Source organism: Struthio camelus, chromosome 32 (assembly GCF_040807025.1).
Source record: "Struthio camelus isolate bStrCam1 chromosome 32, bStrCam1.hap1, whole genome shotgun sequence".
In the NCBI taxonomy this organism is placed as follows: Eukaryota; Metazoa; Chordata; class Aves; order Struthioniformes; family Struthionidae; genus Struthio; species Struthio camelus.
The window spans coordinates 3270517-3409046 of record NC_090973.1 but is presented as its reverse complement, the minus strand read 5'-3'; positions in this window follow the sequence as shown (position 1 = coordinate 3409046).

The following is a 138530-nucleotide window of genomic DNA, read 5'->3' as shown; positions in this document are numbered from 1 at the left end:
GTGCGTGGGCAAGAGGAGCAGAGCAGGTTTGGGGATGGTAACCGGGGTCAGGCACAGCCCAGTGATCACCATAAGGCTGAGACCGTAGGGCTCCAAGCAGCCCTGTTTTGCATGGGAGGTTGGACTGGAGACCTCCAGAGGTCCTTCCCCACCAAAACTCTTCTGGGACTCCATGAATGGAAAGCCGGAGGCAGGTGGGCATCCAGCTGGGGCTGGATGGCTGGTGTGGGGAGAGGTGGGGAGGGCCAGGGGCTGGGGAGCTCCTGCCTGTAGAGCTGGTCCCCACGGTGGCAGGAGAGGGGCTGGGGGCTGGGAGTGAGGGGGCAGCAGCCCTGGCAGGGGCAGGGGTGGGCAGGGCTGTGGCAGGGGCTGCAGGGAGGGGACACAGCTGGTGCTGCTGCAGCGTGGCAGCTGTTGCAGTTGCCTCCCTCCCAAAATGTCCCACACTTGCCCAGGGCAGACTCAGGCTGTTCGCTCTCCCTCTGTTGCCCTCCCAGCAGGACGGCACACACGAGGAGGGGTCGACCGGCCCTGTGCTGAACACCAGGTCCCTAGGGTGGCACAGCTTGACTGTGAGGGATCCCAATCTAGGTGTCCCACGCTCACCATGGGAGGGCCAGGTCTCCCAGGCACCTCAGCAGAGGCCCTCGTGGGTGGCCTGGGTCACAGCCAGCACTGTCAGGAGAGCCCTGGGATGCAAAGGTGTGCCCAGGTGTGGGGGAGGCCTGGGGAACCCCGTGGGGGCAGCCACTAGAGCCAAAGGGACAGTTGGGGTTGCAGCACAGCCATGTGCCAAGCCCTGCGGGGCGGTAATTGAGGCTGTGCGGAGCCAGGATGTGCATGCCCAGCTCTCGATCGGGCCCTCCACAGAGGCCAGGGAAATGTTGCTGCATATAATGCCACAGCAGAGGAGCTGAGACTCATGTCACTGTTGCTGTGGAGGTGCCTGGGCAGGGAACCAACCTGGGTGGAAACACCATGTGGGTGCAGGGCACCGTCAGAGGAAGCTCCCAGCAGTGGGTGGAGCTAGGACACTTTTAGGGGAAGCTCACAGCATAAAGTGGGCAGGGCACTCTCGGATGGTCACAAAAGCAGCAGGTACCCAGGGTTGTTCTTCCGAGGGACCTTGACAGGACATCGAAATGGGCTGCTGGGAAAAGTAAAAGCCCCACAGCAGGCTGGGCAGGAGCCTGGTCCCTGGAGAGCAGCTCCGCAGATCAAGTCCTGCAGGTCCTGGGCACAAGCTGAGCTGGGGTCAGCAGCGTGCCTGGGCAGCAAGGCCGGCCCCACACTTGGCTGTGTTAGCAGAGAGCAGCCGGCAGGGCGAGGGAAGGCATTCCTGCCCTGGGGTCGGCACGGGAGAGACCACGTCTGGTCACAGGGTCCAGTTAGGGCTCCCCACTCCCAGACAGACATGGACACATTGGCACGAGCCCAGTGGACAACCGCGAGCTGGTCGGGAGCTGGAGCACAGGACGTCTGAAGAGAGGCCAAGGGCGCTGGGTCTGTTCAGCCAGGAGAAGAGAAGGCGCAGGGGGATCTCGCTGCTGCCTGCAGCTGCCGAAGGGGAGGGTGGGGAGAGGATGGAGCCAGACCCTTCCCGAGGTGCCTGGGGACAAGACGAGGGGCCACGACACAAGTGGCAGCAGGGAAAATTCCCAGCAGAGAGGACCAAGAGCCTGTGAAGCCTGAGGGTGGTGCAACAGAGAGAGTCAGAGCTGGACCCTGCCAGGCCCTGGGAAACCCCCGCTGGCTGCCTCCACCTGCAGCAGGACCTTGGAGCCGAGACCTCCAGAAGCCCCTTCCCACCGCAGCTGCTCTCTGACTCTGTGACTGCTTGAAAGGCTTTCTCTCCAGACCTGCCTGGCTTCGTTGCCATTGCCTGCACTAGTCTTGCTGTGGAGATTTGCCTGACACCAAGTAACACAGGGGGAAAAAAGGCTTCTGAGGGTTTTATTCACAGCAGAAAATGTCGCCAACTAGGGTTGGTGTGGGCACATGGGTGCTACAGGACATGATGGAGCAGCATTTCTGTAGCAACCGGGACAGTCTCCGTCGCTCTGCCTCTCTGCCCTGTGCCAGCCCCCATCTCAGGGCACCTGCCTGGCACTGGCCTCCTGGCGCCGTTGCTCTCGCTGCCCCGTGGCACAGCTGCAGCAGAAAGCTCTGCGCAGAGCCCGAAGCACCGTCCTGAGCAGCGAGGGCCGTCGCCTGGGAGCTGCGGCGTCCGGGAGGGTGGTGATGCCTGTGGGGGAAGGAGAGGCGTGGGCGAGGGGCTGTGGGGGTGCAGGACCTGCCTGTCGCCACCACCAAGGCCTTTCCCGAGGGGTCATGGCCTCGGCACGGCCAGCCCCCGAGCGCTTACTGCTGCCGGCCCCGGTGCCGCTCGCTGTGCTGGGACGGGCCCGCCGTGCCCAGAAGGGCTCTTGACTTGGGTACGTACCTGGGTCCACCTCTGGAGTGTGCCTGAAGGCTGGAGATGACTTCTCCTCCTCTTTGGGCTCAGATGCAACCTGCATGGGGAGAGCAAGCACACACACCACGTGCCATCAGCTGGCGATGCTCAGGACACTGGTGCCCCGGGATGGATGTGCGGAAGGGTTTGGGGTTGTGGGATGCTGCCAACAGCTGTGAGTCCCAAGGGAAGGGACCTGCGGATGGCACAGAGACGGGACAAGGCTTGTTGTGGGGCCGTAGCAGCAGGGCTGGGCTGGGGGCTGTGAGAGGGAGGGGGGAACAGAGGTGGCCGGGTGGGTGGCAGAAGGGGGCTCTCTGGCTGGGTGTGGGAGGGGGTTGCTGCTGGGGTCACCCCTTCCCTCCTCGCTCTGCATCCAGGCCCCAGGGCTGAACGCAGTGCAGGCGTTGGAGGGGACGTCAGCCCTGGGCCTTGGGCACTTGGAAACGGAGAGCACCAGGCAGCTCCCCCATGGCAGATATCGCAGAGGGCAAAGGCCTGAGGGGGACAGCTTGGCACCATGGGAAGAGGGGTCCCACGGGACGGGGCAGCTCTCTGCCCCCACCCTGCACACCCCAGACACAGCTCACACAGCAGACCCCTTTGATGGTGGAGACCAATGATGTGCTCCTTGCTCACCTGGGGAGGAGGGCCTCCACACAAGGCAGAAGCCACTGCTTTTCTTCCCTCGGGCAGTGGTGCTTCGAGAGGCAGGCTGTTGCTCTCCTCGCAAGGGCCTCCAGCCAAGGGACAGGCCTCCGGCACAGCTTCTGCTGCAGAGGCAGGCACTTTTTCCTCTGCCTCCTGAGGGTCTCTGGCTGCAGGCCAGGCCTCTGGCTTTGTTTCTGGTCTCTCTGATGGCGCCAGAGACACGCTGTCCCCTGCCTCCTGAAAGCCATCCCCCAAAGCACATGCCCCTGCTTCGGCTCCTCCGAGCACTGCTGGCTCCAGAGGCATGTTCTCCATGTCACCGGCTGCCTCCCTGGCAGTGTCTCCGGCCTTGACGCTGGGCGAACAAGGCACCTTCTGGGGGCACGTTTCCTTGTCTAAGAGGCTCCTGAGGCTAGGTCTGACCCAGATCTCGCGCAAGGACGTCTTTTCCTCCAGCTCCTCACTTTGCAGAAGCTCTTCATCTGCGTCCTCTTCCTCCTCCTCAGGGCTCCAGTCCCCTTGCTCTTCCTGCGCCGCTCCCAGCACTCTCTTCCTGGCTCCCACCTCCCGCTCCCTCCTGGGGGCATGGGCATACAGCCGCTCCAGCACCTCCCACTTGCACCTGGCATCCTTCAGCAGCTCCACTCGCGTTAGCTCTGGTTTCCACAAGTTATAGAAGGAATTTCTGGCCAGCAGCTAAAAGAAGAGAGGCACATTTGTGAAGGGCGCTGCTTTTCCCACCACAAAAGGCCTCCCGGGGCCCTGCTCCCACTGGGACAGTCACGCTGCTGCAGTGGGGCGCAGCGGCTGGCCCCAGCGCAGGCAGGGTTACCACCTGGCCCAGCCCATCCTTGGCACTCACCTCCTTGCGTTTGACGTTGAGGGATCCTGACGCTGTCAGGGAGAAACGTTTCCCCTTGGCCTCCTCGCCCTCGCTCTCCTGCAGGCTCAGCTTCTTCCTCTGGAAACAGGCTTCTCGCAGCTGGGCCAAGGTGTGCCCGGTGCGCGCCAGGCTGCTCCTCTCGAGCTCCTCCAGCGGCTCTGTTTTGATGGAGAGCACTGCGAGATACTGCGAGGTGTTGTCGGGGTGCACGCGCAGAGGCTGTCCTTGCACATGGCAGATGATGCCCAAAGGCTGCTGTTTTGGGCCCTGCCCTGCCCGGGGGCATCGTGATGTCCCTGGAGCACCGCCCTTGCCTGGGGAGGCTGGTGCACCGGCCCCGCTGACCTCCCTTTTGCCCCCACCAGCACGGGCATCAGGCCCTTGCTGAGCTGCAGGGGCTGTGCTTTTGTCCTGCTCTGTGGGCTCGTCCTGGCCTGGGCTTGCTGGTACTGCCAGACTGCTGGTCTGTGCCGATGATGTCCTTTTGGGCACGGCTGCACTGAGCTCCTTCGTGGCTTCATTCGCATCAGGCTGTGCTGGATGCTGGCCAGGTCCAGGGCTCCTGTCATCAGGACGGCTCAAGGCAGCAGACTCCAGCCCCAGGCCTGCACCCTGCACAGCCCCAGCAGGCGGGGCAGGGCCCTGTGGGGCAGGGTCCTGGCTCTCAGCCATCATTTCCAGGCCAGCTTCTCCAAGGACGATCTGCACAAGGCTGGCAGGCTCAGGCACGGAAGGTGATGGTGGGGCCCTGTCACTGTGGGAGATGGCAGGGATGTCTTCTTCAAAGCCAGGTGACACCTCAGCACAGCAGGGCATGGGGAGTGCAGCTTCCCCTGAAACACCTGTGGCTGTTGTCGCACACTGCAGGGCATCATGCGGGGCAGAAGAGGCTGTTTCTCCCTGGCACGTCTCAGTGCGGGGCACTTGCAGTTCACGAGGCTGCAGGTCTGCACTTTGGGACACTGAGGACTTGCTTAGCACCAAGTCCTGCCTCTGCACCAGCGTGCCTGAACAGTGTGCCTTGACCTCCTGCGCACAGGCATCTCCGGGAGCAGAAAGCAGCTCGTCCCGCTCCTTGTATGCTGGTGTGCTTCGCATCTCCCTTTCAGGAATGGCCTGTGCTGCTGGGACAAAGGAGGAGCTTCCAGAGAGTTGCTGGCTTGTCAGGGGAAGAGTTGTCCTGGTACTGTTGTCTAGCAAGAGCCTTGCTTTTCCCAGGGCTGATGCACAAGAGCCAGGCCTGGGCTCAGGCAAGCAGTGGACGAGCTCTTGCATTGCCCAGGTGGGACCATGAGCTTCCTGCTTGCGCTTTTGAAGGGAAGGCAAGGAAAGAGGGCATGGCTTTAGCTCTTCCTCTGCCAGGCTCTTCCCTGAGTCCACAGCCTTCCCAGCAGCACTACCAGGTGGGAAGGGTTCCCTGGCAGCAGCTGTGCTGGAATTCACTGCCAGCTTCTCTAATCCTTTGGTCTCTCTCTCCAGGGTTCTCCTGGCCACCCCTTTGGTGTCCATGGCATTGGCCCTGCCTCGGGGAGAAGACCTGCAGGATGCTTCTAGAGCAGGCAGCTTGCTTTGCCTTGTAGATCCTGCAGTTTTAGCTGCAGAGGTCTCCAGGCCTCCATGGGCCTGCCGAGCTGCCTTGGTTGGGAGAGGTGGTAAGCCAGGCAGATGTGGTGGCCCTGCTCTTGCATGAGTCCTGCCAGGCGCTGTCTCCCTGTGCCCCAGAGGAGCCTTCCTTACAAGGCCGGCGGAGGGATGCAGAACTTGTGCCACAGTGGGAACGTCCCTGGCAGTGTCCTCCACCACCTGCAATCAAAGCCCATGAGAAAGGCTAAGTTCCTGCCATCCTCCCCCCTGCCCTCCATCCTTCCCACATGGAAACTTCCTGTCACCCCTGACGCCCTCGACAAAGACTGCACTCTCCCATATGGGCAGCTTCCCCCCTACTCCCAAAGGCCGGGTGGGGAGAGGGTTTGTCACCGTGGGGCAAGAGACAGGCAAAGGCAGCTCCCTCAGACACCCGAGGCATGTCCTTGCAGACTGCTGTGCAGAGCAGGTGATCAGCCTGCTGGGGGCAGAGACCTCCCAGTCTCTCCCAGCACTTCCCACCCGCTTCTTGGCACCTCCGGGGAGTCAGGCAGAGGCTTTGCCACCATCGCTGCTCAGCTCTGTACCTTTGCAACGATGCCGCGTTCAGAGGCCCACGAGCTCTGTGGGCCGGGGAGCGAAGGCAGCCTGTCCCTTTGGTGGGACGAAGCCGGGGTCCGGCTGCGCTGCACCACTGCGTGCAGCTCCTGCTGGCCCACCTGCGGGAAGAAGGGGGCACATGATGGAGGTGGTTGTGTTGGTACGAGCAGCCCCTGCAGCACAGGAAACCCCAGACCCATGTTAAAGGGAACCTCATGGCTGCACATGGCCCAGCTGCGCTTGGCCCACAGCTGCTCTCTGCCCCTCAGTGCAGAGCTTACAGGGTCCCTGTGGGCCTTGGAGTATCCAGGTTGGTGTGTGCTTTATCTGAGAGAAAATCTCCAGGGCCATGAATAAATGCCCCCTCGCTGGGCGAGCTCATGCCTGGCTGTCTTGCCCCACCTCCCCTTCCCCACCATCCTCGTGCTCTGCACGCAGGTCCCATCCCTGCTGCCTGCCTCTCCCTCCAGCCCCACCACTCACCTTCCTCCTGCACTCCTGTGTGCCTGGGTGTCCGTCCGTGGACTGGGAGCAGGCGTTTGCCTGCCACTCCTTGTCCATCTCCGGGATCCACTCGTGAGGACTTGCTACTCTGGCACCAAGGGGGAGCTGCTCCCTCCTGGTCGAGCTGCTCTCCTCAGAGTGGGGACCCCTGGGGGCTCTGGTCCCAGTAGGGACACGGTCACCATGGGGACCGCCTCATCACAATGGCCTTGTGGGCATGATGCCACCTCCATCACAAAGCCCTGGTGGTCGCCGTGGGGACCCCATCACAGTGCCTTGGTGGTCGCCATGGGGACCCCCATCACAGTGTCATGGCAGTCCCCTTGGAGACACACAGCACCATGCTATTGCCTCCATGCCTCTGGCCTCAGCTTTTGAACCTGGCTGAGAGCTGGTGTCCAGGGAGCAGGAAGAGTTTTCTTCTCCTCAGCTCTGAGCTTGCAGAGGCTGCCCCTCTTCAGGCACTCCATAGTACACATCCACTACAAGGCCACTCTTCTTGGTCTGCCTGCTAATCCTCACTCATAGCTCTCGACAGGCCCATCATCCATCCCTAGGCAGAGCTCCATGCATTCCCACTGCTCTCTCTCTGGGGTTTCTCTTGTCCACATCACCCTGCACCTTTTCCTTGCCAGCCCAGGCCAGCACTTCCTCCCTCTTTTTTGACTCACCCTCTCCCCACACTTGCTCCCACTTTAAGGCTTCCCTCACCAGCTTGGATGCCTGGTCAGCCATCAGGTCAGCAGATGGGAACACTCCCCTTCCAAATGAAGTGAGACAACCAGTGCCAGTGGAGATGGAGAATGGTCTCTGAAATGTCTGCTGAGGGCTGTCTCTCAGGTGACAGTGCTGATGACAGATGCCCATCCTGCTGGAGGGGAATCTGAGCCCTCAGGAGAGCTCAGAGATCTCAAGGCATAGTGTGTGCCTGGGGATGGACAGTGAGTGGAGTCTCACAAAGTAGAGACAGTCCATGGTGGAGTAACCAGAAGGTAAAGCACTAAATCCAGGTCTGCACAGGGGAATGAGGGCTCTGCAATCCCTGGAGAGGCAGTAGGGACCCAGGAAGCCCAGGGAAGGGGAACTGGAGAGTGATTCATGCACCCTCAGGGAAAAACCACAGGCTGGAGCTAGTGCACACCCAGACACATCTCCTGCCATTGCAAACAGCCTGGTGCCATTCTGAGCACCATCCAAGAGCACAGAGATGTGCCAGGGGTGTCATGAGTGTTTAGCCCTGTCTGGTGGGGTCTGCTTCCTGCCCCAAGCAGCATGGCCAGTGTGAAGTCAGGAGTCACCTCGTGGCCTTGTGGCCCCACAGTTCGTTCGCTCTGCAGAGCAGCAATGCCAGCCCAGGCCCTGCAGGGAGCACAGGGGAGGGGTGCAGGAACATCCAGCCAGGCCAGCACGGACACACTCACCTGGGGAAAAGCTCTCTGGGGAGCAGCAACCTCCCTAGAGAAAAGCAGGGCAGCATTCAGGTAGAAAAAGAGAAGAAGAAACAGGTTTCCCTGGGCACCAGCTCAGGTTAGGTTGCTCTGTTCCTGGGTCAGCAGGAGCTGTGGAGGGGCTGCAGGGCCAGGGCTGTTGTGCTGTGCTGGGGAGCAGGGTGGGCATGGAGGGGCTGCAGGCAGACAGGGAGGGGGATCTCCTGGGCACAAGAGCAGGGCAGACAGAAAGTGACCAGTGTATTGTGGGGCCTCCTCCCCCTTGCTGGGGAGCTGCTGCTCCTGTCCTTGGGCCTGGCCTGAGTTATGTCATGGACATGCCTGTGCCCGGTCCTGACCCTCGGGTGCTGACCTGACCCTGTCCCCGGCCTCCTGACCTGACTCCCCATCTCTGCCTTGGACCTGCCCCCTCACTACAGTCAAGAAAGCCTTGGCAAGGGAAGTTGGGATGCAAGCAGAAGAAGCTTGTAGGTCCCCAAGGTGACCATATATGCAAAACAGCAACCCTTGCCTGACAGCCAGTTGAAAGGTGTAAGGAGTGCCTCAGATTTGGACCCCCTAGCCAGGTAACACTGCACACAGAGCCTTAGCGGGGAGGGCAGCCACGTGGGAACTGATTTGATGATGGGTAGCCAGGAGGGCAGGTTTTGCTGTATCACAGCTCCAATGGTTTTGCTCCAAAGAGTCTGTTGTTGGGAGCAGCAAGGGTGGGGCTGCTTCGTACGGGAAGGGGAAGCGGGAGCTGAGGGTGTTGGCAAGGCAGGAGGGCAGTGCCCCACCGATGAGGGGTGCTGTCCCGCAGTGCGTGGGCAAGAGGAGCAGAGCAGGTTTGGGGATGGTAACCGGGGTCAGGCACAGCCCAGTGATCACCATAAGGCTGAGACCGTAGGGCTCCAAGCAGCCCTGTTTTGCATGGGAGGTTGGACTGGAGACCTCCAGAGGTCCTTCCCCACCAAAACTCTTCTGGGACTCCATGAATGGAAAGCCGGAGGCAGGTGGGCATCCAGCTGGGGCTGGATCGCTGGTGTGGGGAGAGGTGGGGAGGGCCAGGGGCTGGGGAGCTCCTGCCTGTAGAGCTGGTCCCCACGGTGGCAGGAGAGGGGCTGGGGGCTGGGAGTGAGGGGGCAGCAGCCCTGGCAGGGGCAGGGGTGGGCAGGGCTGTGGCAGGGGCTGCAGGGAGGGGACACAGCTGGTGCTGCTGCAGCGTGGCAGCTGTTGCAGTTGCCTCCCTCCCAAAATGTCCCACACTTGCCCAGGGCAGACTCAGGCTGTTCGCTCTCCCTCTGTTGCCCTCCCAGCAGGACGGCACACACGAGGAGGGGTCGACCGGCCCTGTGCTGAACACCAGGTCCCTAGGGTGGCACAGCTTGACTGTGAGGGATCCCAATCTAGGTGTCCCACGCTCACCATGGGAGGGCCAGGTCTCACAGGCACCTCAGCAGAGGCCCTCGTGGGTAGCCTGGGTCACAGCCAGCACTGTCAGGAGAGCCCTGGGATGCAAAGGTGTGCCCAGGTGTGGGGGAGGCCTGGGGAACCCCGTGGGGGCAGCCACTAGAGCCAAAGGGACAGTTGGGGTTGCAGCACAGCCATGTGCCAAGCCCTGCGGGGCGGTAATTGAGGCTGTGCGGAGCCAGGATGTCCATGCCCAGCTCTCGATCGGGCCCTCCACAGAGGCCAGGGAAATGTTGCTGCACATAATGCCACAGCAAGTGAGCTGAGACTCATGTCGCTGTTGCTGTGGAGGTGCCTGGGCAGGGAACCAGCCTGGGTGGAAACACCATGTGGGTGCAGGGCACCGTCAGAGGAAGCTCCCAGCAGTGGGTGGAGCTAGGACACTTTTAGGGGAAGCTCACAGCATAAAGTGGGCAGGGCACTCTCGGATGGTCACAAAAGCAGCAGGTACCTAGGGTTGTTCTTCCGAGGGACCTTGACAGGACATCGAAATGGGCTGCTGGGAAAAGTAAAAGCCCCACAGCAGGCTGGGCAGGAGCCTGGTCCCTGGAGAGCAGCTCCGCAGATCAAGTCCTGCAGGTCCTGGGCACAAGCTGAGCTGGGGTCAGCAGAGTGCCCGGGCAGCAAGGCCGGCCCCACACTTGGCTGTGTTAGCAGAGAGCAGCCGGCAGGGCGAGGGAAGGCATTCCTGCCCTGGGGTCGGCACGGGAGAGACCACGTCTGGTCACAGGGTCCAGTTAGGGCTCCCCACTCCCAGACAGACATGGACACATTGGCACGAGCCCAGTGGACAACCGCGAGCTGGTCGGGAGCTGGAGCACAGGACGTCTGAAGAGAGGCCAAGGGCGCTGGGTCTGTTCAGCCAGGAGAAGAGAAGGCGCAGGGGGATCTCGCTGCTGCCTGCAGCTGCCGAAGGGGAGGGTGGGGAGAGGATGGAGCCAGACCCTTCCCGAGGTGCCTGGGGACAAGACGAGGGGCCACGACACAAGTGGCAGCAGGGAAAATTCCCAGCAGAGAGGACCAAGAGCCTGTGAAGCCTGAGGGTGGTGCAACAGAGAGAGTCAGAGCTGGACCCTGCCAGGCCCTGGGAAACCCCCGCTGGCTGCCTCCACCTGCAGCAGGACGTTGGAGCCGAGACCTCCAGAAGCCCCTTCCCACCGCAGCTGCTCTCTGACTCTGTGACTGCTTGAACGGCTTTCTCTCCAGACCTGCCTGGCTTCGTTGCCATTGCCTGCACTAGTCTTGCTGTGGAGATTTGCCTGACACCAAGTAATACAGGGGGAAAAAAGGCTTCTGAGGGTTTTATTCACAGCAGAAAATGTCGCCAACTAGGGTTGGTGTGGGCACATGGGTGCTACAGGACATGATGGAGCAGCATTTCTGTAGCAACCGGGACAGTCTCCGTCGCTCTGCCTCTCTGCCCTGTGCCAGCCCCCATCTCAGGGCACCTGCCTGGCGCTGGCCTCCTGGCGCCGTTGCTCTCGCTGCCCCGTGGCACAGCTGCAGCAGAAAGCTCTGCGCAGAGCCCGAAGCACCGTCCTGAGCAGCGAGGGCCGTCGCCTGGGAGCTGCGGCGTCCGGGAGGGTGGTGATGCCTGTGGGGGAAGGAGAGGCGTGGGCGAGGGGCTGTGCGGGTGCAGGACCTGCCTGTCCCCACCACCAAGGCCTTTCCTGAGGGGTCATGGCCTCGGCACGGCCAGCCCCCGAGCGCTTACTGCTGCCGGCCCCGGTGCCGCTCGCTGTGCTGGGACGGGCCCGCCGTGCCCAGAAGGGCTCTTGACTTGGGTACGTACCTGGGTCCACCTCTGGAGTGTGCCTGAAGGCTGGAGATGACTTCTCCTCCTCTTTGGGCTCAGATGCAACCTGCATGGGGAGAGCAAGCACACACACCACGTGCCATCAGCTGGCGATGCTCAGGACACTGGTGCCCCGGGATGGATGTGCGGAAGGGTTTGGGGTTGTGGGATGCTGCCAACAGCTGTGAGTCCCAAGGGAAGGGACCTGCGGATGGCACAGAGACGGGACAAGGCTTGTTGTGGGGCCGTAGCAGCAGGGCTGGGCTGGGGGCTGTGAGAGGGAGGGGGGAACAGAGGTGGCCGGGTGGGTGGCAGAAGGGGGCTCGCTGGCTGGGTGTGGGAGGGGGTTGCTGCTGGGGTCACCTCTTCCCTCCTCGCTCTGCATCCAGGGCCAGGGCTGAACGCAGTGCAGGCGTTGGAGGGGACATCAGCCCTGGGCCTTGGGCACTTGGAAACGGAGAGCACCAGGCAGCTCCCCCATGGCAGATATCGCAGAGGGCAAAGGCCTGAGGGGGACAGCTTGGCACCATGGGAAGAGGGGTCCCACGGGACGGGGCAGCTCTCTGCACCCACCCTGCACACCCCAGACACAGCTCACACAGCAGACCCCTTTGATGGGGAGACCAATGATGTGCTCCTTGCTCACCTGGGGAGGAGGGCCTCCACACAAGGCAGAAGCCACTGCTTTTCTTCCCTCGGGCAGTGGTGCTTCGAGAGGCAGGCTGTTGCTCTCCTCGCAAGGGCCTCCAGCCAAGGGACAGGCCTCCGGCACAGCTTCTGCTGCAGAGGCAGGCACTTTTTCCTCTGCCTCCTGAGGGTCTCTGGCTGCAGGCCAGGCCTCTGGCTTTGTTTCTGGTCTCTCTGATGGCGCCAGAGACACGCTGTCCCCTGCCTCCTGAAAGCCATCCCCCAAAGCACATGCCCCTGCTTCGGCTCCTCCGAGCACTGCTGGCTCCAGAGGCATGTTCTCCATGTCACCGGCTGCCTCCCTGGCAGTGTCTCCGGCCTTGACGCTGGGCGAACAAGGCACCTTCTGGGGGCACGTTTCCTTGTCTAAGAGGCTCCTGAGGCTAGGTCTGACCCAGATCTCGCGCAAGGACGTCTTTTCCTCCAGCTCCTCACTTTGCAGAAGCTCTTCATCTGCGTCCTCTTCCTCCTCCTCAGGGCTCCAGTCCCCTTGCTCTTCCTGCGCCGCTCCCAGCACTCTCTTCCTGGCTCCCACCTCCCGCTCCCTCCTGGGGGCATGGGCATACAGCCGCTCCAGCACCTCCCACTTGCACCTGGCATCCTTCAGCAGCTCCACTCGCGTTAGCTCTGGTTTCCACAAGTTATAGAAGGAATTTCTGGCCAGCAGCTAAAAGAAGAGAGGCACATTTGTGAAGGGCGCTGCTTTTCCCACCACAAAAGGCCTCCCGGGGCCCTGCTCCCACTGGGACAGTCACGCTGCTGCAGTGGGGCGCAGCGGCTGGCCCCAGCGCAGGCAGGGTTGCCACCTGGCCCAGCCCATCCTTGGCACTCACCTCCTTGCGTTTGACGTTGAGGGATCCTGACGCTGTCAGGGAGAAACGTTTCCCCTTGGCCTCCTCGCCCTCACCCTCGCTCTCCTGCAGGCTCAGCTTCTTCCTCTGGAAACAGGCTTCTCGCAGCTGGGCCAAGGTGTGCCCGGTGCGCGCCAGGCTGCTCCTCTCGAGCTCCTCCAGCGGCTCTGTTTTGATGGAGAGCACTGCGAGATACTGCGAGGTGTTGTCGGGGTGCACGCGCAGAGGCTGTCCTTGCACATGGCAGATGATGCCCAAAGGCTGCTGGTTTGGGCCCTGCCCTGCCCGGGGGCATCGTGGGGTCCCTCGCGCACCGCCCTTGCCTGGGGAAGCGGGTGCACCGGCCCCGCTGACCTCCCTTTTGCCCCCACCAGCACGGGCATCAGGCCCTTGCTGAGCTGCAGGGGCTGTGCTTTTGTCCTGCTCTGTGGGCTCGTCCTGGCCTGGGCTTGCTGGTACTGTCAGACTGCTGGTTTGTGCCGATGATGTCCTTTTGGGCACGGCTGCACTGAGCTCCTTCGTGGCTTCGTTCACATCAGGCTGTGCTGGATGCCGGCCAGGTCCAGGGCTCCTGTCATCAGGACGGCTCAAGGCAGCAGACTCCAGCCCCAGGCCTGCACCCTCCACAGCCCCAGCAGGTGGGGCAGGGCCCTGTGGGGCAGGGCCCTGGCTCTCAGCCATCATTTCCAGGCCAGCTTCTCCAAGGATGTTCCGCACAAGGCTGGCAGGCTCAGGCACGGAAGGTGATGGTGGGGCCATGTCACTGTGGGAGTTGGCAGGGATGTCTTCTTCAAAGCCAGGTGACACCTCTGCACAGCAGCGGATGGGGAGTCCAGCTTCCTCTGAAACACCTGTGGCTGTTGTCGCACACTGCAGGGCATCATCCGGGGCAGAAGAGGCTGTTTCTCCCTGGCACGTCTCAGTGCGGGGCACTTGCAGTTCACGAGGCTGCAGGTCTGCACCTTGGGACACTGAGGACTTGCTTAGCACCAAGTCCTGCCTCTGCACCAGCGTGCCTGAACAGTGTGCCTTGACCTCCTGCCCACAGGCATCTCCGGGAGCAGAAAGCAGCTCGTCCCGCTCCTTGTATGCTGGCGTGCTTCGCATCTCCCTTTCAGGAATGGCCTGTGCTGCTGGGACAAAGGAGGAGCTTCCGGAGAGTTGCTGGCTTGTCAGGGGAAGAGTTGTCCTGGTACTGTCGTCTAGCAAGAGCCTTGCTTTTCCCAGGGCTGATGCACAAGAGCCAGGCCTGGGCTCAGGCAAGCAGTGGACGAGCTCTTGCATTGCCCGGGTGGGACCGTGAGCTTCCTGCTTGCGTTTTGGAAGGGGAGGCAAGGAAAGAGGGCATGGCTTTAGCTCTTCCTCTGCCGGGCTCTTCCCTGAGTCCACAGCCTTCCCAGCAGCACTACCAGGTGGGAAGGGTTCCCTGGCAGCAGCTGTGCTGGAATTCACTGCCAGCTTCTCTAATCCCTTGGTCTCTCTCTCCAGGGTTCTCCTGGCCACCCCTTTGGTGTCCATGGCATTGGCCCTGCCTCGGGGAGAAGACCTGCAGGATGTTTCGCGAGCAGGCAGCTTCGTTCGACTTGCAGATCCTGCAGTTTTAGCTGCAGAGGTCTCCAGGCCTCCATGGGCCTGCCGAGCTGCCTTGGTTGGGAGAGGTGGTAAGCCAGGCAGATGTGGTGGCCCTGCTCTTGCATGAGTCCTGCCAGGCGCTGTCTCCCTGTGCCCCAGAGGAGCCTTCCTTACAAGGCCAGTGGAGGGATGCAGAGCTTGTGCCACAATGGGAACGTCCCTGGCAGTGTCCTCCACCACCTGCAATCAAAGCCCATGGGAAAGGCTAAGTTCCTGCCATCCTCCCCCCTGCCCTCCATCCTTCCCACATGGAAACTTCCTGTGGCCCCTGATGCCCTCAACAATGGCTGCACTCTCCCATATGGGCAGCTTCCCCCCTGCTCCCAAAGGCCGGGTGGGGAGAGGGTTTGTCACCGTGGGGCAAGAGACAGGCAAAGGCAGCTCCCTCAGACACCCCAAGGCATCTCTTTGCAGACTGCTGTGCAGAGCATGCGGTCAGCCTGCTGGGGGCAGAGACCTCCTGGTCTCTCCCAGCACTTCCCACCCACTTCTTGGCACTTCTGGAGAGTCAGGCAGAGGCTTTGCCACCATCGCTGCTCAGCTCTGTACCTTTGCAACGATGCCGCGTTCAGAGGCCCACAAGCTCTGTGGGCCGGGGAGCGAAGGCAGCCTGTCCCTTTGGTGGGACGAAGCCGGGGTCCGGCTGCGCTGCACCACTGCGTGCAGCTCCTGCTGGCCCACCTGCGGGAAGAAGGGGGCACATGATGGAGGTGGTTGTGTTGGTACGAGCAGCCCCTGAAGCACAGGAAACCCCAGCCCCATGTCGAAGGGAACCTCATGGCCACGCATGGCCCAGCTGCACTTAGCCCACAGCTGCTCTCTGCCCCTCAGTGCAGAGCTCACGGGCTCCCTGTGGGCCTTGGAGTATCCAGGTCGGTGTGTGCTTTATCTGAGAGAAAATCCCCAGGGCCACGAATAAATGCCCCCTCACTGGGCGAGCTCATGCCTGGCTGTCTTGCCCCACCTCCCCTTCCCCACCATCCTCGTGCTCTCCATGCAGGTCCCATCCCTGCTGCCTGCCTCTCCCTCCAGCCCCACCACTCACCTTCCTCCTGCACTCCTGCGTGCCTGGGTGCCCGTCCGTGGACTGGGAGCAGGCGTTCGCCTGCCGCTCCTTGTCCATCTCCAGGATCTACTCGTGAGGACTTGCTACTCTGGCACCAAGGGGGAGCTGCTCCCTCCTGGTCGAGCTGCTCTCCTCAGAGTGGGGACCCCTGGGGGCTCTGGTCCCAGTAGGGATACGGTCACCATGGGGACCGCCCCATCACAATGGCCTTGTGGCCATGATGCCACCTCCATCACAAAGCCCTGGTGGTCGCCGTGGGGACCCCATCACAGTGCTTTGGTGGTCCCCCTGGGGACACACAGCACCATGCTATTGCCTCCATGCCTCCGGTCTCAGCTTTTGAGCCTAGCTGAGAGCTGCTATCTAGGTAGCAGGAAGAGTTTTCTTCTCCTCAGCTCTGAGCTTGCAGAGGCTGCCCCTCTTCAGGCAGTCCATAGCACACATCCACTACAAGGCCACTCTTCTTGGTCTGCCTGCTAATCCTCACTCATAGCTCTCGACAGGCCCATCGTCCATCCCTAGGCAGAGCTCCCTGCATTCCCACTGCTCTCTCTCTGGGGTTTCTCTTGTCCACATCTCCCTGCACCTTTTTCTTGCCAGCCCAGGCCAGCACTTCCTCCCTCTTTTTTGACTCACCCTCTCCCCGCAGTTGCTCCCATTTTAAGGCTTCCCTCTCCAGCTCAGCCACCTGGTTGACCATCAGGTCAGCAGATGGGAACAGTCTCCTCCCAAATGAAGTGAGACAACCCGCAGCCTCAGTCCCTTGCTGTGGGCTCGGCTTTCAGCACCTCCTCCAGCTGCTGGAACCCCAGGCCAGATGGGGAAGCAGGAGCTGCCCTCTCCTCTCATCCTCTTCCTGCTCATGGGGCTTTTTTTCAGCTAGAAATCCCTCTCACCACAAAACTGCAAGGACTGGCATGGGCTAAGAGCAGGACTGTAGGCAACAGACCATGCACTGCTGCAGCATGCCTTTACCTCCCCTCAGCCCCATGTGACACCAACCCCTAACCTGACACCATAACAAGAGACAAAAAGGCTGGTCTCTAGTGCAGAGGTTCATGGAGCTGTTTCTCCCCACACTCCTTTACTACCCCCAGCCCCCTGCCCTGGGGCTGCACTCAAGAGCCAGCCCGAAGCCCCTTCACTCTGCCCTTTCCCATCGGGCCCCCGGCACACTCCGAATGAAAGTCAGCCCTGGAGCGTGAAGGACGGGGGAATGGAGTTAATACCATGAATTAATTGCAATTAACATGCAACCTAATGACTTTCCTTTCAGAAAAAAAGGTTCTTTTCTGTTCTGCCCCTCAATTTCCTGCTGTGTCCCATAACAAGAAAGCAGAAAATCGGTATCTTTGAAGAGGGTTCCCCAGTTTTTAATAGCTGCCTTCTGCTCCTTTTAAGCAGCCCCTCTCTCCCCTGCCTCCCACACACACACACACCAACCCTAGTTTCTTTCCTTTGCTTCAGCAGCATGCTAAGGTTCAGAAAGCATACATGGGGAGGGGGGGAAGAGACACAAGAACGAAGAGCAGAGGGAAGAGAAAGGAACACGATGTAAGACAAGGCTTGCAAGCCGTGTCAGACACACACAAGTCAGGAGGCACCTGCTCTGCGGCCAGACCTCCGGCAGAGGAGAGGGGCATCGCTCCTGCCGCGGGCCTGGCTCCCGCCGCCCCAGCACGGGGCTGAGAGCGACGGCCCTCGAGGGCTCCGCGGGGAGCTGGGGGGCACTGCGGGGGGGGGCACGGCTGTCCCGAGGGCCTGTCTGCCTCTGCCCCGGGCTTCCCCCAGCAGCAGCATCCCAGCGCTTCCCCTCGCTCCTCCCCGGCTGCGCTGCTCTGGGGCTTCCTCTGGAAATCTCTACTGCAAAATACTACCTGCAAATCTCGCCAATCGGGATTACGATTGTCTATTACAGTTTCTAAAACTTTAACTACTTTACCCGGATCCTCCCTATGGTTTCCTGCCATTTCCTTCCAAGACCCTCAATCCATTGTGGAAAAAGGGACTTTCACATCCCCTGCATTTCCGCTGGGTCCTCCAGCCTGTCTCCGGAGTGCTAGCAGAACCGCACCTCCTCTCCGAGGACGCCTTGCTACAGGGCTAGACAAATCATCCTCCCCATCAGGATCACTCTTCTCTGCAGGAGGGCGGTGGCGCCGCTTCCTCCTCTTCCCTTTCTCCGCCATCCCCGCCTCTGCCCCTTCTTCTCGGAGCTACCAGGAATTCTTCCTCTTCCTCCTCGGGATGGTCTTTCAGCTTTTTACACCTTTTCCCAATACTGCATGCAGAACAACAATGCTTTGCCATTCCTCTGTCTCTAAAACTAACACATTTCTCTCTTTTGCCATTAATCCACATTTTGTCCTACTCTTGCAATCATTTCGTAACTCAAAGAACATATCAGCATACGGTATTTCATCCCATTTTCCTTTCTGTCTATAGAGCAACATCAACTGTAAAATGGTATTATAAGTCCAAGCTCCATTTTTAAGCCATTTTTCCTGATCTTCCACAACGTCTATAACGGCCACCATTGATTACAATAAGTAAGTAATTGTCTACATGTTCGGGGATCACCTCCAAATGTATTCCAATGATTCAAAATACAGCCCAAAGGTGAATTTGTGGTGATCCCCCCTTCGGTAGTTGTTACATTTCCAATTTTTATAAACTACACAAACAATAACCCAAATAACAATGCCGCTTTTACAATTACCAAGATACCAATGACCCAAATAACAGTACCAAAAGTACCAAGATAACCAAGGAGTACTCCGTTACCCAAATCCTTGTACTCCGGTTGTCACTGTCCTAGTGCACAGGGATACCCAATATACCTCTTTTATACCAAGATACCAAGGAGTACTCCGTTACCAAACCCTCGTGCTCCGGTCGTCACCGTACTAGCGCACGGGGATACCCAAAATTAAGGCGCCTCCAATACTCCACCGATCTGCACCCTAAGGTTGCGAGTTACTCTAGGAGGTCCCAAAAATATGGAAAGCAATGTCTTATAGAGATCTCGGTTAGAAAACTCCCCACACACCAGGGGATCGCAAGAGCGGAGTCCCCAGAGAAGTCCTCCGGTGCCAGCTGGAGTCCAATCTGCGATTCCCTCCGGCTGCGGCGGGCATCCAATCAAGATCCAGTCTGAAGTCAGTATCCCACCTGGGTTGCCAGAACTGTTGCTCGTTTCTCAGCAGACTCTCTAAGCATACACACAAAGTCGCGTTTAGGGAGTAGCCATTGCTTTATTCTGCGCAGGCTGCTCGGTGGACAAGTCCACAAACCAGGCACACCTCATTACTACGCAGCCGACACTTCATACAGTTTGAGCTACAGTTATCAGGACATTTTACAACTCCATTCAGTCATCCTCTTTCCCATTGGTTCCTGCTACGTCTCATCTTCGTTTAACGTTACAGTGGCATTTCTCACACAGATGCATCACTGGGAAGCCAAGCTCCAGTTGCTGCCTCGTGGCTTGCTCCGTGTTTGGAGGGTTCTGGATGTGGCAGTGGAGAAGGCTGCGAGGCCTCTCTGGTCGACCGCTGCCTGGGGGGGTTTGGCTGCTGCTAGAGCAATGCCTTGTGGTGCCCCGCTCTGCAGTGGGGTCTTTGCCGTTGCCCTTGCTGATCCCTTGGGCTCGCAGGCAGTCCCAGGAGACAAAGTGTGACGCAAAGTGGCTGTTCTCTCTGTGGTGGAAAGCACTCGTGTTGGTGCCGGTTACGTGTGGGCAGCCTGCAAGGGGTTTGTGGAGTGCTTTTGGCCTGTGCAGGTGAGAGAGAAGCGTGGAGGGCAGGGGGAGATGTTCCTTGCCTGCACCATCACTCGGAGCCTCGCAGCAGTCGAGGGTCAGGTCAAGCCATGGTGTACGTGCTCTGCCTGCCTGCTTGCAGAGCTGCTCGGTTTCTCTTCACAGTTTCACTGAACAGAGCAGGGGTTTGGGACCAAGGTCGTGCCCATGTGTGGCCAAGGCAAGGCGAGCTGCAGGTGCTCGACCTTTAGAGCTCTCGGCTCTTGCCTGGGGTGTGCAGACTTTGCTTCAGAGATGCCGGCCTCTTCCTTAAGGTTTTTTTTTCTGGGGGGGGAGGGGCAGGGTTGAGGGGTTAGGGGGTGAAAAGAGTGAAAATGCCATTTCTTCCCAGCCTGCATGTTTCCGGTGAGTGCTGCAGCAGAGGGCTGGAAGGGAGCCAGGGGATTTTGTTCCCCTGCCAGCAGAAGGGAAGGTGCGTTCTTTTTGTCCCTCTCTTTAGCTCTGGAGAGTCAAGTCCCACCTGCAGCAGTGCTGCTGTTGCTGTGCACAGGGAGACCTGCAGCTAGAAAGCAAGAGCGCTGGACTCGGCCCGCACTACCCTGCAAGGCCAAGAGGAAGGAGAGGAGGAAGGGTGGTGCTTTGGGGCAGGGGCTTCCCTGAGGCCCAGCCAGACGTGTCCTACCTGCGGCTCGCTCAGGTGTGCTGTGTTCTTGCTGCCCTGCCTGGAGGTGCTGTGCTGGGAGCAGAGGTGGTGCCTCAGCTTCTCCCTGGCTCAGCTCTGCCAGGCACGGGCGGCCAGCTGGCTGACGGGCAGGCCTGCCATGGCGAATGGTCTTGGAGCAGCCGGGAGCGCGGGTGCTGGAGCAGGGCTCGTGCCTGCAGGAGCCCCTCTGGCAGGCAGGGTCCCCCTACTGCAGCATCCCCATCCTGCCGGCTGAGCCCCTGCAGAGGAGTGAGGGCTCGGGAGAGAGGCAGTGATCTGCTCAGGACATCTGTTTGCTCTTTTCAGCCAGCTTCCCTTACTTCAGACGAGGTGCCCTGCACCTCCTTGTCCTCAGCAGCCCTTCCTTATCCTCATGAGCATAGGGCAGGCAGAGTGATTTCAATGCTTCCTGAGACACCTGTGTTCAGGGCTAGGAGCATTCAGGGCTAGGAGCACTCCCTCCCACTGAGGGAGGCAGTGAGGAAGAGCTGAACTCTTCAGCCCTGCTGGCTGGGCCATTGCAGAAACTGCTCCAGCTCGAACCTAAGGAGAGTGGGCCTGAACCTGGCGACTGATCTGAAGGGGAAAGACAACTGAGGTGAGTATGTGGGATATGGGAAAACAGAGGGGAGGGGGCGATGAAAGGGGTCAGTGGTGTGGAAGCAGCTGCTGGTGTTACTCTTGTCCGACTGAGGCCTGAGCCTGATCCCTGCAGTCTCTCCTCTGCTCTTAAACTCTTTGTGGAAGAGTGTTTTCCTGTGTAACCTCACTCTCTCCCATGTGAGAGTGCTGCAAGGTCTCAGTGCCAGCAACAGGCCTGGTGGCCTGACAGAGCAGCTGGTGCTTTGCAGCAGAGACAAAGTGTGTGAGGATGTGTTGTGCTGTGCCGGGCTGCGGGGAAGAGCGGAGGGCTCCTGCCCCTTTCAGGGCGATGCTAGTTTGTTGCAGGGCTGCATTGTGCCCCTTGCCTTGGTCTCCCTAAAGAAATGACAGGCCCACGTGGTAAAGAAACAGGGCTGCTTCTTTGTGGAAAGCACAAAAGGCAAGGGGTGAAGGGGGAGCTTGGTGATGGGGCGGGATGTGCCTGCGGCATGCCACTGTCCTGTGGGCAGGGCGAGATGCCAGCCAGGAGCCAGTGTGCCCAGCACAGGGAGCCAGTGTGTCCCAGCGGGCAGCAGCAGGGCATCAGGAGCGTTGCTCTGGCTCTGCTCAGGCAGAGCCATCTCCCGCAGAACGGTGCCACCTGTCCCACCCTCTCTGCATCCAGGAGCGCAGGGCTTGCAGCTTGGATCCTGATGGGGGCTTTTTCCCTGGAGATGTCAGGATCAGGATGGTCTGTGTCGCCAGGGAACGCATGGCGGGTTGGCTGTCGTTCTCGAGGGGCTGGAGGACTGAGAGAGAAAGCCACGGAGCAGAGCTCAGCCACCTGTCTCTGCAGAGAGCTCAGCCAGCCCCTCCACACAGGGTCAGCCCCAGCCAGCTCTTCCCCTGGGGAGGAGGGAGCAGGTGGCACAAGTGGTTCAGCTGGAAGTTGCTGGGCAGGAATGTCCCAAATGCCCCCCAAATGCCCCTGTCCCCTCCACCCAGGCAGCCCAAGCCTTCCTTGCTTGGGGCAGGCCAGGGAATTGGAGCTCACTGCCCAGGCTCCTTCCTCCTCCCTGCCAGCCCCAGCTGATGCACCACTGTCCACGCTCACCCTTGCAGATGTTCTGCAGCTTCTCCTCGCTCCAGGTCTTCACTTGCCTCCCGGCGAGCCCTAAGCGCACACCGCGAAGGGGAGGGTGGGGAGAGGATGGAGCCAGACCCTTCCCGAGGTGCCTGGGGACAGGACGAGGGGCCACGACACAAGTGGCAGCAGGGAAAATTCCCCTGAGAGAGGGCCAAAAGCCTGTGAAGCCTGAGGGTGGTGCAACAGAGACAGAGCTTGACCCTGCCAGGCCCTGGGAAACCCCCGCTGGCCGCCTCCAGCTGCCAAGACCTCCAGAAGCCCCTTCCCACCCCAGCTGCTCTCTGACTCTGTGACTGCTTCAACGGCTTTCTCTCCAGACCTGCCTGGCTTCGTTGCCATTGCCTGCACTAGTCTTGCTGTGGAGATTTGCCTGACAACAAGTAACAAAGGGGGAAACACTGAGGGTTTTATTCAAAGCACAAAATGGCTGTCACCAACTAGGGTTGTTGTGGGCCCATGGGTGCTACAGGACACGATGGGGCAGCATTTCTGTAGCAGCCGGGACAGTCTCCGTGGCTCTGCCTCTCTGCCCTGTGCCAGCCCCCATCTCAGGGGCCTGCCGGGCACTGGCCTCCTGGCGCCGTTGCTCTCGCTGCCCCGTGGCACAGCTGCAGCAGAAAGCTCTGCGCAGAGCCCGAAGCACCGTCCTGAGCAGCGAGGGCCGTCGCCTGGGAGCTGCGGTGTCCGGGAGGGTGGTGATGCCTGTGGGGGAAGGAGAGGCGTGGGCGAGGGGCTGTGCGGGTGCAGGACCTGCCTGTCCCCACCACCAAGGCCTTTCCCGAGGGGTCACGGCCTCGGCACGGCCAGCCCCCGAGCGCTTACTGCTGCCGGCCCCGGTGCCGCTCGCTGTGCTGGGACGGGCCCGCCGTGCCCAGAAGGGCTCTTGACTTGGGTACGTACCTGGGTCCACCTCTGGTGCTTGTCTGAAGATAGGGGATGACTTCTCCTCTTTGGGCTCAGAGGCAACCTGCACGGGGAGAGCAAGCACACACACCACGTGCCATCAGCTGGTGATGCTCAGGACACTGGTGCCCCGGGATGGATGTGCGGAAGGGTTTGGGGTTGTGGGATGCTGCCAAGAGCTGTGAGTCCCAAGGGAAGGGACCTGCGGATGGCACAGAGACGGGATAAGGCTTGTCGTGGGGCTGTAGCAGCAGGGCTGGGCTGGGGGCTGTGACGGGCAGGGGGGAAGAGAGGTGGCCAGGTGGGTGGCAGAAGGGGGCTGGCTCGCTGGGTGTGGGAGGGGGCTGCTGCTGGGGTCGCCCCTTCCCTCCTCGCTCTGCATCCAGGGCCCAGGGCTGAATGTAGTGCAGGCGTTGGAGGGGACGTCAGCCCTGGGCCTTGGGCACTTGGAAACGGAGAGCACCAGGCAGCTCCCCCATGGCAGATATCGCAGAGGGCAAAGGCCTCAGGGTGACAGCTTGGCACCATGGGTAGGGGGGTCCCACAGGACGGGGCAGCTCTCTGCACCCACCCTGCACACCCCAGACACAGCTCACACAGCAGACCCCTTTGATGGTGGAGACCAATGATGTGCTCCTTGCTCACCTGGGGAGGAGGGCCTCCACACAAGGCAGAAGCCACTGCTTTTCTTCCCTCGGGCAGTGGTGCTTCGAGAGGCAGGCTGATGCTCTCCTCGCAAGGGCCTCCAGCCAAGAGACGGGCCTCCGGCACAGCTTCTGCTGCAGAGGCAGGCACTTTTTCCTCTGCCTCCTGAGGGTCTCTGGCTGCAGGCCAGGCCTCTGGCTTTGTTTCTGGTCTCTCTGATGGCGCCAGAGACACGCTGTCCCCTGCCTCCTGAAAGCCATCCCCCAAAGCACATGCCCCTGCTTCGGCTCCTCCGAGCACTGCTGGCTCCAGAGGCATGTTCTCCATGTCACCGGCTGCCTCCCTGGCAGTGTCTCCGGCCTTGACGCTGGGCGAGCAAGGCACCTTCTGGGGGCACGTTTCCTCGTCTGCTAAGAGGCTCCTGAGGCTAGGTCTGACCCAGATCTCACGCAAGGACGTGTTTTCCTCCAGCTCCTCCCTTTGCAGAAGCTCTTCATCAGTGTCCTCCTCCTCCTCCTCAGGGCTCCAGTCCCCTTGCTCTTCCTGCGCCGCTCCCAGCACTCTCTTCCTGGCTCCCACCTCCCGCTCCCTCCTGGGGGCATGGGCATACAGCCGCTCCAGCACCTCCCACTTGCACCTGGCATCCTTCAGCAGCTCCACTCGCGTTATCTCAGGTTTCCACAAGTTATAGAAGGAATTTCTGGCCAGCAGCTAAAAGAAGAGAGGCACATTTGTGAAGGGCGCTGCTTTTCCCACCATGAAAGGCCTCCCGGGGCCCTGCTCCCACTGGGAGAGTCACGCTGCTGCAGTGGGGCGCAGCGGCTGGCCCCAGCGCAGGCAGGGTTACCACCTGGCCCAGCCCATCCTTGGCACTCACCTCCTTGCGTTTGACGTTGAGGGATCCTGACGCTGTCAGGGAGAAACGTTTCCCCTTGGCCTCCTTGCCCTCGCTTTCCTTCAGGCTCAGCTTCTTCCTTTGGAAACAGGCTTCTCGCAGCTGGGCCAAGGTGTGCCCGGTGCGCGCCAGGCTGCTCCTCTCGAGCTCCTCCAGCGGCTCTGTTTTGATGGAGAGCACTGCGAGATACTGCGAGGTGTTGTCGGGGTGCACGCGCAGAGGCTGTCCTTGCACATGGCAGATGATGCCCAAAGGCTGCTGTTTTGGGCCCTGCCCTGCCCGGGGGCATCGTGGGGTCCCTCGCGCACCGCCCTTGCCTGGGGAAGCGGGTGCACCGGCCCCGCTGACCTCCCTTTTGCCCCCACCAGCACGGGCATCAGGCCCTTGCTGAGCTGCAGGGGCTGTGCTTTTGTCCTGCTCTGTGGGCTCGTCCTGGCCTGGGCTTGCTGGTACTGTCAGACTGCTGGTTTGTGCCGATGATGTCCTTTTGGGCACGGCTGCACTGAGCTCCTTCGTGGCTTCGTTCACATCAGGCTGTGCTGGATGCCGGCCAGGTCCAGGGCTCCTGTCATCAGGACGGCTCAAGGCAGCAGACTCCAGCCCCAGGCCTGCACCCTCCACAGCCCCAGCAGGTGGGGCAGGGCCCTGTGGGGCAGGGCCCTGGCTCTCAGCCATCATTTCCAGGCCAGCTTCTCCAAGGATGTTCTGCACAAGGCTGGCAGGCTCAGGCACGGAAGGTGATGGTGGGGCCATGTCACTGTGGGAGTTGGCAGGGATGTCTTCTTCAAAGCCAGGTGACACCTCTGCACAGCAGCGGATGGGGAGTCCAGCTTCCTCTGAAACACCTGTGGCTGTTGTCGCACACTGCAGGGCATCATCCGGGGCAGAAGAGGCTGTTTCTCCCTGGCACGTCTCAGTGCGGGGCACTTGCAGTTCACGAGGCTGCAGGTCTGCACCTTGGGACACTGAGGACTTGCTTAGCACCAAGTCCTGCCTCTGCACCAGCGTGCCTGAACAGTGTGCCTTGACCTCCTGCGCACAGGCATCTCCGGGAGCAGAAAGCAGCTTGTCCCGCTCCTTGTATGCTGGCGTGCTTCGCATCTCCCTTTCAGGAATGGCCTGTGCTGCTGGGACAAAGGAGGAGCTTCCGGAGAGTTGCTGGCTTGTCAGGGGAAGAGTTGTCCTGGTACTGTCGTCTAGCAAGAGCCTTGCTTTTCCCAGGGCTGATGCACAAGAGCCAGGCCTGGGCTCAGGCAAGCAGTGGACGAGCTCTTGCATTGCCCGGGTGGGACCGTGAGCTTCCTGCTTGCGTTTTGGAAGGGGAGGCAAGGAAAGAGGGCATGGCTTTAGCTCTTCCTCTGCCGGGCTCTTCCCTGAGTCCACAGCCTTCCCAGCAGCACTACCAGGTGGGAAGGGTTCCCTGGCAGCAGCTGTGCTGGAATTCACTGCCAGCTTCTCTAATCCCTTGGTCTCTCTCTCCAGGGTTCTCCTGGCCACCCCTTTGGTGTCCATGGCATTGGCCCTGCCTCGGGGAGAAGACCTGCAGGATGCTTCTAGAGCAGGCAGCTTGCTTTGCCTTGTAGATCCTGCAGTTTTAGCTGCAGAGGTCTCCAGGCCTCCAGGGGCCTGCCGAGCTGCCTTGGTTGGGAGAGGTGGTAAGCCAGGCAGATGTGGTGTCCCTGCTCTTGCATGAGTCCTGCCAGGCGCTGTCTCCCTGTGCCCCAGAGGAGCCTTCCTTACAAGGCCAGTGGAGGGATGCAGAGCTTGTGCCACAATGGGAACGTCCCTGGCAGTGTCCTCCACCACCTGCAATCAAAGCCCATGGGAAAGGCTAAGTTCCTGCCATCCTCCCCCCTGCCCTCCATCCTTCCCACATGGAAACTTCCTGTGGCCCCTGATGCCCTCAACAATGGCTGCACTCTCCCATATGGGCAGCTTCCCCCCTGCTCCCAAAGGCCGGGTGGGGAGAGGGTTTGTCACCGTGGGGCAAGAGACAGGCAAAGGCAGCTCCCTCGGACACCCCAAGGCATCTCTTTGCAGACTGCTGTGCAGAGCATGCGGTCAGCCTGCTGGGGGCAGAGACCTCCTGGTCTCTCCCAGCACTTCCCACCCACTTCTTGGCACTTCTGGAGAGTCAGGCAGAGGCTTTGCCACCATCGCTGCTCAGCTCTGTACCTTTGCAACGATGCCGCGTTCAGAGGCCCACAAGCTCTGTGGGCCGGGGAGCGAAGGCAGCCTGTCCCTTTGGTGGGACGAAGCCGGGGTCCGGCTGCGCTGCACCACTGCGTGCAGCTCCTGCTGGCCCACCTGCGGGAAGGAGGAAGCACATGATGGAGGTGGTTGTGTTGGTACGAGCAGCCCCTGAAGCACAGGAAACCCCAGCCCCATGTCGAAGGGAACCTCATGGCCACGCATGGCCCAGCTGCACTTAGCCCACAGCTGCTCTCTGCCCCTCAGTGCAGAGCTCACGGGCTCCCTGTGGGCCTTGGAGTATCCAGGTCGGTGTGTGCTTTATCTGAGAGAAAATCCCCAGGGCCACGAATAAATGCCCCCTCACTGGGCGAGCTCATGCCTGGCTGTCTTGCCCCACCTCCCCTTCCCCACCATCCTCGTGCTCTCCATGCAGGTCCCAGCCCTGCTGCCTGCCTCTCCCTCCAGACCCACCACTCACCTTCCTCCTGCACTCCTGCGTGCCTGGGTGCCCGTCCGTGGACTGGGAGCAGGCGTTCGCCTGCCGCTCCTTGTCCATCTCCAGGATCTACTCGTGAGGACTTGCTACTCTGGCACCAAGGGGGAGCTGCTCCCTCCTGGTCGAGCTGCTCTCCTCAGAGTGGGGACCCCTGGGGGCTCTGGTCCCAGTAGGGATACGGTCACCATGGCGACCGCCCCATCACAATGGCCTTGTGGCCATGATGCCACCTCCATCACAAAGCCCTGGTGGTCGCCGTGGGGACCCCATCACAGTGCTTTGGTGGTCGCCATGGGGACACACAGCACCATGCTATTGCCTCCATGCCTCTGGTCTCAGCTTTTGAGCCTAGCTGAGAGCTGCTATCTAGGTAGCAGGAAGAGTTTTCTTCTCCTCAGCTCTGAGCTTGCAGAGGCTGCCCCTCTTCAGGCAGTCCATAGCACACATCCACTACAAGGCCACCCCTCTTGGTCTGCCTGCTAATCCTCACTCATAGCTCTCGACAGGCCCATCGTCCATCCCTAGGCAGAGCTCCCTGCATTCCCACTGCTCTCTCTCTGGGGTTTCTCTTGTCCACATCTCCCTGCACCTTTTTCTTGCCAGCCCAGGCCAGCACTTCCTCCCTCTTTTTTGACTCACCCTCTCCCCGCAGTTGCTCCCATTTTAAGGCTTCCCTCTCCAGCTCAGCCACCTGGTTGACCATCAGGTCAGCAGATGGGAACAGTCTCCTCCCAAATGAAGTGAGACAACCCGCAGCCTCAGTCCCTTGCTGTGGGCTCGGCTTTCAGCACCTCCTCCAGCTGCTGGAACCCCAGGCCAGATGGGGAAGCAGGAGCTGCCCTCTCCTCTCATCCTCTTCCTGCTCATGGGGCTTTTTTTCAGCTAGAAATCCCTCTCACCACAAAACTGCAAGGACTGGCATGGGCTAAGAGCAGGACTGTAGGCAACAGACCATGCACTGCTGCAGCATGCCTTTACCTCCCCTCAGCCCCATGTGACACCAACCCCTAACCTGACACCATAACAAGAGACAAAAAGGCTGGTCTCTAGTGCAGAGGTTCATGGAGCTGTTTCTCCCCACACTCCTTTACTACCCCCAGCCCCCTGCCCTGGGGCTGCACTCAAGAGCCAGCCCGAAGCCCCTTCACTCTGCCCTTTCCCATCGGGCCCCCGGCACACTCCGAATGAAAGTCAGCCCTGGAGCGTGAAGGACGGGGGAATGGAGTTAATACCATGAATTAATTGCAATTAACATGCAACCTAATGACTTTCCTTTCAGAAAAAAAGGTTCTTTTCTGTTCTGCCCCTCAATTTCCTGCTGTGTCCCATAACAAGAAAGCAGAAAATCGGTATCTTTGAAGAGGGTTCCCCAGTTTTTAATAGCTGCCTTCTGCTCCTTTTAAGCAGCCCCTCTCTCCCCTGCCTCCCACACACACACACACCAACCCTAGTTTCTTTCCTTTGCTTCAGCAGCATGCTAAGGTTCAGAAAGCATACATGGGGAGGGGGGGAAGAGACACAAGAACGAAGAGCAGAGGGAAGAGAAAGGAACACGATGTAAGACAAGGCTTGCAAGCCGTGTCAGACACACACAAGTCAGGAGGCACCTGCTCTGCGGCCAGACCTCCGGCAGAGGAGAGGGGCATCGCTCCTGCCGCGGGCCTGGCTCCCGCCGCCCCAGCACGGGGCTGAGAGCGATGGCCCTCGAGGGCTCCGCGGGGAGCTGGGGGGCACTGCGGGGGGGGGCACGGCTGTCCCGAGGGCCTGTCTGCCTCTGCCCCGGGCTTCCCCCAGCAGCAGCATCCCAGCGCTTCCCCTCGCTCCTCCCCGGCTGCGCTGCTCTGGGGCTTCCTCTGGAAATCTCTACTGCAAAATACTACCTGCAAATCTCGCCAATCGGGATTACGATTGTCTATTACAGTTTCTAAAACTTTAACTACTTTACCCGGATCCTCCCTATGGTTTCCTGCCATTTCCTTCCAAGACCCTCAATCCATTGTGGAAAAAGGGACTTTCACATCCCCTGCATTTCCGCTGGGTCCTCCAGCCTGTCTCCGGAGTGCTAGCAGAACCGCACCTCCTCTCCGAGGACGCCTTGCTACAGGGCTAGACAAATCATCCTCCCCATCAGGATCACTCTTCTCTGCAGGAGGGCGGTGGCGCCGCTTCCTCCTCTTCCCTTTCTCCGCCATCCCCGCCTCTGCCCCTTCTTCTCGGAGCTACCAGGAATTCTTCCTCTTCCTCCTCGGGATGGTCTTTCAGCTTTTTACACCTTTTCCCAATACTGCATGCAGAACAACAATGCTTTGCCATTCCTCTGTCTCTAAAACTAACACATTTCTCTCTTTTGCCATTAATCCACATTTTGTCCTACTCTTGCAATCATTTCGTAACTCAAAGAACATATCAGCATACGGTATTTCATCCCATTTTCCTTTCTGTCTATAGAGCAACATCAACTGTAAAATGGTATTATAAGTCCAAGCTCCATTTTTAAGCCATTTTTCCTGATCTTCCACAACGTCTATAACGGCCACCATTGATTACAATAAGTAAGTAATTGTCTACATGTTCGGGGATCACCTCCAAATGTATTCCAATGATTCAAAATACAGCCCAAAGGTGAATTTGTGGTGATCCCCCCTTCGGTAGTTGTTACATTTCCAATTTTTATAAACTACACAAACAATAACCCAAATAACAATGCCGCTTTTACAATTACCAAGATACCAATGACCCAAATAACAGTACCAAAAGTACCAAGATAACCAAGGAGTACTCCGTTACCCAAATCCTTGTACTCCGGTTGTCACTGTCCTAGTGCACAGGGATACCCAATATACCTCTTTTATACCAAGATACCAAGGAGTACTCCGTTACCAAACCCTCGTGCTCCGGTCGTCACCGTACTAGCGCACGGGGATACCCAAAATTAAGGCGCCTCCAATACTCCACCGATCTGCACCCTAAGGTTGCGAGTTACTCTAGGAGGTCCCAAAAATATGGAAAGCAATGTCTTATAGAGATCTCGGTTAGAAAACTCCCCACACACCAGGGGATCGCAAGAGCGGAGTCCCCAGAGAAGTCCTCCGGTGCCAGCTGGAGTCCAATCTGCGATTCCCTCCGGCTGCGGCGGGCATCCAATCAAGATCCAGTCTGAAGTCAGTATCCCACCTGGGTTGCCAGAACTGTTGCTCGTTTCTCAGCAGACTCTCTAAGCATACACACAAAGTCGCGTTTAGGGAGTAGCCATTGCTTTATTCTGCGCAGGCTGCTCGGTGGACAAGTCCACAAACCAGGCACACCTCATTACTACGCAGCCGACACTTCATACAGTTTGAGCTACAGTTATCAGGACATTTTACAACTCCATTCAGTCATCCTCTTTCCCATTGGTTCCTGCTACGTCTCATCTTCGTTTAACGTTACAGTGGCATTTCTCACACAGATGCATCACTGGGAAGCCAAGCTCCAGTTGCTGCCTCATGGCTTGCTCCGTGTTTGGAGGGTTCTGGATGTGGCAGTGGAGAAGGCTGCGAGGCCTCTCTGGTCGACCGCTGCCTGGGGGGGTTTGGCTGCTGCTAGAGCAATGCCTTGTGGTGCCCCGCTCTGCAGTGGGGTCTTTGCCGTTGCCCTTGCTGATCCCTTGGGCTCGCAGGCAGTCCCAGGAGACAAAGTGTGACGCAAAGTGGCTGTTCTCTCTGTGGTGGAAAGCACTCGTGTTGGTGCCGGTTACGTGTGGGCAGCCTGCAAGGGGTTTGTGGAGTGCTTTTGGCCTGTGCAGGTGAGAGAGAAGCGTGGAGGGCAGGGGGAGATGTTCCTTGCCTGCACCATCACTCGGAGCCTCGCAGCAGTCGAGGGTCAGGTTAAGCCATGGTGTACGTGCTCTGCCTGCCTGCTTGCAGAGCTCCTCGGTTTCTCTTCACAGTTTCATTGAACAGAGCAGGGGTTTGGGACCAAGGTCGTGCCCATGTGTGGCCAAGGCAAGGTGAGCTGCAGGTGCTCGACCTTTAGAGCTCTCGGCTCTTGCCTGGGGTGTGCAGACTTTGCTTCAGAGATGCCGGCCTCTTCCTTAAGGTTTTTTTTTCTGGGGGGGGAGGGGCAGGGTTGAGGGGTTAGGGGGTGAAAAGAGTGAAAATGCCATTTCTTCCCAGCCTGCATGTTTCCGGTGAGTGCTGCAGCAGAGGGCTGGAAGGGAGCCAGGGGATTTTGTTCCCCTGCCAGCAGAAGGGAAGGTGCGTTCTTTTTGTCCCTCTCTTTAGCTCTGGAGAGTCAAGTCCCACCTGCAGCAGTGCTGCTGTTGCTGTGCACAGGGAGACCTGCAGCTAGAAAGCAAGAGCGCTGGACTCGGCCCGCACTACCCTGCAAGGCCAAGAGGAAGGAGAGGAGGAAGGGTGGTGCTTTGGGGCAGGGGCTTCCCTGAGGCCCAGCCAGACGTGTCCTACCTGCGGCTCGCTCAGGTGTGCTGTGTTCTTGCTGCCCTGCCTGGAGGTGCTGTGCTGGGAGCAGAGGTGGTGCCTCAGCTTCTCCCTGGCTCAGCTCTGCCAGGCACGGGCGGCCAGCTGGCTGACGGGCAGGCCTGCCATGGCGAATGGTCTTGGAGCAGCCGGGAGCGCGGGTGCTGGAGCAGGGCTCGTGCCTGCAGGAGCCCCTCTGGCAGGCAGGGTCCCCCTACTGCAGCATCCCCATCCTGCCGGCTGAGCCCCTGCAGAGGAGTGAGGGCTCGGGAGAGAGGCAGTGATCTGCTCAGGACATCTGTTTGCTCTTTTCAGCCAGCTTCCCTTACTTCAGACAAGGTGCCCTGCACCTCCTTATCCTCAGCAGCCCTTCCTTATCCTCATGAGCATAGGGCAGGCAGAGTGATTTCAATGCTTCCTGAGACACCTGTGTTCAGGGCTAGGAGCATTCAGGGCTAGGAGCACTCCCTCCCACTGAGGGAGGCAGTGAGGAAGAGCTGAACTCTTCAGCCCTGCTGGCTGGGCCATTGCAGAAACTGCTCCAGCTCGAACCTAAGGAGAGTGGGCCTGAACCTGGCGACTGATCTGAAGGGGAAAGACAACTGAGGTGAGTATGTGGGACAGGGGAAAACAGAGGGGAGGGGGCGATGAAAGGGGTCAGTGGTGTGGAAGCAGCTGCTGGTGTTACTCTTGTCCGACTGAGGCCTGAGCCTGATCCCTGCAGTCTCTCCTCTGCTCTTAAACTCTTTGTGGAAGAGTGTTTTCCTGTGTAACCTCACTCTCTCCCATGTGAGAGTGCTGCAAGGTCTCAGTGCCAGCAACAGGCCTGGTGGCCTGACAGAGCAGCTGGTGCTTTGCAGCAGAGACAAAGTGTGTGAGGATGTGTTGTGCTGTGCCGGGCTGCGGGGAAGAGCGGAGGGCTCCTGCCCCTTTCAGGGCGATGCTAGTTTGTTGCAGGGCTGCATTGTGCCCCTTGCCTTGGTCTCCCTAAAGAAATGACAGGCCCACGTGGTAAAGAAACAGGGCTGCTTCTTTGTGGAAAGCACAAAAGGCAAGGGGTGAAGGGGGAGCTTGGTGATGGGGCGGGATGTGCCTGCGGCATGCCGCTGTCCTGTGGGCAGGGCGAGATGCCAGCCAGGAGCCAGTGTGCCCAGCACAGGGAGCCAGTGTGTCCCAGCGGGCAGCAGCAGGGCATCAGGAGCGTTGCTCTGGCTCTGCTCAGGCAGAGCCATCTCCCGCAGAACGGTGCCACCTGTCCCACCCTCTCTGCATCCAGGAGCGCAGGGCTTGCAGCTTGGATCCTGATGGGGGCTTTTTCCCTGGAGATGTCAGGATCAGGATGGTCTGTGTCGCCAGGGAACGCATGGCGGGTTGGCTGTCGTTCTCGAGGGGCTGGAGGACTGAGAGAGAAAGCCACGGAGCAGAGCTCAGCCACCTGTCTCTGCAGAGACCTCAGCCAGCCCCTCCACACAGGGTCAGCCCCAGCCAGCTCTTCCCCTGGGGAGGAGGGAGCAGGTGGCACAAGTGGTTCAGCTGGAAGTTGCTGGGCAGGAATGCCCCAAATGCCCCCCAAATGCCCCTGTCCCCTCCACCCAGGCAGCCCAAGCCTTCCTTGCTTGGGGCAGGCCAGGGAATTGGAGCTCACTGCCCAGGCTCCTTCCTCCTCCCTGCCAGCCCCAGCTGATGCACCACTGTCCACGCTCACCCTTGCAGATGTTCTGCAGCTTCTCCTCGCTCCAGGTCTTCACTTGCCTCCCGGCGAGCCCTAAGCGCACACCGCGAAGGGGAGGGTGGGGAGAGGATGGAGCCAGACCCTTCCCGAGGTGCCTGGGGACAGGACGAGGGGCCACGACACAAGTGGCAGCAGGGAAAATTCCCCTGAGAGAGGGCCAAAAGCCTGTGAAGCCTGAGGGTGGTGCAACAGAGACAGAGCTTGACCCTGCCAGGCCCTGGGAAACCCCCGCTGGCCGCCTCCAGCTGCCAAGACCTCCAGAAGCCCCTTCCCACCCCAGCTGCTCTCTGACTCTGTGACTGCTTCAACGGCTTTCTCTCCAGACCTGCCTGGCTTCGTTGCCATTGCCTGCACTAGTCTTGCTATGGAGATTTGCCTGACAACAAGTAACAAAGGGGGAAACACTGAGGGTTTTATTCAAAGCACAAAATGGCTGTCACCAACTAGGGTTGTTGTGGGCCCATGGGTGCTACAGGACACGATGGGGCAGCATTTCTGTAGCAGCCGGGACAGTCTCCGTCGCTCTGCCTCTCTGCCCTGTGCCAGCCCCCATCTCAGGGGCCTGCCGGGCACTGGCCTCCTGGCGCCGTTGCTCTCGCTGCCCCGTGGCACAGCTGCAGCAGAAAGCTCTGCGCAGAGCCCGAAGCACCGTCCTGAGCAGCGAGGGCCGTTGCCTGGGAGCTGCGGCGTCCGGGAGGGTGGTGATGCCTGTGGGGGAAGGAGAGGCGTGGGCGAGGGGCTGTGCAGGTGCAGGACCTGCCTGTCCCCACCACCAAGGCCTTTCCCGAGGGGTCATGGCCTCGGCACGGCCAGCCCCCGAGCGCTTACTGCTGCCGGCCTCGGTACCGCTCGCTGTGCTGGGACGGGCCCGCCGTGCCCAGAAGGGCTCTTGACTTGGGTACGTACCTGGGTCCACCTCTGGTGCTTGTCTGAAGATAGGGGATGACTTCTCCTCTTTGGGCTCAGAGGCAACCTGCACGGGGAGAGCAAGCACACACACCGCGTGCCATCAGCTGGTGATGCTCAGGACACTGGTGCCCCGGGATGGATGTGCGGAAGGGTTTGGGGTTGTGGGATGCTGCCAAGAGCTGTGAGTCCCAAGGGAAGGGACCTGCGGATGGCACAGAGACGGGATAAGGCTTGTCGTGGGGCTGTAGCAGCAGGGCTGGGCTGGGGGCTGTGACGGGCAGGGGGGAAGAGAGGTGGCCAGGTGGGTGGCAGAAGGGGGCTGGCTCGCTGGGTGTGGGAGGGGGCTGCTGCTGGGGTCGCCCCTTCCCTCCTCGCTCTGCATCCAGGCCCCAGGGCTGAATGTAGTGCAGGCGTTGGAGGGGACGTCAGCCCTGGGCCTTGGGCACTTGGAAACGGAGAGCACCAGGCAGCTCCCCCATGGCAGATATCGCAGAGGGCAAAGGCCTCAGGGTGACAGCTTGGCACCATGGGTAGGGGGGTCCCACAGGACGGGGCAGCTCTCTGCACCCACCCTGCACACCCCAGACACAGCTCACACAGCAGACCCCTTTGATGGTGGAGACCGATGATGTGCTCCTTGCTCACCTGGGGAGGAGGGCCTCCACACAAGGCAGAAGCCACTGCTTTTCTTCCCTCGGGCAGTGGTGCTTCGAGAGGCAGGCTGTTGCTCTCCTCGCAAGGGCCTCCAGCCAAGAGATGGGCCTCTGGCACAGCTTCTGCTGCAGAGGCAGGCACTTTTTCCTCTGCCTCCTGAGGGTCTCCAGCTGCAGGCCAGGCCTCTGGCTTTGTTTCTGGTCTCTCTGATGGCGCCAGAGACACGCTGTCCCCTGCCTCCTGAAAGCCATCCCCCAAAGCACATGCCCCTGCTTCGGCTCCTCCAAGCACTGCTGGCTCCAGAGGCATGTTCTCCATGTCACCGGCTGCCTCCCTGGCAGTGTCTCCGGCCTTGACGCTGGGCGAGCAAGGCACCTTCTGCGGGCACGTTTCCTTGTCTAAGAGGCTCCTGAGGCTAGGTCTGACCCAGATCTCGCGCAAGGACGTGTTTTCCTCCAGCTCCTCGCTTTGCAGAAGCTCTTCATCTGCGTCCTCTTCCTCCTCCTCAGTGCTCCAGTCCCCTTGCTCTTCCTGCGCCACTCCCAGCACTCTCTTCCTGGCTCCCACCTCCCGCTCCCTCCTGGGGGCATGGGCATACAGCCGCTCCAGCACCTCCCACTTGCACCTGGCATCCTTCAGGAGCTCCACTCGCGTTATCTCTGGTTTCCACAAGTTGTAGAAGGAATTTCTGGCCAGCAGCTAAAAGAAGAGAGGCACATTTGTGAAGGGTGCTGCTTTTCCCACCACAAAAGGCCTCCCGGGGCCCTGCTCCCACTGGGAGAGTCACGCTGCTGCAGTGGGGCGCAGCGGCTGGCCCCAGCGCAGGCAGGGTTACCACCTGGCCCAGCCCATCCTTGGCACTCACCTCCTTGCGTTTGACGTTGAGGGATCCTGACGCTGTCAGGGAGAAACGTTTCCCCTTGGCCTCCTCGCCCTCACCCTCGCTCTCCTTCAGGCTCAGCTTCTTCCTCTGGAAACAGGCTTCTCGCAGCTGGGCCAAGGTGTGCCCGGTGCGCGCCAGGCTGCTCCTCTCGAGCTCCTCCAGCGGCTCTGTTTTGATGGAGAGCACTGCGAGATACTGCGAGGTGTTGTCGGGGTGCACGCGCAGAGGCTGTCCTTGCACATGGCAGATGATGCCCAAAGGCTGCTGTTTTGGGCCCTGCCCTGCCCGGGGGCATCGTGATGTCCCTGGAGCACCGCCCTTGCCTGGGGAGGCTGGTGCACTGGCCCCGCTGACCTCCCTTTTGCCCCCACCAGCACGGGCATCAGGCCCTTGCTGAGCTGCAGGGGCTGTGCTTTTGTCCTGCTCTGTGGGCTTGTCCTGGCCTGGGCTTGCTGGTACTGCCAGACTGCTGGTCTGTGCCGATGATGTCCTTTTGGGCACGGCTGCACTGAGCTCCTTCGTGGCTTCGTTCACATCAGGCTGTGCTGGATGCCGGCCAGGTCCAGGGCTCCTGTCATCAGGACGGCTCAAGGCAGCAGACTCCAGCCCCAGGCCTGCACCCTGCACAGCCCCAGCAGGCGGGGCAGGGCCCTGTGGGGCAGGGCCCTGGCTCTCAGCCATCATTTCCAGGCCAGCTTCTCCAAGGACGTTCTGCACAAGGCTGGCAGGCTCAGGCACGGAAGGCGATGGTGGGGCCATGTCACTGTGGGAGTTGGCAGGGATGTCTTCTTCAAAGCCAGGTGACACCTCTGCACAGCAGCGGATGGGGAGTCCAGCTTCCTCTGAAACACCTGTGGCTGTTGTCGCACACTGCAGGGCATCATCCGGGGCAGAAGAGGCTGTTTCTCCCTGGCACGTCTCAGTGCGGGGCACTTGCAGCTCACGAGGCTGCAGCTCTGCACCTTGGGACACTGAGGACTTGCTTAGCACCAAGTCCTGCCTCTGCACCAGCGTGCCTGAACAGTCTGCCTTGACCTCCTGCGCACAGGCATCTCCGGGAGCAGAAAGCAGCTCGTCCCGCTCCTTGTATGCTGGCGTGCTTCGCATCTCCCTTTCAGGAATGGCCTGTGCTCCTGGGACAAAGGAGGAGCTTCCGGAGAGTTGCTGGCTTGTCAGGGGAAGAGTTGTCCTGGTACTGTTGTCTAGCAAGAGCCTTGCTTTTCCCAGGGCTGATGCACAAGAGCCAGGCCTGGGCTCAGGCAAGCAGTGGACGAATTCTTGCATTGCCCAGGTGGGACCATGAGCTTCCTGCTTGCGCTTTTGAAGGGAAGGCAAGGAAAGAGGGCATGGCTTTAGCTCTTCCTCTGCCAGGCTCTTCCCTGAGTCCACAGCCTTCCCAGCAGCACTACCAGGTGGGAAGGGTTCCCTGGCAGCAGCTGTGCTGGAATTCACTGCCAGCTTCTCTAATCCCTTGGTCTCTCTCTCCAGGGTTCTCCTGGCCACCCCTTTGGTGTCCATGGCATTGGCCCTGCCTCGGGGAGAAGACCTGCAGGATGCTTCTAGAGCAGGCAGCTTGCTTTGCCTTGTAGATCCTGCAGTTTTAGCTGCAGAGGTCTCCAGGCCTCCATGGGCCTGCCGAGCTGCCTTGGTTGGGAGAGGTGGTAAGCCAGGCAGATGTGGTGGCCCTGCTCTTGCATGAGTCCTGCCAGGCGCTGTCTCCCTGTGCCCCAGAGGAGCCTTCCTTACAAGGCCGGCGGAGGGATGCAGAACTTGTGCCACAGTGGGAACGTCCCTGGCAGTGTCCTCCACCACCTGCAATCAAAGCCCATGAGAAAGGCTAAGTTCCTGCCATCCTCCCCCCTGCCCTCCATCCTTCCCACATGGAAACTTCCTGTCACCCCTGACGCCCTCGACAAAGACTGCACTCTCCCATATGGGCAGCTTCCCCCCTGCTCCCAAAGGCCGGGTGGGGAGAGGGTTTGTCACCGTGGGGCAAGAGACAGGCAAAGGCAGCTCCCTCAGACACCTGAGGCATGTCCTTGCAGACTGCTGTGCAGAGCAGGTGATCAGCCTGCTGGGGGCAGAGACCTCCCAGTCTCTCCCAGCACTTCCCACCCGCTTCTTGGCACCTCCGGGGAGTCAGGCAGAGGCTTTGCCACCATCGCTGCTCAGCTCTGTACCTTTGCAACGATGCCGCGTTCAGAGGCCCACGAGCTCTGTGGGCCGGGGAGCGAAGGCAGCCTGTCCCTTTGGTGGGACGAAGCCGGGGTCCGGCTGCGCTGCACCACTGCGTGCAGCTCCTGCTGGCCCACCTGCGGGAAGAAGGGGGCACATGATGGAGGTGGTTGTGTTGGTACGAGCAGCCCCTGAAGCACAGGAAACCCCAGCCCCATGTCAAAGGGAACCTCATGGCTGCACATGGCCCAGCTGTGCTTGGCCCACAGCTTCTCCCTGTCCCTCAGTGCAGAGCTCACGGGGTCCCTGTGGGCCTTGGAGTATCCAGGTTGGTGTGTGCTTTATCTGAGAGAAAATCCCCAGGGCCACGAATAAATGCCCCCTCGCTGGGCGAGCTCATGCCTGGCTGTCTTGCCCCACCTCCCCTTCCCCACCATCCTCGTGCTCTGCACGCAGGTCCCAGCCCTGCTGCCTGCCTCTCCCTCCAGCCCCACCACTCACCTTCCTCCTGCACTCCTGTGTGCCTGGGTGTCCATCCGTGGACTTGGAGCAGGCGTTTGCCTGCCACTCCTTGTCCATCTCCGGGATCCACTCGTGAGGACTTGCTACTCTGGCACCAAGGGGGAGCGGCTCCCTCCTGGTCGAGCTGCTCTCCTCAGAGTGGGGACCCCTGGGGGCTCTGGTCCCAGTAGGGACACGGTCACCATGGGGACCGCCTCATCACAATGGCCTTGTGGGCATGATGCCACCTCCATCACAAAGCCCTGGTGGTCGCCGTGGGGACCCCATCACAGTGCCTTGGTGGTCGCCATGGGGACCCCCATCACAGTGTCATGGCAGTCCCCTTGGAGACACACAGCACCATGCTATTGCCTCCATGCCTCTGGCCTCAGCTTTTGAACCTGGCTGAGAGCTGGTGTCCAGGGAGCAGGAGGAGTTTTCTTCTCCTCAGCTCTGAGCTTGCAGAGGCTGCCCCTCTTCAGGCACTCCATAGTACACATCCACTACAAGGCCACTCTTCTTGGTCTGCCTGCTAATCCTCACTCATAGCTCTCGACAGGCCCATCATCCATCCCTAGGCAGAGCTCCCTGCATTCCCACTACTTTCTCTCTGGGGTTTCTCTTGTCCACATCTCCCTGCACCTTTTCCTTGCCAGCCCAGGCCAGCACTTCCTCCCTCTTTTTTGACTCACCCTCTCCCCACAGTTGCTCCCACTTTAAGGCTTCCCTCACCAGCTTGGATGCCTGGTCAGCCATCAGGTCAGCAGATGGGAACACTCCCCTTCCAAATGAAGTGAGACAACCAGTGCCAGTGGAGATGGAGAATGGTCTCTGAAATGTCTGCTGAGGGCTGTCTCTCAGGTGACAGTGCTGATGACAGATGCCCATCCTGCTGGAGGGGAATCTGAGCCCTCAGGAGAGCTCAGAGATCTCAAGGCATAGTGTGTGCCTGGGGATGGACAGTGAGTGGAGTCTCACAAAGTAGAGACAGTCCATGGTGGAGTAACCAGAAGGTAAAGCACTAAATCCAGGTCTGCACAGGGAAATGAGGGCTCTGCAATCCCTGGAGAGGCAGTAGGGACCCAGGAAGCCCAGGGAAGGGGAACTGGAGAGTGATTCATGCACCCTCAGGGAAAAACCACAGGCTGGAGCTAGTGCACACCCAGACACATCTCCTGCCATTGCAAACAGCCTGGTGCCATTCTGAGCACCATCCAAGAGCACAGAGATGTGCCAGCAGTGTCATGAGTGTTTAGCCCTGTCTGGTGGGGTCTGCTTCCTGCCCCAAGCAGCATGGCCAGTGTGAAGTCAGGAGTCACCTCGTGGCCTTGTGGCCCCACAGTTCGTTCGCTCTGCAGAGCAGCAATGCCAGCCCAGGCCCTGCAGGGAGCACAGGGGAGGGGTGCAGGAACATCCAGCCAGGCCAGCACGGACACACTCACCTGGGGAAAAGCTCTCTGGGGAGCAGCAACCTCCCTAGAGAAAAGCAGGGCAGCATTCAGGTAGAAAAAGAGAAGAAGAAACAGGTTTCCCTGGGCACCAGCTCAGGTTAGGTTGCTCTGTTCCTGGGTCAGCAGGAGCTGTGGAGGGGCTGCAGGGCCAGGGCTGTTGTGCTGTGCTGGGGAGCAGGGTGGGCATGGAGGGGCTGCAGGCAGACAGGGAGGGGGATCTCCTGGGCACAAGAGCAGGGCAGACAGAAAGTGACCAGTGTATTGTGGGGCCTCCTCCCCCTTGCTGGGGAGCTGCTGCTCCTGTCCTTGGGCCTGGCCTGAGTTATGTCTTGGACATACCTGTGCCCGGTCCTGACCCTCGGGTGCTGACCTGACCCTGTCCCCGGCCTCCTGACCTGACTCCCCATCTCTGCCTTGGACCTGCCCCCTCACTACAGTCAAGAAAGCCTTGGCAAGGGAAGCTGGGATGCAAGCAGAAGCAGCTTGTAGGTCCCCAAGGTGACCATATATGCAAAACAGCAACCCTTGCCTGACAGCCAATTGAAAGGTGTAAGGAGTGCCTCAGATTTGGACCCCCTAGCCAGGTAACACTGCACGCAGAGCCTTAGCGGGGAGGGCAGCCACGTGGGAACTGATTTGATGATGGGTAGCCAGGAGGGCAGGTTTTGCTGTATCACGGGTCAAATGGTTTTGCTCCAAAGAGTCTGTTGTTGGGAGCAGCAAGGGTGGGGCTGCTTCGGACAGGAAGGGGAAGCGGGAGCTGAGGGTGTTGGCAAGGCAGGAGGGCAGTGCCCCACCGATGAGGGGTGCTGTCCCGCAGTGCATGGGCAAGAGGAGCAGAGCAGGTTTGGGGATGGTAACCGGGGTCAGGCACAGCCCAGTGATCACCATAAGGCTGAGACCGTAGGGCTCCAAGCAGCCCTGTTTTGCATGGGAGGTTGGAGTGGAGACCTCCAGAGGTCCTTCCCCACCAAAACTCTTCTGGGACTCCATGAATAGAAAGACCTCCCCAAGCCGGAGGCAGGTGGGCATCCAGCTGGGGCTGGATGGCTGGTGTGGGGAGAGGTGGGGAGGGCCAGGGGCTGGGGAGCTCCTGCCTGTAGAGCTGGTCCCCACGGTGGCAGGAGAGGGGCTGAGGGCTGGGAGTGAGGGGGCAGCAGCCCTGGCAGGGCCAGGGGTGGGCAGGGCTGTGGCAGGGGCTGCAGGGAAGGGACACAGCTGGTGCTGCTGCAGCGTGGCAGCTGTTGCAGTTGCCTCCCTCCCAAAATGTCCCACACTTGCCCAGGGCAGACTCAGGCTGTTCGCTCTCCCTCTGTTGCCCTCCCAGCAGGACGGCACACACGAGGAGGGGTCGACCGGCCCTGTGCTGAACACCAGGTCCCTAGGGTGGCACAGCTTGACTGTGAGGGATCCCAATCTAGGTGTCCCACGCTCACCATGGGAGGGCCAGGTCTCACAGGCACCTCAGCAGAGGCCCTCGTGGGTGGCCTGGGTCACAGCCAGCACTGTCAGGAGAGCCCTGGGATGCAAAGGTGTGCCCAGGTGTGGGGGAGGCCTGGGGAACCCCGTGGGGGCAGCCACTAGAGCCAAAGGGACAGTTGGGGTTGCAGCACAGCCATGTACCAAGCCCTGCGGGGCGGTAATTGAGGCTGTGCGGAGCCAGGATGTGCATGCCCAGCTCTCGATCGGGCCCTCCACAGAGGCCAGGGAAATGTTGCTGCACATAATGCCACAGCAAGTGAGCTGAGACTCATGTCGCTGTTGCTGTGGAGGTGCCTGGGCAGGGAACCAGCCTGGGTGGAAACACCATGTGGGTGCAGGGCACCGTCAGAGGAAGCTCCCAGCAGTGGGTGGAGCTAGGACACTTTTAGGGGAAGCTCACAGCATAAAGTGGGCAGGGCAGTCTTCACGATGGTCACAAAAGCAGCAGGTACCTAGGGCTGTTCTTCCGAGGGACCTTGACAGGACACCGAAATGGGCTGCTGGGAAAAGTAAAAGCCCCACAGCAGGCTGGGCAGGGGCCTGGTCCCTGGAGAGCAGCTCCGCAGATCAAGTCCTGCAGGTCCTGGGCACAAGCTGAGCTGGGGTCAGCAGCGTGCCCGGGCAGCAAGGCCGGCCCCACACTTGGCTGTGTTAGCAGAGAGCAGCCGGCAGGGCGAGGGAAGGCATTCCTGCCCTGGGGTCGGCACGGGAGAGACCACGTCTGGGCACAGGGTCCAGGTAGGGCTCCCCCCCTCCCAGACAGACATGGACACACTGGCACAAGCCCAGTGGACACCCTCGAGCTGGTCGGGAGCTGGAGCACAGGACGTATGAGGAGAGACCAAGGGCGCTGGGTCTGTTCAGCTGGGACAAGAGAAGGCGCAGGGGGATCTCGCTGCTGCCTGCAGCTGCCGAAGGGGAGGGTGGGGAGAGGATGGAGCCAGACCCTTCCCGAGGTGCCTGGGGACAAGACGAGGGGCCACGACACAAGTGGCAGCAGGGAAAATTCCCCTGAGAGAGGGCCAAGAGCCTGTGAAGCCTGAGGGTGGTGCAACAGGGACAGTCAGAGCTCGACCCTGCCAGGCCCTGGGAAACCCCCGCTGGCCGCCTCCACCTGCAGCAGGACCTTGGAGCCGAGACCTCCAGAAGCCCCTTCCCACCCCAGCTGCTCTCTGACTCTGTGACTGCTTCAACGGCTTTCTCTCCAGACCTGCCTGGCTTCAGTGGCATTGCCTGCACTAGTCTTGCTATGGAGATTTGCCTGACACCAAGTAACACAGGGGGAAAAAAGCTTCCAAGGGTTTTATTCAAAGCATGAAATGGCTGTCACCAACAAGGGTTGGTGTGGGCACATGGGTGCTACAGGACACGATGGGGCAGCATTTCTGTAGCAGCCGGGACAGTCTCCATCGCTCTGCCTCTCTGCCCTGTGCCAGCCCCCATCTCAGGGCACCTGCCTGGCGCTGGCCTCCTGGCGCCGTTGCTCTCGCTGCCCCGTGGCACAGCTGCAGCAGAAAGCTCTGCGCAGAGCCCGAAGCACCGTCCTGAGCAGCGAGGGCCGTCGCCTGGGAGCTGCGGTGTCCGGGAGGGTGGTGATGCCTGTGGGGGAAGGAGAGCCGTGGGCGAGGGGCTGCGTGGGTGCAGGACCTGCCTGTCGCCACCACCAAGGCCTTTCCCGAGGGGTCGTGGTCTCGGCACGGCCAGCCCCCGAGCGCTTGCTGCTGCCGGCCTCGGTGCCGCTCGCTGTGCTGGGACGGGCCTGCTGTCCCCAGAAGGGCTCTTGACTTGGGTACGTACCTGGGTCCACCTCTGGAGTGTGCCTGAAGATAGGGGATGACTTCTCCTCCTCTTTGGGCTCAGAGGCAACCTGCAAGGGGAGAGCAAGCACACACACCGCGTGCCATCAGCTGGCGATGTTCAGGACACTGGTGCCCCGGGATGGATGTGCGGAAGGGTTTGGGGTTGTGGGATGCTGCCAAGAGCTGTGAGTCCCAAGGGAAGGGACCTGCAGGTGGCACAGAGACGGGATAAGGCTTGTTGTGGGGCTGTAGCAGCAGGGCTGGGCTGGGGGCTGTGACGGGCAGGGGGGAAGAGAGGTGGCCGGGTGGGTGGCAGAAGGGGGCTGGCTCGCTGGGTGTGGGAGGGGGCTGCTGCTGGGGTCGCCCCTTCCCTCCTCGCTCTGCATCCAGGCCCCAGGGCTGACCGCAGTGCAGGCGTTGGAGGGGACCTCAGCCCTGGGCCTTGGGCACTTGGAAACGGAGAGCACCAGGCAGCTCCCCCATGGCAGATATCGCAGAGGGCAAAGGCCTGAGGGGGACAGCTTGGCACCATGGGAAGAGGGGTCCCACGGGACGGGGCAGCTCTCTGCACCCACCCTGCACACCCCAGACACAGCTCACACAGCAGACCCCTTTGATGGGGAGACCGATGATGTGCTCCTTGCTCACCTGGGGAGGAGGGCCTCCACACAAGGCAGAAGCCACTGCTTTTCTTCCCTCGGGCAGTGGTGCTTTGAGAGGCAGGCTGTTGCTCTCCTCGCAAGGGCCTCCAGCCAAGAGATGGGCCTCTGGCACAGCTTCTGCTGCAGAGGCAGGCACTTTTTCCTCTGCCTCCTGAGGGTCTCCAGCTGCAGGCCAGGCCTCTGGCTTTGTTTCTGGTCTCTCTGATGGCGCCAGAGACACGCTGTCCCCTGCCTCCTGAAAGCCATCCCCCAAAGCACATGCCCCTGCTTCGGCTCCTCCAAGCACTGCTGGCTCCAGAGGCATGTTCTCCATGTCACCGGCTGCCTCCCTGGCAGTGTCTCCGGCCTTGACGCTGGGCGAGCAAGGCACCTTCTGCGGGCACGTTTCCTTGTCTAAGAGGCTCCTGAGGCTAGGTCTGACCCAGATCTCGCGCAAGGACGTGTTTTCCTCCAGCTCCTCGCTTTGCAGAAGCTCTTCATCTGCGTCCTCTTCCTCCTCCTCAGTGCTCCAGTCCCCTTGCTCTTCCTGCGCCGCTCCCAGCACTCTCTTCCTGGCTCCCACCTCCCGCTCCCTCCTGGGGGCATGGGCATACAGCCGCTCCAGCACCTCCCACTTGCACCTGGCATCCTTCAGGAGCTCCACTCGCGTTAGCTCTGGTTTCCACAAATTATAGAAAGAATTTCTGGCCAGCAGCTAAAAGAAGAGAGGCACATTTGTGAAGGGCGCTGCTTTTCCCACCACAAAAGGCCTCCCGGGGCCCTGCTCCCACTGGGACAGTCACGCTGCTGCAGTGGGGCGCAGCGGCTGGCCCCAGCGCAGGCAGGGTTACCACCTGGCCCAGCCCATCCTTGGCACTCACCTCCTTGCGTTTGACGTTGAGGGATCCTGACGCTGTCAGGGAGAAACGTTTCCCCTTGGCCTCCTCGCCCTCACCCTCGCTCTCCTGCAGGCTCAGCTTCTTCCTCTGGAAACAGGCTTCTCGCAGCTGGGCCAAGGTGTGCCCGGTGCGCGCCAGGCTGCTCCTCTCGAGCTCCTCCAGCGGCTCTGTTTTGATGGAGAGCACTGCGAGATACTGCGAGGTGTTGTCGGGGTGCACGCGCAGAGGCTGTCCTTGCACATGGCAGATGATGCCCAAAGGCTGCTGTTTTGGGCCCTGCCCTGCCCGGGGGCATCGTGATGTCCCTGGAGCACCGCCCTTGCCTGGGGAGGCTGGTGCACTGGCCCCGCTGACCTCCCTTTTGCCCCCACCAGCACGGGCATCAGGCCCTTGCGGAGCTGCAGGGGCTGTGCTTTTGTCCTGCTCTGTGGGCTTGTCCTGGCCTGGGCTTGCTGGTACTGCCAGACTGCTGGTCTGTGCCGATGATGTCCTTTTGGGCACGGCTGCACTGAGCTCCTTCGTGGCTTCGTTCACATCAGGCTGTGCTGGATGCCGGCCAGGTCCAGGGCTCCTGTCATCAGGACGGCTCAAGGCAGCAGACTCCAGCCCCAGGCCTGCACCCTGCACAGCCCCAGCAGGCGGGGCAGGGCCCTGTGGGGCAGGGCCCTGGCTCTCAGCCATCATTTCCAGGCCAGCTTCTCCAAGGACGTTCTGCACAAGGCTGGCAGGCTCAGGCACGGAAGGCGATGGTGGGGCCATGTCACTGTGGGAGTTGGCAGGGATGTCTTCTTCAAAGCCAGGTGACACCTCTGCACAGCAGCGGATGGGGAGTCCAGCTTCCTCTGAAACACCTGTGGCTGTTGTCGCACACTGCAGGGCATCACCCAGGGCAGGAGAGGCTGTTTCTCCCTGGCACGTCTCAGTGCGGGGCACTTGCAGTTCACGAGGCTGCAGGTCTGCACCTTGGGACACTGAGGACTTGCTTAGCACCAAGTCCTGCCTCTGCACCAGCGTGCCTGAACAGTGTGCCTTGACCTCCTGCGCACAGGCATCTCCGGGAGCAGAAAGCAGCTCGTCCCGCTCCTTGTATGCTGGCGTGCTTCGCATCTCCCTTTCAGGAATGGCCTGTGCTGCTGGGACAAAGGAGGAGCTTCCGGAGAGTTGCTGGCTTGTCAGGGGAAGAGTTGTCCTGGTACTGTTGTCTAGCAAGAGCCTTGCTTTTCCCAGGGCTGATGCACAAGAGCCAGGCCTGGGCTCAGGCAAGCAGTGGACGAATTCTTGCATTGCCCAGGTGGGACCATGAGCTTCCTGCTTGCGCTTTTGAAGGGAAGGCAAGGAAAGAGGGCATGGCTTTAGCTCTTCCTCTGCCGGGCTCTTCCCTGAGTCCACAGCCTTCCCAGCAGCACTACCAGGTGGGAAGGGTTCCCTGGCAGCAGCTGTGCTGGAATTCACTGCCAGCTTCTCTAATCCCTTGGTCTCTCTCTCCAGGGTTCTCCTGGCCACCCCTTTGGTGTCCATGGCATTGGCCCTGCCTCGGGGAGAAGACCTGCAGGATGCTTCTAGAGCAGGCAGCTTGCTTTGCCTTGTAGATCCTGCAGTTTTAGCTGCAGAGGTCTCCAGGCCTCCATGGGCCTGCCGAGCTGCCTTGGTTGGGAGAGGTGGTAAGCCAGGCAGATGTGGTGGCCCTGCTCTTGCATGAGTCCTGCCAGGCGCTGTCTCCCTGTGCCCCAGAGGAGCCTTCCTTACAAGGCCGGCGGAGGGATGCAGAACTTGTGCCACAGTGGGAACGTCCCTGGCAGTGTCCTCCACCACCTGCAATCAAAGCCCATGAGAAAGGCTAAGTTCCTGCCATCCTCCCCCCTGCCCTCCATCCTTCCCACATGGAAACTTCCTGTCACCCCTGACGCCCTCGACAAAGACTGCACTCTCCCATATGGGCAGCTTCCCCCCTGCTCCCAAAGGCCGGGTGGGGAGAGGGTTTGTCACCGTGGGGCAAGAGACAGGCAAAGGCAGCTCCCTCAGACACCTGAGGCATGTCCTTGCAGACTGCTGTGCAGAGCAGGTGATCAGCCTGCTGGGGGCAGAGACCTCCCAGTCTCTCCCAGCACTTCCCACCCGCTTCTTGGCACCTCCGGGGAGTCAGGCAGAGGCTTTGCCACCATCGCTGCTCAGCTCTGTACCTTTGCAACGATGCCGCGTTCAGAGGCCCACGAGCTCTGTGGGCCGGGGAGCGAAGGCAGCCTGTCCCTTTGGTGGGACGAAGCCGGGGTCCGGCTGCGCTGCACCACTGCGTGCAGCTCCTGCTGGCCCACCTGCGGGAAGAAGGGGGCACATGATGGAGGTGGTTGTGTTGGTACGAGCAGCCCCTGAAGCACAGGAAACCCCAGCCCCATGTCAAAGGGAACCTCATGGCTGCACATGGCCCAGCTGCGCTTGGCCCACAGCTTCTCCCTGTCCCTCAGTGCAGAGCTCACGGGGTCCCTGTGGGCCTTGGAGTATCCAGGTTGGTGTGTGCTTTATCTGAGAGAAAATCCCCAGGGCCACGAATAAATGCCCCCTCGCTGGGCGAGCTCATGCCTGGCTGTCTTGCCCCACCTCCCCTTCCCCACCATCCTCGTGCTCTGCACGCAGGTCCCAGCCCTGCTGCCTGCCTCTCCCTCCAGACCCACCACTCACCTTCCTCCTGCACTCCTGTGTGCCTGGGTGTCCGTCCGTGGACTGGGAGCAGGCGTTTGCCTGCCACTCCTTGTCCATCTCCGGGATCCACTCGTGAGGACTTGCTACTCTGGCACCAAGGGGGAGCGGCTCCCTCCTGGTCGAGCTGCTCTCCTCAGAGTGGGGACCCCTGGGGGCTCTGGTCCCAGTAGGGACACGGTCACCATGGGGACCGCCTCATCACAATGGCCTTGTGGGCATGATGCCACCTCCATCACAAAGCCCTGGTGGTCGCCGTGGGGACCCCATCACAGTGCCTTGGTGGTCGCCATGGGGACCCCCATCACAGTGTCATGGCAGTCCCCTTGGAGACACACAGCACCATGCTATTGCCTCCATGCCTCTGGCCTCAGCTTTTGAACCTGGCTGAGAGCTGGTGTCCAGGGAGCAGGAGGAGTTTTCTTCTCCTCAGCTCTGAGCTTGCAGAGGCTGCCCCTCTTCAGGCACTCCATAGTACACATCCACTACAAGGCCACTCTTCTTGGTCTGCCTGCTAATCCTCACTCATAGCTCTCGACAGGCCCATCATCCATCCCTAGGCAGAGCTCCCTGCATTCCCACTACTTTCTCTCTGGGGTTTCTCTTGTCCACATCTCCCTGCACCTTTTCCTTGCCAGCCCAGGCCAGCACTTCCTCCCTCTTTTTTGACTCACCCTCTCCCCACACTTGCTCCCACTTTAAGGCTTCCCTCACCAGCTTGGATGCCTGGTCAGCCATCAGGTCAGCAGATGGGAACACTCCCCTTCCAAATGAAGTGAGACAACCAGTGCCAGTGGAGATGGAGAATGGTCTCTGAAATGTCTGCTGAGGGCTGTCTCTCAGGTGACAGTGCTGATGACAGATGCCCATCCTGCTGGAGGGGAATCTGAGCCCTCAGGAGAGCTCAGAGATCTCAAGGCATAGTGTGTGCCTGGGGATGGACAGTGAGTGGAGTCTCACAAAGTAGAGACAGTCCATGGTGGAGTAACCAGAAGGTAAAGCACTAAATCCAGGTCTGCACAGGGAAATGAGGGCTCTGCAATCCCTGGAGAGGCAGTAGGGACCCAGGAAGCCCAGGGAAGGGGAACTGGAGAGTGATTCATGCACCCTCAGGGAAAAACCACAGGCTGGAGCTAGTGCACACCCAGACACATCTCCTGCCATTGCAAACAGCCTGGTGCCATTCTGAGCACCATCCAAGAGCACAGAGATGTGCCAGCAGTGTCATGAGTGTTTAGCCCTGTCTGGTGGGGTCTGCTTCCTGCCCCAAGCAGCATGGCCAGTGTGAAGTCAGGAGTCACCTCGTGGCCTTGTGGCCCCACAGTTCGTTCGCTCTGCAGAGCAGCAATGCCAGCCCAGGCCCTGCAGGGAGCACAGGGGAGGGGTGCAGGAACATCCAGCCAGGCCAGCACGGACACACTCACCTGGGGAAAAGCTCTCTGGGGAGCAGCAACCTCCCTAGAGAAAAGCAGGGCAGCATTCAGGTAGAAAAAGAGAAGAAGAAACAGGTTTCCCTGGGCACCAGCTCAGGTTAGGTTGCTCTGTTCCTGGGTCAGCAGGAGCTGTGGAGGGGCTGCAGGGCCAGGGCTGTTGTGCTGTGCTGGGGAGCAGGGTGGGCATGGAGGGGCTGCAGGCAGACAGGGAGGGGGATCTCCTGGGCACAAGAGCAGGGCAGACAGAAAGTGACCAGTGTATTGTGGGGCCTCCTCCCCCTTGCTGGGGAGCTGCTGCTCCTGTCCTTGGGCCTGGCCTGAGTTATGTCTTGGACATACCTGTGCCCGGTCCTGACCCTCGGGTGCTGACCTGACCCTGTCCCCGGCCTCCTGACCTGACTCCCCATCTCTGCCTTGGACCTGCCCCCTCACTACAGTCAAGAAAGCCTTGGCAAGGGAAGCTGGGATGCAAGCAGCAGCAGCTTGTAGGTCCCCAAGGTGACCATATATGCAAAACAGCAACCCTTGCCTGACAGCCAATTGAAAGGTGTAAGGAGTGCCTCAGATTTGGACCCCCTAGCCAGGTAACACTGCACGCAGAGCCTTAGCGGGGAGGGCAGCCACGTGGGAACTGATTTGATGATGGGTAGCCAGGAGGGCAGGTTTTGCTGTATCACGGGTCAAATGGTTTTGCTCCAAAGAGTCTGTTGTTGGGAGCAGCAAGGGTGGGGCTGCTTCGGACAGGAAGGGGAAGCGGGAGCTGAGGGTGTTGGCAAGGCAGGAGGGCAGTGCCCCACCGATGAGGGGTGCTGTCCCGCAGTGCATGGGCAAGAGGAGCAGAGCAGGTTTGGGGATGGTAACCGGGGTCAGGCACAGCCCAGTGATCACCATAAGGCTGAGACCGTAGGGCTCCAAGCAGCCCTGTTTTGCATGGGAGGTTGGAGTGGAGACCTCCAGAGGTCCTTCCCCACCAAAACTCTTCTGGGACTCCATGAATAGAAAGACCTCCCCAAGCCGGAGGCAGGTGGGCATCCAGCTGGGGCTGGATCGCTGGTGTGGGGAGAGGTGGGGAGGGCCAGGGGCTGGGGAGCTCCTGCCTGTAGAGCTGGTCCCCACGGTGGCAGGAGAGGGGCTGAGGGCTGGGAGTGAGGGGGCAGCAGCCCTGGCAGGGCCAGGGGTGGGCAGGGCTGTGGCAGGGGCTGCAGGGAAGGGACACAGCTGGTGCTGCTGCAGCGTGGCAGCTGTTGCAGTTGCCTCCCTCCCAAAATGTCCCACACTTGCCCAGGGCAGACTCAGGCTGTTCGCTCTCCCTCTGTTGCCCTCCCAGCAGGACGGCACACACGAGGAGGGGTCGACCGGCCCTGTGCTGAACACCAGGTCCCTAGGGTGGCACAGCTTGACTGTGAGGGATCCCAATCTAGGTGTCCCACGCTCACCATGGGAGGGCCAGGTCTCACAGGCACCTCAGCAGAGGCCCTCGTGGGTGGCCTGGGTCACAGCCAGCACTGTCAGGAGAGCCCTGGGATGCAAAGGTGTGCCCAGGTGTGGGGGAGGCCTGGGGAACCCCGTGGGGGCAGCCACTAGAGCCAAAGGGACAGTTGGGGTTGCAGCACAGCCATGTGCCAAGCCCTGCGGGGCGGTAATTGAGGCTGTGCGGAGCCAGGATGTGCATGCCCAGCTCTCGATCGGGCCCTCCACAGAGGCCAGGGAAATGTTGCTGCACATAATGCCACAGCAAGTGAGCTGAGACTCATGTCGCTGTTGCTGTGGAGGTGCCTGGGCAGGGAACCAGCCTGGGTGGAAACACCATGTGGGTGCAGGGCACCGTCAGAGGAAGCTCCCAGCAGTGGGTGGAGCTAGGACACTTTTGGGGGAAGCTCACAGCATAAAGTGGGCAGGGCACTCTCGGATGGTCACAAAAGCAGCAGGTACCTAGGGCTGTTCTTCCGAGGGACCTTGACAGGACACCGAAATGGGCTGCTGGGAAAAGTAAAAGCCCCACAGCAGGCTGGGCAGGGGCCTGGTCCCTGGAGAGCAGCTCCGCAGATCAAGTCCTGCAGGTCCTGGGCACAAGCTGAGCTGGGGTCAGCAGCGTGCCCGGGCAGCAAGGCCGGCCCCACACTTGGCTGTGTTAGCAGAGAGCAGCCGGCAGGGCGAGGGAAGGCATTCCTGCCCTGGGGTCGGCACGGGAGAGACCACGTCTGGGCACAGGGTCCAGGTAGGGCTCCCCCCCTCCCAGACAGACATGGACACACTGGCACAAGCCCAGTGGACACCCTCGAGCTGGTCGGGAGCTGGAGCACAGGACGTCTGAGGAGAGACCAAGGGCGCTGGGTCTGTTCAGCTGGGACAAGAGAAGGCGCAGGGGGATCTCGCTGCTGCCTGCAGCTGCCGAAGGGGAGGGTGGGGAGAGGATGGAGCCAGACCCTTCCCGAGGTGCCTGGGGACAGGACGAGGGGCCACGACACAAGTGGCAGCAGGGAAAATTCCCCTGAGAGAGGGCCAAGAGCCTGTGAAGCCTGAGGGTGGTGCAACAGGGACAGTCAGAGCTCGACCCTGCCAGGCCCTGGGAAACCCCCGCTGGCCGCCTCCACCTGCAGCAGGACCTTGGAGCCGAGACCTCCAGAAGCCCCTTCCCACCCCAGCTGCTCTCTGACTCTGTGACTGCTTCAACGGCTTTCTCTCCAGACCTGCCTGGCTTCAGTGGCATTGCCTGCACTAGTCTTGCTATGGAGATTTGCCTGACACCAAGTAACACAGGGGGAAAAAAGCTTCCAAGGGTTTTATTCAAAGCATGAAATGGCTGTCACCAACAAGGGTTGGTGTGGGCACATGGGTGCTACAGGACACGATGGGGCAGCATTTCTGTAGCAGCCGGGACAGTCTCCATCGCTCTGCCTCTCTGCCCTGTGCCAGCCCCCATCTCAGGGCACCTGCCTGGCGCTGGCCTCCTGGCGCCGTTGCTCTCGCTGCCCCGTGGCACAGCTGCAGCAGAAAGCTCTGCGCAGAGCCCGAAGCACCGTCCTGAGCAGCGAGGGCCGTCGCCTGGGAGCTGCGGTGTCCGGGAGGGTGGTGATGCCTGTGGGGGAAGGAGAGCCGTGGGCGAGGGGCTGCGTGGGTGCAGGACCTGCCTGTCGCCACCACCAAGGCCTTTCCCGAGGGGTCGTGGTCTCGGCACGGCCAGCCCCCGAGCGCTTGCTGCTGCCGGCCTCGGTGCCGCTCGCTGTGCTGGGACGGGCCTGCTGTCCCCAGAAGGGCTCTTGACTTGGGTACGTACCTGGGTCCACCTCTGGAGTGTGCCTGAAGATAGGGGATGACTTCTCCTCCTCTTTGGGCTCAGAGGCAACCTGCAAGGGGAGAGCAAGCACACACACCGCGTGCCATCAGCTGGCGATGTTCAGGACACTGGTGCCCCGGGATGGATGTGCGGAAGGGTTTGGGGTTGTGGGATGCTGCCAAGAGCTGTGAGTCCCAAGGGAAGGGACCTGCAGGTGGCACAGAGACGGGATAAGGCTTGTTGTGGGGCTGTAGCAGCAGGGCTGGGCTGGGGGCTGTGACGGGCAGGGGGGAAGAGAGGTGGCCGGGTGGGTGGCAGAAGGGGGCTGGCTCGCTGGGTGTGGGAGGGGGCTGCTGCTGGGGTCGCCCCTTCCCTCCTCGCTCTGCATCCAGGCCCCAGGGCTGACCGCAGTGCAGGCGTTGGAGGGGACCTCAGCCCTGGGCCTTGGGCACTTGGAAACGGAGAGCACCAGGCAGCTCCCCCATGGCAGATATCGCAGAGGGCAAAGGCCTGAGGGGGACAGCTTGGCACCATGGGAAGAGGGGTCCCACGGGACGGGGCAGCTCTCTGCAGCCACCCTGCACACCCCAGACACAGCTCACACAGCAGACCCCTTTGATGGGGAGACCGATGATGTGCTCCTTGCTCACCTGGGGAGGAGGGCCTCCACACAAGGCAGAAGCCACTGCTTTTCTTCCCTCGGGCAGTGGTGCTTTGAGAGGCAGGCTGTTGCTCTCCTCGCAAGGGCCTCCAGCCAAGAGATGGGCCTCTGGCACAGCTTCTGCTGCAGAGGCAGGCACTTTTTCCTCTGCCTCCTGAGGGTCTCCAGCTGCAGGCCAGGCCTCTGGCTTTGTTTCTGGTCTCTCTGATGGCGCCAGAGACACGCTGTCCCCTGCCTCCTGAAAGCCATCCCCCAAAGCACATGCCCCTGCTTCGGCTCCTCCAAGCACTGCTGGCTCCAGAGGCATGTTCTCCATGTCACCAGCTGCCTCCCTGGCAGTGTCTCCGGCCTTGACGCTGGGCGAGCAAGGCACCTTCTGCGGGCACGTTTCCTTGTCTAAGAGGCTCCTGAGGCTAGGTCTGACCCAGATCTCGCGCAAGGACGTGTTTTCCTCCAGCTCCTCGCTTTGCAGAAGCTCTTCATCTGCGTCCTCTTCCTCCTCCTCAGTGCTCCAGTCCCCTTGCTCTTCCTGCGCCGCTCCCAGCACTCTCTTCCTGGCTCCCACCTCCCGCTCCCTCCTGGGGGCATGGGCATACAGCCGCTCCAGCACCTCCCACTTGCCCCTGGCATCCTTCAGGAGCTCCACTCGCGTTATCTCAGGTTTCCACAAGTTGTAGAAGGAATTTCTGGCCAGCAGCTAAAATAAGAGAGGCACATTTGTGAAGGGTGCTGCTTTTCCCACCACAAAAGGCCTCCCGGGGCCCTGCTCCCACTGGGACAGTCACGCTGCTGCAGTGGGGCGCAGCGGCTGGCCCCAGCGCAGGCAGGGTTACCACCTGGCCCAGCCCATCCTTGGCACTCACCTCCTTGCGTTTGACGTTGAGGGATCCTGACGCTGTCAGGGAGAAACGTTTCCCCTTGGCCTCCTCGCCCTCACCCTCGCTCTCCTTCAGGCTCAGCTTCTTCCTCTGGAAACAGGCTTCTCGCAGCTGGGCCAAGGTGTGCCCGGTGCGCGCCAGGCTGCTCCTCTCGAGCTCCTCCAGCGGCTCTGTTTTGATGGAGAGCACTGCGAGATACTGCGAGGTGTTGTCGGGGTGCACGCGCAGAGGCTGTCCTTGCACATGGCAGATGATGCCCAAAGGCTGCTGTTTTGGGCCCTGCCCTGCCCGGGGGCATCGTGATGTCCCTGGAGCACCGCCCTTGCCTGGGGAGGCTGGTGCACCGGCCCCGCTGACCTCCCTTTTGCCCCCACCAGCACGGGCATCAGGCCCTTGCTGAGCTGCAGGGGCTGTGCTTTTGTCCTGCTCTGTGGGCTCGTCCTGGCCTGGGCTTGCTGGTACTGCCAGACTGCTGGTCTGTGCCGATGATGTCCTTTTGGGCACGGCTGCACTGAGCTCCTTCGTGGCTTCGTTCACATCAGGCTGTGCTGGATGCCGGCCAGGTCCAGGGCTCCTGTCATCAGGACGGCTCAAGGCAGCAGACTCCAGCCCCAGGCCTGCACCCTGCACAGCCCCAGCAGGCGGGGCAGGGCCCTGTGGGGCAGGGCCCTGGCTCTCAGCCATCATTTCCAGGCCAGCTTCTCCAAGGACGTTCTGCACAAGGCTGGCAGGCTCAGGCACGGAAGGCGATGGTGGGGCCATGTCACTGTGGGAGTTGGCAGGGATGTCTTCTTCAAAGCCAGGTGACACCTCTGCACAGCAGCGGATGGGGAGTCCAGCTTCCTCTGAAACACCTGTGGCTGTTGTCGCACACTGCAGGGCATCACCCAGGGCAGGAGAGGCTGTTTCTCCCTGGCACGTCTCAGTGCGGGGCACTTGCAGTTCACGAGGCTGCAGGTCTGCACCTTGGGACACTGAGGACTTGCTTAGCACCAAGTCCTGCCTCTGCACCAGCGTGCCTGAACAGTGTGCCTTGACCTCCTGCGCACAGGCATCTCCGGGAGCAGAAAGCAGCTCGTCCCGCTCCTTGTATGCTGGCGTGCTTCGCATCTCCCTTTCAGGAATGGCCTGTGCTGCTGGGACAAAGGAGGAGCTTCCGGAGAGTTGCTGGCTTGTCAGGGGAAGAGTTGTCCTGGTACTGTTGTCTAGCAAGAGCCTTGCTTTTCCCAGGGCTGATGCACAAGAGCCAGGCCTGGGCTCAGGCAAGCAGTGGACGAATTCTTGCATTGCCCAGGTGGGACCATGAGCTTCCTGCTTGCGCTTTTGAAGGGAAGGCAAGGAAAGAGGGCATGGCTTTAGCTCTTCCTCTGCCAGGCTCTTCCCTGAGTCCACAGCCTTCCCAGCAGCACTAACAGGTGGGAAGGGTTCCCTGGCAGCAGCTGTGCTGGAATTCACTGCCAGCTTCTCTAATCCCTTGGTCTCTCTCTCCAGGGTTCTCCTGGCCACCCCTTTGGTGTCCATGGCATTGGCCCTGCCTCGGGGAGAAGACCTGCAGGATGCTTCTAGAGCAGGCAGCTTGCTTTGCCTTGTAGATCCTGCAGTTTTAGCTGCAGAGGTCTCCAGGCCTCCATGGGCCTGCCGAGCTGCCTTGGTTGGGAGAGGTGGTAAGCCAGGCAGATGTGGTGGCCCTGCTCTTGCATGAGTCCTGCCAGGCGCTGTCTCCCTGTGCCCCAGAGGAGCCTTCCTTACAAGGCCGGCGGAGGGATGCAGAACTTGTGCCACAGTGGGAACGTCCCTGGCAGTGTCCTCCACCACCTGCAATCAAAGCCCATGAGAAAGGCTAAGTTCCTGCCATCCTCCCCCCTGCCCTCCATCCTTCCCACATGGAAACTTCCTGTGGCCCCTGATGCCCTCAACAATGGCTGCACTCTCCCATATGGGCAGCTTCCCCCCTGCTCCCAAAGGCCGGGTGGGGAGAGGGTTTGTCACCGTGGGGCAAGAGACAGGCAAAGGCAGCTCCCTCAGACACCTGAGGCATGTCCTTGCAGACTGCTGTGCAGAGCAGGTGATCAGCCTGCTGGGGGCAGAGACCTCCCAGTCTCTCCCAGCACTTCCCACCCGCTTCTTGGCACCTCCGGGGAGTCAGGCAGAGGCTTTGCCACCATCGCTGCTCAGCTCTGTACCTTTGCAACGATGCCGCGTTCAGAGGCCCACGAGCTCTGTGGGCCGGGGAGCGAAGGCAGCCTGTCCCTTTGGTGGGACGAAGCCGGGGTCCGGCTGCGCTGCACCACTGCGTGCAGCTCCTGCTGGCCCACCTGCGGGAAGAAGGGGGCACATGATGGAGGTGGTTGTGTTGGTACGAGCAGCCCCTGCAGCACAGGAAACCCCAGCCCCATGTCAAAGGGAACCTCATGGCTGCACATGGCCCAGCTGTGCTTGGCCCACAGCTTCTCCCTGCCTCTCAGTGCAGAGCTCACGGGGTCCCTGTGGGCCTTGGAGTATCCAGGTTGGTGTGTGCTTTATCTGAGAGAAAATCCCCAGGGCCACGAATAAATGCCCCCTCACGGGGCGAGCTCATGCCTGGCTGTCTTGCCCCACCTCCCCTTCCCCACCATCCTCGTGCTCTCCATGCAGGTCCCAGCCCTGCTGCCTGCCTCTCCCTCCAGACCCACCACTCACCTTCCTCCTGCACTCCTGCGTGCCTGGGTGTCCGTCCGTGGACTGGGAGCAGGCGTTTGCCTGCCACTCCTTGTCCATCTCCGGGATCCACTCGTGAGGACTTGCTACTCTGGCACCAAGGGGGAGCGGCTCCCTCCTGGTCGAGCTGCTCTCCTCAGAGTGGGGACCCCTGGGGGCTCTGGTCCCAGTAGGGACACGGTCACCATGGGGACCGCCTCATCACAATGGCCTTGTGGGCATGATGCCACCTCCATCACAAAGCCCTGGTGGTCGCCGTGGGGACCCCATCACAGTGCCTTGGTGGTCGCCATGGGGACCCCCATCACAGTGTCATGGCAGTCCCCTTGGAGACACACAGCACCATGCTATTGCCTCCATGCCTCTGGCCTCAGCTTTTGAACCTGGCTGAGAGCTGGTGTCCAGGGAGCAGGAGGAGTTTTCTTCTCCTCAGCTCTGAGCTTGCAGAGGCTGCCCCTCTTCAGGCACTCCATAGTACACATCCACTACAAGGCCACTCTTCTTGGTCTGCCTGCTAATCCTCACTCATAGCTCTCGACAGGCCCATCATCCATCCCTAGGCAGAGCTCCCTGCATTCCCACTACTTTCTCTCTGGGGTTTCTCTTGTCCACATCTCCCTGCACCTTTTCCTTGCCAGCCCAGGCCAGCACTTCCTCCCTCTTTTTTGACTCACCCTCTCCCCACACTTGCTCCCACTTTAAGGCTTCCCTCACCACCTTGGATGCCTGGTCAGCCATCAGGTCAGCAGATGGGAACACTCCCCTTCCAAATGAAGTGAGACAACCAGTGCCAGTGGAGATGGAGAATGGTCTCTGAAATGTCTGCTGAGGGCTGTCTCTCAGGTGACAGTGCTGATGACAGATGCCCATCCTGCTGGAGGGGAATCTGAGCCCTCAGGAGAGCTCAGAGATCTCAAGGCATAGTGTGTGCCTGGGGATGGACAGTGAGTGGAGTCTCACAAAGTAGAGACAGTCCATGGTGGAGTAACCAGAAGGTAAAGCACTAAATCCAGGTCTGCACAGGGAAATGAGGGCTCTGCAATCCCTGGAGAGGCAGTAGGGACCCAGGAAGCCCAGGGAAGGGGAACTGGAGAGTGATTCATGCACCCTCAGGGAAAAACCACAGGCTGGAGCTAGTGCACACCCAGACACATCTCCTGCCATTGCAAACAGCCTGGTGCCATTCTGAGCACCATCCAAGAGCACAGAGATGTGCCAGCAGTGTCATGAGTGTTTAGCCCTGTCTGGTGGGGTCTGCTTCCTGCCCCAAGCAGCATGGCCAGTGTGAAGTCAGGAGTCACCTCGTGGCCTTGTGGCCCCACAGTTCGTTCGCTCTGCAGAGCAGCAATGCCAGCCCAGGCCCTGCAGGGAGCACAGGGGAGGGGTGCAGGAACATCCAGCCAGGCCAGCACGGACACACTCACCTGGGGAAAAGCTCTCTGGGGAGCAGCAACCTCCCTAGAGAAAAGCAGGGCAGCATTCAGGTAGAAAAAGAGAAGAAGAAACAGGTTTCCCTGGGCACCAGCTCAGGTTAGGTTGCTCTGTTCCTGGGTCAGCAGGAGCTGTGGAGGGGCTGCAGGGCCAGGGCTGTTGTGCTGTGCTGGGGAGCAGGGTGGGCATGGAGGGGCTGCAGGCAGACAGGGAGGGGGATCTCCTGGGCACAAGAGCAGGGCAGACAGAAAGTGACCAGTGTATTGTGGGGCCTCCTCCCCCTTGCTGGGGAGCTGCTGCTCCTGTCCTTGGGCCTGGCCTGAGTTATGTCTTGGACATACCTGTGCCCGGTCCTGACCCTCGGGTGCTGACCTGACCCTGTCCCCGGCCTCCTGACCTGACTCCCCATCTCTGCCTTGGACCTGCCCCCTCACTACAGTCAAGAAAGCCTTGGCAAGGGAAGCTGGGATGCAAGCAGAAGCAGCTTGTAGGTCCCCAAGGTGACCATATATGCAAAACAGCAACCCTTGCCTGACAGCCAATTGAAAGGTGTAAGGAGTGCCTCAGATTTGGACCCCCTAGCCAGGTAACACTGCACGCAGAGCCTTAGCGGGGAGGGCAGCCACGTGGGAACTGATTTGATGATGGGTAGCCAGGAGGGCAGGTTTTGCTGTATCACGGGTCAAATGGTTTTGCTCCAAAGAGTCTGTTGTTGGGAGCAGCAAGGGTGGGGCTGCTTCGGACAGGAAGGGGAAGCGGGAGCTGAGGGTGTTGGCAAGGCAGGAGGGCAGTGCCCCACCGATGAGGGGTGCTGTCCCGCAGTGCATGGGCAAGAGGAGCAGAGCAGGTTTGGGGATGGTAACCGGGGTCAGGCACAGCCCAGTGATCACCATAAGGCTGAGACCGTAGGGCTCCAAGCAGCCCTGTTTTGCATGGGAGGTTGGACTGGAGACCTCCAGAGGTCCTTCCCCACCAAAACTCTTCTGGGACTCCATGAATAGAAAGACCCCCCCAAGCCGGAGGCAGGTGGGCATCCAGCTGGGGCTGGATGGCTGGTGTGGGGAGAGGTGGGGAGGGCCAGGGGCTGGGGAGCTCCTGCCTGTAGAGCTGGTCCCCACGGTGGCAGGAGAGGGGCTGAGGGCTGGGAGTGAGGGGGCAGCAGCCCTGGCAGGGGCAGGGGTGGGCAGGGCTGTGGCAGGGGCTGCAGGGAAGGGACACAGCTGGTGCTGCTGCAGCGTGGCAGCTGTTGCAGTTGCCTCCCTCCCAAAATGTCCCACACTTGCCCAGGGCAGACTCAGGCTGTTCGCTCTCCCTCTGTTGCCCTCCCAGCAGGACGGCACACACGAGGAGGGGTCGACCGGCCCTGTGCTGAACACCAGGTCCCTAGGGTGGCACAGCTTGACTGTGAGGGATCCCAATCTAGGTGTCCCACGCTCACCATGGGAGGGCCAGGTCTCCCAGGCACCTCAGCAGAGGCCCTCGTGGGTGGCCTGGGTCACAGCCAGCACTGTCAGGAGAGCCCTGGGATGCAAAGGTGTGCCCAGGTGTGGGGGAGGCCTGGGGAACCCCGTGGGGGCAGCCACTAGAGCCAAAGGGACAGTTGGGGTTGCAGCACAGCCATGTGCCAAGCCCTGCGGGGCGGTAATTGAGGCTGTGCGGAGCCAGGATGTGCATGCCCAGCTCTCGATCGGGCCCTCCACAGAGGCCAGGGAAATGTTGCTGCACATAATGCCACAGCAAGTGAGCTGAGACTCATGTCGCTGTTGCTGTGGAGGTGCCTGGGCAGGGAACCAGCCTGGGTGGAAACACCATGTGGGTGCAGGGCACCGTCAGAGGAAGCTCCCAGCAGTGGGTGGAGCTAGGACACTTTTAGGGGAAGCTCACAGCATAAAGTGGGCAGGGCAGTCTTCACGATGGTCACAAAAGCAGCAGGTACCTAGGGCTGTTCTTCCGAGGGACCTTGACAGGACACCGAAATGGGCTGCTGGGAAAAGTAAAAGCCCCACAGCAGGCTGGGCAGGGGCCTGGTCCCTGGAGAGCAGCTCCGCAGATCAAGTCCTGCAGGTCCTGGGCACAAGCTGAGCTGGGGTCAGCAGCGTGCCCGGGCAGCAAGGCCGGCCCCACACTTGGCTGTGTTAGCAGAGAGCAGCCGGCAGGGCGAGGGAAGGCATTCCTGCCCTGGGGTCGGCTCGGGAGAGACCACGTCTGGGCACAGGGTCCAGGTAGGGCTCCCCACTCCCAGACAGACATGGACACACTGGCACAAGCCCAGTGGACACCCTCGAGCTGGTCGGGAGCTGGAGCACAGGACGTATGAGGAGAGACCAAGGGCGCTGGGTCTGTTCAGCTGGGACAAGAGAAGGTGCAGGGGGATCTCGCTGCTGCCTGCAGCTGCCGAAGGGGAGGGTGGGGAGAGGATGGAGCCAGACCCTTCCCGAGGTGCCTGGGGACAGGACGAGGGGCCACGACACAAGTGGCAGCAGGGAAAATTCCCCTGAGAGAGGGCCAAGAGCCTGTGAAGCCTGAGGGTGGTGCAACAGGGACAGTCAGAGCTCGACCCTGCCAGGCCCTGGGAAACCCCCGCTGGCCGCCTCCACCTGCAGCAGGACCTTGGAGCCGAGACCTCCAGAAGCCCCTTCCCACCCCAGCTGCTCTCTGACTCTGTGACTGCTTCAACGGCTTTCTCTCCAGACCTGCCTGGCTTCAGTGGCATTGCCTGCACTAGTCTTGCTATGGAGATTTGCCTGACACCAAGTAACACAGGGGGAAAAAAGCTTCCAAGGGTTTTATTCAAAGCATGAAATGGCTGTCACCAACAAGGGTTGGTGTGGGCACATGGGTGCTACAGGACACGATGGGGCAGCATTTCTGTAGCAGCCGGGACAGTCTCCGTCGCTCTGCCTCTCTGCCCTGTGCCAGCCCCCATCTCAGGGCACCTGCCTGGCGCTGGCCTCCTGGCGCCGTTGCTCTCGCTGCCCCGTGGCACAGCTGCAGCAGAAAGCTCTGCGCAGAGCCCGAAGCACCGTCCTGAGCAGCGAGGGCCGTCGCCTGGGAGCTGCGGTGTCCGGGAGGGTGGTGATGCCTGTGGGGGAAGGAGAGGCGTGGGCGAGGGGCTGCGTGGGTGCAGGACCTGCCTGTCGCCACCACCAAGGCCTTTCCCGAGGGGTCGTGGTCTCGGCACGGCCAGCCCCCGAGCGCTTGCTGCTGCCGGCCTCGGTGCCGCTCGCTGTGCTGGGACGGGCCTGCTGTCCCCAGAAGGGCTCTTGACTTGGGTACGTACCTGGGTCCACCTCTGGAGTGTGCCTGAAGATAGGGGATGACTTCTCCTCCTCTTTGGGCTCAGAGGCAACCTGCAAGGGGAGAGCAAGCACACACACCGCGTGCCATCAGCTGGCGATGTTCAGGACACTGGTGCCCCGGGATGGATGTGCGGAAGGGTTTGGGGTTGTGGGATGCTGCCAAGAGCTGTGAGTCCCAAGGGAAGGGACCTGCAGGTGGCACAGAGACGGGATAAGGCTTGTTGTGGGGCTGTAGCAGCAGGGCTGGGCTGGGGGCTGTGACGGGCAGGGGGGAAGAGAGGTGGCCGGGTGGGTGGCAGAAGGGGGCTGGCTCGCTGGGTGTGGGAGGGGGCTGCTGCTGGGGTCGCCCCTTCCCTCCTCGCTCTGCATCCAGGCCCCAGGGCTGACCGCAGTGCAGGCGTTGGAGGGGACCTCAGCCCTGGGCCTTGGGCACTTGGAAACGGAGAGCACCAGGCAGCTCCCCCATGGCAGATATCGCAGAGGGCAAAGGCCTGAGGGGGACAGCTTGGCACCATGGGAAGAGGGGTCCCACGGGACGGGGCAGCTCTCTGCACCCACCCTGCACACCCCAGACACAGCTCACACAGCAGACCCCTTTGATGGGGAGACCGATGATGTGCTCCTTGCTCACCTGGGGAGGAGGGCCTCCACACAAGGCAGAAGCCACTGCTTTTCTTCCCTCGGGCAGTGGTGCTTTGAGAGGCAGGCTGTTGCTCTCCTCGCAAGGGCCTCCAGCCAAGAGATGGGCCTCTGGCACAGCTTCTGCTGCAGAGGCAGGCACTTTTTCCTCTGCCTCCTGAGGGTCTCCAGCTGCAGGCCAGGCCTCTGGCTTTCTTTTGGTGCTCTCTGATGGCGCCAGAGACACGCTGTCCCCTGCCTCCTGAAAGCCATCCCCCAAAGCACATGCCCCTGCTTCGGCTCCTCCAAGCACTGCTGGCTCCAGAGGCATGTTCTCCATGTCACCGGCTGCCTCCCTGGCAGTGTCTCCGGCCTTGACGCTGGGCGAGCAAGGCACCTTCTGCGGGCACGTTTCCTTGTCTAAGAGGCTCCTGAGGCTAGGTCTGACCCAGATCTCGCGCAAGGACGTCTTTTCCTCCAGCTCCTCGCTTTGCAGAAGCTCTTCATCTGCGTCCTCTTCCTCCTCCTCAGTGCTCCAGTCCCCTTGCTCTTCCTGCGCCGCTCCCAGCACTCTCTTCCTGGCTCCCACCTCCCGCTCCCTCCTGGGGGCATGGGCATACAGCCGCTCCAGCACCTCCCACTTGCACCTGGCATCCTTCAGGAGCTCCACTCGCGTTATCTCTGGTTTCCACAAGTTGTAGAAGGAATTTCTGGCCAGCAGCTAAAAGAAGAGAGGCACATTTGTGAAGGGCGCTGCTTTTCCCACCACAAAAGGCCTCCCGGGGCCCTGCTCCCACTGGGACAGTCACGCTGCTGCAGTGGGGCGCAGCGGCTGGCCCCAGCGCAGGCAGGGTTACCACCTGGCCCAGCCCATCCTTGGCACTCACCTCCTTGCGTTTGACGTTGAGGGATCCTGACGCTGTCAGGGAGAAACGTTTCCCCTTGGCCTCCTCGCCCTCACCCTCGCTCTCCTTCAGGCTCAGCTTCTTCCTCTGGAAACAGGCTTCTCGCAGCTGGGCCAAGGTGTGCCCGGTGCGCGCCAGGCTGCTCCTCTCGAGCTCCTCCAGCGGCTCTGTTTTGATGGAGAGCACTGCGAGATACTGCGAGGTGTTGTCGGGGTGCACGCGCAGAGGCTGTCCTTGCACATGGCAGATGATGCCCAAAGGCTGCTGTTTTGGGCCCTGCCCTGCCCAGGGGCATCGTGATGTCCCTGGAGCACCGCCCTTGCCTGGGGAGGCTGGTGCACCGGCCCCGCTGACCTCCCTTTTGCCCCCACCAGCACGGGCATCAGGCCCTTGCTGAGCTGCAGGGGCTGTGCTTTTGTCCTGCTCTGTGGGCTTGTCCTGGCCTGGGCTTGCTGGTACTGCCAGACTGCTGGTCTGTGCCGATGATGTCCTTTTGGGCACGGCTGCACTGAGCTCCTTCGTGGCTTCGTTCACATCAGGCTGTGCTGGATGCCGGCCAGGTCCAGGGCTCCTGTCATCAGGACGGCTCAAGGCAGCAGACTCCAGCCCCAGGCCTGCACCCTGCACAGCCCCAGCAGGCGGGGCAGGGCCCTGTGGGGCAGGGCCCTGGCTCTCAGCCATCATTTCCAGGCCAGCTTCTCCAAGGACGTTCTGCACAAGGCTGGCAGGCTCAGGCACGGAAGGCGATGGTGGGGCCATGTCACTGTGGGAGTTGGCAGGGATGTCTTCTTCAAAGCCAGGTGACACCTCTGCACAGCAGCGGATGGGGAGTCCAGCTTCCTCTGAAACACCTGTGGCTGTTGTCGCACACTGCAGGGCATCACCCAGGGCAGGAGAGGCTGTTTCTCCCTGGCACGTCTCAGTGCGGGGCACTTGCACTTCACGAGGCTGCAGGTCTGCACCTTGGGACACTGAGGACTTGCTTAGCACCAAGTCCTGCCTCTGCACCAGCGTGCCTGAACAGTCTGCCTTGACCTCCTGCGCACAGGCATCTCCGGGAGCAGAAAGCAGCTCGTCCCGCTCCTTGTATGCTGGCGTGCTTCGCATCTCCCTTTCAGGAATGGCCTGTGCTGCTGGGACAAAGGAGGAGCTTCCGGAGAGTTGCTGGCTTGTCAGGGGAAGAGTTGTCCTGGTACTGTTGTCTAGCAAGAGCCTTGCTTTTCCCAGGGCTGATGCACAAGAGCCAGGCCTGGGCTCAGGCAAGCAGTGGACGACTTCTTGCATTGCCCAGGTGGGACCATGAGCTTCCTGCTTGCGCTTTTGAAGGGAAGGCAAGGAAAGAGGGCATGGCTTTAGCTCTTCCTCTGCCAGGCTCTTCCCTGAGTCCACAGCCTTCCCAGCAGCACTACCAGGTGGGAAGGGTTCCCTGGCAGCAGCTGTGCTGGAATTCACTGCCAGCTTCTCTAATCCCTTGGTCTCTCTCTCCAGGGTTCTCCTGGCCACCCCTTTGGTGTCCATGGCATTGGCCCTGCCTCGGGGAGAAGACCTGCAGGATGCTTCTAGAGCAGGCAGCTTGGTTTGCCTTGTAGATCCTGCAGTTTTAGCTGCAGAGGTCTCCAGGCCTCCAGGGGCCTGCCGAGCTGCCTTGGTTGGGAGAGGTGGTAAGCCAGGCAGATGTGGTGTCCCTGCTCTTGCATGAGTCCTGCCAGGCGCTGTCTCCCTGTGCCCCAGAGGAGCCTTCCTTACAAGGCCGGCGGAGGGATGCAGAACTTGTGCCACAGTGGGAACGTCCCTGGCAGTGTCCTCCACCACCTGCAATCAAAGCCCATGAGAAAGGCTAAGTTCCTGCCATCCTCCCCCCTGCCCTCCATCCTTCCCACATGGAAACTTCCTGTCACCCCTGACGCCCTCGACAAAGACTGCACTCTCCCATATGGGCAGCTTCCCCCCTGCTCCCAAAGGCCGGGTGGGGAGAGGGTTTGTCACCGTGGGGCAAGAGACAGGCAAAGGCAGCTCCCTCAGACACCTGAGGCATGTCCTTGCAGACTGCTGTGCAGAGCAGGTGATCAGCCTGCTGGGGGCAGAGACCTCCCAGTCTCTCCCAGCACTTCCCACCCGCTTCTTGGCACCTCCGGGGAGTCAGGCAGAGGCTTTGCCACCATCGCTGCTCAGCTCTGTACCTTTGCAACGATGCCGCGTTCAGAGGCCCACGAGCTCTGTGGGCCGGGGAGCGAAGGCAGCCTGTCCCTTTGGTGGGACGAAGCCGGGGTCCGGCTGCGCTGCACCACTGCGTGCAGCTCCTGCTGGCCCACCTGCGGGAAGAAGGGGGCACATGATGGAGGTGGTTGTGTTGGTACGAGCAGCCCCTGAAGCACAGGAAACCCCAGCCCCATGTCAAAGGGAACCTCATGGCTGCACATGGCCCAGCTGCGCTTGGCCCACAGCTTCTCCCTGCCCCTCAGTGCAGAGCTTACAGGGTCCCTGTGGGCCTTGGAGTATCCAGGTTGGTGTGTGCTTTATCTGAGAGAAAATCCCCAGGGCCACGAATAAATGCCCCCTCGCTGGGCGAGCTCATGCCTGGCTGTCTTGCCCCACCTCCCCTTCCCCACCATCCTCGTGCTCTGCACGCAGGTCCCAGCCCTGCTGCCTGCCTCTCCCTCCAGCCCCACCACTCACCTTCCTCCTGCACTCCTGCGTGCCTGGGTGTCCGTCCGTGGACTGGGAGCAGGCGTTTGCCTGCCACTCCTTGTCCATCTCCGGGATCCACTCGTGAGGACTTGCTACTCTGGCACCAAGGGGGAGCGGCTCCCTCCTGGTCGAGCTGCTCTCCTCAGAGTGGGGACCCCTGGGGGCTCTGGTCCCAGTAGGGACACGGTCACCATGGGGACCGCCTCATCACAATGGCCTTGTGGGCATGATGCCACCTCCATCACAAAGCCCTGGTGGTCGCCGTGGGGACCCCATCACAGTGCCTTGGTGGTCGCCATGGGGACCCCCATCACAGTGTCATGGCAGTCCCCTTGGAGACACACAGCACCATGCTATTGCCTCCATGCCTCTGGCCTCAGCTTTTGAACCTGGCTGAGAGCTGGTGTCCAGGGAGCAGGAGGAGTTTTCTTCTCCTCAGCTCTGAGCTTGCAGAGGCTGCCCCTCTTCAGGCACTCCATAGTACACATCCACTACAAGGCCACTCTTCTTGGTCTGCCTGCTAATCCTCACTCATAGCTCTCGACAGGCCCATCATCCATCCCTAGGCAGAGCTCCCTGCATTCCCACTACTTTCTCTCTGGGGTTTCTCTTGTCCACATCTCCCTGCACCTTTTCCTTGCCAGCCCAGGCCAGCACTTCCTCCCTCTTTTTTGACTCACCCTCTCCCCACACTTGCTCCCACTTTAAGGCTTCCCTCACCAGCTTGGATGCCTGGTCAGCCATCAGGTCAGCAGATGGGAACACTCCCCTTCCAAATGAAGTGAGACAACCAGTGCCAGTGGAGATGGAGAATGGTCTCTGAAATGTCTGCTGAGGGCTGTCTCTCAGGTGACAGTGCTGATGACAGATGCCCATCCTGCTGGAGGGGAATCTGAGCCCTCAGGAGAGCTCAGAGATCTCAAGGCATAGTGTGTGCCTGGGGATGGACAGTGAGTGGAGTCTCACAAAGTAGAGACAGTCCATGGTGGAGTAACCAGAAGGTAAAGCACTAAATCCAGGTCTGCACAGGGAAATGAGGGCTCTGCAATCCCTGGAGAGGCAGTAGGGACCCAGGAAGCCCAGGGAAGGGGAACTGGAGAGTGATTCATGCACCCTCAGGGAAAAACCACAGGCTGGAGCTAGTGCACACCCAGACACATCTCCTGCCATTGCAAACAGCCTGGTGCCATTCTGAGCACCATCCAAGAGCACAGAGATGTGCCAGCAGTGTCATGAGTGTTTAGCCCTGTCTGGTGGGGTCTGCTTCCTGCCCCAAGCAGCATGGCCAGTGTGAAGTCAGGAGTCACCTCGTGGCCTTGTGGCCCCACAGTTCGTTCGCTCTGCAGAGCAGCAATGCCAGCCCAGGCCCTGCAGGGAGCACAGGGGAGGGGTGCAGGAACATCCAGCCAGGCCAGCACGGACACACTCACCTGGGGAAAAGCTCTCTGGGGAGCAGCAACCTCCCTAGAGAAAAGCAGGGCAGCATTCAGGTAGAAAAAGAGAAGAAGAAACAGGTTTCCCTGGGCACCAGCTCAGGTTAGGTTGCTCTGTTCCTGGGTCAGCAGGAGCTGTGGAGGGGCTGCAGGGCCAGGGCTGTTGTGCTGTGCTGGGGAGCAGGGTGGGCATGGAGGGGCTGCAGGCAGACAGGGAGGGGGATCTCCTGGGCACAAGAGCAGGGCAGACAGAAAGTGACCAGTGTATTGTGGGGCCTCCTCCCCCTTGCTGGGGAGCTGCTGCTCCTGTCCTTGGGCCTGGCCTGAGTTATGTCTTGGACATACCTGTGCCCGGTCCTGACCCTCGGGTGCTGACCTGACCCTGTCCCCGGCCTCCTGACCTGACTCCCCATCTCTGCCTTGGACCTGCCCCCTCACTACAGTCAAGAAAGCCTTGGCAAGGGAAGCTGGGATGCAAGCAGAAGCAGCTTGTAGGTCCCCAAGGTGACCATATATGCAAAACAGCAACCCTTGCCTGACAGCCAATTGAAAGGTGTAAGGAGTGCCTCAGATTTGGACCCCCTAGCCAGGTAACACTGCACGCAGAGCCTTAGCGGGGAGGGCAGCCACGTGGGAACTGATTTGATGATGGGTAGCCAGGAGGGCAGGTTTTGCTGTATCACGGGTCAAATGGTTTTGCTCCAAAGAGTCTGTTGTTGGGAGCAGCAAGGGTGGGGCTGCTTCGGACAGGAAGGGGAAGCGGGAGCTGAGGGTGTTGGCAAGGCAGGAGGGCAGTGCCCCACCGATGAGGGGTGCTGTCCCGCAGTGCATGGGCAAGAGGAGCAGAGCAGGTTTGGGGATGGTAACCGGGGTCAGGCACAGCCCAGTGATCACCATAAGGCTGAGACCGTAGGGCTCCAAGCAGCCCTGTTTTGCATGGGAGGTTGGACTGGAGACCTCCAGAGGTCCTTCCCCACCAAAACTCTTCTGGGACTCCATGAATAGAAAGACCTCCCCAAGCCGGAGGCAGGTGGGCATCCAGCTGGGGCTGGATCGCTGGTGTGGGGAGAGGTGGGGAGGGCCAGGGGCTGGGGAGCTCCTGCCTGTAGAGCTGGTCCCCACGGTGGCAGGAGAGGGGCTGAGGGCTGGGAGTGAGGGGGCAGCAGCCCTGGCAGGGCCAGGGGTGGGCAGGGCTGTGGCAGGGGCTGCAGGGAAGGGACACAGCTGGTGCTGCTGCAGCGTGGCAGCTGTTGCAGTTGCCTCCCTCCCAAAATGTCCCACACTTGCCCAGGGCAGACTCAGGCTGTTCGCTCTCCCTCTGTTGCCCTCCCAGCAGGACGGCACACACGAGGAGGGGTCGACCGGCCCTGTGCTGAACACCAGGTCCCTAGGGTGGCACAGCTTGACTGTGAGGGATCCCAATCTAGGTGTGCCACGCTCACCATGGGAGGGCCAGGTCTCCCAGGCACCTCAGCAGAGGCCCTCGTGGGTGGCCTGGGTCACAGCCAGCACTGTCAGGAGAGCCCTGGGATGCAAAGGTGTGCCCAGGTGTGGGGGAGGCCTGGGGAACCCCGTGGGGGCAGCCACTAGAGCCAAAGGGACAGTTGGGGTTGCAGCACAGCCATGTGCCAAGCCCTGCGGGGCGGTAATTGAGGCTGTGCGGAGCCAGGATGTGCATGCCCAGCTCTCGATCGGGCCCTCCACAGAGGCCAGGGAAATGTTGCTGCACATAATGCCACAGCAAGTGAGCTGAGACTCATGTCGCTGTTGCTGTGGAGGTGCCTGGGCAGGGAACCAGCCTGGGTGGAAACACCATGTGGGTGCAGGGCACCGTCAGAGGAAGCTCCCAGCAGTGGGTGGAGCTAGGACACTTTTAGGGGAAGCTCACAGCATAAAGTGGGCAGGGCACTCTCGGATGGTCACAAAAGCAGCAGGTACCTAGGGCTGTTCTTCCGAGGGACCTTGACAGGACACCGAAATGGGCTGCTGGGAAAAGTAAAAGCCCCACAGCAGGCTGGGCAGGGGCCTGGTCCCTGGAGAGCAGCTCCGCAGATCAAGTCCTGCAGGTCCTGGGCACAAGCTGAGCTGGGGTCAGCAGCGTGCCCGGGCAGCAAGGCCGGCCCCACACTTGGCTGTGTTAGCAGAGAGCAGCCGGCAGGGCGAGGGAAGGCATTCCTGCCCTGGGGTCGGCTCGGGAGAGACCACGTCTGGGCACAGGGTCCAGGTAGGGCTCCCCACTCCCAGACAGACATGGACACACTGGCACAAGCCCAGTGGACACCCTCGAGCTGGTCGGGAGCTGGAGCACAGGACGTATGAGGAGAGACCAAGGGCGCTGGGTCTGTTCAGCTGGGACAAGAGAAGGTGCAGGGGGATCTCGCTGCTGCCTGCAGCTGCCGAAGGGGAGGGTGGGGAGAGGATGGAGCCAGACCCTTCCCGAGGTGCCTGGGGACAGGACGAGGGGCCACGACACAAGTGGCAGCAGGGAAAATTCCCCTGAGAGAGGGCCAAGAGCCTGTGAAGCCTGAGGGTGGTGCAACAGGGACAGTCAGAGCTCGACCCTGCCAGGCCCTGGGAAACCCCCGCTGGCCGCCTCCACCTGCAGCAGGACCTTGGAGCCGAGACCTCCAGAAGCCCCTTCCCACCCCAGCTGCTCTCTGACTCTGTGACTGCTTCAACGGCTTTCTCTCCAGACCTGCCTGGCTTCAGTGGCATTGCCTGCACTAGTCTTGCTATGGAGATTTGCCTGACACCAAGTAACACAGGGGGAAAAAAGCTTCCAAGGGTTTTATTCAAAGCATGAAATGGCTGTCACCAACAAGGGTTGGTGTGGGCACATGGGTGCTACAGGACACGATGGGGCAGCATTTCTGTAGCAGCCGGAACAGTCTCCGTCGCTCTGCCTCTCTGCCCTGTGCCAGCCCCCATCTCAGGGCACCTGCCTGGCGCTGGCCTCCTGGCGCCGTTGCTCTCGCTGCCCCGTGGCACAGCTGCAGCAGAAAGCTCTGCGCAGAGCCCGAAGCACCGTCCTGAGCAGCGAGGGCCGTCGCCTGGGAGCTGCGGTGTCCGGGAGGGTGGTGATGCCTGTGGGGGAAGGAGAGGCGTGGGCGAGGGGCTGCGTGGGTGCAGGACCTGCCTGTCGCCACCACCAAGGCCTTTCCCGAGGGGTCGTGGTCTCGGCACGGCCAGCCCCCGAGCGCTTGCTGCTGCCGGCCTCGGTGCCGCTCGCTGTGCTGGGACGGGCCTGCTGTCCCCAGAAGGGCTCTTGACTTGGGTACGTACCTGGGTCCACCTCTGGAGTGTGCCTGAAGATAGGGGATGACTTCTCCTCCTCTTTGGGCTCAGAGGCAACCTGCAAGGGGAGAGCAAGCACACACACCGCGTGCCATCAGCTGGCGATGTTCAGGACACTGGTGCCCCGGGATGGATGTGCGGAAGGGTTTGGGGTTGTGGGATGCTGCCAAGAGCTGTGAGTCCCAAGGGAAGGGACCTGCAGGTGGCACAGAGACGGGATAAGGCTTGTTGTGGGGCTGTAGCAGCAGGGCTGGGCTGGGGGCTGTGACGGGCAGGGGGGAAGAGAGGTGGCCGGGTGGGTGGCAGAAGGGGGCTGGCTCGCTGGGTGTGGGAGGGGGCTGCTGCTGGGGTCGCCCCTTCCCTCCTCGCTCTGCATCCAGGCCCCAGGGCTGACCGCAGTGCAGGCGTTGGAGGGGACCTCAGCCCTGGGCCTTGGGCACTTGGAAACGGAGAGCACCAGGCAGCTCCCCCATGGCAGATATCGCAGAGGGCAAAGGCCTGAGGGGGACAGCTTGGCACCATGGGAAGAGGGGTCCCACGGGACGGGGCAGCTCTCTGCACCCACCCTGCACACCCCAGACACAGCTCACACAGCAGACCCCTTTGATGGGGAGACCGATGATGTGCTCCTTGCTCACCTGGGGAGGAGGGCCTCCACACAAGGCAGAAGCCACTGCTTTTCTTCCCTCGGGCAGTGGTGCTTTGAGAGGCAGGCTGTTGCTCTCCTCGCAAGGGCCTCCAGCCAAGAGATGGGCCTCTGGCACAGCTTCTGCTGCAGAGGCAGGCACTTTTTCCTCTGCCTCCTGAGGGTCTCCAGCTGCAGGCCAGGCCTCTGGCTTTCTTTTGGTGCTCTCTGATGGCGCCAGAGACACGCTGTCCCCTGCCTCCTGAAAGCCATCCCCCAAAGCACATGCCCCTGCTTCGGCTCCTCCAAGCACTGCTGGCTCCAGAGGCATGTTCTCCATGTCACCGGCTGCCTCCCTGGCAGTGTCTCCGGCCTTGACGCTGGGCGAGCAAGGCACCTTCTGCGGGCACGTTTCCTTGTCTAAGAGGCTCCTGAGGCTAGGTCTGACCCAGATCTCGCGCAAGGACGTCTTTTCCTCCAGCTCCTCGCTTTGCAGAAGCTCTTCATCTGCGTCCTCTTCCTCCTCCTCAGTGCTCCAGTCCCCTTGCTCTTCCTGCGCCGCTCCCAGCACTCTCTTCCTGGCTCCCACCTCCCGCTCCCTCCTGGGGGCATGGGCATACAGCCGCTCCAGCACCTCCCACTTGCACCTGGCATCCTTCAGGAGCTCCACTCGCGTTATCTCTGGTTTCCACAAGTTGTAGAAGGAATTTCTGGCCAGCAGCTAAAAGAAGAGAGGCACATTTGTGAAGGGCGCTGCTTTTCCCACCACAAAAGGCCTCCCGGGGCCCTGCTCCCACTGGGACAGTCACGCTGCTGCAGTGGGGCGCAGCGGCTGGCCCCAGCGCAGGCAGGGTTACCACCTGGCCCAGCCCATCCTTGGCACTCACCTCCTTGCGTTTGACGTTGAGGGATCCTGACGCTGTCAGGGAGAAACGTTTCCCCTTGGCCTCCTCGCCCTCACCCTCGCTCTCCTTCAGGCTCAGCTTCTTCCTCTGGAAACAGGCTTCTCGCAGCTGGGCCAAGGTGTGCCCGGTGCGCGCCAGGCTGCTCCTCTCGAGCTCCTCCAGCGGCTCTGTTTTGATGGAGAGCACTGCGAGATACTGCGAGGTGTTGTCGGGGTGCACGCGCAGAGGCTGTCCTTGCACATGGCAGATGATGCCCAAAGGCTGCTGTTTTGGGCCCTGCCCTGCCCGGGGGCATCGTGATGTCCCTGGAGCACCGCCCTTGCCTGGGGAGGCTGGTGCACCGGCCCCGCTGACCTCCCTTTTGCCCCCACCAGCACGGGCATCAGGCCCTTGCTGAGCTGCAGGGGCTGTGCTTTTGTCCTGCTCTGTGGGCTTGTCCTGGCCTGGGCTTGCTGGTACTGCCAGACTGCTGGTCTGTGCCGATGATGTCCTTTTGGGCACGGCTGCACTGAGCTCCTTCGTGGCTTCGTTCACATCAGGCTGTGCTGGATGCCGGCCAGGTCCAGGGCTCCTGTCATCAGGACGGCTCAAGGCAGCAGACTCCAGCCCCAGGCCTGCACCCTGCACAGCCCCAGCAGGCGGGGCAGGGCCCTGTGGGGCAGGGCCCTGGCTCTCAGCCATCATTTCCAGGCCAGCTTCTCCAAGGACGTTCTGCACAAGGCTGGCAGGCTCAGGCACGGAAGGCGATGGTGGGGCCATGTCACTGTGGGAGTTGGCAGGGATGTCTTCTTCAAAGCCAGGTGACACCTCTGCACAGCAGCGGATGGGGAGTCCAGCTTCCTCTGAAACACCTGTGGCTGTTGTCGCACACTGCAGGGCATCACCCAGGGCAGGAGAGGCTGTTTCTCCCTGGCACGTCTCAGTGCGGGGCACTTGCAGTTCACGAGGCTGCAGGTCTGCACCTTGGGACACTGAGGACTTGCTTAGCACCAAGTCCTGCCTCTGCACCAGCGTGCCTGAACAGTGTGCCTTGACCTCCTGCGCACAGGCATCTCCGGGAGCAGAAAGCAGCTCGTCCCGCTCCTTGTATGCTGGCGTGCTTCGCATCTCCCTTTCAGGAATGGCCTGTGCTGCTGGGACAAAGGAGGAGCTTCCGGAGAGTTGCTGGCTTGTCAGGGGAAGAGTTGTCCTGGTACTGTTGTCTAGCAAGAGCCTTGCTTTTCCCAGGGCTGATGCACAAGAGCCAGGCCTGGGCTCAGGCAAGCAGTGGACGAATTCTTGCATTGCCCAGGTGGGACCATGAGCTTCCTGCTTGCGCTTTTGAAGGGAAGGCAAGGAAAGAGGGCATGGCTTTAGCTCTTCCTCTGCCAGGCTCTTCCCTGAGTCCACAGCCTTCCCAGCAGCACTACCAGGTGGGAAGGGTTCCCTGGCAGCAGCTGTGCTGGAATTCACTGCCAGCTTCTCTAATCCCTTGGTCTCTCTCTCCAGGGTTCTCCTGGCCACCCCTTTGGTGTCCATGGCATTGGCCCTGCCTCGGGGAGAAGACCTGCAGGATGCTTCTAGAGCAGGCAGCTTGCTTTGCCTTGTAGATCCTGCAGTTTTAGCTGCAGAGGTCTCCAGGCCTCCATGGGCCTGCCGAGCTGCCTTGGTTGGGAGAGGTGGTAAGCCAGGCAGACGTGGTGTCCCTGCTCTTGCGCGAGTCCTGCCAGGCGCTGTCTCCCTGTGCCCCAGAGGAGCCTTCCTTACAAGGCCGGCGGAGGGATGCAGAACTTGTGCCACAGTGGGAACGTCCCTGGCAGTGTCCTCCACCACCTGCAATCAAAGCCCATGAGAAAGGCTAAGTTCCTGCCATCCTCCCCCCTGCCCTCCATCCTTCCCACATGGAAACTTCCTGTCACCCCTGACGCCCTCGACAAAGACTGCACTCTCCCATATGGGCAGCTTCCCCCCTGCTCCCAAAGGCCGGGTGGGGAGAGGGTTTGTCACCGTGGGGCAAGAGACAGGCAAAGGCAGCTCCCTCAGACACCTGAGGCATGTCCTTGCAGACTGCTGTGCAGAGCAGGTGATCAGCCTGCTGGGGGCAGAGACCTCCCAGTCTCTCCCAGCACTTCCCACCCGCTTCTTGGCACCTCCGGGGAGTCAGGCAGAGGCTTTGCCACCATCGCTGCTCAGCTCTGTACCTTTGCAACGATGCCGCGTTCAGAGGCCCACGAGCTCTGTGGGCCGGGGAGCGAAGGCAGCCTGTCCCTTTGGTGGGACGAAGCCGGGGTCCGGCTGCGCTGCACCACTGCGTGCAGCTCCTGCTGGCCCACCTGCGGGAAGAAGGGGGCACATGATGGAGGTGGTTGTGTTGGTACGAGCAGCCCCTGAAGCACAGGAAACCCCAGCCCCATGTCAAAGGGAACCTCATGGCTGCACATGGCCCAGCTGCGCTTGGCCCACAGCTTCTCCCTGCCCCTCAGTGCAGAGCTTACAGGGTCCCTGTGGGCCTTGGAGTATCCAGGTTGGTGTGTGCTTTATCTGAGAGAAAATCCCCAGGGCCACGAATAAATGCCCCCTCGCTGGGCGAGCTCATGCCTGGCTGTCTTGCCCCACCTCCCCTTCCCCACCATCCTCGTGCTCTGCACGCAGGTCCCAGCCCTGCTGCCTGCCTCTCCCTCCAGCCCCACCACTCACCTTCCTCCTGCACTCCTGCGTGCCTGGGTGTCCGTCCGTGGACTGGGAGCAGGCGTTTGCCTGCCACTCCTTGTCCATCTCCGGGATCCACTCGTGAGGACTTGCTACTCTGGCACCAAGGGGGAGCGGCTCCCTCCTGGTCGAGCTGCTCTCCTCAGAGTGGGGACCCCTGGGGGCTCTGGTCCCAGTAGGGACACGGTCACCATGGGGACCGCCTCATCACAATGGCCTTGTGGGCATGATGCCACCTCCATCACAAAGCCCTGGTGGTCGCCGTGGGGACCCCATCACAGTGCCTTGGTGGTCGCCATGGGGACCCCCATCACAGTGTCATGGCAGTCCCCTTGGAGACACACAGCACCATGCTATTGCCTCCATGCCTCTGGCCTCAGCTTTTGAACCTGGCTGAGAGCTGGTGTCCAGGGAGCAGGAGGAGTTTTCTTCTCCTCAGCTCTGAGCTTGCAGAGGCTGCCCCTCTTCAGGCACTCCATAGTACACATCCACTACAAGGCCACTCTTCTTGGTCTGCCTGCTAATCCTCACTCATAGCTCTCGACAGGCCCATCATCCATCCCTAGGCAGAGCTCCCTGCATTCCCACTACTTTCTCTCTGGGGTTTCTCTTGTCCACATCTCCCTGCACCTTTTCCTTGCCAGCCCAGGCCAGCACTTCCTCCCTCTTTTTTGACTCACCCTCTCCCCACACTTGCTCCCACTTTAAGGCTTCCCTCACCAGCTTGGATGCCTGGTCAGCCATCAGGTCAGCAGATGGGAACACTCCCCTTCCAAATGAAGTGAGACAACCAGTGCCAGTGGAGATGGAGAATGGTCTCTGAAATGTCTGCTGAGGGCTGTCTCTCAGGTGACAGTGCTGATGACAGATGCCCATCCTGCTGGAGGGGAATCTGAGCCCTCAGGAGAGCTCAGAGATCTCAAGGCATAGTGTGTGCCTGGGGATGGACAGTGAGTGGAGTCTCACAAAGTAGAGACAGTCCATGGTGGAGTAACCAGAAGGTAAAGCACTAAATCCAGGTCTGCACAGGGAAATGAGGGCTCTGCAATCCCTGGAGAGGCAGTAGGGACCCAGGAAGCCCAGGGAAGGGGAACTGGAGAGTGATTCATGCACCCTCAGGGAAAAACCACAGGCTGGAGCTAGTGCACACCCAGACACATCTCCTGCCATTGCAAACAGCCTGGTGCCATTCTGAGCACCATCCAAGAGCACAGAGATGTGCCAGCAGTGTCATGAGTGTTTAGCCCTGTCTGGTGGGGTCTGCTTCCTGCCCCAAGCAGCATGGCCAGTGTGAAGTCAGGAGTCACCTCGTGGCCTTGTGGCCCCACAGTTCGTTCGCTCTGCAGAGCAGCAATGCCAGCCCAGGCCCTGCAGGGAGCACAGGGGAGGGGTGCAGGAACATCCAGCCAGGCCAGCACGGACACACTCACCTGGGGAAAAGCTCTCTGGGGAGCAGCAACCTCCCTAGAGAAAAGCAGGGCAGCATTCAGGTAGAAAAAGAGAAGAAGAAACAGGTTTCCCTGGGCACCAGCTCAGGTTAGGTTGCTCTGTTCCTGGGTCAGCAGGAGCTGTGGAGGGGCTGCAGGGCCAGGGCTGTTGTGCTGTGCTGGGGAGCAGGGTGGGCATGGAGGGGCTGCAGGCAGACAGGGAGGGGGATCTCCTGGGCACAAGAGCAGGGCAGACAGAAAGTGACCAGTGTATTGTGGGGCCTCCTCCCCCTTGCTGGGGAGCTGCTGCTCCTGTCCTTGGGCCTGGCCTGAGTTATGTCTTGGACATACCTGTGCCCGGTCCTGACCCTCGGGTGCTGACCTGACCCTGTCCCCGGCCTCCTGACCTGACTCCCCATCTCTGCCTTGGACCTGCCCCCTCACTACAGTCAAGAAAGCCTTGGCAAGGGAAGCTGGGATGCAAGCAGAAGCAGCTTGTAGGTCCCCAAGGTGACCATATATGCAAAACAGCAACCCTTGCCTGACAGCCAATTGAAAGGTGTAAGGAGTGCCTCAGATTTGGACCCCCTAGCCAGGTAACACTGCACGCAGAGCCTTAGCGGGGAGGGCAGCCACGTGGGAACTGATTTGATGATGGGTAGCCAGGAGGGCAGGTTTTGCTGTATCACGGGTCAAATGGTTTTGCTCCAAAGAGTCTGTTGTTGGGAGCAGCAAGGGTGGGGCTGCTTCGGACAGGAAGGGGAAGCGGGAGCTGAGGGTGTTGGCAAGGCAGGAGGGCAGTGCCCCACCGATGAGGGGTGCTGTCCCGCAGTGCATGGGCAAGAGGAGCAGAGCAGGTTTGGGGATGGTAACCGGGGTCAGGCACAGCCCAGTGATCACCATAAGGCTGAGACCGTAGGGCTCCAAGCAGCCCTGTTTTGCATGGGAGGTTGGAGTGGAGACCTCCAGAGGTCCTTCCCCACCAAAACTCTTCTGGGACTCCATGAATAGAAAGACCTCCCCAAGCCGGAGGCAGGTGGGCATCCAGCTGGGGCTGGATCGCTGGTGTGGGGAGAGGTGGGGAGGGCCAGGGGCTGGGGAGCTCCTGCCTGTAGAGCTGGTCCCCACGGTGGCAGGAGAGGGGCTGAGGGCTGGGAGTGAGGGGGCAGCAGCCCTGGCAGGGCCAGGGGTGGGCAGGGCTGTGGCAGGGGCTGCAGGGAAGGGACACAGCTGGTGCTGCTGCAGCGTGGCAGCTGTTGCAGTTGCCTCCCTCCCAAAATGTCCCACACTTGCCCAGGGCAGACTCAGGCTGTTCGCTCTCCCTCTGTTGCCCTCCCAGCAGGACGGCACACACGAGGAGGGGTCGACCGGCCCTGTGCTGAACACCAGGTCCCTAGGGTGGCACAGCTTGACTGTGAGGGATCCCAATCTAGGTGTGCCACGCTCACCATGGGAGGGCCAGGTCTCCCAGGCACCTCAGCAGAGGCCCTCGTGGGTGGCCTGGGTCACAGCCAGCACTGTCAGGAGAGCCCTGGGATGCAAAGGTGTGCCCAGGTGTGGGGGAGGCCTGGGGAACCCCGTGGGGGCAGCCACTAGAGCCAAAGGGACAGTTGGGGTTGCAGCACAGCCATGTGCCAAGCCCTGCGGGGCGGTAATTGAGGCTGTGCGGAGCCAGGATGTGCATGCCCAGCTCTCGATCGGGCCCTCCACAGAGGCCAGGGAAATGTTGCTGCACATAATGCCACAGCAAGTGAGCTGAGACTCATGTCGCTGTTGCTGTGGAGGTGCCTGGGCAGGGAACCAGCCTGGGTGGAAACACCATGTGGGTGCAGGGCACCGTCAGAGGAAGCTCCCAGCAGTGGGTGGAGCTAGGACACTTTTAGGGGAAGCTCACAGCATAAAGTGGGCAGGGCACTCTCGGATGGTCACAAAAGCAGCAGGTACCTAGGGCTGTTCTTCCGAGGGACCTTGACAGGACACCGAAATGGGCTGCTGGGAAAAGTAAAAGCCCCACAGCAGGCTGGGCAGGGGCCTGGTCCCTGGAGAGCAGCTCCGCAGATCAAGTCCTGCAGGTCCTGGGCACAAGCTGAGCTGGGGTCAGCAGCGTGCCCGGGCAGCAAGGCCGGCCCCACACTTGGCTGTGTTAGCAGAGAGCAGCCGGCAGGGCGAGGGAAGGCATTCCTGCCCTGGGGTCGGCTCGGGAGAGACCACGTCTGGGCACAGGGTCCAGGTAGGGCTCCCCCCCTCCCAGACAGACATGGACACACTGGCACAAGCCCAGTGGACACCCTCGAGCTGGTCGGGAGCTGGAGCACAGGACGTATGAGGAGAGACCAAGGGCGCTGGGTCTGTTCAGCTGGGACAAGAGAAGGCGCAGGGGGATCTCGCTGCTGCCTGCAGCTGCCGAAGGGGAGGGTGGGGAGAGGATGGAGCCAGACCCTTCCCGAGGTGCCTGGGGACAGGACGAGGGGCCACGACACAAGTGGCAGCAGGGAAAATTCCCCTGAGAGAGGGCCAAGAGCCTGTGAAGCCTGAGGGTGGTGCAACAGGGACAGTCAGAGCTCGACCCTGCCAGGCCCTGGGAAACCCCCGCTGGCCGCCTCCACCTGCAGCAGGACCTTGGAGCCGAGACCTCCAGAAGCCCCTTCCCACCCCAGCTGCTCTCTGACTCTGTGACTGCTTCAACGGCTTTCTCTCCAGACCTGCCTGGCTTCAGTGGCATTGCCTGCACTAGTCTTGCTATGGAGATTTGCCTGACACCAAGTAACACAGGGGGAAAAAAGCTTCCAAGGGTTTTATTCAAAGCATGAAATGGCTGTCACCAACAAGGGTTGGTGTGGGCACATGGGTGCTACAGGACACGATGGGGCAGCATTTCTGTAGCAGCCGGGACAGTCTCCATCGCTCTGCCTCTCTGCCCTGTGCCAGCCCCCATCTCAGGGCACCTGCCTGGCGCTGGCCTCCTGGCGCCGTTGCTCTCGCTGCCCCGTGGCACAGCTGCAGCAGAAAGCTCTGCGCAGAGCCCGAAGCACCGTCCTGAGCAGCGAGGGCCGTCGCCTGGGAGCTGCGGTGTCCGGGAGGGTGGTGATGCCTGTGGGGGAAGGAGAGCCGTGGGCGAGGGGCTGCGTGGGTGCAGGACCTGCCTGTCGCCACCACCAAGGCCTTTCCCGAGGGGTCGTGGTCTCGGCACGGCCAGCCCCCGAGCGCTTGCTGCTGCCGGCCTCGGTGCCGCTCGCTGTGCTGGGACGGGCCTGCTGTCCCCAGAAGGGCTCTTGACTTGGGTACGTACCTGGGTCCACCTCTGGAGTGTGCCTGAAGATAGGGGATGACTTCTCCTCCTCTTTGGGCTCAGAGGCAACCTGCAAGGGGAGAGCAAGCACACACACCGCGTGCCATCAGCTGGCGATGTTCAGGACACTGGTGCCCCGGGATGGATGTGCGGAAGGGTTTGGGGTTGTGGGATGCTGCCAAGAGCTGTGAGTCCCAAGGGAAGGGACCTGCAGGTGGCACAGAGACGGGATAAGGCTTGTTGTGGGGCTGTAGCAGCAGGGCTGGGCTGGGGGCTGTGACGGGCAGGGGGGAAGAGAGGTGGCCGGGTGGGTGGCAGAAGGGGGCTGGCTCGCTGGGTGTGGGAGGGGGCTGCTGCTGGGGTCGCCCCTTCCCTCCTCGCTCTGCATCCAGGCCCCAGGGCTGACCGCAGTGCAGGCGTTGGAGGGGACCTCAGCCCTGGGCCTTGGGCACTTGGAAACGGAGAGCACCAGGCAGCTCCCCCATGGCAGATATCGCAGAGGGCAAAGGCCTGAGGGGGACAGCTTGGCACCATGGGAAGAGGGGTCCCACGGGACGGGGCAGCTCTCTGCACCCACCCTGCACACCCCAGACACAGCTCACACAGCAGACCCCTTTGATGGGGAGACCGATGATGTGCTCCTTGCTCACCTGGGGAGGAGGGCCTCCACACAAGGCAGAAGCCACTGCTTTTCTTCCCTCGGGCAGTGGTGCTTTGAGAGGCAGGCTGTTGCTCTCCTCGCAAGGGCCTCCAGCCAAGAGATGGGCCTCTGGCACAGCTTCTGCTGCAGAGGCAGGCACTTTTTCCTCTGCCTCCTGAGGGTCTCTGGCTGCAGGCCAGGCCTCTGGCTTTCTTTTGGTGCTCTCTGATGGCGCCAGAGACACGCTGTCCCCTGCCTCCTGAAAGCCATCCCCCAAAGCACATGCCCCTGCTTCGGCTCCTCCAAGCACTGCTGGCTCCAGAGGCATGTTCTCCATGTCACCGGCTGCCTCCCTGGCAGTGTCTCCGGCCTTGACGCTGGGCGAGCAAGGCACCTTCTGCGGGCACGTTTCCTTGTCTAAGAGGCTCCTGAGGCTAGGTCTGACCCAGATCTCGCGCAAGGACGTGTTTTCCTCCAGCTCCTCGCTTTGCAGAAGCTCTTCATCTGCGTCCTCTTCCTCCTCCTCAGTGCTCCAGTCCCCTTGCTCTTCCTGCGCCGCTCCCAGCACTCTCTTCCTGGCTCCCACCTCCCGCTCCCTCCTGGGGGCATGGGCATACAGCCGCTCCAGCACCTCCCACTTGCCCCTGGCATCCTTCAGGAGCTCCACTCGCGTTATCTCAGGTTTCCACAAGTTGTAGAAGGAATTTCTGGCGAGCAGCTAAAAGAAGAGAGGCACATTTGTGAAGGGTGCTGCTTTTCCCACCACAAAAGGCCTCCCGGGGCCCTGCTCCCACTGGGAGAGTCACGCTGCTGCAGTGGGGCGCAGCGGCTGGCCCCAGCGCAGGCAGGGTTACCACCTGGCCCAGCCCATCCTTGGCACTCACCTCCTTGCGTTTGACGTTGAGGGATCCTGACGCTGTCAGGGAGAAACGTTTCCCCTTGGCCTCCTCGCCCTCACCCTCGCTCTCCTTCAGGCTCAGCTTCTTCCTCTGGAAACAGGCTTCTCGCAGCTGGGCCAAGGTGTGCCCGGTGCGCGCCAGGCTGCTCCTCTCGAGCTCCTCCAGCGGCTCTGTTTTGATGGAGAGCACTGCGAGATACTGCGAGGTGTTGTCGGGGTGCACGCGCAGAGGCTGTCCTTGCACATGGCAGATGATGCCCAAAGGCTGCTGTTTTGGGCCCTGCCCTGCCCGGGGGCATCGTGATGTCCCTGGAGCACCGCCCTTGCCTGGGGAGGCTGGTGCACCGGCCCCGCTGACCTCCCTTTTGCCCCCACCAGCACGGGCATCAGGCCCTTGCTGAGCTGCAGGGGCTGTGCTTTTGTCCTGCTCTGTGGGCTCGTCCTGGCCTGGGCTTGCTGGTACTGCCAGACTGCTGGTCTGTGCCGATGATGTCCTTTTGGGCACGGCTGCACTGAGCTCCTTCGTGGCTTCGTTCACATCAGGCTGTGCTGGATGCCGGCCAGGTCCAGGGCTCCTGTCATCAGGACGGCTCAAGGCAGCAGACTCCAGCCCCAGGCCTGCACCCTCCACAGCCCCAGCAGGCGGGGCAGGGCCCTGTGGGGCAGGGCCCTGGCTCTCAGCCATCATTTCCAGGCCAGCTTCTCCAAGGACGTTCTGCACAAGGCTGGCAGGCTCAGGCACGGAAGGCGATGGTGGGGCCATGTCACTGTGGGAGTTGGCAGGGATGTCTTCTTCAAAGCCAGGTGACACCTCTGCACAGCAGCGGATGGGGAGTCCAGCTTCCTCTGAAACACCTGTGGCTGTTGTCGCACACTGCAGGGCATCACCCAGGGCAGGAGAGGCTGTTTCTCCCTGGCACGTCTCAGTGCGGGGCACTTGCAGTTCACGAGGCTGCAGGTCTGCACCTTGGGACACTGAGGACTTGCTTAGCACCAAGTCCTGCCTCTGCACCAGCGTGCCTGAACAGTGTGCCTTGACCTCCTGCGCACAGGCATCTCCGGGAGCAGAAAGCAGCTCGTCCCGCTCCTTGTATGCTGGCGTGCTTCGCATCTCCCTTTCAGGAATGGCCTGTGCTGCTGGGACAAAGGAGGAGCTTCCGGAGAGTTGCTGGCTTGTCAGGGGAAGAGTTGTCCTGGTACTGTTGTCTAGCAAGAGCCTTGCTTTTCCCAGGGCTGATGCACAAGAGCCAGGCCTGGGCTCAGGCAAGCAGTGGACGACTTCTTGCATTGCCCAGGTGGGACCATGAGCTTCCTGCTTGCGCTTTTGAAGGGAAGGCAAGGAAAGAGGGCATGGCTTTAGCTCTTCCTCTGCCAGGCTCTTCCCTGAGTCCACAGCCTTCCCAGCAGCACTACCAGGTGGGAAGGGTTCCCTGGCAGCAGCTGTGCTGGAATTCACTGCCAGCTTCTCTAATCCCTTGGTCTCTCTCTCCAGGGTTCTCCTGGCCACCCCTTTGGTGTCCATGGCATTGGCCCTGCCTCGGGGAGAAGACCTGCAGGATGCTTCTAGAGCAGGCAGCTTGCTTTGCCTTGTAGATCCTGCAGTTTTAGCTGCAGAGGTCTCCAGGCCTCCAGGGGCCTGCCGAGCTGCCTTGGTTGGGAGAGGTGGTAAGCCAGGCAGATGTGGTGGCCCTGCTCTTGCATGAGTCCTGCCAGGCGCTGTCTCCCTGTGCCCCAGAGGAGCCTTCCTTACAAGGCCGGCGGAGGGATGCAGAACTTGTGCCACAGTGGGAACGTCCCTGGCAGTGTCCTCCACCACCTGCAATCAAAGCCCATGAGAAAGGCTAAGTTCCTGCCATCCTCCCCCCTGCCCTCCATCCTTCCCACATGGAAACTTCCTGTCACCCCTGACGCCCTCGACAAAGACTGCACTCTCCCATATGGGCAGCTTCCCCCCTGCTCCCAAAGGCCGGGTGGGGAGAGGGTTTGTCACCGTGGGGCAAGAGACAGGCAAAGGCAGCTCCCTCAGACACCTGAGGCATGTCCTTGCAGACTGCTGTGCAGAGCAGGTGATCAGCCTGCTGGGGGCAGAGACCTCCCAGTCTCTCCCAGCACTTCCCACCCGCTTCTTGGCACCTCCGGGGAGTCAGGCAGAGGCTTTGCCACCATCGCTGCTCAGCTCTGTACCTTTGCAACGATGCCGCGTTCAGAGGCCCACGAGCTCTGTGGGCCGGGGAGCGAAGGCAGCCTGTCCCTTTGGTGGGACGAAGCCGGGGTCCGGCTGCGCTGCACCACTGCGTGCAGCTCCTGCTGGCCCACCTGCGGGAAGAAGGGGGCACATGATGGAGGTGGTTGTGTTGGTACGAGCAGCCCCTGAAGCACAGGAAACCCCAGCCCCATGTCAAAGGGAACCTCATGGCTGCACATGGCCCAGCTGCGCTTGGCCCACAGCTTCTCCCTGCCCCTCAGTGCAGAGCTTACAGGGTCCCTGTGGGCCTTGGAGTATCCAGGTTGGTGTGTGCTTTATCTGAGAGAAAATCCCCAGGGCCACGAATAAATGCCCCCTCGCTGGGCGAGCTCATGCCTGGCTGTCTTGCCCCACCTCCCCTTCCCCACCATCCTCGTGCTCTCCACGCAGGTCCCAGCCCTGCTGCCTGCCTCTCCCTCCAGCCCCACCACTCACCTTCCTCCTGCACTCCTGCGTGCCTGGGTGTCCGTCCGTGGACTGGGAGCAGGCGTTTGCCTGCCACTCCTTGTCCATCTCCGGGATCCACTCGTGAGGACTTGCTACTCTGGCACCAAGGGGGAGCGGCTCCCTCCTGGTCGAGCTGCTCTCCTCAGAGTGGGGACCCCTGGGGGCTCTGGTCCCAGTAGGGACACGGTCACCATGGGGACCGCCTCATCACAATGGCCTTGTGGGCATGATGCCACCTCCATCACAAAGCCCTGGTGGTCGCCGTGGGGACCCCATCACAGTGCCTTGGTGGTCGCCATGGGGACCCCCATCACAGTGTCATGGCAGTCCCCTTGGAGACACACAGCACCATGCTATTGCCTCCATGCCTCTGGCCTCAGCTTTTGAACCTGGCTGAGAGCTGGTGTCCAGGGAGCAGGAGGAGTTTTCTTCTCCTCAGCTCTGAGCTTGCAGAGGCTGCCCCTCTTCAGGCACTCCATAGTACACATCCACTACAAGGCCACTCTTCTTGGTCTGCCTGCTAATCCTCACTCATAGCTCTCGACAGGCCCATCATCCATCCCTAGGCAGAGCTCCCTGCATTCCCACTACTTTCTCTCTGGGGTTTCTCTTGTCCACATCTCCCTGCACCTTTTCCTTGCCAGCCCAGGCCAGCACTTCCTCCCTCTTTTTTGACTCACCCTCTCCCCACACTTGCTCCCACTTTAAGGCTTCCCTCACCAGCTTGGATGCCTGGTCAGCCATCAGGTCAGCAGATGGGAACACTCCCCTTCCAAATGAAGTGAGACAACCAGTGCCAGTGGAGATGGAGAATGGTCTCTGAAATGTCTGCTGAGGGCTGTCTCTCAGGTGACAGTGCTGATGACAGATGCCCATCCTGCTGGAGGGGAATCTGAGCCCTCAGGAGAGCTCAGAGATCTCAAGGCATAGTGTGTGCCTGGGGATGGACAGTGAGTGGAGTCTCACAAAGTAGAGACAGTCCATGGTGGAGTAACCAGAAGGTAAAGCACTAAATCCAGGTCTGCACAGGGAAATGAGGGCTCTGCAATCCCTGGAGAGGCAGTAGGGACCCAGGAAGCCCAGGGAAGGGGAACTGGAGAGTGATTCATGCACCCTCAGGGAAAAACCACAGGCTGGAGCTAGTGCACACCCAGACACATCTCCTGCCATTGCAAACAGCCTGGTGCCATTCTGAGCACCATCCAAGAGCACAGAGATGTGCCAGCAGTGTCATGAGTGTTTAGCCCTGTCTGGTGGGGTCTGCTTCCTGCCCCAAGCAGCATGGCCAGTGTGAAGTCAGGAGTCACCTCGTGGCCTTGTGGCCCCACAGTTCGTTCGCTCTGCAGAGCAGCAATGCCAGCCCAGGCCCTGCAGGGAGCACAGGGGAGGGGTGCAGGAACATCCAGCCAGGCCAGCACGGACACACTCACCTGGGGAAAAGCTCTCTGGGGAGCAGCAACCTCCCTAGAGAAAAGCAGGGCAGCATTCAGGTAGAAAAAGAGAAGAAGAAACAGGTTTCCCTGGGCACCAGCTCAGGTTAGGTTGCTCTGTTCCTGGGTCAGCAGGAGCTGTGGAGGGGCTGCAGGGCCAGGGCTGTTGTGCTGTGCTGGGGAGCAGGGTGGGCATGGAGGGGCTGCAGGCAGACAGGGAGGGGGATCTCCTGGGCACAAGAGCAGGGCAGACAGAAAGTGACCAGTGTATTGTGGGGCCTCCTCCCCCTTGCTGGGGAGCTGCTGCCCCTGTCCTTGGGCCTGGCCTGAGTTATGTCTTGGACATACCTGTGCCCGGTCCTGACCCTCGGGTGCTGACCTGACCCTGTCCCCGGCCTCCTGACCTGACTCCCCATCTCTGCCTTGGACCTGCCCCCTCACTACAGTCAAGAAAGCCTTGGCAAGGGAAGCTGGGATGCAAGCAGCAGCAGCTTGTAGGTCCCCAAGGTGACCATATATGCAAAACAGCAACCCTTGCCTGACAGCCAATTGAAAGGTGTAAGGAGTGCCTCAGATTTGGACCCCCTAGCCAGGTAACACTGCACGCAGAGCCTTAGCGGGGAGGGCAGCCACGTGGGAACTGATTTGATGATGGGTAGCCAGGAGGGCAGGTTTTGCTGTATCACGGGTCAAATGGTTTTGCTCCAAAGAGTCTGTTGTTGGGAGCAGCAAGGGTGGGGCTGCTTCGGACAGGAAGGGGAAGCGGGAGCTGAGGGTGTTGGCAAGGCAGGAGGGCAGTGCCCCACCGATGAGGGGTGCTGTCCCGCAGTGCATGGGCAAGAGGAGCAGAGCAGGTTTGGGGATGGTAACCGGGGTCAGGCACAGCCCAGTGATCACCATAAGGCTGAGACCGTAGGGCTCCAAGCAGCCCTGTTTTGCATGGGAGGTTGGAGTGGAGACCTCCAGAGGTCCTTCCCCACCAAAACTCTTCTGGGACTCCATGAATAGAAAGACCCCCCCAAGCCGGAGGCAGGTGGGCATCCAGCTGGGGCTGGATGGCTGGTGTGGGGAGAGGTGGGGAGGGCCAGGGGCTGGGGAGCTCCTGCCTGTAGAGCTGGTCCCCACGGTGGCAGGAGAGGGGCTGAGGGCTGGGAGTGAGGGGGCAGCAGCCCTGGCAGGGGCAGGGGTGGGCAGGGCTGTGGCAGGGGCTGCAGGGAAGGGACACAGCTGGTGCTGCTGCAGCGTGGCAGCTGTTGCAGTTGCCTCCCTCCCAAAATGTCCCACACTTGCCCAGGGCAGACTCAGGCTGTTCGCTCTCCCTCTGTTGCCCTCCCAGCAGGACGGCACACACGAGGAGGGGTCGACCGGCCCTGTGCTGAACACCAGGTCCCTAGGGTGGCACAGCTTGACTGTGAGGGATCCCAATCTAGGTGTCCCACGCTCACCATGGGAGGGCCAGGTCTCCCAGGCACCTCAGCAGAGGCCCTCGTGGGTGGCCTGGGTCACAGCCAGCACTGTCAGGAGAGCCCTGGGATGCAAAGGTGTGCCCAGGTGTGGGGGAGGCCTGGGGAACCCCGTGGGGGCAGCCACTAGAGCCAAAGGGACAGTTGGGGTTGCAGCACAGCCATGTGCCAAGCCCTGCGGGGCGGTAATTGAGGCTGTGCGGAGCCAGGATGTGCATGCCCAGCTCTCGATCGGGCCCTCCACAGAGGCCAGGGAAATGTTGCTGCACATAATGCCACAGCAAGTGAGCTGAGACTCATGTCGCTGTTGCTGTGGAGGTGCCTGGGCAGGGAACCAGCCTGGGTGGAAACACCATGTGGGTGCAGGGCACCGTCAGAGGAAGCTCCCAGCAGTGGGTGGAGCTAGGACACTTTTAGGGGAAGCTCACAGCATAAAGTGGGCAGGGCAGTCTTCACGATGGTCACAACAGCAGCAGGTACCCAGGGCTGTTCTTCCGAGGGACCTTGACAGGACACCGAAATGGGCTGCTGGGAAAAGTAAAAGCCCCACAGCAGGCTGGGCAGGGGCCTGGTCCCTGGAGAGCAGCTCCGCAGATCAAGTCCTGCAGGTCCTGGGCACAAGCTGAGCTGGGGTCAGCAGCGTGCCCGGGCAGCAAGGCCGGCCCCACACTTGGCTGTGTTAGCAGAGAGCAGCCGGCAGGGCGAGGGAAGGCATTCCTGCCCTGGGGTCGGCTCGGGAGAGACCACGTCTGGGCACAGGGTCCAGGTAGGGCTCCCCACTCCCAGACAGACATGGACACACTGGCACAAGCCCAGTGGACACCCTCGAGCTGGTCGGGAGCTGGAGCACAGGACGTATGAGGAGAGACCAAGGGCGCTGGGTCTGTTCAGCTGGGACAAGAGAAGGTGCAGGGGGATCTCGCTGCTGCCTGCAGCTGCCGAAGGGGAGGGTGGGGAGAGGATGGAGCCAGACCCTTCCCGAGGTGCCTGGGGACAGGACGAGGGGCCACGACACAAGTGGCAGCAGGGAAAATTCCCCTGAGAGAGGGCCAAGAGCCTGTGAAGCCTGAGGGTGGTGCAACAGGGACAGTCAGAGCTCGACCCTGCCAGGCCCTGGGAAACCCCCGCTGGCCGCCTCCACCTGCAGCAGGACCTTGGAGCCGAGACCTCCAGAAGCCCCTTCCCACCCCAGCTGCTCTCTGACTCTGTGACTGCTTCAACGGCTTTCTCTCCAGACCTGCCTGGCTTCAGTGGCATTGCCTGCACTAGTCTTGCTATGGAGATTTGCCTGACACCAAGTAACACAGGGGGAAAAAAGCTTCCAAGGGTTTTATTCAAAGCATGAAATGGCTGTCACCAACAAGGGTTGGTGTGGGCACATGGGTGCTACAGGACACGATGGGGCAGCATTTCTGTAGCAGCCGGGACAGTCTCCGTCGCTCTGCCTCTCTGCCCTGTGCCAGCCCCCATCTCAGGGCACCTGCCTGGCGCTGGCCTCCTGGCGCCGGTCCTCTCGCTGCCCCGTGGCACAGCTGCAGCAGAAAGCTCTGCGCAGAGCCCGAAGCACCGTCCTGAGCAGCGAGGGCCGTCGCCTGGGAGCTGCGGTGTCCGGGAGGGTGGTGATGCCTGTGGGGGAAGGAGAGCCGTGGGCGAGGGGCTGCGTGGGTGCAGGACCTGCCTGTCGCCACCACCAAGGCCTTTCCCGAGGGGTCGTGGTCTCGGCACGGCCAGCCCCCGAGCGCTTGCTGCTGCCGGCCTCGGTGCCGCTCGCTGTGCTGGGACGGGCCTGCTGTCCCCAGAAGGGCTCTTGACTTGGGTACGTACCTGGGTCCACCTCTGGAGTGTGCCTGAAGATAGGGGATGACTTCTCCTCCTCTTTGGGCTCAGAGGCAACCTGCAAGGGGAGAGCAAGCACACACACCGCGTGCCATCAGCTGGCGATGTTCAGGACACTGGTGCCCCGGGATGGATGTGGGGAAGGGTTTGGGGTTGTGGGATGCTGCCAAGAGCTGTGAGTCCCAAGGGAAGGGACCTGCAGGTGGCACAGAGACGGGATAAGGCTTGTTGTGGGGCTGTAGCAGCAGGGCTGGGCTGGGGGCTGTGACGGGCAGGGGGGAAGAGAGGTGGCCGGGTGGGTGGCAGAAGGGGGCTGGCTCGCTGGGTGTGGGAGGGGGCTGCTGCTGGGGTCGCCCCTTCCCTCCTCGCTCTGCATCCAGGCCCCAGGGCTGACCGCAGTGCAGGCGTTGGAGGGGACCTCAGCCCTGGGCCTTGGGCACTTGGAAACGGAGAGCACCAGGCAGCTCCCCCATGGCAGATATCGCAGAGGGCAAAGGCCTGAGGGGGACAGCTTGGCACCATGGGAAGAGGGGTCCCACGGGACGGGGCAGCTCTCTGCACCCACCCTGCACACCCCAGACACAGCTCACACAGCAGACCCCTTTGATGGGGAGACCGATGATGTGCTCCTTGCTCACCTGGGGAGGAGGGCCTCCACACAAGGCAGAAGCCACTGCTTTTCTTCCCTCGGGCAGTGGTGCTTTGAGAGGCAGGCTGTTGCTCTCCTCGCAAGGGCCTCCAGCCAAGAGATGGGCCTCTGGCACAGCTTCTGCTGCAGAGGCAGGCACTTTTTCCTCTGCCTCCTGAGGGTCTCCAGCTGCAGGCCAGGCCTCTGGCTTTCTTTTGGTGCTCTCTGATGGCGCCAGAGACACGCTGTCCCCTGCCTCCTGAAAGCCATCCCCCAAAGCACATGCCCCTGCTTCGGCTCCTCCAAGCACTGCTGGCTCCAGAGGCATGTTCTCCATGTCACCGGCTGCCTCCCTGGCAGTGTCTCCGGCCTTGACGCTGGGCGAGCAAGGCACCTTCTGCGGGCACGTTTCCTTGTCTAAGAGGCTCCTGAGGCTAGGTCTGACCCAGATCTCGCGCAAGGACGTGTTTTCCTCCAGCTCCTCGCTTTGCAGAAGCTCTTCATCTGCGTCCTCTTCCTCCTCCTCAGTGCTCCAGTCCCCTTGCTCTTCCTGCGCCGCTCCCAGCACTCTCTTCCTGGCTCCCACCTCCCGCTCCCTCCTGGGGGCATGGGCATACAGCCGCTCCAGCACCTCCCACTTGCCCCTGGCATCCTTCAGCAGCTCCACTCGCGTTATCTCAGGTTTCCACAAGTTGTAGAAGGAATTTCTGGCCAGCAGCTAAAAGAAGAGAGGCACATTTGTGAAGGGCGCTGCTTTTCCCACCACAAAAGGCCTCCCGGGGCCCTGCTCCCACTGGGACAGTCACGCTGCTGCAGTGGGGCGCAGCGGCTGGCCCCAGCGCAGGCAGGGTTACCACCTGGCCCAGCCCATCCTTGGCACTCACCTCCTTGCGTTTGACGTTGAGGGATCCTGACGCTGTCAGGGAGAAACGTTTCCCCTTGGCCTCCTCGCCCTCACCCTCGCTCTCCTTCAGGCTCAGCTTCTTCCTCTGGAAACAGGCTTCTCGCAGCTGGGCCAAGGTGTGCCCGGTGCGCGCCAGGCTGCTCCTCTCGAGCTCCTCCAGCGGCTCTGTTTTGATGGAGAGCACTGCGAGATACTGCGAGGTGTTGTCGGGGTGCACGCGCAGAGGCTGTCCTTGCACATGGCAGATGATGCCCAAAGGCTGCTGTTTTGGGCCCTGCCCTGCCCGGGGGCATCGTGATGTCCCTGGAGCACCGCCCTTGCCTGGGGAGGCTGGTGCACCGGCCCCGCTGACCTCCCTTTTGCCCCCACCAGCACGGGCATCAGGCCCTTGCTGAGCTGCAGGGGCTGTGCTTTTGTCCTGCTCTGTGGGCTTGTCCTGGCCTGGGCTTGCTGGTACTGCCAGACTGCTGGTCTGTGCCGATGATGTCCTTTTGGGCACGGCTGCACTGAGCTCCTTCGTGGCTTCGTTCACATCAGGCTGTGCTGGATGCCGGCCAGGTCCAGGGCTCCTGTCATCAGGACGGCTCAAGGCAGCAGACTCCAGCCCCAGGCCTGCACCCTCCACAGCCCCAGCAGGCGGGGCAGGGCCCTGTGGGGCAGGGCCCTGGCTCTCAGCCATCATTTCCAGGCCAGCTTCTCCAAGGACGTTCTGCACAAGGCTGGCAGGCTCAGGCACGGAAGGCGATGGTGGGGCCATGTCACTGTGGGAGTTGGCAGGGATGTCTTCTTCAAAGCCAGGTGACACCTCTGCACAGCAGCGGATGGGGAGTCCAGCTTCCCCTGAAACACCTGTGGCTGTTGTCGCACACTGCAGGGCATCATGCGGGGCAGAAGAGGCTCTTTCTCCCTGGCGCGTCTCAGCAGGGGGCACCTGCAGCTCACGAGGCTGCAGGTCTGCACCTTGGGACACTGAGGACTTGCTTAGCACCAAGTCCTGCCTCTGCACCAGTGTGCCTGAACAGTGTGCCTTGACCTCCTGCGCACAGGCATCTCCGGGAGCAGAAAGCACCTCATCCTGCTCCTTGTATGCTGGTGTGCTTCGCATCTCCCTTTCAGGAATGGCCTGTGCTGCTGGGACAAAGGAGGAGCTTCCGGAGAGTTGCTGGCTTGTCAGGGGAAGAGTTGTCCTGGTACTGTTGTCTAGCAAGAGCCTTGCTTTTCCCAGGGCTGATGCACAAGAGCCAGGCCTGGGCTCAGGCAAGCAGTGGACGAATTCTTGCATTGCCCAGGTGGGACCATGAGCTTCCTGCTTGCGCTTTTGAAGGGAAGGCAAGGAAAGAGGGCATGGCTTTAGCTCTTCCTCTGCCAGGCTCTTCCCTGAGTCCACAGCCTTCCCAGCAGCACTAACAGGTGGGAAGGGTTCCCTGGCAGCAGCTGTGCTGGAATTCACTGCCAGCTTCTCTAATCCCTTGGTCTCTCTCTCCAGGGTTCTCCTGGCCACCCCTTTGGTGTCCATGGCATTGGCCCTGCCTCGGGGAGAAGACCTGCAGGATGCTTCTAGAGCAGGCAGCTTGCTTTGCCTTGTAGATCCTGCAGTTTTAGCTGCAGAGGTCTCCAGGCCTCCAGGGGCCTGCCGAGCTGCCTTGGTTGGGAGAGGTGGTAAGCCAGGCAGATGTGGTGGCCCTGCTCTTGCATGAGTCCTGCCAGGCGCTGTCTCCCTGTGCCCCAGAGGAGCCTTCCTTACAAGGCCGGCGGAGGGATGCAGAACTTGTGCCACAGTGGGAACGTCCCTGGCAGTGTCCTCCACCACCTGCAATCAAAGCCCATGAGAAAGGCTAAGTTCCTGCCATCCTCCCCCCTGCCCTCCATCCTTCCCACATGGAAACTTCCTGTCACCCCTGACGCCCTCGACAAAGACTGCACTCTCCCATATGGGCAGCTTCCCCCCTGCTCCCAAAGGCCGGGTGGGGAGAGGGTTTGTCACCGTGGGGCAAGAGACAGGCAAAGGCAGCTCCCTCAGACACCTGAGGCATGTCCTTGCAGACTGCTGTGCAGAGCAGGTGATCAGCCTGCTGGGGGCAGAGACCTCCCAGTCTCTCCCAGCACTTCCCACCCGCTTCTTGGCACCTCCGGGGAGTCAGGCAGAGGCTTTGCCACCATCGCTGCTCAGCTCTGTACCTTTGCAACGATGCCGCGTTCAGAGGCCCACGAGCTCTGTGGGCCGGGGAGCGAAGGCAGCCTGTCCCTTTGGTGGGACGAAGCCGGGGTCCGGCTGCGCTGCACCACTGCGTGCAGCTCCTGCTGGCCCACCTGCGGGAAGAAGGGGGCACATGATGGAGGTGGTTGTGTTGGTACGAGCAGCCCCTGAAGCACAGGAAACCCCAGCCCCATGTCAAAGGGAACCTCATGGCTGCACATGGCCCAGCTGCGCTTGGCCCACAGCTTCTCCCTGCCCCTCAGTGCAGAGCTTACAGGGTCCCTGTGGGCCTTGGAGTATCCAGGTTGGTGTGTGCTTTATCTGAGAGAAAATCCCCAGGGCCACGAATAAATGCCCCCTCGCTGGGCGAGCTCATGCCTGGCTGTCTTGCCCCACCTCCCCTTCCCCACCATCCTCGTGCTCTCCACGCAGGTCCCAGCCCTGCTGCCTGCCTCTCCCTCCAGCCCCACCACTCACCTTCCTCCTGCACTCCTGCGTGCCTGGGTGTCCGTCCGTGGACTGGGAGCAGGCGTTTGCCTGCCACTCCTTGTCCATCTCCGGGATCCACTCGTGAGGACTTGCTACTCTGGCACCAAGGGGGAGCGGCTCCCTCCTGGTCGAGCTGCTCTCCTCAGAGTGGGGACCCCTGGGGGCTCTGGTCCCAGTAGGGACACGGTCACCATGGGGACCGCCTCATCACAATGGCCTTGTGGGCATGATGCCACCTCCATCACAAAGCCCTGGTGGTCGCCGTGGGGACCCCATCACAGTGCCTTGGTGGTCGCCATGGGGACCCCCATCACAGTGTCATGGCAGTCCCCTTGGAGACACACAGCACCATGCTATTGCCTCCATGCCTCTGGCCTCAGCTTTTGAACCTGGCTGAGAGCTGGTGTCCAGGGAGCAGGAGGAGTTTTCTTCTCCTCAGCTCTGAGCTTGCAGAGGCTGCCCCTCTTCAGGCACTCCATAGTACACATCCACTACAAGGCCACTCTTCTTGGTCTGCCTGCTAATCCTCACTCATAGCTCTCGACAGGCCCATCATCCATCCCTAGGCAGAGCTCCCTGCATTCCCACTACTTTCTCTCTGGGGTTTCTCTTGTCCACATCTCCCTGCACCTTTTCCTTGCCAGCCCAGGCCAGCACTTCCTCCCTCTTTTTTGACTCACCCTCTCCCCACACTTGCTCCCACTTTAAGGCTTCCCTCACCAGCTTGGATGCCTGGTCAGCCATCAGGTCAGCAGATGGGAACACTCCCCTTCCAAATGAAGTGAGACAACCAGTGCCAGTGGAGATGGAGAATGGTCTCTGAAATGTCTGCTGAGGGCTGTCTCTCAGGTGACAGTGCTGATGACAGATGCCCATCCTGCTGGAGGGGAATCTGAGCCCTCAGGAGAGCTCAGAGATCTCAAGGCATAGTGTGTGCCTGGGGATGGACAGTGAGTGGAGTCTCACAAAGTAGAGACAGTCCATGGTGGAGTAACCAGAAGGTAAAGCACTAAATCCAGGTCTGCACAGGGAAATGAGGGCTCTGCAATCCCTGGAGAGGCAGTAGGGACCCAGGAAGCCCAGGGAAGGGGAACTGGAGAGTGATTCATGCACCCTCAGGGAAAAACCACAGGCTGGAGCTAGTGCACACCCAGACACATCTCCTGCCATTGCAAACAGCCTGGTGCCATTCTGAGCACCATCCAAGAGCACAGAGATGTGCCAGCAGTGTCATGAGTGTTTAGCCCTGTCTGGTGGGGTCTGCTTCCTGCCCCAAGCAGCATGGCCAGTGTGAAGTCAGGAGTCACCTCGTGGCCTTGTGGCCCCACAGTTCGTTCGCTCTGCAGAGCAGCAATGCCAGCCCAGGCCCTGCAGGGAGCACAGGGGAGGGGTGCAGGAACATCCAGCCAGGCCAGCACGGACACACTCACCTGGGGAAAAGCTCTCTGGGGAGCAGCAACCTCCCTAGAGAAAAGCAGGGCAGCATTCAGGTAGAAAAAGAGAAGAAGAAACAGGTTTCCCTGGGCACCAGCTCAGGTTAGGTTGCTCTGTTCCTGGGTCAGCAGGAGCTGTGGAGGGGCTGCAGGGCCAGGGCTGTTGTGCTGTGCTGGGGAGCAGGGTGGGCATGGAGGGGCTGCAGGCAGACAGGGAGGGGGATCTCCTGGGCACAAGAGCAGGGCAGACAGAAAGTGACCAGTGTATTGTGGGGCCTCCTCCCCCTTGCTGGGGAGCTGCTGCTCCTGTCCTTGGGCCTGGCCTGAGTTATGTCTTGGACATACCTGTGCCCGGTCCTGACCCTCGGGTGCTGACCTGACCCTGTCCCCGGCCTCCTGACCTGACTCCCCATCTCTGCCTTGGACCTGCCCCCTCACTACAGTCAAGAAAGCCTTGGCAAGGGAAGCTGGGATGCAAGCAGAAGCAGCTTGTAGGTCCCCAAGGTGACCATATATGCAAAACAGCAACCCTTGCCTGACTGCCAATTGAAAGGTGTAAGGAGTGCCTCAGATTTGGACCCCCTAGCCAGGTAACACTGCACGCAGAGCCTTAGCGGGGAGGGCAGCCACGTGGGAACTGATTTGATGATGGGTAGCCAGGAGGGCAGGTTTTGCTGTATCACGGGTCAAATGGTTTTGCTCCAAAGAGTATGTTGTTGGGAGCAGCAAGGGTGGGGCTGCTTCGGACAGGAAGGGGAAGCGGGAGCTGAGGGTGTTGGCAAGGCAGGAGGGCAGTGCCCCACCGATGAGGGGTGCTGTCCCGCAGTGCATGGGCAAGAGGAGCAGAGCAGGTTTGGGGATGGTAACCGGGGTCAGGCACAGCCCAGTGATCACCATAAGGCTGAGACCGTAGGGCTCCAAGCAGCCCTGTTTTGCATGGGAGGTTGGAGTGGAGACCTCCAGAGGTCCTTCCCCACCAAAACTCTTCTGGGACTCCATGAATAGAAAGACCCCCCCAAGCCGGAGGCAGGTGGGCATCCAGCTGGGGCTGGATGGCTGGTGTGGGGAGAGGTGGGGAGGGCCAGGGGCTGGGGAGCTCCTGCCTGTAGAGCTGGTCCCCACGGTGGCAGGAGAGGGGCTGAGGGCTGGGAGTGAGGGGGCAGCAGCCCTGGCAGGGCCAGGGGTGGGCAGGGCTGTGGCAGGGGCTGCAGGGAAGGGACACAGCTGGTGCTGCTGCAGCGTGGCAGCTGTTGCAGTTGCCTCCCTCCCAAAATGTCCCACACTTGCCCAGGGCAGACTCAGGCTGTTCGCTCTCCCTCTGTTGCCCTCCCAGCAGGACGGCACACACGAGGAGGGGTCGACCGGCCCTGTGCTGAACACCAGGTCCCTAGGGTGGCACAGCTTGACTGTGAGGGATCCCAATCTAGGTGTCCCACGCTCACCATGGGAGGGCCAGGTCTCCCAGGCACCTCAGCAGAGGCCCTCGTGGGTGGCCTGGGTCACAGCCAGCACTGTCAGGAGAGCCCTGGGATGCAAAGGTGTGCCCAGGTGTGGGGGAGGCCTGGGGAACCCCGTGGGGGCAGCCACTAGAGCCAAAGGGACAGTTGGGGTTGCAGCACAGCCATGTGCCAAGCCCTGCGGGGCGGTAATTGAGGCTGTGCGGAGCCAGGATGTGCATGCCCAGCTCTCGATCGGGCCCTCCACAGAGGCCAGGGAAATGTTGCTGCACATAATGCCACAGCAAGTGAGCTGAGACTCATGTCGCTGTTGCTGTGGAGGTGCCTGGGCAGGGAACCAGCCTGGGTGGAAACACCATGTGGGTGCAGGGCACCGTCAGAGGAAGCTCCCAGCAGTGGGTGGAGCTAGGACACTTTTAGGGGAAGCTCACAGCATAAAGTGGGCAGGGCAGTCTTCACGATGGTCACAAAAGCAGCAGGTACCTAGGGCTGTTCTTCCGAGGGACCTTGACAGGACACCGAAATGGGCTGCTGGGAAAAGTAAAAGCCCCACAGCAGGCTGGGCAGGGGCCTGGTCCCTGGAGAGCAGCTCCGCAGATCAAGTCCTGCAGGTCCTGGGCACAAGCTGAGCTGGGGTCAGCAGCGTGCCCGGGCAGCAAGGCCGGCCCCACACTTGGCTGTGTTAGCAGAGAGCAGCCGGCAGGGCGAGGGAAGGCATTCCTGCCCTGGGGTCGGCTCGGGAGAGACCACGTCTGGGCACAGGGTCCAGGTAGGGCTCCCCACTCCCAGACAGACATGGACACGCTGGCACAAGCCCAGTGGACACCCTCGAGCTGGTCGGGAGCTGGAGCACAGGACGTATGAGGAGAGACCAAGGGCGCTGGGTCTGTTCAGCTGGGACAAGAGAAGGCGCAGGGGGATCTCGCTGCTGCCTGCAGCTGCCGAAGGGGAGGGTGGGGAGAGGATGGAGCCAGACCCTTCCCGAGGTGCCTGGGGACAGGACGAGGGGCCACGACACAAGTGGCAGCAGGGAAAATTCCCCTGAGAGAGGGCCAAGAGCCTGTGAAGCCTGAGGGTGGTGCAACAGGGACAGTCAGAGCTCGACCCTGCCAGGCCCTGGGAAACCCCCGCTGGCCGCCTCCAGCTGCAGCAGGACCTTGGAGCCGAGACCTCCAGAAGCCCCTTCCCACCCCAGCTGCTCTCTGACTCTGTGACTGCTTCAACGGCTTTCTCTCCAGACCTGCCTGGCTTCAGTGGCATTGCCTGCACTAGTCTTGCTATGGAGATTTGCCTGACACCAAGTAACACAGGGGGAAAAAAGCTTCCAAGGGTTTTATTCAAAGCATGAAATGGCTGTCACCAACAAGGGTTGGTGTGGGCACATGGGTGCTACAGGACACGATGGGGCAGCATTTCTGTAGCAGCCGGGACAGTCTCCATCGCTCTGCCTCTCTGCCCTGTGCCAGCCCCCATCTCAGGGCACCTGCCTGGCGCTGGCCTCCTGGCGCCGGTCCTCTCGCTGCCCCGTGGCACAGCTGCAGCAGAAAGCTCTGCGCAGAGCCCGAAGCACCGTCCTGAGCAGCGAGGGCCGTCGCCTGGGAGCTGCGGTGTCCGGGAGGGTGGTGATGCCTGTGGGGGAAGGAGAGGCGTGGGCGAGGGGCTGCGTGGGTGCAGGACCTGCCTGTCGCCACCACCAAGGCCTTTCCCGAGGGGTCGTGGTCTCGGCACGGCCAGCCCCCGAGCGCTTGCTGCTGCCGGCCTCGGTGCCGCTCGCTGTGCTGGGACGGGCCTGCTGTCCCCAGAAGGGCTCTTGACTTGGGTACGTACCTGGGTCCACCTCTGGAGTGTGCCTGAAGATAGGGGATGACTTCTCCTCCTCTTTGGGCTCAGAGGCAACCTGCAAGGGGAGAGCAAGCACACACACCGCGTGCCATCAGCTGGCGATGTTCAGGACACTGGTGCCCCGGGATGGATGTGCGGAAGGGTTTGGGGTTGTGGGATGCTGCCAAGAGCTGTGAGTCCCAAGGGAAGGGACCTGCAGGTGGCACAGAGACGGGACAAGGCTTGTTGTGGGGCTGTAGCAGCAGGGCTGGGCTGGGGGCTGTGACGGGCAGGGGGGAAGAGAGGTGGCCGGGTGGGTGGCAGAAGGGGGCTGGCTCGCTGGGTGTGGGAGGAGGCTGCTGCTGGGGTCGCCCCTTCCCTCCTCGCTCTGCATCCAGGGCCCAGGGCTGAATGTAGTGCAGGCGTTGGAGGGGACGTCAGCCCTGGGCCTTGGGCACTTGGAAACGGAGAGCACCAGGCAGCTCCCCCATGGCAGATATCGCAGAGGGCAAAGGCCTGAGGGGGACAGCTTGGCACCATGGGAAGAGGGGTCCCACGGGACGGGGCAGCTCTCTGCACCCACCCTGCACACCCCAGACACAGCTCACACAGCAGACCCCTTTGATGGGGAGACCGATGATGTGCTCCTTGCTCACCTGGGGAGGAGGGCCTCCACACAAGGCAGAAGCCACTGCTTTTCTTCCCTCGGGCAGTGGTGCTTTGAGAGGCAGGCTGTTGCTCTCCTCGCAAGGGCCTCCAGCCAAGAGATGGGCCTCTGGCACAGCTTCTGCTGCAGAGGCAGGCACTTTTTCCTCTGCCTCCTGAGGGTCTCCAGCTGCAGGCCAGGCCTCTGGCTTTGTTTCTGGTCTCTCTGATGGCGCCAGAGACACGCTGTCCCCTGCCTCCTGAAAGCCATCCCCCAAAGCACATGCCCCTGCTTCGGCTCCTCCAAGCACTGCTGGCTCCAGAGGCATGTTCTCCATGTCACCGGCTGCCTCCCTGGCAGTGTCTCCGGCCTTGACGCTGGGCGAGCAAGGCACCTTCTGCGGGCACGTTTCCTTGTCTAAGAGGCTCCTGAGGCTAGGTCTGACCCAGATCTCGCGCAAGGACGTGTTTTCCTCCAGCTCCTCGCTTTGCAGAAGCTCTTCATCAGCGTCCTCTTCCTCCTCCTCAGTGCTCCAGTCCCCTTGCTCTTCCTGCGCCGCTCCCAGCACTCTCTTCCTGGCTCCCACCTCCCGCTCCCTCCTGGGGGCATGGGCATACAGCCGCTCCAGCACCTCCCACTTGCCCCTGGCATCCTTCAGGAGCTCCACTCGCGTTAGCTCTGGTTTCCACAAGTTGTAGAAGGAATTTCTGGCCAGCAGCTAAAAGAAGAGAGGCACATTTGTGAAGGGCGCTGCTTTTCCCACCACAAAAGGCCTCCCGGGGCCCTGCTCCCACTGGGAGAGTCACGCTGCTGCAGTGGGGCGCAGCGGCTGGCCCCAGTGCAGGCAGGGTTACCACCTGGCCCAGCCCATCCTTGGCACTCACCTCCTTGCGTTTGACGTTGAGGGATCCTGACGCTGTCAGGGAGAAACGTTTCCCCTTGGCCTCCTCGCCCTCACCCTCGCTCTCCTTCAGGCTCAGCTTCTTCCTCTGGAAACAGGCTTCTCGCAGCTGGGCCAAGGTGTGCCCGGTGCGCGCCAGGCTGCTCCTCTCGAGCTCCTCCAGCGGCTCTGTTTTGATGGAGAGCACTGCGAGATACTGCGAGGTGTTGTCGGGGTGCACGCGCAGAGGCTGTCCTTGCACATGGCAGATGATGCCCAAAGGCTGCTGTTTTGGGCCCTGCCCTGCCCGGGGGCATCGTGATGTCCCTGGAGCACCGCCCTTGCCTGGGGAGGCTGGTGCACCGGCCCCGCTGACCTCCCTTTTGCCCCCACCAGCACGGGCATCAGGCCCTTGCTGAGCTGCAGGGGCTGTGCTTTTGTCCTGCTCTGTGGGCTTGTCCTGGCCTGGGCTTGCTGGTACTGCCAGACTGCTGGTCTGTGCCGATGATGTCCTTTTGGGCACGGCTGCACTGAGCTCCTTCGTGGCTTCGTTCACATCAGGCTGTGCTGGATGCCGGCCAGGTCCAGGGCTCCTGTCATCAGGACGGCTCAAGGCAGCAGACTCCAGCCCCAGGCCTGCACCCTGCACAGCCCCAGCAGGCGGGGCAGGGCCCTGTGGGGCAGGGCCCTGGCTCTCAGCCATCATTTCCAGGCCAGCTTCTCCAAGGACGTTCTGCACAAGGCTGGCAGGCTCAGGCACGGAAGGCGATGGTGGGGCCATGTCACTGTGGGAGTTGGCAGGGATGTCTTCTTCAAAGCCAGGTGACACCTCTGCACAGCAGCGGATGGGGAGTCCAGCTTCCTCTGAAACACCTGTGGCTGTTGTCGCACACTGCAGGGCATCACCCAGGGCAGGAGAGGCTGTTTCTCCCTGGCACGTCTCAGTGCGGGGCACTTGCAGCTCACGAGGCTGCAGGTCTGCACCTTGGGACACTGAGGACTTGCTTAGCACCAAGTCCTGCCTCTGCACCAGCGTGCCTGAACAGTGTGCCTTGACCTCCTGCGCACAGGCATCTCCGGGAGCAGAAAGCAGCTCGTCCCGCTCCTTGTATGCTGGCGTGCTTCGCATCTCCCTTTCAGGAATGGCCTGTGCTGCTGGGACAAAGGAGGAGCTTCCGGAGAGTTGCTGGCTTGTCAGGGGAAGAGTTGTCCTGGTACTGTTGTCTAGCAAGAGCCTTGCTTTTCCCAGGGCTGATGCACAAGAGCCAGGCCTGGGCTCAGGCAAGCAGTGGACGAATTCTTGCATTGCCCAGGTGGGACCATGAGCTTCCTGCTTGCGCTTTTGAAGGGAAGGCAAGGAAAGAGGGCATGGCTTTAGCTCTTCCTCTGCCAGGCTCTTCCCTGAGTCCACAGCCTTCCCAGCAGCACTAACAGGTGGGAAGGGTTCCCTGGCAGCAGCTGTGCTGGAATTCACTGCCAGCTTCTCTAATCCCTTGGTCTCTCTCTCCAGGGTTCTCCTGGCCACCCCTTTGGTGTCCATGGCATTGGCCCTGCCTCGGGGAGAAGACCTGCAGGATGCTTCTAGAGCAGGCAGCTTGCTTTGCCTTGTAGATCCTGCAGTTTTAGCTGCAGAGGTCTCCAGGCCTCCAGGGGCCTGCCGAGCTGCCTTGGTTGGGAGAGGTGGTAAGCCAGGCAGATGTGGTGGCCCTGCTCTTGCATGAGTCCTGCCAGGCGCTGTCTCCCTGTGCCCCAGAGGAGCCTTCCTTACAAGGCCGGCGGAGGGATGCAGAACTTGTGCCACAGTGGGAACGTCCCTGGCAGTGTCCTCCACCACCTGCAATCAAAGCCCATGAGAAAGGCTAAGTTCCTGCCATCCTCCCCCCTGCCCTCCATCCTTCCCACATGGAAACTTCCTGTCACCCCTGACGCCCTCGACAAAGACTGCACTCTCCCATATGGGCAGCTTCCCCCCTGCTCCCAAAGGCCGGGTGGGGAGAGGGTTTGTCACCGTGGGGCAAGAGACAGGCAAAGGCAGCTCCCTCAGACACCTGAGGCATGTCCTTGCAGACTGCTGTGCAGAGCAGGTGATCAGCCTGCTGGGGGCAGAGACCTCCCAGTCTCTCCCAGCACTTCCCACCCGCTTCTTGGCACCTCCGGGGAGTCAGGCAGAGGCTTTGCCACCATCGCTGCTCAGCTCTGTACCTTTGCAACGATGCCGCGTTCAGAGGCCCACGAGCTCTGTGGGCCGGGGAGCGAAGGCAGCCTGTCCCTTTGGTGGGACGAAGCCGGGGTCCGGCTGCGCTGCACCACTGCGTGCAGCTCCTGCTGGCCCACCTGCGGGAAGAAGGGGGCACATGATGGAGGTGGTTGTGTTGGTACGAGCAGCCCCTGAAGCACAGGAAACCCCAGCCCCATGTCAAAGGGAACCTCATGGCTGCACATGGCCCAGCTGCGCTTGGCCCACAGCTTCTCCCTGCCCCTCAGTGCAGAGCTTACAGGGTCCCTGTGGGCCTTGGAGTATCCAGGTTGGTGTGTGCTTTATCTGAGAGAAAATCCCCAGGGCCACGAATAAATGCCCCCTCGCTGGGCGAGCTCATGCCTGGCTGTCTTGCCCCACCTCCCCTTCCCCACCATCCTCGTGCTCTCCACGCAGGTCCCAGCCCTGCTGCCTGCCTCTCCCTCCAGCCCCACCACTCACCTTCCTCCTGCACTCCTGCGTGCCTGGGTGTCCGTCCGTGGACTGGGAGCAGGCGTTTGCCTGCCACTCCTTGTCCATCTCCGGGATCCACTCGTGAGGACTTGCTACTCTGGCACCAAGGGGGAGCGGCTCCCTCCTGGTCGAGCTGCTCTCCTCAGAGTGGGGACCCCTGGGGGCTCTGGTCCCAGTAGGGACACGGTCACCATGGGGACCGCCTCATCACAATGGCCTTGTGGGCATGATGCCACCTCCATCACAAAGCCCTGGTGGTCGCCGTGGGGACCCCATCACAGTGCCTTGGTGGTCGCCATGGGGACCCCCATCACAGTGTCATGGCAGTCCCCTTGGAGACACACAGCACCATGCTATTGCCTCCATGCCTCTGGCCTCAGCTTTTGAACCTGGCTGAGAGCTGGTGTCCAGGGAGCAGGAGGAGTTTTCTTCTCCTCAGCTCTGAGCTTGCAGAGGCTGCCCCTCTTCAGGCACTCCATAGTACACATCCACTACAAGGCCACTCTTCTTGGTCTGCCTGCTAATCCTCACTCATAGCTCTCGACAGGCCCATCATCCATCCCTAGGCAGAGCTCCCTGCATTCCCACTACTTTCTCTCTGGGGTTTCTCTTGTCCACATCTCCCTGCACCTTTTCCTTGCCAGCCCAGGCCAGCACTTCCTCCCTCTTTTTTGACTCACCCTCTCCCCACAGTTGCTCCCACTTTAAGGCTTCCCTCACCAGCTTGGATGCCTGGTCAGCCATCAGGTCAGCAGATGGGAACACTCTCCTTCCAAATGAAGTGAGACAACCAGTGCCAGTGGAGATGGAGAATGGTCTCTGAAATGTCTGCTGAGGGCTGTCTCTCAGGTGACAGTGCTGATGACAGATGCCCATCCTGCTGGAGGGGAATCTGAGCCCTCAGGAGAGCTCAGAGATCTCAAGGCATAGTGTGTGCCTGGGGATGGACAGTGAGTGGAGTCTCACAAAGTAGAGACAGTCCATGGTGGAGTAACCAGAAGGTAAAGCACTAAATCCAGGTCTGCACAGGGAAATGAGGGCTCTGCAATCCCTGGAGAGGCAGTAGGGACCCAGGAAGCCCAGGGAAGGGGAACTGGAGAGTGATTCATGCACCCTCAGGGAAAAACCACAGGCTGGAGCTAGTGCACACCCAGACACATCTCCTGCCATTGCAAACAGCCTGGTGCCATTCTGAGCACCATCCAAGAGCACAGAGATGTGCCAGGGGTGTCATGAGTGTTTAGCCCTGTCTGGTGGGGTCTGCTTCCTGCCCCAAGCAGCATGGCCAGTGTGAAGTCAGGAGTCACCTCGTGGCCTTGTGGCCCCACAGTTTGTTCGCTCTGCAGAGCAGCAATGCCAGCCCAGGCCCTGCAGGGAGCACAGGGGAGGGGTGCAGGAACATCCAGCCAGGCCAGCACGGACACACTCACCTGGGGAAAAGCTCTCTGGGGAGCAGCAACCTCCCTAGAGAAAAGCAGGGCAGCATTCAGGTAGAAAAAGAGAAGAAGAAACAGGTTTCCCTGGGCACCAGCTCAGGTTAGGTTGCTCTGTTCCTGGGTCAGCAGGAGCTGTGGAGGGGCTGCAGGGCCAGGGCTGTTGTGCTGTGCTGGGGAGCAGGGTGGGCATGGAGGGGCTGCAGGCAGACAGGGAGGGGGATCTCCTGGGCACAAGAGCAGGGCAGACAGAAAGTGACCAGTGTATTGTGGGGCCTCCTCCCCCTTGCTGGGGAGCTGCTGCTCCTGTCCTTGGGCCTGGCCTGAGTTATGTCTTGGACATGCCTGTGCCCGGTCCTGACCCTCGGGTGCTGACCTGACCCTGTCCCCGGCCTCCTGACCTGACTCCCCATCTCTGCCTTGGACCTGCCCCCTCACTACAGTCAAGAAAGCCTTGGCAAGGGAAGCTGGGATGCAAGCAGAAGCAGCTTGTAGGTCCCCAAGGTGACCATATATGCAAAACAGCAACCCTTGCCTGACAGCCAATTGAAAGGTGTAAGGAGTGCCTCAGATTTGGACCCCCTAGCCAGGTAACACTGCACGCAGAGCCTTAGCGGGGAGGGCAGCCACGTGGGAACTGATTTGATGATGGGTAGCCAGGAGGGCAGGTTTTGCTGTATCACGGGTCAAATGGTTTTGCTCCAAAGAGTCTGTTGTTGGGAGCAGCAAGGGTGGGGCTGCTTCGGACAGGAAGGGGAAGCGGGAGCTGAGGGTGTTGGCAAGGCAGGAGGGCAGTGCCCCACCGATGAGGGGTGCTGTCCCGCAGTGCATGGGCAAGAGGAGCAGAGCAGGTTTGGGGATGGTAACCGGGGTCAGGCACAGCCCAGTGATCACCATAAGGCTGAGACCGTAGGGCTCCAAGCAGCCCTGTTTTGCATGGGAGGTTGGAGTGGAGACCTCCAGAGGTCCTTCCCCACCAAAACTCTTCTGGGACTCCATGAATAGAAAGACCTCCCCAAGCCGGAGGCAGGTGGGCATCCAGCTGGGGCTGGATGGCTGGTGTGGGGAGAGGTGGGGAGGGCCAGGGGCTGGGGAGCTCCTGCCTGTAGAGCTGGTCCCCACGGTGGCAGGAGAGGGGCTGAGGGCTGGGAGTGAGGGGGCAGCAGCCCTGGCAGGGGCAGGGGTGGGCAGGGCTGTGGCAGGGGCTGCAGGGAAGGGACACAGCTGGTGCTGCTGCAGCGTGGCAGCTGTTGCAGTTGCCTCCCTCCCAAAATGTCCCACACTTGCCCAGGGCAGACTCAGGCTGCTCGCTCTCCCTCTGTTGCCCTCCCAGCAGGACGGCACACACGAGGAGGGGTCGACCGGCCCTGTGCTGAACACCAGGTCCCTAGGGTGGCACAGCTTGACTGTGAGGGATCCCAATCTAGGTGTCCCACGCTCACCATGGGAGGGCCAGGTCTCCCAGGCACCTCAGCAGAGGCCCTCGTGGGTGGCCTGGGTCACAGCCAGCACTGTCAGGAGAGCCCTGGGATGCAAAGGTGTGCCCAGGTGTGGGGGAGGCCTGGGGAACCCCGTGGGGGCAGCCACTAGAGCCAAAGGGACAGTTGGGGTTGCAGCACAGCCATGTGCCAAGCCCTGCGGGGCGGTAATTGAGGCTGTGCGGAGCCAGGATGTGCATGCCCAGCTCTCGATCGGGCCCTCCACAGAGGCCAGGGAAATGTTGCTGCACATAATGCCACAGCAAGTGAGCTGAGACTCATGTCGCTGTTGCTGTGGAGGTGCCTGGACAGGTAACCAGCCTGGGTGGAAACACCATGTGGGTGCAGAGCACCGTCAGAGGAAGCTCCCAGCAGTGGGTGGAGCTAGGACACTTTTAGGGGAAGCTCACAGCATAAAGTGGGCAGGGCACTCTCGGATGGTCACAAAAGCAGCAGGTACCTAGGGCTGTTCTTCCGAGGGACCTTGACAGGACACCGAAATGGGCTGCTGGGAAAAGTAAAAGCCCCACAGCAGGCTGGGCAGGGGCCTGGTCCCTGGAGAGCAGCTCCGCAGATCAAGTCCTGCAGGTCCTGGGCACAAGCTGAGCTGGGGTCAGCAGCGTGCCCGGGCAGCAAGGCCGGCCCCACACTTGGCTGTGTTAGCAGAGAGCAGCCGGCAGGGCGAGGGAAGGCATTCCTGCCCTGGGGTCGGCACGGGAGAGACCACGTCTGGGCACAGGGTCCAGGTAGGGCTCCCCACTCCCAGACAGACATGGACACACTGGCACAAGCCCAGTGGACACCCTCGAGCTGGTCGGGAGCTGGAGCACAGGACGTATGAGGAGAGACCAAGGGCGCTGGGTCTGTTCAGCTGGGACAAGAGAAGGCGCAGGGGGATCTCGCTGCTGCCTGCAGCTGCCGAAGGGGAGGGTGGGGAGAGGATGGAGCCAGACCCTTCCCGAGGTGCCTGGGGACAGGACGAGGGGCCACGACACAAGTGGCAGCAGGGAAAATTCCCCTGAGAGAGGGCCAAGAGCCTGTGAAGCCTGAGGGTGGTGCAACAGAGACAGTCAGAGCTCGACCCTGCCAGGCCCTGGGAAACCCCCGCTGGCCGCCTCCACCTGCAGCAGGACCTTGGAGCCGAGACCTCCAGAAGCCCCTTCCCACCCCAGCTGCTCTCTGACTCTGTGACTGCTTCAACGGCTTTCTCTCCAGACCTGCCTGGCTTCAGTGGCATTGCCTGCACTAGTCTTGCTATGGAGATTTGCCTGACACCAAGTAACACAGGGGGAAAAAAGCTTCCAAGGGTTTTATTCAAAGCATGAAATGGCTGTCACCAACAAGGGTTGGTGTGGGCACATGGGTGCTACAGGACACGATGGGGCAGCATTTCTGTAGCAGCCGGGACAGTCTCCATCGCTCTGCCTCTCTGCCCTGTGCCAGCCCCCATCTCAGGGCACCTGCCTGGCGCTGGCCTCCTGGCGCCGGTCCTCTCGCTGCCCCGTGGCACAGCTGCAGCAGAAAGCTCTGCGCAGAGCCCGAAGCACCGTCCTGAGCAGCGAGGGCCGTCGCCTGGGAGCTGCGGTGTCCGGGAGGGTGGTGATGCCTGTGGGGGAAGGAGAGGCGTGGGCGAGGGGCTGCGTGGGTGCAGGACCTGCCTGTCGCCACCACCAAGGCCTTTCCCGAGGGGTCGTGGTCTCGGCACGGCCAGCCCCCGAGCGCTTGCTGCTGCCGGCCTCGGTGCCGCTCGCTGTGCTGGGACGGGCCTGCTGTCCCCAGAAGGGCTCTTGACTTGGGTACGTACCTGGGTCCACCTCTGGAGTGTGCCTGAAGATAGGGGATGACTTCTCCTCCTCTTTGGGCTCAGAGGCAACCTGCACGGGGAGAGCAAGCACACACACCGCGTGCCATCAGCTGGCGATGTTCAGGACACTGGTGCCCCGGGATGGATGTGCGGAAGGGTTTGGGGTTGTGGGATGCTGCCAAGAGCTGTGAGTCCCAAGGGAAGGGACCTGCAGGTGGCACAGAGACGGGATAAGGCTTGTTGTGGGGCTGTAGCAGCAGGGCTGGGCTGGGGGCTGTGACGGGCAGGGGGGAAGAGAGGTGGCCGGGTGGGTGGCAGAAGGGGGCTGGCTCGCTGGGTGTGGGAGGGGGCTGCTGCTGGGGTCGCCCCTTCCCTCCTCGCTCTGCATCCAGGCCCCAGGGCTGACCGCAGTGCAGGCGTTGGAGGGGACCTCAGCCCTGGGCCTTGGGCACTTGGAAACGGAGAGCACCAGGCAGCTCCCCCATGGCAGATATCGCAGAGGGCAAAGGCCTGAGGGGGACAGCTTGGCACCATGGGAAGAGGGGTCCCACGGGACGGGGCAGCTCTCTGCAGCCACCCTGCACACCCCAGACACAGCTCACACAGCAGACCCCTTTGATGGGGAGACCGATGATGTGCTCCTTGCTCACCTGGGGAGGAGGGCCTCCACACAAGGCAGAAGCCACTGCTTTTCTTCCCTCGGGCAGTGGTGCTTTGAGAGGCAGGCTGTTGCTCTCCTCGCAAGGGCCTCCAGCCAAGAGATGGGCCTCTGGCACAGCTTCTGCTGCAGAGGCAGGCACTTTTTCCTCTGCCTCCTGAGGGTCTCCAGCTGCAGGCCAGGCCTCTGGCTTTCTTTTGGTGCTCTCTGATGGCGCCAGAGACACGCTGTCCCCTGCCTCCTGAAAGCCATCCCCCAAAGCACATGCCCCTGCTTCGGCTCCTCCAAGCACTGCTGGCTCCAGAGGCATGTTCTCCATGTCACCGGCTGCCTCCCTGGCAGTGTCTCCGGCCTTGACGCTGGGCGAGCAAGGCACCTTCTGCGGGCACGTTTCCTTGTCTAAGAGGCTCCTGAGGCTAGGTCTGACCCAGATCTCGCGCAAGGACGTGTTTTCCTCCAGCTCCTCGCTTTGCAGAAGCTCTTCATCAGCGTCCTCTTCCTCCTCCTCAGTGCTCCAGTCCCCTTGCTCTTCCTGCGCCGCTCCCAGCACTCTCTTCCTGGCTCCCACCTCCCGCTCCCTCCTGGGGGCATGGGCATACAGCCGCTCCAGCACCTCCCACTTGCCCCTGGCATCCTTCAGCAGCTCCACTCGCGTTAGCTCTGGTTTCCACAAGTTGTAGAAGGAATTTCTGGCCAGCAGCTAAAAGAAGAGAGGCACATTTGTGAAGGGCGCTGCTTTTCCCACCACAAAAGGCCTCCCGGGGCCCTGCTCCCACTGGAACAGTCAGGCTGCTGCAGTGTGGCCCAGCGGCTGGCCCCAGTGCAGGCAGGGTTACCACCTGGCCCAGCCCATCCTTGGCACTCACCTCCTTGCGTTTGACGTTGAGGGATCCTGACGCTGTCAGGGAGAAACGTTTCCCCTTGGCCTCCTCGCCCTCACCCTCGCTCTCCTTCAGGCTCAGCTTCTTCCTCTGGAAACAGGCTTCTCGCAGCTGGGCCAAGGTGTGCCCGGTGCGCGCCAGGCTGCTCCTCTCGAGCTCCTCCAGCGGCTCTGTTTTGATGGAGAGCACTGCGAGATACTGCGAGGTGTTGTCGGGGTGCACGCGCAGAGGCTGTCCTTGCACATGGCAGATGATGCCCAAAGGCTGCTGTTTTGGGCCCTGCCCTGCCCGGGGGCATCGTGATGTCCCTGGAGCACCGCCCTTGCCTGGGGAGGCTGGTGCACCGGCCCCGCTGACCTCCCTTTTGCCCCCACCAGCACGGGCATCAGGCCCTTGCTGAGCTGCAGGGGCTGTGCTTTTGTCCTGCTCTGTGGGCTCGTCCTGGCCTGGGCTTGCTGGTACTGCCAGACTGCTGGTCTGTGCCGATGATGTCCTTTTGGGCACGGCTGCACTGAGCTCCTTCGTGGCTTCGTTCACATCAGGCTGTGCTGGATGCCGGCCAGGTCCAGGGCTCCTGTCATCAGGACGGCTCAAGGCAGCAGACTCCAGCCCCAGGCCTGCACCCTGCACAGCCCCAGCAGGCGGGGCAGGGCCCTGTGGGGCAGGGCCCTGGCTCTCAGCCATCATTTCCAGGCCAGCTTCTCCAAGGACGTTCTGCACAAGGCTGGCAGGCTCAGGCACGGAAGGCGATGGTGGGGCCATGTCACTGTGGGAGTTGGCAGGGATGTCTTCTTCAAAGCCAGGTGACACCTCTGCACAGCAGCGGATGGGGAGTCCAGCTTCCTCTGAAACACCTGTGGCTGTTGTCGCACACTGCAGGGCATCACCCAGGGCAGGAGAGGCTGTTTCTCCCTGGCACGTCTCAGTGCGGGGCACTTGCAGCTCACGAGGCTGCAGGTCTGCACCTTGGGACACTGAGGACTTGCTTAGCACCAAGTCCTGCCTCTGCACCAGCGTGCCTGAACAGTGTGCCTTGACCTCCTGCGCACAGGCATCTCCGGGAGCAGAAAGCAGCTCGTCCCGCTCCTTGTATGCTGGTGTGCTTCGCATCTCCCTTTCAGGAATGGCCTGTGCTGCTGGGACAAAGGAGGAGCTTCCGGAGAGTTGCTGGCTTGTCAGGGGAAGAGTTGTCCTGGTACTGTTGTCTAGCAAGAGCCTTGCTTTTCCCAGGGCTGATGCACAAGAGCCAGGCCTGGGCTCAGGCAAGCAGTGGACGAATTCTTGCATTGCCCAGGTGGGACCATGAGCTTCCTGCTTGCGCTTTTGAAGGGAAGGCAAGGAAAGAGGGCATGGCTTTAGCTCTTCCTCTGCCAGGCTCTTCCCTGAGTCCACAGCCTTCCCAGCAGCACTACCAGGTGGGAAGGGTTCCCTGGCAGCAGCTGTGCTGGAATTCACTGCCAGCTTCTCTAATCCCTTGGTCTCTCTCTCCAGGGTTCTCCTGGCCACCCCTTTGGTGTCCATGGCATTGGCCCTGCCTCGGGGAGAAGACCTGCAGGATGCTTCTAGAGCAGGCAGCTTGCTTTGCCTTGTAGATCCTGCAGTTTTAGCTGCAGAGGTCTCCAGGCCTCCAGGGGCCTGCCGAGCTGCCTTGGTTGGGAGAGGTGGTAAGCCAGGCAGATGTGGTGGCCCTGCTCTTGCATGAGTCCTGCCAGGCGCTGTCTCCCTGTGCCCCAGAGGAGCCTTCCTTACAAGGCCGGCGGAGGGATGCAGAACTTGTGCCACAGTGGGAACGTCCCTGGCAGTGTCCTCCACCACCTGCAATCAAAGCCCATGAGAAAGGCTAAGTTCCTGCCATCCTCCCCCCTGCCCTCCATCCTTCCCACATGGAAACTTCCTGTCACCCCTGACGCCCTCGACAAAGACTGCACTCTCCCATATGGGCAGCTTCCCCCCTGCTCCCAAAGGCCGGGTGGGGAGAGGGTTTGTCACCGTGGGGCAAGAGACAGGCAAAGGCAGCTCCCTCAGACACCTGAGGCATGTCCTTGCAGACTGCTGTGCAGAGCAGGTGATCAGCCTGCTGGGGGCAGAGACCTCCCAGTCTCTCCCAGCACTTCCCACCCGCTTCTTGGCACCTCCGGGGAGTCAGGCAGAGGCTTTGCCACCATCGCTGCTCAGCTCTGTACCTTTGCAACGATGCCGCGTTCAGAGGCCCACGAGCTCTGTGGGCCGGGGAGCGAAGGCAGCCTGTCCCTTTGGTGGGACGAAGCCGGGGTCCGGCTGCGCTGCACCACTGCGTGCAGCTCCTGCTGGCCCACCTGCGGGAAGAAGGGGGCACATGATGGAGGTGGTTGTGTTGGTACGAGCAGCCCCTGAAGCACAGGAAACCCCAGCCCCATGTCAAAGGGAACCTCATGGCTGCACATGGCCCAGCTGCGCTTGGCCCACAGCTTCTCCCTGCCCCTCAGTGCAGAGCTTACAGGGTCCCTGTGGGCCTTGGAGTATCCAGGTTGGTGTGTGCTTTATCTGAGAGAAAATCCCCAGGGCCACGAATAAATGCCCCCTCGCTGGGCGAGCTCATGCCTGGCTGTCTTGCCCCACCTCCCCTTCCCCACCATCCTCGTGCTCTCCACGCAGGTCCCAGCCCTGCTGCCTGCCTCTCCCTCCAGCCCCACCACTCACCTTCCTCCTGCACTCCTGCGTGCCTGGGTGTCCGTCCGTGGACTGGGAGCAGGCGTTTGCCTGCCACTCCTTGTCCATCTCCGGGATCCACTCGTGAGGACTTGCTACTCTGGCACCAAGGGGGAGCGGCTCCCTCCTGGTCGAGCTGCTCTCCTCAGAGTGGGGACCCCTGGGGGCTCTGGTCCCAGTAGGGACACGGTCACCATGGGGACCGCCTCATCACAATGGCCTTGTGGCCATGATGCCACCTCCATCACAAAGCCCTGGTGGTCGCCGTGGGGACCCCATCACAGTGCCTTGGTGGTCGCCATGGGGACCCCCATCACAGTGTCATGGCAGTCCCCTTGGAGACACACAGCACCATGCTATTGCCTCCATGCCTCTGGCCTCAGCTTTTGAACCTGGCTGAGAGCTGGTGTCCAGGGAGCAGGAGGAGTTTTCTTCTCCTCAGCTCTGAGCTTGCAGAGGCTGCCCCTCTTCAGGCACTCCATAGTACACATCCACTACAAGGCCACTCTTCTTGGTCTGCCTGCTAATCCTCACTCATAGCTCTCGACAGGCCCATCATCCATCCCTAGGCAGAGCTCCCTGCATTCCCACTACTTTCTCTCTGGGGTTTCTCTTGTCCACATCTCCCTGCACCTTTTCCTTGCCAGCCCAGGCCAGCACTTCCTCCCTCTTTTTTGACTCACCCTCTCCCCACACTTGCTCCCACTTTAAGGCTTCCCTCACCAGCTTGGATGCCTGGTCAGCCATCAGGTCAGCAGATGGGAACACTCCCCTTCCAAATGAAGTGAGACAACCAGTGCCAGTGGAGATGGAGAATGGTCTCTGAAATGTCTGCTGAGGGCTGTCTCTCAGGTGACAGTGCTGATGACAGATGCCCATCCTGCTGGAGGGGAATCTGAGCCCTCAGGAGAGCTCAGAGATCTCAAGGCATAGTGTGTGCCTGGGGATGGACAGTGAGTGGAGTCTCACAAAGTAGAGACAGTCCATGGTGGAGTAACCAGAAGGTAAAGCACTAAATCCAGGTCTGCACAGGGAAATGAGGGCTCTGCAATCCCTGGAGAGGCAGTAGGGACCCAGGAAGCCCAGGGAAGGGGAACTGGAGAGTGATTCATGCACCCTCAGGGAAAAACCACAGGCTGGAGCTAGTGCACACCCAGACACATCTCCTGCCATTGCAAACAGCCTGGTGCCATTCTGAGCACCATCCAAGAGCACAGAGATGTGCCAGCAGTGTCATGAGTGTTTAGCCCTGTCTGGTGGGGTCTGCTTCCTGCCCCAAGCAGCATGGCCAGTGTGAAGTCAGGAGTCACCTCGTGGCCTTGTGGCCCCACAGTTCGTTCGCTCTGCAGAGCAGCAATGCCAGCCCAGGCCCTGCAGGGAGCACAGGGGAGGGGTGCAGGAACATCCAGCCAGGCCAGCACGGACACACTCACCTGGGGAAAAGCTCTCTGGGGAGCAGCAACCTCCCTAGAGAAAAGCAGGGCAGCATTCAGGTAGAAAAAGAGAAGAAGAAACAGGTTTCCCTGGGCACCAGCTCAGGTTAGGTTGCTCTGTTCCTGGGTCAGCAGGAGCTGTGGAGGGGCTGCAGGGCCAGGGCTGTTGTGCTGTGCTGGGGAGCAGGGTGGGCATGGAGGGGCTGCAGGCAGACAGGGAGGGGGATCTCCTGGGCACAAGAGCAGGGCAGACAGAAAGTGACCAGTGTATTGTGGGGCCTCCTCCCCCTTGCTGGGGAGCTGCTGCTCCTGTCCTTGGGCCTGGCCTGAGTTATGTCTTGGACATACCTGTGCCCGGTCCTGACCCTCGGGTGCTGACCTGACCCTGTCCCCGGCCTCCTGACCTGACTCCCCATCTCTGCCTTGGACCTGCCCCCTCACTACAGTCAAGAAAGCCTTGGCAAGGGAAGCTGGGATGCAAGCAGAAGCAGCTTGTAGGTCCCCAAGGTGACCATATATGCAAAACAGCAACCCTTGCCTGACTGCCAATTGAAAGGTGTAAGGAGTGCCTCAGATTTGGACCCCCTAGCCAGGTAACACTGCACGCAGAGCCTTAGCGGGGAGGGCAGCCACGTGGGAACTGATTTGATGATGGGTAGCCAGGAGGGCAGGTTTTGCTGTATCACGGGTCAAATGGTTTTGCTCCAAAGAGTCTGTTGTTGGGAGCAGCAAGGGTGGGGCTGCTTCGGACAGGAAGGGGAAGCGGGAGCTGAGGGTGTTGGCAAGGCAGGAGGGCAGTGCCCCACCGATGAGGGGTGCTGTCCCGCAGTGCATGGGCAAGAGGAGCAGAGCAGGTTTGGGGATGGTAACCGGGGTCAGGCACAGCCCAGTGATCACCATAAGGCTGAGACCGTAGGGCTCCAAGCAGCCCTGTTTTGCATGGGAGGTTGGAGTGGAGACCTCCAGAGGTCCTTCCCCACCAAAACTCTTCTGGGACTCCATGAATAGAAAGACCTCCCCAAGCCGGAGGCAGGTGGGCATCCAGCTGGGGCTGGATCGCTGGTGTGGGGAGAGGTGGGGAGGGCCAGGGGCTGGGGAGCTCCTGCCTGTAGAGCTGGTCCCCACGGTGGCAGGAGAGGGGCTGAGGGCTGGGAGTGAGGGGGCAGCAGCCCTGGCAGGGCCAGGGGTGGGCAGGGCTGTGGCAGGGGCTGCAGGGAAGGGACACAGCTGGTGCTGCTGCAGCGTGGCAGCTGTTGCAGTTGCCTCCCTCCCAAAATGTCCCACACTTGCCCAGGGCAGACTCAGGCTGTTCGCTCTCCCTCTGTTGCCCTCCCAGCAGGACAGCACACACGAGGAGGGGTCGACCGGCCCTGTGCTGAACACCAGGTCCCTAGGGTGGCACAGCTTGACTGTGAGGGATCCCAATCTAGGTGTCCCACGCTCACCATGGGAGGGCCAGGTCTCACAGGCACCTCAGCAGAGGCCCTCGTGGGTGGCCTGGGTCACAGCCAGCACTGTCAGGAGAGCCCTGGGATGCAAAGGTGTGCCCAGGTGTGGGGGAGGCCTGGGGAACCCCGTGGGGGCAGCCACTAGAGCCAAAGGGACAGTTGGGGTTGCAGCACAGCCATGTGCCAAGCCCTGCGGGGCGGTAATTGAGGCTGTGCGGAGCCAGGATGTGCATGCCCAGCTCTCGATCGGGCCCTCCACAGAGGCCAGGGAAATGTTGCTGCACATAATGCCACAGCAAGTGAGCTGAGACTCATGTCGCTGTTGCTGTGGAGGTGCCTGGGCAGGGAACCAGCCTGGGTGGAAACACCATGTGGGTGCAGGGCACCGTCAGAGGAAGCTCCCAGCAGTGGGTGGAGCTAGGACACTTTTAGGGGAAGCTCACAGCATAAAGTGGGCAGGGCACTCTCGGATGGTCACAAAAGCAGCAGGTACCTAGGGCTGTTCTTCCGAGGGACCTTGACAGGACACCGAAATGGGCTGCTGGGAAAAGTAAAAGCCCCACAGCAGGCTGGGCAGGGGCCTGGTCCCTGGAGAGCAGCTCCGCAGATCAAGTCCTGCAGGTCCTGGGCACAAGCTGAGCTGGGGTCAGCAGCGTGCCCGGGCAGCAAGGCCGGCCCCACACTTGGCTGTGTTAGCAGAGAGCAGCCGGCAGGGCGAGGGAAGGCATTCCTGCCCTGGGGTCGGCTCGGGAGAGACCACGTCTGGGCACAGGGTCCAGGTAGGGCTCCCCACTCCCAGACAGACATGGACACACTGGCACAAGCCCAGTGGACACCCTCGAGCTGGTCGGGAGCTGGAGCACAGGACGTCTGAGGAGAGACCAAGGGCGCTGGGTCTGTTCAGCTGGGACAAGAGAAGGCGCAGGGGGATCTCGCTGCTGCCTGCAGCTGCCGAAGGGGAGGGTGGGGAGAGGATGGAGCCAGACCCTTCCCGAGGTGCCTGGGGACAGGACGAGGGGCCACGACACAAGTGGCAGCAGGGAAAATTCCCCTGAGAGAGGGCCAAGAGCCTGTGAAGCCTGAGGGTGGTGCAACAGAGACAGTCAGAGCTCGACCCTGCCAGGCCCTGGGAAACCCCCGCTGGCCGCCTCCACCTGCAGCAGGACCTTGGAGCCAAGACCTCCAGAAGCCCCTTCCCACCCCAGCTGCTCTCTGACTCTGTGACTGCTTCAACGGCTTTCTCTCCAGACCTGCCTGGCTTCAGTGGCATTGCCTGCACTAGTCTTGCTATGGAGATTTGCCTGACACCAAGTAACACAGGGGGAAAAAAGCTTCCAAGGGTTTTATTCAAAGCATGAAATGGCTGTCACCAACAAGGGTTGGTGTGGGCACATGGGTGCTACAGGACACGATGGGGCAGCATTTCTGTAGCAGCCGGGACAGTCTCCATCGCTCTGCCTCTCTGCCCTGTGCCAGCCCCCATCTCAGGGCACCTGCCTGGCGCTGGCCTCCTGGCGCCGGTCCTCTCGCTGCCCCGTGGCACAGCTGCAGCAGAAAGCTCTGCGCAGAGCCCGAAGCACCGTCCTGAGCAGCGAGGGCCGTCGCCTGGGAGCTGCGGTGTCCGGGAGGGTGGTGATGCCTGTGGGGGAAGGAGAGGCGTGGGCGAGGGGCTGTGCGGGTGCAGGACCTGCCTGTCGCCACCACCAAGGCCTTTCCCGAGGGGTCGTGGTCTCGGCACGGCCAGCCCCCGAGCGCTTGCTGCTGCCGGCCTCGGTGCCGCTCGCTGTGCTGGGACGGGCCTGCCGTGCCCAGAAGGGCTCTTGACTTGGGTACGTACCTGGGTCCACCTCTGGAGTGTGCCTGAAGATAGGGGATGACTTCTCCTCCTCTTTGGGCTCAGAGGCAACCTGCACGGGGAGAGCAAGCACACACACCGCGTGCCATCAGCTGGCGATGTTCAGGACACTGGTGCCCCGGGATGGATGTGGGGAAGGGTTTGGGGTTGTGGGATGCTGCCAAGAGCTGTGAGTCCCAAGGGAAGGGACCTGCAGGTGGCACAGAGACGGGATAAGGCTTGTTGTGGGGCTGTAGCAGCAGGGCTGGGCTGGGGGCTGTGACGGGCAGGGGGGAAGAGAGGTGGCCGGGTGGGTGGCAGAAGGGGGCTGGCTCGCTGGGTGTGGGAGGGGGCTGCTGCTGGGGTCGCCCCTTCCCTCCTCGCTCTGCATCCAGGCCCCAGGGCTGACCGCAGTGCAGGCGTTGGAGGGGACCTCAGCCCTGGGCCTTGGGCACTTGGAAACGGAGAGCACCAGGCAGCTCCCCCATGGCAGATATCGCAGAGGGCAAAGGCCTGAGGGGGACAGCTTGGCACCATGGGAAGAGGGGTCCCACGGGACGGGGCAGCTCTCTGCAGCCACCCTGCACACCCCAGACACAGCTCACACAGCAGACCCCTTTGATGGGGAGACCGATGATGTGCTCCTTGCTCACCTGGGGAGGAGGGCCTCCACACAAGGCAGAAGCCACTGCTTTTCTTCCCTCGGGCAGTGGTGCTTTGAGAGGCAGGCTGTTGCTCTCCTCGCAAGGGCCTCCAGCCAAGAGATGGGCCTCTGGCACAGCTTCTGCTGCAGAGGCAGGCACTTTTTCCTCTGCCTCCTGAGGGTCTCCAGCTGCAGGCCAGGCCTCTGGCTTTGTTTCTGGTCTCTCTGATGGCGCCAGAGACACGCTGTCCCCTGCCTCCTGAAAGCCATCCCCCAAAGCACATGCCCCTGCTTCGGCTCCTCCAAGCACTGCTGGGTCCAGAGGCATGTTCTCCATGTCACCGGCTGCCTCCCTGGCAGTGTCTCCGGCCTTGACGCTGGGCGAGCAAGGCACCTTCTGGGGGCACGTTTCCTTGTCTAAGAGGCTCCTGAGGCTAGGTCTGACCCAGATCTCGCGCAAGGACGTGTTTTCCTCCAGCTCCTCGCTTTGCAGAAGCTCTTCATCAGTGTCCTCTTCCTCCTCCTCAGTGCTCCAGTCCCCTTGCTCTTCCTGCGCCGCTCCCAGCACTCTCTTCCTGGCTCCCACCTCCCGCTCCCTCCTGGGGGCATGGGCATACAGCCGCTCCAGCACCTCCCACTTGCCCCTGGCATCCTTCAGGAGCTCCACTCGCGTTATCTCTGGTTTCCACAAGTTTTAGAAGGAATTTCTGGCCAGCAGCTAAAAGAAGAGAGGCACATTTGTGAAGGGCGCTGCTTTTCCCACCACAAAAGGCCTCCCGGGGCCCTGCTCCCACTGGAACAGTCAGGCTGCTGCAGTGTGGCCCAGCGGCTGGCCCCAGTGCAGGCAGGGTTACCACCTGGCCCAGCCCATCCTTGGCACTCACCTCCTTGCGTTTGACGTTGAGGGATCCTGACGCTGTCAGGGAGAAACGTTTCCCCTTGGCCTCCTCGCCCTCACCCTCGCTCTCCTTCAGGCTCAGCTTCTTCCTCTGGAAACAGGCTTCTCGCAGCTGGGCCAAGGTGTGCCCGGTGCGCGCCAGGCTGCTCCTCTCGAGCTCCTCCAGCGGCTCTGTTTTGATGGAGAGCACTGCGAGATACTGCGAGGTGTTGTCGGGGTGCACGCGCAGAGGCTGTCCTTGCACATGGCAGATGATGCCCAAAGGCTGCTGGTTTGGGCCCTGCCCTGCCCGGGGGCATCGTGATGTCCCTGGAGCACCGCCCTTGCCTGGGGAGGCTGGTGCACCAGCCCCGCTGACCTCCCTTTTGCCCCCACCAGCACGGGCATCAGGCCCTTGCTGAGCTGCAGGGGCTGTGCTTTTGTCCTGCTCTGTGGGCTCGTCCTGGCCTGGGCTTGCTGGTACTGTCAGACTGCTGGTCTGTGCTGATGATGTCCTTTTGGGCACGGCTGCACTGAGCTCCTTCGTGGCTTCGTTCACATCAGGCTGTGCTGGATGCCGGCCAGGTCCAGGGCTCCTGTCATCAGGACGGCTCAAGGCAGCAGACTCCAGCCCCAGGCCTGCACCCTGCACAGCCCCAGCAGGCGGGGCAGGGCCCTGTGGGGCAGGGCCCTGGCTCTCAGCCATCATTTCCAGGCCTACTCCTCCAGGGATGTTCTGCCCAAGGCTGGCAGGCTCAGGCACGGAAGGCGATGGTGGGGCCATGTCACTGTGGGAGATGGCAGCGATGTCTTCTTCAAAGCCAGGTGACACCTCTGCACAGCAGGGCATGGGCAGTCCAGCTTCCCCTGAAACACCTGTGGCTGTTGTCGCACACTGCAGGGCATCATGCGGGGCAGAAGAGGCTCTTTCTCCCTGGCGCGTCTCAGCAGGGGGCACCTGCAGCTCACGAGGCTGCAGGTCTGCACCTTGGGACACTGAGGACTTGCTTAGCACCAAGTCCTGCCTCTGCACCAGTGTGCCTGAACAGTGTGCCTTGACCTCCTGCGCACAGGCATCTCCGGGAGCAGAAAGCACCTCATCCTGCTCCTTGTATGCTGGTGTGCTTCGCATCTCCCTTTCAGGAATGGCCTGTGCTGCTGGGACAAAGGAGGAGCTTCCGGAGAGTTGCTGGCTTGTCAGGGGAAGAGTTGTCCTGGTACTGTTGTCTAGCAAGAGCCTTGCTTTTCCCAGGGCTGATGCACAAGAGCCAGGCCTGGGCTCAGGCAAGCAGTGGACGAGCTCTTGCATTGCCCAGGTGGGACCATGAGCTTCCTGCTTGCGTTTTGGAAGGGGAGGCAAGGAAAGAGGGCATGGCTTTAGCTCTTCCTCTGCCAGGCTCTTCCCTGAGTCCACAGCCTTCCCAGCAGCACTACCAGGTGGGAAGGGTTCCCTGGCAGCAGCTGTGCTGGAATTCACTGCCAGCTTCTCTAATCCTTTGGTCTCTCTCTCCAGGGTTCTCCTGGCCACCCCTTTGGTGTCCATGGCATTGGCCCTGCGTCGGAGAGAAGACCTGCAGGATGCTTCTAGAGCAGGCAGCTTGCTTTGCCTTGTAGATCCTGCAGTTTTAGCTGCAGAGGTCTCCAGGCCTCCATGGGCCTGCCGAGCTGCCTTGGTTGGGAGAGGTGGTAAGCCAGGCAGATGTGGTGGCCCTGCTCTTGCGCGAGTCCTGCCAGGCGCTGTCTCCCTGTGCCCCAGAGGAGCCTTCCTTACAAGGCCGGTGGAGGGATGCAGAGCTTGTGCCACAGTGGGAACGTCCCTGGCAGTGTCCTCCACCACCTGCAATCAAAGCCCATGAGAAAGGCTAAGTTCCTGCCATCCTCCCCCCTGCCCTCCATCCTTCCCACATGGAAACTTCCTGTGGCCCCTGATGCCCTCGCCAATGGCTGCACTCTCCCATGTGGGCGGCTGCTGCTCTGCTCCCAAAGGCCGGGTGGGGAGAGGGTTTGTCACCGTGGGGCAAGAGACAGGCAAAGGCAGCTCTCTCGGACACCCCAAGGCATGTCCTTGCAGACTGCTGTGCAGAGCAGGCAGTCAGCCTGCTGGGGGCAGAGACCTCCCAGTCTCTCCCAGCACTTCCCACTTGCTTCTTGGCACCTCCGGGGAGTCAGGCAGAGGCTTTGCCACCATCGCTGCTCAGCTCTGTACCTTTGCAACGATGCCGCGTTCAGAGGCCCACGAGCTCTGTGGGCCGGGGAGCGAAGGCAGCCTGTCCCTTTGGTGGGACGAAGCCGGGGTCCGGCTGCGCTGCACCACTGCGTGCAGCTCCTGCTGGCCCACCTGCGGGAAGAAGGGGGCACATGATGGAGGTGGTTGTGTTGGTACGAGCAGCCCCTGCAGCACAGGAAACCCCAGCCCCACGTCAAAGGGAACCTCATGGCCACGCATGGCCCAGCTGTGCTTGGCCCACAGCTGCTCTCTGCCCCTCAGTGCAGAGCTCACGGGGTCCCTGTGGGCCTTGGAGTATCCAGGTTGGTGTGTGCTTTACCTGAGAGAAAATCCCCAGGGCCACGAATAAATGCCCCCTCGCTGGGCGAGCTCATGCCTGGCTGTCTTGCCCCACCTCCCCTTCCCCACCATCCTCGTGCTCTGCACGCAGGTCCCATCCCTGCTGCCTGCCTCTCCCTCCAGCCCCACCACTCACCTTCCTCCTGCACTCCTGTGTGCCTGGGTGCCCGTCCGTGGACTGGGAGCAGGCGTTTGTCTGCCGCTCCTTGTCCATCTCCGGGATGCACTCGTGAGGACCTGCTACTCTGGCACCAAGGGGGAGCGGCTCCCTCCTGGTCGAGCTGCTCTCCTCAGAGTGGGGACCCCTGGGGGCTCTGGTCCCAGTAGGGACACGGTAACCATGGGGACCGCCTCATCACAATGGCCTTGTGGCCATGATGCCACCTCCATCACAAAGCCCTGGTGGTCGCCGTGGGGACCCCATCACAGTGCCTTGGTGGTCGCCATGGGGACCCCCATCACAGTGTCATGGCAGTCCCCTTGGAGACACACAGCACCATGCTATTGCCTCCATGCCTCCGGTCTCAGCTTTTGAGCCTAGCTGAGAGCTGCTATCTAGGTAGCAGGAAGAGTTTTCTTCTCCTCAGCTCTGAGCTTGCAGAGGCTGCCCCTCTTCAGGCACTCCATAGTACACATCCACTACAAGGCCACCCCTCTTGGTCTGCCTGCTAATCCTCACTCATAGCTCTCGACAGGCCCATCGTCCATCCCTAGGCAGAGCTCCCTGCATTCCCACTGCTCTCTCTCTGGGGTTTCTCTTGTCCACATCTCCCTGCACCTTTTCCTTGCCAGCCCAGGCCAGCACTTCCTCCCTCTTTTTTGACTCACCCTCTCCCCACACTTGCTCCCACTTTAAGGCTTCCCTCACCAGCTTGGATGCCTGGTCAGCCATCAGGTCAGCAGATGGGAACACTCCCCTTCCAAATGAAGTGAGACAACCAGTGCCAGTGGAGATGGAGAATGGTCTCTGAAATGTCTGCTGAGGGCTGTCTCTCAGGTGACAGTGCTGATGACAGATGCCCATCCTGCTGGAGGGGAATCTGAGCCCTCAGGAGAGCTCAGAGATCTCAAGGCATAGTGTGTGCCTGGGGATGGACAGTGAGTGGAGTCTCACAAAGTAGAGACAGTCCATGGTGGAGTAACCAGAAGGTAAAGCACTAAATCCAGGTCTGCACAGGGAAATGAGGGCTCTGCAATCCCTGGAGAGGCAGTAGGGACCCAGGAAGCCCAGGGAAGGGGAACTGGAGAGTGATTCATGCACCCTCAGGGAAAAACCACAGGCTGGAGCTAGTGCACACCCAGACACATCTCCTGCCATTGCAAACAGCCTGGTGCCATTCTGAGCACCATCCAAGAGCACAGAGATGTGCCAGGGGTGTCATGAGTGTTTAGCCCTGTCTGGTGGGGTCTGCTTCCTGCCCCAAGCAGCATGGCCAGTGTGAAGTCAGGAGTCACCTCGTGGCCTTGTGGCCCCACAGTTCGTTCGCTCTGCAGAGCAGCAATGCCAGCCCAGGCCCTGCAGGGAGCACAGGGGAGGGGTGCAGGAACATCCAGCCAGGCCAGCACGGACACACTCACCTGGGGAAAAGCTCTCTGGGGAGCAGCAACCTCCCTAGAGAAAAGCAGGGCAGCATTCAGGTAGAAAAAGAGAAGAAGAAACAGGTTTCCCTGGGCACCAGCTCAGGTTAGGTTGCTCTGTTCCTGGGTCAGCAGGAGCTGTGGAGGGGCTGCAGGGCCAGGGCTGTTGTGCTGTGCTGGGGAGCAGGGTGGGCATGGAGGGGCTGCAGGCAGACAGGGAGGGGGATCTCCTGGGCACAAGAGCAGGGCAGACAGAAAGTGACCAGTGTATTGTGGGGCCTCCTCCCCCTTGCTGGGGAGCTGCTGCCCCTGTCCTTGGGCCTGGCCTGAGTTATGTCATGGACATGCCTGTGCCTGGCCCTGCACCTCTTGGTTGCTGACCTGACCCTGTCCCCGGCCTCCTGACCTGACTCCCCATCTCTGCCTTGGACCTGCCCCCTTCACTACAGTCAAGAAAACCTTGGCAAGGGAAGCTGGGATGCAAGCAGAAGCAGCTTGTAGGTCCCCAAGGTGACCATATATGCAAAACAGCAACCCTTGCCTGACAGCCAATTGAAAGGTGTAAGGAGTGCCTCAGATTTGGACCCCCTAGCCAGGTAACACTGCACGCAGAGCCTTAGCGGGGAGGGCAGCCACGTGGGAACTGATTTGATGATGGGTAGCCAGGAGGGCAGGTTTTGCTGTATCACAGCTCCAATGGTTTTGCTCCAAAGAGTCTGTTGTTGGGAGCAGCAAGGGTGGGGCTGCTTCGTACGGGAAGGGGAAGCGGGAGCTGAGGGTGTTGGCAAGGCAGGAGGGCAGTGCCCCACCGATGAGGGGTGCTGTCCCGCAGTGCGTGGGCAAGAGGAGCAGAGCAGGTTTGGGGATGGTAACCGGGGTCAGGCACAGCCCAGTGATCACCATAAGGCTGAGACCGTAGGGCTCCAAGCAGCCCTGTTTTGCATGGGAGGTTGGAGTGGAGACCTCCAGAGGTCCTTCCCCACCAAAACTCTTCTGGGACTCCATGAATGGAAAGACGGAGGCAGGTGGGCATCCAGCTGGGGCTGGATGGCTGGTGTGGGGAGAGGTGGGGAGGGCCAGGGGCTGGGGAGCTCCTGCCTGTAGAGCTGGTCCCCACGGTGGCAGGAGAGGGGCTGAGGGCTGGGAGTGAGGGGGCAGCAGCCCTGGCAGGGGCAGGGGTGGGCAGGGCTGTGGCAGGGGCTGCAGGGAAGGGACACAGCTGGTGCTGCTGCAGCGTGGCAGCTGTTGCAGTTGCCTCCCTCCCAAAATGTCCCACACTTGCCCAGGGCAGACTCAGGCTGCTCGCTCTCCCTCTGTTGCCCTCCCAGCAGGACAGCACACACGAGGAGGGGTCGACCGGCCCTGTGCTGAACACCAGGTCCCTAGGGTGGCACAGCTTGACTGTGAGGGATCCCAATCTAGGTGTCCCACGCTCACCATGGGAGGGCCAGGTCTCCCAGGCACCTCAGCAGAGGCCCTCGTGGGTGGCCTGGGTCACAGCCAGCACTGTCAGGAGAGCCCTGGGATGCAAAGGTGTGCCCAGGTGTGGGGGAGGCCTGGGGAACCCCGTGGGGGCAGCCACTAGAGCCAAAGGGACAGTTGGGGTTGCAGCACAGCCATGTGCCAAGCCCTGCGGGGCGGTAATTGAGGCTGTGCGGAGCCAGGATGTGCATGCCCAGCTCTCGATCGGGCCCTCCACAGAGGCCAGGGAAATGTTGCTGCACATAATGCCACAGCAAGTGAGCTGAGACTCATGTCGCTGTTGCTGTGGAGGTGCCTGGGCAGGGAACCAGCCTGGGTGGAAACACCATGTGGGTGCAGGGCACCGTCAGAGGAAGCTCCCAGCAGTGGGTGGAGCTAGGACACTTTTAGGGGAAGCTCACAGCATAAAGTGGGCAGGGCAGTCTTCACGATGGTCACAAAAGCAGCAGGTACCTAGGGCTGTTCTTCCGAGGGACCTTGACAGGACACCGAAATGGGCTGCTGGGAAAAGTAAAAGCCCCACAGCAGGCTGGGCAGGGGCCTGGTCCCTGGAGAGCAGCTCCGCAGATCAAGTCCTGCAGGTCCTGGGCACAAGCTGAGCTGGGGTCAGCAGCGTGCCCGGGCAGCAAGGCCGGCCCCACACTTGGCTGTGTTAGCAGAGAGCAGCCGGCAGGGCGAGGGAAGGCATTCCTGCCCTGGGGTCGGCTCGGGAGAGACCACGTCTGGGCACAGGGTCCAGGTAGGGCTCCCCACTCCCAGACAGACATGGACACACTGGCACGAGCCCAGTGGACACCCTCGAGCTGGTCGGGAGCTGGAGCACAGGACGTATGAGGAGAGACCAAGGGCGCTGGGTCTGTTCAGCTGGGACAAGAGAAGGCGCAGGGGGATCTCGCTGCTGCCTGCAGCTGCCGAAGGGGAGGGTGGGGAGAGGATGGAGCCAGACCCTTCCCGAGGTGCCTGGGGACAGGACGAGGGGCCACGACACAAGTGGCAGCAGGGAAAATTCCCCTGAGAGAGGGCCAAGAGCCTGTGAAGCCTGAGGGTGGTGCAACAGGGACAGTCAGAGCTCGACCCTGCCAGGCCCTGGGAAACCCCCGCTGGCCGCCTCCACCTGCAGCAGGACCTTGGAGCCGAGACCTCCAGAAGCCCCTTCCCACCCCAGCTGCTCTCTGACTCTGTGACTGCTTGAACGGCTTTCTCTCCAGACCTGCCTGGCTTCGTTGCCATTACCTGCACTGGTCTTGCTGTGGAGATTTGACTGACAACAAGTAACACAGGGGGAAAAAAGCTTCCAAGGGTTTTATTCAAAGCAGAAAATGTCGCCAACTAGGGTTGGTGTGGACCCATGGGTGCTACAGGACATGATGGAGCAGCATTTCTGTAGCAACCGGGACAGTCTCCATCGCTCTGCCTCTCTGCCCTGTGCCAGCCCCCATCTCAGGGCACCTGCCGGGCACTGGCCTCCTGGCGCCGGTCCTCTCGCTGCCCCGTGGCACAGCTGCAGCAGAAAGCTCTGCTCAGAGCCCGAAGCACCGTCCTGAGCAGCGAGGGCCGTCGACTGGGAGCTGCGGCGTCCGGGAGGGTGGTGATGCCTGTGGGGGAAGGAGAGGCGTGGGCGAGGGGCTGCGTGGGTGCAGGACCTGCCTGTCGCCACCACCAAGGCCTTTCCCGAGGGGTCATGGCCTCGGCACGGCCAGCCCCCGAGCGCTTGCTGCTGCCGGCCCCGGTGCCGCTCGCTGTGCTGGGACGGGCCTGCCGTGCCCAGAAGGGCTCTTGACTTGGGTACGTACCTGGGTCCACCTCTGGAGTGTGCCTGAAGATAGGGGATGACTTCTCCTCCTCTTTGGGCTCAGAGGCAACCTGCAAGGGGAGAGCAAGCACACACACCACGTGCCATCAGCTGGCGATGCTCAGGACACTGGTGCCCCGGGATGGATGTGCGGAAGGGTTTGGGGTTGTGGGATGCTGCCAAGAGCTGTGAGTCCCAAGGGAAGGGACCTGCAGGTGGCACAGAGACGGGATAAGGCTTGTTGTGGGGCCGTAGCAGCAGGGCTGGGCTGGGGGCTGTGAGAGGGAGGGGGGAACAGAGGTGGCCGGGTGGGTGGCAGAAGGGGGCTGGCTCGCTGGGTGTGGGAGGGGGCTGCTGCTGGGGTCGCCCCTTCCCTCCTCGCTCTGCATCCAGGGCCAGGGCTGACCGCAGTGCAGGCGTTGGAGGGGACCTCAGCCCTGGGCCTTGGGCACTTGGAAACGGAGAGCACCAGGCAGCTCCCCCATGGCAGATATCGCAGAGGGCAAAGGCCTGAGGGGGACAGCTTGGCACCACGCGTAGGGGGGTCCCGCGGGACGGGGCAGCTCTCTGCACCCACCCTGCACACCCCAGACACAGCTCACACAGCAGACCCCTTTGATGGTGGAGACCAATGATGTGCTCCTTGCTCACCTGGGGAGGAGGGCCTCCACACAAGGCAGAAGCCACTGCTTTTCTTCCCTCGGGCAGTGGTGCTTTGAGAGGCAGGCTGTTGCTCTCCTCGCAAGGGCCTCCAGCCAAGAGACGGGCCTCTGGCACAGCTTCTGCTGCAGAGGCAGGCACTTTTTCCTCTGCCTCCTGAGGGTCTCCAGCTGCAGGCCAGGCCTCTGGCTTTGTTTCTGGTCTCTCTGATGGCGCCAGAGACACGCTGTCCCCTGCCTCCTGAAAGCCATCCCCCAAAGCACATGCCCCTGCTTCGGCTCCTCCAAGCACTGCTGGCTCCAGAGGCATGTTCTCCATGTCACCGGCTGCCTCCCTGGCAGTGTCTCCGGCCTTGAGGCTGGGCGAGCAAGGCACCTTCTGGGGGCACGTTTCCTTGTCTGCTAAGAGGCTCCTGAGGCTAGGTCTGACCCAGATCTCGCGCAAGGACATGTTTTCCTCCAGCTCCTCCCTTTGCAGAAGCTCTTCATCTGCGTCCTCTTCCTCCTCCTCAGTGCTCCAGTCCCCTTGCTCTTCCTGCGCCGCTCCCAGCACTCTCTTCCTGGCTCCCACCTCCCGCTCCCTCCTGGGGGCATGGGCATACAGCCGCTCCAGCACCTCCCACTTGCACCTGGCATCCTTCAGGAGCTCCACTCGCGTTAGCTCTGGTTTCCACAAGTTGTAGAAGGAATTTCTGGCGAGCAGCTAAAAGAAGAGAGGCACATTTGTGAAGGGCGCTGCTTTTCCCACCACAAAAGGCCTCCCGGGGCCCTGCTCCCACTGGGAGAGTCACGCTGCTGCAGTGGGGCGCAGCGGCTGGCCCCAGCGCAGGCAGGGTTACCACCTGGCCCAGCCCATCCTTGGCACTCACCTCCTTGCGTTTGACGTTGAGGGATCCTGACGCTGTCAGGGAGAAACCTTTCCCGTTGGCCTCCTTGCCCTCGCTCTCCTTCAGGCTCAGCTTCTTCCTCTGGAAACAGGCTTCTCGCAGCTGGGCCAAGGTGTGCCCGGTGCACGCCAGGCTGCTCCTCTCGAGCTCCTCCAGCGGCTCTGTTTTGATGGAGAGCACTGCGAGATACTGCGAGGTGTTGTCGGGGTGCACGCGCAGAGGCTGTCCTTGCACATGGCAGATGATGCCCAAAGGCTGCTGGTTTGGGCCCTGCCCTGCCCGGGGGCATCGTGATGTCCCTGGAGCACTGCCCTTGCCTGGGGAGGCTGGTGCACCGGCCCCGCTGACCTCCCTTTTGCCCCCACCAGCACGGGCATCAGGCCCTTGCTGAGCTGCAGGGACTGTGCTTTTGTCCTGCTCTGTGGGCTTGTCCTGGCCTGGGCTTGCTGGTACTGCCAGACTGCTGGTCTGTGCCGATGATGTCCTTTTGGGCACGGCTGCACTGAGCTCCTTCGTGGCTTCGTTCACATCAGGCTGTGCTGGATGCCGGCCAGGTCCAGGGCTCCTGTCATCAGGACGGCTCAAGGCAGCAGACTCCAGCCCCAGGCCTGCACCCTGCACAGCCCCAGCAGGCGGGGCAGGGCCCTGTGGGGCAGGGCCCTGGCTCTCAGCCATCATTTCCAGGCCAGCTTCTCCAAGGATGTTCTGCACAAGGCTGGCAGGCTCAGGCACGGAAGGCGATGGTGGGGCCATGTCACTGTGGGAGTTGGCAGGGATGTCTTCTTCAAAGCCAGGTGACACCTCTGCACAGCAGGGCATGGGGAGTCCAGCTTCCCCTGAAACACCTGTGGCTGTTGTCGCACACTGCAGGGCATCATGCGGGGCAGAAGAGGCTCTTTCTCCCTGGTGCGTCTCAGCAGGGGGCACTTGCAGTTCACGAGGCTGCAGCTCTGCACCTTGGGACACTGAGGACTTGCTTAGCACCAAGTCCTGCCTCTGCACCAGCGTGCCTGAACAGTCTGCCTTGACCTCCTGCGCACAGGCATCTCCGGGAGCAGAAAGCACCTCATCCTGCTCCTTGTATGCTGGTGTGCTTCGCATCTCCCTTTCAGGAATGGCCTGTGCTGCTGGGACAAAGGAGGAGCTTCCGGAGAGTTGCTGGCTTGTCAGGGGAAGAGTTGTCCTGGTACTGTCGTCTAGCAAGAGCCTTGCTTTTCCCAGGGCTGATGCACAAGAGCCAGGCCTGGGCTCAGGCAAGCAGTGGACGAGCTCTTGCATTGCCCGGGTGGGACCGTGAGCTTCCTGCTTGCGTTTTGGAAGGGGAGGCAAGGAAAGAGGGTATGGCTTTAGCTCTTCCTCTGCCAGGCTCTTCCCTGAGTCCACAGCCTTCCCAGCAGCACTACCAGGTGGGAAGGGTTCCCTGGCAGCAGCTGTGCTGGAATTCACTGCCAGCTTCTCTAATCCTTTGGTCTCTCTCTCCAGGGTTCTCCTGGCCACCCCTTTGGTGTCCATGGCATTGGCCCTGCCTCGGGGAGAAGACCTGCAGGATGCTTCTAGAGCAGGCAGCTTCGTTCGACTTGTAGATCCTGCAGTTTTAGCTGCAGAGGTCTCCAGGCCTCCATGGGCCTGCCGAGCTGCCTTGGTTGGGAGAGGTGGTAAGCCAGGCAGATGTGGTGTCCCTGCTCTTGCATGAGTCCTGCCAGGCGCTGTCTCCCTGTGCCCCAGAGGAGCCTTCCTTACAAGGCCGGTGGAGGGATGCAGAGCTTGTGCCACAATGGGAACGTCCCTGGCAGTGTCCTCCACCACCTGCAATCAAAGCCCATGGGAAAGGCTAAGTTCCTGCCATCCTCCCCCCTGCCCTCCATCCTTCCCACATGGAAACTTCCTGTGGCCCCGATGGCCTCGCCAATGGCTGCACTCTCCCATGTGGGCGGCTGCTGCTCTGCTCCCAAAGGCCGGGTGGGGAGAGGGTTTGTCACCGTGGGGCAAGAGACAGGCAAAGGCAGCTCCCTCGGACACCCCAAGGCATGTCCTTGCAGACTGCTGTGCAGAGCAGGCAGTCAGCCTGCTGGGGGCAGAGACCTCCCAGTCTCTCCCAGCACTTCCCACCCGCTTCTTGGCACCTCCGGGGAGTCAGGCAGAGGCTTTGCCACCATCGCTGCTCAGCTCTGTACCTTTGTAACGATGCCGTGTTCAGAGGCCCACGAGCTCTGTGGGCCGGGGAGCGAAGGCAGCCTGTCCCTTTGGTGGGACGAAGCCAGGGTCCGGCTGCGCTGCACCACTGCGTGCAGCTCCTGCTGGCCCACCTGCGGGAAGAAGGGGGCACATGATGGAGGTGGTTGTGTTGGTACGAGCAGCCCCTGAAGCACAGGAAACCCCAGCCCCATGTCAAAGGGAACCTCATGGCCACGCATGGCCCAGCTGCACTTAGCCCACAGCTTCTCTCTGCCCCTCAGTGCAGAGCTCACGGGCTCCCTGTGGGCCTTGGAGTATCCAGGCTGGTGTGTGCTTTATCTGAGAGAAAATCCCCAGGGCCACGAATAAATGCCCCCTCGCTGGGGGAGCTCATGCCTGGCTGTCTTGCCCCACCTCCCCTTCCCCACCATCCTCGTACTCTGCACGCAGGTCCCATCCCTGCTGCCTGCCTCTCCCTCCAGCCCCACCACTCACCTTCCTCCTGCACTCCTGCGTGCCTGGGTGCCCGTCCGTGGACTGGGAGCAGGCGTTTGCCTGCCACTCCTTGTCCATCTCCGGGATCCACTCGTGAGGACTTGCTACTCTGGCACCAAGGGGGAGCTGCTCCCTCCTGGTCGAGCTGCTCTCCTCAGAGTGGGGACCCCTGGGGGCTCTGGTCCCAGTAGGGATACGGTCACCATGGGGACCACCCCATCACAATGGCCTTGTGGGCACGATGCCACCTCCATCACAAAGCCCTGAAGGCCGCCGTGGGGACCCCATCACAGTGCTTTGGTGGTCCCCCTGGGGACACACAGCACCATGCTATTGCCTCCATGCCTCTGGTCTCAGCTTCTGAGCCTAGCTGAGAGCTGCTATCTAGGTAGCAGGAAGAGTTTTCTTCTCCTCAACTCTACACTCCTCAGGCGTTGCAGAGGCTGCCCTTCTTCAGGCAGTCCATAGCACACATCCACTACAAGGCCACCCCTCTTGGTCTGCCTGCTAATCCTCACTCATAGCTCTCGACAGGCCCATCGTCCATCCCTAGGCAGAGCTCCCTGCATTCCCACTGCTCTCTCTCTGGGGTTTCTCTTGTCCACATCACCCTGCACCTTTTCCTTGCCAGCCCAGGCCAGCATTTCCTCCCTCTTTTTTGACTCACCCTCTCCCCGCTGTTGCTCCCATTTTAAGGCTTTCCTCACCAGCTCCGCCACCTGGTTGACCATCAGGTCAGCAGATGGGAACAGTCTCCTCCCAAATGAAGTGAGACAACCCGCAGCCTCAGTGCCTTGCTGTGGGCTCGGCTTTCAGCACCTCCTCCAGCTTCTAGAACCCCAGGCCAGATGGGGAGCTGCCCTCTCCTCTCTCTTCCTGCTCGTGGGGCTTTTTTTCAGCTAGAAATCCCTCTCACCACAAAACTGCAAGGACTGGCATGGGCTAAGAGCAGGACTGTAGGCAACAGACCATGCACTGCTGCAGCATGCCTTTACCTCCCCTCAGCCCCATGTGACACCAACCCCTAACCCGACACCATAACAAGAGACAAAAAAGCTCATCTCTAGTGCAGAGGTTCATGGAGCTGTTTCTCCCCACACTCCTTTACTACCCCCAGCCCCCTGCCCTGGGGCTGCACTCAAGAGCCAGCCCAAAGCCCCTTCACTCTGCCCTTTCCCATCGGGCCCCTGGCACACTCCGAACGAAAGTCAGCCCTGGAGTGTGAAGGACGGGGGAATGGAGTTAATACCATGAATTAATTGCAATTAATAGGCAACCTACTGACTTTCCTTTCAGAAAAAAAGGTTCTTTTCTGTTCTGCCCCTCAATTTCCTGCTGTGTCCCATAACAAGAAAGCAGAAAATCGGGATCTTTGAACAGGATTCCCCAGTTTTAAATAGCTGCCTTCTGCTCCTTTTAAGCAGCCCCTCTCTCCCCTGCCTCCCACACACACACACACCAACCCTAGTTTCTTTCCTTTGCTTCAGCAGCATGCTAAGGTTCAGAAAGCATACATGGGGGGGTGGGGGGAAAAGAGACACAGGAACGAAGAGCAGAGGGAAGAGAAAAGAACATGATGTAAGACAACGCTTGCAAGCCGTGTCAGACACACACAAGTCAGGAGGCACCTGCTCTGTGGCCAGACCTCCGGCAGAGGAGAGGGGCATCGCTCCTGCTGCGGGCCTGGCTCCCGCCGCCCCAGCACGGGGCTGAGAGCGACGGCCCTCGACGGCTCTGCGGGGAGCTGGGGGGCGCTGCGGGGGGGGGCCCGGCTGTCCCGAGGGCCTGTCTGCCTCTGCCCCGGGCTTCCCCCAGCAGCAGCATCCCAGCGCTTCCCCTCGCTCCTCCCTGGCTGCGCTGCTCGAGGGCTTCCTCTGGAAATCTCTACTGCAAAATACTACCTGCAAATCTCGCCAATCAGGATTATGATTTTCTATTACTGTTTCTAAAACTTTAACTACTTAATCTGGATCCTCCCTATGGTTTCCTGCCATTTCCTTCCAAGACCCTCAATCCATTGTGGAAAACGGGACTTTCACATGCACTGCATTTCCGCTGGGTCCTCCAGCCTGTCTCCGGAGTGCTAGCAGAACCGCACCTCCTCTCCGAGGACGCCTTGCTACAGGGCTAGACAAATCATCCTCCCCATCAGGATCACTCTTCTCTGCAGGAGGGCGGTGGCGCCGCTTCCTCCTCTTCCTTTTCTCCACCAACCCCGGCTCTGCCCCTTCTTCTCGGAGCTACCAGGAATTCAACATCCTCTTCCTCCTCGGGATGGTCTTTCAGCTTTTTACACCTTTTCCCAATACTGCATGCAGAACAACAACGCTTTGCCATTCCTCTGTCTCCTTCGTTCTCTAAAACTAACACATTCGTCTCTTTTGCCATTAATCCACATTTTTTCCTGCTCTTGTAATCATTTCGTAACTCAAAGAACATATCAACATACGGTACTTCATCCCATTTTCCTCTCTGTCTATAGAACAACATCAACTGTAAAATGGTATTATAAGTCCAAGCTCCATTTTTAGGCCATTTCTCCTGATCTTCCACAGCGGCTATAACGGCCACCATTGATTACAATAAGTAAGTAATTTTCTACAATTCCACAAACCAGGCACACCTCATTACTACACAGCCGACACTTCATACAGTTTGAGCTACGGTTATCAGGACATTTTACAACTCCATTCAGTCATCCTCTTTCCCATTGGTTCCTGCTACGTCTCGTCTTCGTTTAACATTACAGTATCCTCCTTTTCTGCTACGCACGCATGCTCCATGGGGAAGGGGCTTTGGTTGTTAGGGGGGCTTCCCTGCTCCTGGATGGGTGCTTTACTATGCTAATTCGGAGAGTTCCCCCGCAGTTCAAGCAGTTTTCTTTGGTTTATCAGCTGTCTTTGTTCTCTTCAAGCTCATGTGAATGGATACTCCCTTATCTGGCCGACTTATGGTGTCATCTTGCTGCTTTCTTCAAGGCCTTGTTTTGTTAACTCTCTGTGAAAGACTGAGTAATGAGCTTCCTCCTGGAACTGTGGGTGCTCAGCCAAGCATTATCTACAACAGTTACACCTGGTTACATCCTCAGGTCTTTCAAATGGCATTTCTCACACAGACGCATCACTGGGAAGCCAAGCTCCAGTTGCTGCCTCGTGGCTTGCTCCGTGTTTGGAGGGTTCTGGATGTGGCAGTGGAGAAGGCTGCGAGGCCTCTCTGGTCGCCCGCTGCCTGGGGGGGTTTGGCTGCTGCTAGAGCAATGCCTTGTGGTGCCCCGCTCTGCAGTGGGGTCTTTGGCGTTGCCCTTGCTGATCCCTTGGGCTCACAGGCAGTCCCAGGAGACAAAGTGTGACGCAAAGTGGCTGTTCTCTCTGTGGTGGAAAGCACTCGTGTTGGTGCCGGTTACGTGTGGGCAGCCTGCAAGGGGTTTGTGGAGTGCTTTTGGCCTGTGCAGGTGAGAGAGAAGCGTGGAGGGCAGGGGGAGATGTTCCTTGCCTGCACCATCACTCGGAGCCTCGCAGCAGTCCAGGGTCAGGTTAAGCCATGGTGTACGTGCTCTGCCTGCCTGCTTGCAGAGCTGCTCGGTTTCTCTTCACAGTTTCACTGAACAGAGCAGGGGTTTGGGACCAAGGTCGTGCCCATGTGTGGCCAAGGCAAGGTGAGCTGCGGGTGCTCGACCTTTAGAGCTCTCGGCTCTTGCCTGGGGTGTGCAGACTTTGCTTCAGAGATGCCGGACTCTTCCTTAAGGGTTTTTTTCGGGGAGGGGAGGGGCAGGGTTGAGGGGTTGGGGGGTGAAAAGAGTGAAAATGTGACTCTGCCATCTTAAAAGTGAATATGGGAATGGCGTTAGAAATCATCTGAGGATGAGCTCTCCTCCTCAGCTGGGCCTTTGGGCTTTGGGGGTTGGGTTTTTTAGGGGGGGGAAGGAGGTGGTGGTGACGGGGGAGCAGTTAATGCCTGAAACTCCTTCTTCCAACCAGTGATTCCCCTCTGCCATTTCTTCCCAGCCTGCATGTTTCCGGTGAGTGCTGCAGCAGAGGGCTGGAAGGGAGCCAGGGGATTTTGTTCCCCTGCCAGCAGAAGGGAAGGTGTGCTTTTTGTCCCTCTCTTTAGCTCTGGAGAGTCAAGTCCCACCTGCAGCAGTCCTGCTGTTGCTGTGCACAGGGAGACCTGCAGCTAGAAAGCAAGAGCGCTGGACTCGGCCCGCACTATCCTGCAAGGCCAAGAGGAAGGAGAGGAGGAAGGGTGGTGCTTTGGGGCAGGGGCTTCCCTGAGGCCCAGCCAGACGTGTCCTACCTGCGGCTCACTCAGGTGTGCTGTGTTCTTGCTGCCCTGCCTGGAGGTGCTGTGCTGGGAGCAGAGGTGGTGCCTCAGCTTCTCCCTGGCTCAGCTCTGCCAGGCACGGGCGGCCAGCTGGCTGACGGGCAGGCCTGCCATGGCGAATGGTCTTGGAGCAGCCGGGAGCGCGGGTGCTGGAGCAGGGCTCGTGCCTGCAGGAGCCCCTCTGGCAGGCAGGGTCCCCCTACTGCAGCATCCCCATCCTGCCGGCTGAGCCCCTGCAGAGGAGTGAGGGCTCGGGAGAGAGGCGGTGATGTGCTCAGGACATCTGTTTGCTCTTTTCAGCCAGCTTCCCTTACTTCAGACAAGGTGCCCTGCACCTCCTTGTCCTCAGCAGCCCTTCCTTATCCTCATGAGCATAGGGCAGGCAGAGCGATTTCAATGCTTCCTGAGCCACCTGTGTTCAGGGCTAGGAGCATGCTGGAGAAGTGCCTGTCAGCAACAACAGGGTTCACGCACCTGCAAGACTCCTCCGAGGTGTCATACAAACCATGGTTACGTGCCTGAGCAGCCTGACGGCTCGGTCCCAGGCCTGGCAGGACAGCCAAGGTCGACTACAGGTTGGTTTTGGTGTTTGCCTGGCGCCTGGTATGTGCAAGGGAACGTGCAGTGTGAGAGCCCCTGGGACCTGGTTCAGGGTCCTGCTTAAGGCGTGGTTCAGTGTAAAGGACAGGCCAAGTGGCAGGGAAGTGCTGAACATGCAGCTCCCTAGCCCTAATGAGCCGAGATGAGGGAGGCAGTGAGGAAGAGCTGAACTCTTCAGCCCTGCTGGCTGGGCCATTGCAGAAACTGCTCCAGCTCGAACCTAAGGAGAGTGGGCCTGAACCTGGCGACTGATCTGAAGGGGAAAGACAACTGAGGTGAGTATGTGGGACAGGGGAAAACAGAGGGGAGGGGGCGATGAAAGGGGTCAGTGGTGTGGAAGCAGCTGCTGGTGTTACTCTTGTCCGACTGAGGCCTGAGCCTGATCCCTGCAGTCTCTCCTCTGTTCTTCAACTCTTTGTGGAAGAGTGTTTTCCTGTGTAACCTCACTCTCTCCCATGTGAGAGTGCTGCAAGGTCTCAGTGCCAGCAACAGGCCTGGTGGCCTGACAGAGCAGCTGGTGCTTTGCAGCAGAGACAAAGTGTGTGAGGATGTGTTGTGCTGTGCCGGGCTGCGGGGAAGAGCGGAGGGCTCCTGCCCCTTTCAGGGCGATGCTAGTTTGTTGCAGGGCTGCATTGTGCCCCTTGCCTTGGTCTCCCTAAAGAAATGACAGGCCCACGTGGTAAAGAAACAGGGCTGCTTCTCTGTGGAAAGCACAAAAGCCAAGGGGTGAAGGGGGAGCTTGGTGATGGGGCGGGATGTGCCTGCGGCATGCCGCTGTCCTGTGGGCAGGGCGAGATGCCAGCCAGGAGCCAGTGTGCCCAGCACAGGGAGCCAGTGTGTCCCAGCGGGCAGCAGCAGGGCATCAGGAGCGTTGCTCTGGCTCTGCTCAGGCAGAGCCATCTCCTGCAGAACGGTGCCACCTGTCCCACCCTCTCTGCATCCAGGAGCGCAGGGCTTGCAGCTTGGATCCTGATGGGGACTTTTTCCCTGGAGATGTCAGGATCAGGATGGTCTGTGTCGCCAGGGAACGCATGGCGGGTTGGCTGTCGTTCTCGAGGGGCTGGAGGACTGAGAGAGAAAGCCACGGAGCAGAGCTCAGCCACCTGTCTCTGCAGAGAGCTCAGCCAGCCCCTCCATGCAGGGTCAGCCCCAGCCAGCTCTTCCCCTGGGGAGGAGGGAGCAGGTGGCACAAATGGATCAGCTGGAAGTTGCTGGGCAGGAATGTCCCAAATGCCCCCCAAATGCCCCTGCCCCCTCCACCCAGGCAGCCCAAGCCTTCCTTGCTTGGGGCAGGCCAGGGAATTGGAGCTCACTGCCCAGGCTCCTTCCTCCTCCCCGCCAGCCCCAGCTGATGCACCACTGTCCACGCTCACCCTTGCAGATGTTCTGCAGCTTCTCCTCGCTCCAGGTCTTCACTTGCCTCCCGGCGAGCCCTAAGCGCACACCGCGAAGGGGAGGGTGGGGAGACGATGGAGCCAGACCCTTCCCGAGGTGCCTGGGGACAGGACGAGGGGCCACGACACAAGGGGCAGCAGGGAAAATTCCCCTGAGAGAGGTCCAAAAGCCTGTGAAGCCTAAGGGTGGTGCAACAGAGACAGAGCTTGACCCTGCCAGGCCCTGGGAAACCCCTGCTGGCCGCCTCCAGCTGCCAAGACCTCCAGAAGCCCCTTCCCACCCCAGCTGCTCTCTGACTCTGTGACTGCTTGACCAGGTTTCTCTCCAGACCTGCCTGGCTTCAGTGGCATTGCCTGCACTAGTCTTGCCATGGAGATTTGCCTGTAACAAGTAACAAAGGGGGAAAAAAAAGCTTCCGAGGGTTTTATTTGAGCAAGAAAACGGCTGTCACCAACTAGGGTTGGTGTGGGCACAGGGGTGCTACAGGACACGATGGGGCAGCATTTCTGTAGCAGCCGGGACAGTCTCCGTCGCTCTGCCTCTTTGCTCTGTGCCAGCCCCCATCTCAGGGCACCTGCCGGGCACTGGCCTCCTGGCGCCGTTGCTCTCACTGCCCCGTGGCACAGCTGCAGCAGAAAGCTCTGCGCAGAGCCCGAAGCACCGTCCTGAGCAGCGAGGGCCGTCGCCTGGGCGCTGCGGCGTCCGGGAGGGTGGTGATGCCTGTGGGGGAAGGAGAGCCGTGGGCGAGGGGCTGTGGGGGTGCAGGACCTGCCTGTCCCCACCACCAAGGCCTTTCCTGAGGGGTAATGGCCTCGGCACGGCCAGTCCCCGAGCGCTTGCTGCTGCCGGCCCCGGTGCCGCTCGCTGTGCTGGGACGGGCCCACCGTGCCCAGAAGGGCACGTACCTGGGCAAAGGCCTCAGGGTGACAGCATGGCACCACGGGTAGGGGGATCCCACGGGACGGGGCAGCTCTCTGCACCCACCCTGCACACCCCAGACACAGCTCACACAGCAGACCCCTTTGATGGTGGAGACCGATGATGTGCTCCTTGCTCACCTGGGGAGGAGGGCCTCCACACAAGGCAGAAGCCACTGCTTTTCTTCCCTCGGGCAGTGGTGCTTCGAGAGGCAGGCTGTTGCTCTCCTCGCAAGGGCCTCCAGCCAAGAGACGGGCCTCTGGCACAGCTTCTGCTGCAGAGGCAGGCACTTTTTCCTCTGCCTCCGGAGGGTCTCGGGCTGCAGGACAGGCCTCTGGCTTTGTTTCTGGTCTCTCTGATGGCGCCAGAGACACGCTGTCCCCTGCCTCCTGAAAGCCATCCCCCAAAGCACATGCCCCTGCTTCGGTTCCTCTGAGCACTGCTGGGTCCAGAGGCATATTCTCCATGTCACCGGCTGCCTCCCTGGCAGTGTCTCCAGCCTTGACGCTGGGCGAGCAAGGCACTTTCTGGGGGCACGTTTCCTTGTCTGCTAAGAGGCTCCTGAGGCTAGGTCTGACCCAGATCTCGCGCAAGGACTTGTTTTCCTCCAGCTCCTCGCTTTGCAGAAGCTCTTCATCTGCGTCCTCCTCCTCTTCCTCAGGGCTCCAGTCCCCTTGCTCTTCCTGCGCCGCTCCCAGCACTCTCTTCCTGGCTCCCACCTCCCGCTCCCTCCTGGGGGCATGGGCATACAGCCGCTCCAGCACCTCCCACTTGCACCTGGCATCCTTCAGGAGCTCCACTCGTGTTAGCTCTGGTTTCCACAAGTTATAGAAGGAATTTCTGGCGAGCAGCTAAAAGAAGAGAGGCACATTTGTGAAGGGCACTGCTTTTCCCACCACGAAAGGCCTCCCGGGGCCCTGCTCCCACTGGGACAGTCGCACTGCTGCAGTGGGGCGCAGCGGCTGGCCCCAGCGCAGGCAGGGTTACCACCTGGCCCAGCCCATCCTTGGCACTCACCTCCTTGCGTTTGACGTTGAGGGATCCTGACGCTGTCAGGGAGAAACGTTTCCCCTTGGCCTCCTCGCCCTCGCTTTCCTTCAGGCTCAGCTTCTTCCTTTGGAAACAGGCTTCTCGCAGCTGGGCCAAGGTGTGCCCGGTGCGCGCCAGGCTGCTCCTCTCGAGCTCCTCCAGCGGCTCTGTTTTGATGGAGAGCACTGCGAGATACTGCGAGGTGTTGTCGGGGTGCACGCGCAGAGGCTGTCCTTGCACATGGCAGATGATGCCCAAAGGCTGCTGGTTTGGGCCCTGCCCTGCCCGGGGGCATCGTGGTGTCCCTGGAGCACCGCCCTTGCCTGGGGAAGCGGGTGCACCGGCCCCGCTGACCTCCCTTTTGCCCCCACCAGCACGGGCATCAGGCCCTTGCGGAGCTGCAGGGGCTGTGCTTTTGTCCTGCTCTGTGGGCTCGTCCTGGCCTGGGCTTGCTGGTACTGCTAGACTGCTGGTTTGTGCTGATGATGTCCTTTTTGGCACGGCTGCACTGAGCTCCTTCGTGGCTTCATTCGCATCAGGCTGTGCTGGATGCCGGCCAGGTCCAGGGCTCCTGTCATCAGGACAGCTCAAGGCAGCAGACTCCAGCCCCAGGCCTGCACCCTGCACAGCCCCAGCAGGCGGGGCAGGGCCCTGTGGGGCAGGGCCCTGGCTCTCAGCCATCATTTCCAGGCCAGCTTCTCCAAGGATGTTCTGCACAAGGCTGGCAGGCTCAGGCACGGAAGGCGATGGTGGGGCCATGTCACTGTGGGAGTTGGCAGGGATGTCTTCTTCAAAGCCAGGTGACACCTCTGCACAGCAGGGCATGGGGAGTCCAGCTTCCTCTGAAACACCTGTGGCTGTTGTCGCACACTGCAGGGCATCACCCGGGGCAGAAGAGGCTGTTTCTCCCTGGCACGTCTCAGTGCGGGGCACTTGCAGTTCACGAGGCTGCAGCTCTGCACCTTGGGACACTGAGGACTTGCTTAGCACCAAGTCCTGCCTCTGCACCATCCTGCCTGAACAGTCTGCCTTGACCTCCTGCACGCAGGCATCTCCGGGAGCAGAAAGCAGCTCGTCCCACTCCTTGTATGCTGGTGTGCTTCGCATCTCCCTTTCAGGAATGGTCTGTGCTGCTGGGACAAAGGAGGAGCTTCCGGAGAGTTGCTGGCTTGTCAGGGGAAGAGTTGTCCTGGTACTGTTGTCTAGCAAGAGCCTTGCTTTTCCCAGGGCTGATGCACAAGAGCCAGGCCTGGGCTCAGGCAAGCAGTGGACGAGCTCTTGCATTGCCCGGGTGGGACCGTGAGCTTCCTGCTTGCGTTTTGGAAGGGGAGGCAAGGAAAGAGGGCATGGCTTTAGCTCTTCCTCTGCCAGGCTCTTCCCTGAGTCCACAGCCTTCCCAGCAGCACTACCAGGTGGGAAGTGTTCCCTGGCAGCAGCTGTGCTGGAATTCACTGCCAGCTTCTCTAATCCTTTGGTCTCTCTCTCCAGGGTTCTCCTGGCCACCCCTTTGGTGTCCATGGCATTGGCCCTGCCTCGGGGAGAAGACCTGCAGGATGCTTCTAGAGCACGCAGTTTGCTTTGCCTTGTAGATCCTGCAGTTTTAGCTGCAGAGGTCTCCAGGCCTCCATGGGCCTGCCGAGCTGCCTTGGTTGGGAGAGGTGGTAAGCCAGGCAGATGTGGTGTCCCTGCTCTTGCGCGAGTCCTGCCAGGCGCTGTCTCCCTGTGCCCCAGAGGAGCCTTCCTTACAAGGCCGGCGGAGGGATGCAGAGCTTGTGCCACAATGGGAACGTCCCTGGCAGTCTCCTCCACCACCTGCAATCAAAGCCCATGGGAAAGGGTAAGTTCCTGCCATCCTCCCCCCTACCCTCCATCCTTCCCACATGGAAACTTCCTGTGGCCCCGATGGCCTCGCCAATGGCTGCACTCTCCCATGTGGGCAGCTTCCCCCCTGCTCCCAAAGGCCGGGTGGGGAGAGGGTTTGTCACCATGGGGCAAGAGACAGGCAAAGGCAGCTCTCTCGGACACCCCAAGGCATGTCCTTGCAGACTGCTGTGCAGAGCAGGTGATCAGCCTGCTAGGGGCAGAGACCTCCCGGTCTCTCCCAGCACTTGCCACCCGCTTCTTGGCACCTCCGGGGAGTCAGGCAGAGGCTTTGCCACCATCGCTGCTCAGCTCTGTACCTTTGCAACGATGCCACGTTCAGAGGCCCACGAGCTCTGTGGGCTGGGGAGCGAAGGCAGCCTGTCCCTTTGGTGGGACGAAGCCGGGGTCCGGCTGCGCTGCACCACTGCGTGCAGCTCCTGCTGGCCCACCTGCGGGAAGAAGGGGGCACATGATGGAGGTGGTTGTGTTGGTACGAGCAGCCCCTGAAGCACAGGAAACCCCAGCCCCATGTCAAAGGGAACCTCATGGCCACGCATGGCCCAGCTGCACTTAGCCCACAGCTGCTCTCTGCCCCTCAGTGCAGAGCTCACGCGGTCCCTGTGGGCCTTGGAGTATCCAGGTTGGTGTGTGCTTTATCTGAGAGAAAATCCCCAGGGCCACGAATAAATGCCCCCTCGCTGGGCGAGCTCATG